The 111847-nt window shown below is 45.4% G+C and overlaps 2 protein-coding genes across 10 annotated transcripts; both read left to right on the top strand.

Annotated features, from left to right (window-relative positions):
• Positions 1-32425: 32425 nt before the first annotated feature.
• Positions 32426-56035, top strand: CGN (cingulin). 3 transcript variants are annotated; one of them, XM_080802527.1, is made up of 21 exons: positions 32426-32542; positions 38574-39455; positions 40142-40242; positions 40396-40465; positions 40565-40660; positions 42648-42775; positions 43621-43660; positions 44057-44269; positions 44719-44867; positions 45074-45206; positions 48084-48284; positions 48607-48813; positions 49186-49443; positions 50436-50606; positions 51325-51486; positions 52537-52626; positions 53048-53131; positions 53242-53360; positions 53656-53764; positions 54138-54301; positions 54596-56035. In XM_080802527.1, the coding sequence occupies exons 2-21, from the start codon at positions 38589-38591 to the stop codon at positions 54732-54734; spliced, it is 3501 nt and encodes a 1166-aa protein (XP_080658653.1). In that variant the 5' UTR covers positions 32426-32542; positions 38574-38588; the 3' UTR covers positions 54735-56035. The 3 variants fall into 3 exon arrangements, with proteins under 3 accessions (XP_080658653.1, XP_080658654.1, XP_080658652.1); XM_080802528.1 differs by having other exon boundaries at positions 43621-43753; XM_080802526.1 differs by having other exon boundaries at positions 32433-32542; positions 40396-40429; positions 43621-43753.
• Positions 56036-57331: 1296 nt separating this feature from the next.
• On the top strand, positions 57332-106148 carry TUFT1 (tuftelin 1). 7 transcript variants are annotated; one of them, XR_013966719.1, is made up of 14 exons: positions 57342-57457; positions 82078-82152; positions 82542-82643; positions 86672-86758; positions 87313-87402; positions 88934-88999; positions 92717-92830; positions 96418-96546; positions 97165-97259; positions 99473-99578; positions 100984-101067; positions 101652-101752; positions 102356-102816; positions 105252-106148. XR_013966719.1 is itself a non-coding variant. In XM_080801769.1 (13 exons), the coding sequence occupies exons 1-13, from the start codon at positions 57398-57400 to the stop codon at positions 102420-102422; spliced, it is 1176 nt and encodes a 391-aa protein (XP_080657895.1). In that variant the 5' UTR covers positions 57342-57397; the 3' UTR covers positions 102423-103948. The 7 variants fall into 7 exon arrangements, 6 of the variants coding, with proteins under 6 accessions (XP_080657896.1, XP_080657897.1, XP_080657900.1 ...); XM_080801769.1 differs by lacking the exon at positions 105252-106148 and having other exon boundaries at positions 102356-103948; XM_080801770.1 differs by lacking the exons at positions 82078-82152; positions 105252-106148 and having other exon boundaries at positions 57332-57457; positions 102356-103948.
• Positions 106149-111847: the final 5699 nt, after the last annotated feature.

Genomic DNA, 111847 nt, shown 5'->3' with positions numbered 1-111847 from the left:
CTTCACCACATTTTTTATTGAGTACTTTGCTATATGCAAGCACTGGTCTAGGTGTTGGGAGTACAGCAACAAAGCAAGCAAACAAAGCTCTTGATTTCATGAAATTTGTACTCTAGTGGTGGGAGATATACAATATATACATAGACAAATTGTTCCAATATCTATCATTGAATAACAAATGACCCCAAAACTTGGTGGCTTAGAACTACAACAATTTTATTGTTGTCTTTCATGGTTCTGGGAGGCAATTAAGCTAAGCCAAGTAGTTTTCACTTGGAGTCTCATACAGTAGCTGGGGCTGAAATCATCTCAAAAGCTTCCTCAAATATCTGGAAGTTGGTGATGGCTGTTGGCCAGAACAGCTGACTGTTGGCCTCTCCATGTGGCCTGGGCTTCCTCATAGTGGCTGAATTCCAAGACTGAGTGCCTCAAGAGGACCAGGCAGAAATTGTATGGCTTTTTGTGACCTAACCTCAGAGGTCACAAAGCATCATTTCCACCACATTTGCAGGCTGCCCTCGATTGAAGGCCAGTGGGAAACATCTTTCGAAGGAAGTAGTAGAAATACCACATGGTAAGAAGAGTCTGTGGCATGGGAAATCTTGTTGCCATCTTGGAAACTATAATCTACCACACATCATATCAGCAAATATATAGTAGGTGACAATATGCTAGGTGCTATGGATGGGGAAAAGAGCAGGAGAGGGGGAATTTGGAGTGGTACAGAGGTGGGGATGGGAAAGTTGTTATTTTATGTGGGGTGGCTGGAAAAGGATTCATGATTAAGGTGACATTTGAGCACAGACCTGAAGAAAGTGAAGCCAATTTCAGATTTTTCTCTTAGTGAAAGTGAATTCATTGGAGAATTTTGAGCCCAGGAGTGACATGACCTGACTAACATTTTTAAAGGAACACTCTGGCTGCTTTTGGAGAATAACCAGTAGGGGAAAGTATATGCAGGAAGATGATTTACGAGCCTTTTGCAATAAACCAAGTGAGGTGATGGTGGCCTGGACCAGGTGGGAACCGTGGAGCTGCTGCTTCAACTGAGTTCTGCAGTTTTGTTGTTTAGTTCTCTGTGACCTATTTTTCTGTAATTTTGTTTGTGTCCTGGAAGACAGGTTTTGTTTTGTTGAAGATTTATTTATTTCTTAGAGGGGGAAGGGGTGGGGGGAGAGAGAGAATCCTGCAGCAGGGACTCCCTGCTGAGCATGGAGCCCCACTCAATTCTACTCGGGCTCAATCCCAGGACCCAGAGATCATGACCAGAGCTGAAATCAAGAGTTGGCTGCACAATGGACTGATCCACCCAGGAATCCTGCTGGGAGACAGTTTTGACCCATAATGGCTAACGAAATGTGTGAGTCATGGTGCCCTGCCTGCCACAAAGAAATAAAGGAAGACCATCATGCTGAATGTTAAAATGGGAGTTTTTTGGTGTCCCTGAGGCATCTTTGAGGAAAGAGTTCAGGAAACAAAGGTAAGGATCAGCAATCAGGGAATGGAGCAAGCTCTTTGACATTATAAGAGATGTCCTAACTATGCCACAGCAGGAGGATTGATCAACTGCTGAATGACTAATTGCTGGAAGAAATCAGTACTAGAGACATTTTATAACTTTGGGGGATATGAAGAGAACTCCACCACCTTGCAACACTAGAGCAACGTCTGTAAAAGGATTCTATAGTTAGTGCTCTCCCATTTCTAGAATGTGTTCCCTGTGCTAAAGGGAATATTAATTTGGACAGTGTTGGAACATTTTGCTGTCCTCAGCAGACGCACAAGTTTCTAGAATGAATAGTACTGATAGCTGTGGTTTCTTAGATTTGACCCATCTTGATAATGATGGGAAACCAAAGCAGCAGAACACAGAAACCTTAGAATTCCATTCACATGTGCCTCTACAACGTATTTGGGAGGGGTCTGAAAACCAGTCCACTTTGGTATATTGAAGAAGTTGTACCTTAATACGGCTGCTAAAAAAGTACCCCAGTCTTCAAGAGCCAACTTAGAAAAATTGAAACCTCTCCCTATGGGTTTCCAAGAAAGGTCAAAAGTTAATGGAAGTCCTAAGTTGGGCATTTCACAGTTAGGTAGCCGGAGACTGTTTCTTTTCTACAGTTTATGGAAACACTTATTTGCTTTCTTGGCTTATGGTTTCTGCCATGAGTTGAAAATTAGAACCACGTGTAGCTTGGAGAGTGTCAAGGCAGAGAGACAAATGATTTCAACATGTCTTTAAAAGCAGTGATCCATGGGTGCCCGTCTGCCCTTGTTTTGCTAATATCCAGACCCAATCACCCACTTCTTGGGTTCAGTGTGAAGCTGACCCGTACTTGTCAGGGTAGGGAGTGGAGAGGATTGGGAGGTCAGTCCAGGCAGAAAGCAGCTTTGTGGGGGACAATGCCAGGTTTCTTTAAAATGAGCATCTTGCTCTCTGCAACATACACTCAGGGTGGTCAAAACCAGGAGTGCAAAGGAAGCTACTCATTCTGGAAGTCGTGAGAGCTAAAAAACAGTGGAGAAATTTTCACCATCAAAGCATCTCCCAGCCCCAGAAGATTGACAGCTGTTGCACTGAACCTGGGAGTCAAGAGAAGTCCACACATATGGGTGGGAATATATGCATAATGTGATGGGATATGCCTGACTTGATGGGGAAATCACCGTGACATAAAAGGCAAGTGATCCGTGTTTGACCAATGACAAATAAAAAATGGGGAACCCAGAAGCTGCTGCTAGGTTTTATTTAAAAATATTATGTGCTACCACTTTATGTTTAGAGGAGTTGAGGACTTTCCTAGGCGCTCAGAAAATTCTCAAGAGGTGAGAAATAACTGGAGGAAGTTTTCAGACTGGGTTTCTAAAATAAACGTTGCTGGGGTGCCTGGGTGGCTCAGTGGGCTAAAGCCTCTGCCTTCAGCTCAGGTCATGATCCCAGGGTCCTGGGATCTAGCCCTGCATTGGGCTTTCTGCTCAGCAGGGAGCCTGCTTCCCTCTCTCTCTGCCTGCCTCTCTGCCTGCTTGTGATCTCTGTCTGTCAAATAAATAAATAAAATCTTTAAAAAATAAAATAAACGTTGCTCATTAGCTTTCAGTAAAAAGCAACTGAAGGTCTCTGTCTTCCAAATATATTTGCAAGAAATGTATGAGCAGCGATTTCATCAGTCATCAAGACTTCTCTGAGTTGCTGTATGATTTCATGGAAGGTAATAATTTTGTTAAACTTTGAATTAAATTAATATTATTTAAGAGACACCCAGAAGCAAAGCTATATTTGTTTCATCTAGGTTGTTGCTACGGAGTTGAGCAGGTATGATTATCAAGTAATTAAACTAATTCCATAAAGCTTCATGGAAAAATTAATTGGATTACTTTATAGACACACTTGTTATGTGGTTTGTTCACTGTAATAGATTGCAGAGTAAAATTTAATTAAAATTTCCTTTTTTTCTCTAGGATACATTCTTTTCTAATTTAGCAGTGTTTGTATTTTATTATAGTCATGAATAATTTCCAGAACACAACTACAGACATTAAACAACTTGATTCACTCTTCTGAAGGACAAGAGGATTAACATCATTAGTTTATAGATGAGGAGACTCAGATAGCCTCCAGAATTTAGTTTTAAAGGTTTCTGGTGTAGATAGGTGATCACATCTTCTGGGGTCTCTTCTTATTGTTGAGTATGTCAGTAGGAGTTAGAGGTAGCAAGAGAGCCATCTCCTAAGACAGCCAAAGATTCATTTTTAATGTCTTTTGAGTTGCCTGAGACATAAAGTTAGTAAGACCTGAAAATGTGAAAGTGTCAAGATTCACCAAATTAAAGTAATTTTATAGGAGCAAAATGATTTAGCCTTCATTCATCTAGGAAAATAGTTCTCATTTCTATGTTTGTGTGTAAATGCATTGGTGTGTAAATCCTTGTGAATCAGGTATGATATGAGCTTCTTCTTTCCTAAGCACCCTGTTTCCTGGGAGCCTCTGGTCTCTGCTTCTCCTTTTCAGGGATCTTATTCCTAATTGAGAGAAGTGATCTTCACCTTTCCTGCATTATGAACCCCTTGAAAATCTCTATGAAAGCTATAGATTATCTCCTTAGGAAAAATGCATATTAGTACATATGTATAAAATTTTGCATACTTTCAGGTTTGAAGCCCATTTGTGTGCTTCTGTATGAACCCCAGGGAAAGAATCTCAGGCCCTGGGTTCACTGGTCAAGATCCTTTGCTCCCTGTCTTTCCAGAGGAGTGATATATTTCTCAGCAATAAAGGTTTGTTGTCATCATTCTGGTAAAATCCAGAGTACTACTGGGCAGAGTGGGGCTTGATCCCAGGACTTTGGGATCATGACCTGAGCTGAAGGCAGACGTGTAATAGACTGAATTACCCTGGAGCCCCTATACTGGAAGTTTCAACTGTATTGGTAATGTTTTCCTTTTCTTAAAGATGTTACTTACTTATTTAATTTAGAGCAAGAGAGAGAGAAAGCACTAGGTGGGGAGGGGCAGAGAAGGAGGGAGAGGGAGAGAGAGACTCTCTCAAGCCCACTCCACTCTGAGCGTGTAGCCAATGTGGGACTCACTACCCCAACCCCGAGATCATGACCTGAGCCAAAACCAAGAGTCTGACGCTCAACTGACTGAGCCATATAGGCACCCAGTAATGTTTTTTTCTTTTACACTGAGTGGTAGGTGCATAAGTTCCTTGTATTACTTCTTATTTCTTGGGTTCTTAAATATTTTACAATTATCTCATTAAAATAATTCAAAGAAAAATAAAATAATTTAAAGAAGAGCAAAAAAGGAAGTTAAGTCTTATCAAAAAATTTAAGCAATCCCTTTAGGTAACACTCATTCTCTTTAGGAAAATAACACTTGGGGACACCTGGGTGGCTCGGTCAGTTAAGTGTCTGCCTTGGCTCAGGTCATGATACCAGGAGTCCTGGGATTGAGTATTGAGTCTCACATCTGGCTTCTTGCTCAAGGGGAGCCTGCTTCTCTGTCTGCCTGCTGGTCCCCCTACTTGTACACACTCTCTCTCTCTCCCTCTTGCTCTCGCTCTCTCTCTGGCAAATAAAATCTTGAAAAAAAGAAAAGAAAGGAAAAGAAAATAACACTTGGTTTTCTCAGACCTTTACTCTTTTCTCCATTTCCCCCCAAATTGTTTAAGGGGCAAGTATAGCTTATGCAATTGTATGACAAAGGACAGAATCCACGAGACCCCTAAGTGCGAATGTTCTTTGACTGTTCTGGCCTTTGGGACATTGTCCCTTCCCCACCAGCCCACTGCTTGTCCTGCTGGTATTTGCAGCTGACAGATATGGTTCCAGACCAGGTGTATGTAACTTGTAAGCTGTCCTTAGTTGTTCAGGACTCATGGCTGTCTCTCGGCCTTCCTTCAGCTCTCTGGCTCTACAGATCCTACAAACTACAGTTTGTCTCTGAGGCTCATTAATGAGCCTTGGCCCTGGGTGGTGGAGGCAGGGGATTTGCTTGGCAGGCTTCCCTACTGTGTCACCTTGCTCTAGCTTGCTAAGGCCACCCCTCCAACTGAAGTTCCTCAGCCAGATACTGTGGCTCTCATTGACAGCATCCCAGGAAAGCCGGACCCCAGGGCCTTTGGTCTGAGTACACTTTTACTGGCTGTGTATTGCCAGAGGAAGATACAGAGCATCCTCTCAGGGCCCCCAATGGGAGCAAGTCCCTGCTATTCCCTCCAATCACATGATGTACCTCGTCATTTGAGAGAGAGAGCATAAGCAAGGGCGGTGGAGGCAGGGGAGAGAAACAGACTCCCCTGCTGAGCAGGGAGCCCATGTAGGGCTCCATCCCAGAACCCTGGGATTATCACCAGAGCTGAAGGTAGAACCGACTGAGCCATCCAGATGCCAGATGTCATATCTAGACAGAAATCTGGAAAGGAGAAATTAGGACATCTGAGAATTTTCCCTTTCCCCCTTCTCTCTCCTAGTCTTTCTTCCTATTATCCCCCAGGACAAACAAACATAGGATTCCCTGCCTTCCTCCACTCTGTGTCCTTCTACCTCTGAGCAGCAGACCTCACGTCTTGACAGTCATACCCTTTGAAAGAACCTCCTGAATTAAGTCCTCCCAGCTGGTAACTTCAGGGAGTCGAACAGATTTTTTTTTTTTTTAATCTTGAAAGGAATTTAGGAAATCATCTTTCAAGCCACTAACCTGGCTTAGAAATTTCTTGTCTTGCTATAAAATTCTATTTTGAATGTCAGAAGCTGAATATCTCAGTATTTTCACCCATCCCCCCATTCCTTCTCTAACAAATCCTTATCTTCCTCAAGCAGATGGATGCCAAGGGCCAACTAAGGCTAAAGTCATTTATTCATAAAGACACACTGTTTTTCTAAAATATTACTTTTCTAATTGCACTAACATTCTCCCCATCCTGTTCCTCTCCTTCATAGATCTCCCACAACTGCCCCGTGACAGGTCAAATTCTGAGATTTTTTTTTTTTTAAAGATTTTGTTTATTTACCTGACAGAGAGAGAGAGAGAAAGAGAGAGCACAAGTAGGCAGAGAGGCAGGCAGGGGTGGGGGGAGCAGGCTCCCTGCTGAGCAGAGAGCCCGATGCAGGGCTTGATCCCAGGACCCTGAGACCATGATCTGAGCCGAAGGCAGAGGCTTTAACCCACTGAGCTACCCAGGAGCCCCAAATTCTGAGATTTATTGCCGGGGGTGATGCTAAAAATGTTGAACAACCAGCTGAATAGCATTGCTGACCCATGATGAACCAGAGAGGAAAGAGAACCAGTTAAGTCAGTTCCCAGTGTTAGCTCTTCCTCTCTTCCAAAGCACATCTGTGTCTAGCTTGGAGAATGTTTCACCCAGGGGCTCTTCTTCCTCAGCCTGTGTTTGGAATGACTCCCCTCCTGCCTGGTAGGCAAGATCTGCGCAGTGTACCTGGTGCACCTCTGGTACCAGTTCACAAGGCGTGACTTCAAGGAACATGAACAGCTCATTGATGTCACAACTGCCTCTGAGGCCGGAGGTCTCTCTGGGGGAAAATGATCAGGCCCAATATTTAGGAAGTCAGTGAAAAAAAGTGAAAGGAGAGCCTGGCAGTAGTTGAGGAATCGGGCCAAGCACTAGCTAGCTCCTCACTTTACCTTGTCTGAGCTTAGTGTCTTCAACTGTGAAACCAGGTTAAAGAGAATTCACTGACCTAATGCATGTAAGATGCTTAGCACAGAAGTGTGGAGTCAATGTCGGCTATTAGTGTAAACATGAGTAATGTTTATTATAGTAATTATTTTGTTGTTGTTACTGGGCCAGTGTCTCATTATTGACTCTGAGTATTCCCCGCCATCAGCACTCTTAGCCACACATACCTGTGGGATTTCTGATACAAATATTGAATTAAATGGCAGGAATGAATGAATGAATGGAGCATGTGACACACCAGCAACAGGGTAGTAAGGATAGAAAACTCAGTCACATACCATGCCCCAGGTTAGCATAAAACAGAGCTTCCCCTATACTGAGAAGGAACAAAGTAAAATTCAAGCATTACTGCCTTTTATATTATTTACACAGGATATAAAACTTTTAAAATAAGCAATAAGGGGAAAAAGAAAAGTACATATTTTAAATAATATAAATTAAAATAAACTAGAGAAGGGGAGTCTATGATTACATAATATCACAGCAACCAGGCTTTCGGGAGACAGGGTCTTCAGACACATGTGGAATGTGGCCAGGGGCCATAGAAAAAAGGGAGCTTGGCAGAATTGCCTTCACATTTGAATTTATAGCTTTCTTTACTGAAATAAGAGCTTTAAGGAGATAAATTATTTACAAATCATTAACAGCAGGTGCTGAGATGGGAAGATAATAAGCAAGAAAGATAATTAAAGACTGTGTTCTTTAAAATGAAGTATAGAGGCATGAATTGGATGACTTTTCAATCCTTTCCAATCTTATCATCCTAAAATAATTTCTTCTAGTGCAGAAGTTTTTCAAACATTTTTTGACAGCAAGCCTCTAAGAAATTATTCTACATTTCAACCTGGTACATGCAAACACACAACATTCTCTCACGATACAGGTTTCATGAAAGAATATTGATCCCTACTATGTAATACTTTCCTTCCTTCCTTTCCTTCCTTCCTCCCCCTCTCCCTCCCTCCCTTCCCCCTTACTCTCTCCCTAATATTCTTGTCAAATGGATTTGCCACTCAGTTTGAAAAATACAGGTCTAGGGGCGCCTGGGTGGCTCAGTGGGTTAAGCCTCTGCCTTCAGCTCAGGTCATGATCTCAGGGTCTTGGGGTCCTGCATCTGGCTCTCTGCTCAGCGGGGAGCCTGCTTCCCCCTGCCCCCACCTGCCTTTCTGCCTACTTGTGATTCTCTGTCTGTCAAATAAGTAAGTAAAATCCTTTAAAAAAATACAGGTCTAGTGGGTTTTCCCAATCATTAAATATTTCTGTAGGTTGCTTACTCTCCAGAATTCAACAAACTGCCCCTAAGGGCAGTTTCAAGGTTTGACTTTTGTCTCTACGACTTAAGTCACTCCAAGGGATCTTGTTTCCCCTATAGGACAGACTACATGAGAACCAATACAAAGAACTGCAAGGTCGGAAGGCAAGAACCATTTGTCTAGTGGAAGCTATTTTATATTATTTATTATTAATTAAAAAAAATCTCCATCTTAAATATTTAGCACCACCGTGCACCTTTTACAACTAACCCAACACACAACTCTAGTTTGGCAGCCCAGCTATTCATTTCCATGCGAGAGAAACCCCTTTCCCAAAGCCAGACTCCCGCGGGTCCCTCCGGAGCCCCAGCCCTTCTCTGGCCTCGGGTTAACTTTTCCCTCCAGTTTGGTGGAAGGTTACCTTAGAAGAAAATAGTCCCCACCGTCTAAAAACTTTTCAGGGGGAAAGAAGGCGTTGGACGTGCGGGAGGTTGGGTGGGCTCCGCGGGCAGGAGTCGCTGAGCCGGGACCGGCTAGGGGCGAGGGGGAGAGGGGGCGGAGCGGGGTGGCTGCGCCAGGCGGCAGGGGCGGACCTGAGGGGAGGGGAAAAGAAAACCTGAAGTCCCGGGAAGGGCCGCGTCGGCCTGCGCGCCTCTGTTGAGCGCCCGCCTCCCGGGAGGGGGCGCTGGCGGTCGGGGAGCTGAGGATGGGGCCGAGGTTGCCCCGCCGCCCCCACCCCGGGCCCGGGGGGGGTAGTCTACTCCCTGGTCGCCTAGAGCCGCCTTTTCTTATTGATAATTTCTTTTTGTCATCGTCATCTCTTGGCCTCAGATTGCATAAGGGAGCCATACTGAGTGTGTAGAAAATAAGGTGACCTGGAGAAAAAATTAAAATGTGATTTAAAAAATAGAGTTTTTCCTACTTCCTTTTTCCTCTCTCAAATTACTTTAGATGTAAGTTACATTTGGAAAGGCCCCCAAGGTCAGGCTTTCCAAGGCTTTGTCTTTTGCCCTCGCCTGACACTTAAAATAAGGTTTTGGTGTAATGGTAATTTTGCCAAATGGAGGTCGACTTCCCAAAACATCACACCCTGGTAAGTAATGAACATTTCCATAGGTGAAGACTTAGTTTTTGTTTTACTTCTTTCTAATAACATGTCTCTTTTGAGTTGGTAAGATTATACCTAGGTCAGCCCTGGTTAATTCAAAGATTCTTTTAAAAAAAAATCTTCATGGTAGGTAACTTACGTAATTTCTTATTCAGATTTAGGGAATTTTGCTTTATTGCTACATGAATTTTACCTATCTTTTGCCATGTTATTCTTAGTGTAGATAGAAAATAGCCTGTTTCTTCCTTTCCCTCTCTCTCCTGGTTAGCATTGTCAACAAATATTTGGGGAGTACTTAGTTCAGGATGCTGCTGGGTACTACAAATTAAACAATCTGACATACCTGTTAATTTCATTAGAAATAGCGTTTAGGGGGGCAGCTGGGTGACTCAGGTCATGATCTCAGGGTCCTGGGGTAGAGCCCCATGTCAGGCTCCCTGCTCAGCTTCTCCCTCTCCCTATGCCCCTCCCCTTTCTCATGCTCACAGTCTATCTCAAATAAATAAATAAAATCTTTAAAAAAATAGCATTTATGATTTCATTTACATATGGTCTATACCTTGCTATGTATCAGAAATATCTGTGAAATTTTATTCTTTAGTGAAATGGAGTTAATCTCCGTGTAGCATTGTGCATTTTAAAGGGTCTAGGATGTAATAGGGACTCATTAAATGACAGCTATTAGTATTGTTTATCTGGATATCCTCCAAAGTGCTTTGCATGCAGTAATCAGTAAGTATTGTTGAATGAGTGAATATGCCATGTCCCATACTATACACAGGGAAATACTAGGATGGGAGCCCTCTAGCACAATGACGTCATTTCATCACTGAAGTTTAGTATGAAGGTTTCCATCCTGGAGCCCTTTTACCAGATGCGGGTTCTCTTGACCTTGGAATGTGGACCACTTCAAATTTTCAGGGGGGAAAAGTGTGCCTAATTAACTAGTGGGGCCTAACCTCTTGTCAGGATGGAACTTAAGAAGTTTGTTTAAATATGGAAAAGCTAAGCTCACTTGACACAGATGGGGGGGTTTCTAAGCATTATTCAAGTTATTCATGTCAAAAGCGATTAGTGGGCCCTGGCTTCCATTATTACCTCATTGTTAAGAGAGTAAGAGCTAGGAGCTCTGCAAGTCACATGATTCAATGAAGGAGTTGAGGGAATCTTCTTTGTGTTTCTGCCCTTAGCCATATTCAGTTTTCAGTATATTTGGAAAAGGTGAAAACGGAACATGGAGATGGAGTTACTTTAATGCTGTCAGACTGCTCAGTGGTGGAAACTTGTTGAAGAGATTTACTGAGCTGTTTCCGTAGATTAAAGACTTTAGTGAATTAATTAGAAAGGTTCTGAGAGATAAAACATGCCAGACCCCTACTGGCTCGTAAAATTGTTCTTTCCTATTGATGTGACGTGACAGCTGAGCACAGTTCATGTGAAGCTGAAGAGGAATTAAATAAGGGCCGTACTGATGTGTTCAAAGAATGCAAGTGTTCAACTCCATCTGGCCGTGACAATGGAGTCAGCTGGGTCCCATGCTTATTTTTCTCCGCTCAAGCACCTGAGCTCGACAGAAGCATAGACTTCAGCAAGGTGCTAGACTATTTGGTGAAAACGAAGTCACCACTTCAGAAGAGCTTCACAGATTTTGATGAGTAGGTATTATATTTCATGTTTTAGTCATTGCTTTTGGAATGCACACCTGAAGCTGGCCCTCAGTTACCCAGCCAGATTTGTGTCAGTTCCCAGAGTGACTGACTGAACTGAAAGTGAACTATGTCTGTAAGGAGACAAATATCCCTGGAATGTTCCAGACAAGGAGGTGAACTGCAGAAGTATTCTAAAATTTTTGACAAGTGTTTGGGCCTAGCTGCTATAGAAAGTACATTCTTTTTCAGGCAACAGTGAAGTCAACATTGTCAAAAGTGTCAGCCAACACTGAAGCTGCAAGGCTTCAACATTAATATATACCTGTAGTCAGAAATCAAATAAGCTGTGGTTGAATAGAACATATTCCTTCTACAGATATTTACTAAGTGGTTGATCTTGGAGATGCCTCAGTTTTTATAATGTGAACCATCTATATAATTTAAACTTTTCTAGTGGCCATATTAAGAAATTTAAAAGAAACCAGTATAATTAATACTATGTTTTATTTATCTGAATATATTTAAAATATTATTGTGGTATGTGACCACTATAGAAATAATACTAATACTTATTATTAATTTTTAAAAGATTTTATTTATTTGAGAGAGGGAGAGTGAGTGAGCAAGAGAGAGTACAAGCCTGGGGGAGAGGCAGAGGGAGAAGCAGACTCCCTGCTCAGCAGGGAGTCCAATGTGGGGCTTGATCCCAGGACCCTGGGATGATGACCTGAGCTGAAGGCAGACATTTAACTGACTGAGCCACCTGGGCACCTTAACAGAGCCACTGAGCCACTTTTTTTTTTTTTTAAAGATTTTATTTATTTATTTGACAGAGAGAGAGAGATCACAAGTAGGCAGAGAGGCAGGCAGAGAGAGGGGAAGCAGGCTCCCTGCGGAGCAGAGAGCCTGATGCAGGGCTCAATCCCAGGACCCTGAGACCACGACCTGAGCTGGAGGCAGAGGCTTAACCCACAGAGCCACCCAGGTGTCCCTGAGCCACTATTTTGTAATAGTTTATTATTTTGGGGACATCTGGGTGGCTCAGTTAAGGCTTGACTCTTGATTGGGCTCAGGTCATGATCTCAGGGTCATAAGATGGAGCCCCATGCTGTGCCTGGAACCCGCTTGGGATTCTCTTTCTCCCTCTCTCTTCCCCCTCCACCCCCTGAAAAAAAAGTTTATTTATTTTTTTTTAGTAATCTCTACACCCAACCTGGAGAATTCACACCCTGTGATCTATTTAGAAATTATTAATGAGATAGTTTACGTTCTTTGGAATCCAAATTTCTAATTTGTTATTTTACATTTTCAACACATCTCACATTGTGCTTACCACAGTTCAGCTACTTAAAGCCACACATGACCAGTGGTTACCATATGGGGCAGCCCAGGTCTAAAGGGAAATACAGATGAGTAAACAGGTAATTTCTGCAAAATGTAACAGAAGCTATGATGAGACAAGCATAAGGCACAATGAACATATACAAAGGGCTTAGTCCTTTCAGTTTGTTCCCAGATTCCACAATTCTCTGTGCTTCTTGGCATCCTTCTCATAGCCACTCTTAAGCCAGGCCAGCATCCTCTCTTCCTCAGACTTGCACAATAGCCTCCAAAATTGTCTAACTGCATCCACCCACGTGCCTTTCTGCAGCTAGAGTGACCTTTTAAACATATGCATGTGATCATGTTACCCTCCTGCTTAAAACCTTAAATACATGAATGCACAGTGAACAAATGTGAAATGATGGACTTAAGGGCACCAAGCACACAGGTTCTGCTCACTGAGTTCACTACCACTCCCTTTCACTGTTTCTGCCTCTTCCCTCTCTCGTTCCTTTTTCTGTCTGCCTCCCAGGCCCAGGCCCTCCTCTTCCTTTTATCACCCAACAGTCTCTATCATCTGAATTTCTTTTTCTTTCTTACTTTCCATTTTCTTCTCTCCTTTCTTTATTTTCTCCTTCCTTCCTTCCCTCAGGCTTGATGCCCAATATGGGACTTCAGTTCACCACCCTGAGATCAACAGTCCCTTGCTTTTTCGGATTGAGTCAGCCAGGCACCCGTCTTCTTCCTGCTTCAGTAGAATTTAAGTGGGTTTGAAGAGAATTTTAATGAGGTTAAAATTTTGTGCTATAGTTATTTACTTCTGTGTTCAAGTTCTTCACTTAAAAACCAGGAGAGCTTGACCCTCTATTAGGATTAAATTCAAGTGCTTTTTTCTTTCTTTCTTTTTTGAAAATATAGTTTATTTATTTATATGACAAAGACAGAGCTCACAAGCCGGGGGGAGCGGCAGAGGGAGAAGGAGAAGCAGGCTTTCCTGGGAAGCTTGATGCAGGGCTCTATCCCAGGACCCTGAGATCATGGTGGGTGCTGAAGGCAGACGCTTAACAGACTGAACCATCCACGTGCCCTCGGTACTTTTTTTTTTCCTCAACATGGTCTTCAGTTAACTCTTCTTATAGATATGAGACTACGTCTCCTCCTCCTTCTTCTTCTCCTTCTTCTTTTTAATATTTTATTTATTTATTTGACAGAGAGAGAGAGCACAAATAGGCAGAGCGGCAGGCAGACGGAGAGGGAGAAGTAGGCTCTCTGCAGAGCAGGGAGCCCAATGAGGGGCTCCATCCGAGGACCCTGGGATCATGACCTAAACCAAAGGCAAACGCTTAACTGACAGAGCCACCCAGGTGCCCTGATATGAGACTTCTACAGAAAAATACATATCACCTTCTCCTTCTGGGAGGAAAACGATCCCCTTTCACATTTTGTAGAGGGGCAAAGTGGTGTAGCTACCTACACAGGATCATCTAGTGATTTGTAACAAGTCAGAAGAACCCAGGCGCTTGCCCACAATGGTTACCTCTTTCAGGTAGATTGCTGCTGCCTCCTGGCAGTAGGGCAGTGAGGCAAATTAATTATTCAGTGTATGGAGAGGTCAATAAATAAATGAAATCCCTATTTAAATATACCAGGGTGCTGAGAGCTTATAGTTTCCTTAGCCTTGCACACTTTCTGTGGAGCACCATTTCTCTTGTTTGAAGGAACAGCCTACCCAAGTATACAGGCTGCCTCCCTTTTACTTCAGGGAAAGTGGATTTATGTCTCCAATAGAGAAAACTCTGCCAGGTGCCAACAATCTTTCTACCTTCAGTGAGAGCAAGAAGAGATCCTGTAATTACGTAAGGAAGAAAGGAACTTATAATTCAAGAAGGACTTCCTGTTGCCAAGCTATAGTAGACACCAACACAAACAAATGAGGAAGGATCTCGTCCTGGCAAAGATGTGTTTCTGTATAATCAAGAACCCCCTGAAAGACTTGGGCATTCAGAGTCAGAATTAGCAAACATTTGTTGGGTATCTTTCCACTATACCTTTTAAATATTTTTTTCAGTTTAATATTTGAATCTATCTTTTTACTATACTATTTATCTTTCTGCTATACCATTTTAAAAAAAGATTTTATTTATTTATTTGACAGACAGAGATCACGAGTAGGCAGAGAGGCAGGCGGGGTGGGGGTAGGAAGCAGGCTCCCTGCTGAGTAGAGAGCCCGATGTGGGGCTCTATCCCAGGACCCTGGGATCATGACCCAAGCTGAAGGCAGAGGCTTATTAACTCACTGAGCCACCCAGGTGCCCCTTTACTATACCATTTTAATATCTGAATCTAAGAGACTCTTCAGCTTTTTCCCAAATGGAATTTCATCCTGAAATGATATCCTGCAGAGTGAGAACGAACTACAGGAGTACTTTTTTTTTTTTTTTAAGATTTTATTTATTTATTTGACAGAGAAAGAGATCACAAGTAGGCAGAGAGGCAGGCAGAGAAAGGGAGAAGCAGGCTCCCCGCTGAGCAGAGAGCCCGATGTGGGGCTTGATCCCAGGACCCTGGGATCATGACCTGAGCTGAAGGCAGAGGCTTTAACCCACTGAGCCACCCAGGCGCCCCCAGGAGTACTTTCATATTCATTACGTGCCAACTACTCGCAAATTTAAAAAACCCCAGACTGGGGCACCTGGCTGGCTCCGTTGGTGGAGCATGTGAATTAATCTTGGGGTTGTGAGTTCGAGCCCCACGTTGGGGAGCAGATTGTACTTAAAATTTAAAAATCTTAAAAAAAACCCCCACCCAAAATACTTTTGTATTAAGGTACCTCTGCAACCCGAAACATTTTGACCATTGCTCCATGAACATACAGACACTGTGTACCACATTCCATCTTAGCATGTTGTTCTTACCTTCTCAGTACAAAGATGTACTGATAATATCTTTCTGAACAGAATTACTCTCGTGAAAGAGTGGAAGCGTGTTGTTTTAGGATAATTACTATAACAGATAGAGCTAAATAAGGAAAGTGGCTCCAATACAAATCTTCTTTCCTTTCTTTCTTTCTTTCTTTCTTTTTTTTTTTTTTTGAGATTATTTATTTATTTGACACAGAGAGTGGAAGAATAAGCAGGGGGAGTGGCAGGTGGAGAGAGAGAGGGAGAAGCAGCCACCTGCTGAGGAGGGAACCCGATGTGGGCTTGATCCCAAGACTCTGGGATCATGACCTGGGCCAAAGGTAGACTCTTTTTTTTTTTTTTTAAAGATTTTATTTATTCATTTGACAGAGAGAGATCACAAGTAGGCAGAGCAGCAGGCAGAGGTTGTGGGGGGCGGGGGGGAAGCAGGCTCCCTGCTGAGCAGAAAGCCCAATGTGGGGCTCAATCCCAGGACCCTGAGATCATGACCTGAGCCGAAGGCAGAGACTTAACCCACTGAGCCACCCAGGTGCCCCCAAAGGTAGCCTCTTAACCAACTGAGCCACCCAAGTGCCCCCAAATCTTCCTTTCTTTCTGAAGATTTTTATATATTTTTAAAAAGATTTTATTTATATATTTATTTGAATGAGTGAGGGGGCAAGTGAGTACAAGCAGGGGGAATGGCAGAGGGAGAGAGAGAAGCAGGCTCCCTGCTGAGCAGGGATCCCCCCCCCAGACATGGGGCTCCATCTCAGGACCCTGGGATTATGACCTGAGCCAAAGACAAAAACGCTTAACCGACTGAGCCACCCAGGTGCCTCTAAAGATTTTTATCTTTAAGTAAACTCTACACTCAATGTGGGGCTCGAACCCATAACCCCAAGATCATCAAGAGTCACATGCTCTACCAACTGAGCCAGTTAGATGCCCTCAATTGTTTATTTCTTGCTTCTTAGGTGGCAGAGCAGCCCTCCTCCATGCAGACATTTAGGAACCCAAATTAAGGAAGGCCCACAAAAGGCATGGAGGAGCACAAGTGGGAAGTTTTTGTGGGCCTAGAAGTAGGGTACATCCCTCAAAATGGGCTTTATGGACTGGTATCAGTTTGATGCAGTTACAGGGGTGTGGCAGAAATGGCAACTAAGCCTTCAGAAAATTTTATAACCATTTTTGGTACTGTTTTATGTTTGCTGAATTTAAAAACTGGAGCTTAATTTATATCTTTGTGCTAAAATCTCATTTTTTCCAGTAACTCCAGCAGTGTATTTTATAAAAGTTTTGGTCCACAATGAATGAAAAGAAAAAAAACCCACAAAAATCATGATCTAGAAGCATGAGTGTACATTACTTCCCTTCATATGTCTTCAGCTAGAACTCAGTCTCATGTTCCTGTCTAACCATAGTGGAGGTTAGAAATGTGGTCTAGCTGTATGTAAAGAGAAAGGGGGGGAAAAAGAAAAAGGGGGAGAACAGAGATGTTGGTGAGCACTAGAAGTCTCTGGCACAGTTAGCTTGCTCACCCAGAAACACAGCGTAAAGTGTGAATTAGAAGAAAGAGAACAGGGCGCCTGGGTGGCTCAGTTGGTTAAGCAACTGCCTTCGGCTCAGGTCATGATCCCGGAATCCCAGGATCGAGTCCCGCATTGGGCTCCCAGCTACGTGGGGAGTCCGCTTCTCCCTCTGATTTCTCCTCTCTCATGCGCGCGCTCTCTCTCTCAAATAAGTAAATAAAATCTTAAAAAAAAAAAAGAAGAAGAAGAAAGAGAACAAAGTCCTCGGAGTGAGGCTGAGAAATGAGAGGTATATTGTCCTACTTTCATCCGTTGCCAGCCATTGGAACTACTTAAAATCCAAAAGGGTTTGGCTGTGAAGGCCAGAAGGGGAAATGTTTTCTTTACTTACTGTGCTCATTTCTCTCACACCCTAACTTTTCTTTCCATTCTTCTGGCCATGCTTTAGTTCATTTCTTAAACTATCAAAATAGCCTCCTAACATTGGTCCCCACCTCCAGCCCCACATTTCTCATCCCCATCTAATGTGAACCTCGCCATGTTACTGTTCTATGATTTCCCATCACTTACAGGCTTGGGTTAGATTTTAATCATTAAAATCCCATAAGGTCATTCACATTCCAGTCCCTTCCTATCTGTGAGGCCTCATCTCATGGCCAGATTAATGAAATCATGCCTTTTGCTGTTGTGTGACTCACTGAGACTTCCCAAAGGAGCCACCATCCATCTCACCCTCTGGTGGCCACAAGACTCACTCTGAGCTTTGGCAAAGAGTGAGTCGGAAGCCAGAGGGGAGGACTAAAGTCAGCAGAGGGCTTAGCTTAGCCAATCTGTGGAAGAAAAATAGGGTATTCAAAGAGAAGGAAGGCAGTTAGCAAGTTCAAGGGAACTATACTTAGCTAATTCCTGAGTTCCAAGTCCATCCCCAGACCTAGTGCGTCAACCTCCCATAAAAATGAGGTCCAGAAAACTTCAGGAGGTTTATAAGACTTTCTTTTTTAATTTTTTAAAAATTATTTTATTTGACAGAGAGAGGGAGAGAGCACAAGCAAAGGGAGCGGCAGGCAGAGAGAGAGGGAGAAGCAGGCTTCCTGCTGAGCAGAGACCCCGATGTAGGGCTTGATCCCAGGACCCTGGAATCATGACCTGAGCTGAAGGCAGATGCCCAACCACCCAGGAGCCCCTGATAAGACTTTCTTAAGTATGGTGAAGGTCTCTCAAGAGAAGAACGGAAGACGTAGTCCCCTCCCTGAAGGATCTTGTCATATAATACATCCATTGCAGCTATCAGCAGGCAGAATTGTGTATGGTTAAGAGTATGACTCTAGCAGTCTGGGTGTGAATGCTGGTTCTGCTACTTACTGTGTGACCTTGGGTAACTAACTTAACTTCTCTGTGCTTCAGTTTCTACACTTTAAGTAGGAGTGATAATGCTACCTACCTCATAAGATCAACATGAAGATTAAATGAGGTAATATTTGTAAAGTAATTAGAATAGTGTCATGCATATAATAAGTGCTTCAGTGCTTTTAAAATAAATAAACATGTGTAATTAGAGATTTCTAGATAACATTTAACAACACTCATTGTGTGGCTTAGTTCCATAAGAATTCAGAAAAGGGGGGGCAGGTGCCTGGGTGGCTCAGTTGGTTAAGCATCCAATTCTTGATCTCAGCTCAGGTCTCGATCTCAGGGTTGCGAATTCAAGCCCCTTGTTGGGCTCCACGCTGGGCATGGAGCCTACTTAAAAACCATACAAAGCAAGAACAAAAACAGAAACAGGAAAAATTACAGGGAAAAAGAAACAAAGGAGGGTTTCGATAAGGTAATGAAACTTCAGAATGGGCAGATTTGGGAAGACAGACATGTAGCCAGATCCAGATGAAGGCGTGGTGGTAGAAACTGGCATGGTATGGGGGCAGGTGGTGGATAATGAGAAGAGATGGCAGGACAGCAGAGTTGCAGTTCAGGAACAGAGAGACCTAAGGTTGACACTTGATTGCATAAGACTCTGAAAGACTCTAGGAGGCAACAGAGAAATGTTGGCACTTTTCAGAGGGAAATGGCATGACGAAAGTGGTGTTTTGGGAAGATTCATTTGACAGTGGTTTTCTGTAAAGGCTGGAGAAAAGATCAGGAGGGGGAAGGACGGTTAGGAGGTAGTTATAATAATTCTGACTTGAGGTAGTGAGGACCTGATTTAATGTTGCACTAGAATATAAGATGAGGGGAATTTGTGAGATGATTGGTTTAAAATTTCTTTTCAGAAAGTAAAAATGTAAGATATGCTTAGAGTTAAAAAAAATTGAATAGGACATAATGGTATAAAATGAAAAATAAAAGTCTCCCTTGTCTTTGCCACCCCTAGTCTGGCTTTACCAAGGTAAATAAGTTTTAAGCGTATACCTGTGTATAAATGGTTGACTCCGGTTTTCCTGGTAGTTCTGTTCTATAAAATTGTCTCCAGCACTGAATTAGCAAATACAGAACAATTGCTCTTGGGGAAACACAGGGTTAGGTTCTTCCAAGTCTCTGATCATAACATTTTCAACTGATCAAACATAACTTTGGTTTTGTGTGTTTCTGTTTAAATATACCTTATTTAACATGTATTGTTGATTCATTAACATTGAGCTCATGACCAAGAAGAGCACCATGACTCATGCCTGAAGGGAGCTTATCTAATGCATATTTTCTCTGAAAGGCACATTGAAGTCTTCTAGAGCTTGGACACACTAGACAGCCCTTCAGCACACAGTTGGCAGCCATTTTAAATGGTGAAATCACCAACACCACCAAAAAAATGTGAAAAACATGACACTACATAGACCATGAGTAGAACACTTGTTTGTAGGATCAGAGCCAAAAGAGAGAAGGTGGAAGCGTTCCTTTGTTGGACCTCAGCTGGGAATGAATCTGTCCTGTGACTCAAATTGTTTGCTGCTCTGTACATGTCTGTGGATGGCTAAGAAAGCATTGTGAGTATTGATTGGGGGGCTACAAGTAACTTTTAGCAAGTTGGCAAACTGACAAATATAGAACTCACAAGTAATGAAAATGAACTGTGTTTAGAGGGAGACCCAGCTTCACACCCTATGACCTGTGCAGTCACACAGAGCTGCATTCGGTATGTCTATATATAAACACATACACTTCGGAAGACCTTGACATTACATTCAGACACTATACCCACGGTAACATTGCTGCTAAGCCAAAGGATATTTGTATTTCAGATAGTGATCATGATTGCCTTGTTGCTCTCTAAAAAGTTTGTACTGGTTTTTACTCTTAGCAAGAATATCTTTTGGGGTGCCTGGGTGGTTCAGTGGGTTAAAGCCTCTGCCTTCGGATCAGGTCATGATCCCAGGGTCCTGGGATCGAGCCCCGCATCGGGCTCTCTGCTCAGCAGGGAGCCTGCTTCCTCCTCTCTCTCTCTCTGCCTGCCTCTCTGCCTACTTGTGATCTCTATCTGTCAAGTAAATAAATAAATAAAATCTTAAAAAAAAAGAATATTTTCAAATGTCTATTTTCTTACAGCTTGCTAACTCTGTGAATTTCCAAACTTTAAAACGTTTGCCAATCTGATTGTTGCAGTTCTTTTAATTTGCATTTATGTAATCATGTGTGAAGTTGAACATGTTTACATATTAGTCATTTTTTTCTCTTTTGTGAATTGCCTATTGCTATCCTTTGTTCTAATACTAAAGTTGTTTGCCTTTAGTTTTTCTTTATAGAAATTAATTAGCTCTTTCCTTATTATATGAGTTACAAATATACTATCCCTGACTTATGAATCTTTTGACTTTATTTGCAGCATTTGGGGGGGGGGTTCTTAATCCCCTTCAACTATTTCTCCTGGCAACCACCAGTTTTTCTCTGTATTTATGAGTCTGTTTCTGTTTTGTTTGTTCATTTGGTTTTTTATTTAAGATTTTATATATTTGTTTATTTTTAAAAAGATTTTATTTATTTATTTGACAGAGAGAGACACAGCAAGAGAGGGAACACAAGCAGGGGGAGTGGGAGAGGGAGAAGCAGGCTTCCTGCGTAGCAGGGAACCCAGTGCAGGGCTTGATCCCAGGACCCTGGGATCACGACCCGAGCTGAAGGCGGATGCTTAATGACTGAGCCACCCAGGCCCCCCTAAGATTTTATTTTTAATAATCTGTATAACCCGGGGATCAAGAGTCGCATGCTCCACTGACTGAGCCAGCCAGACACCCCCATTTGTTTTGTGTTTCAGATTCCACATATAGGTGAAATCATGATATTTGTCTTTATCTGTGTGACCTCTTTCCTTTTTAAAAAAATTTTTTTTAAAAAATATTTTATTTTTAAGTAGTCTCTACACCCAACATGGGACTTGAACTTACAACCCTGAGATCAAGAGCCGCATGCTCTGCTGACTAAGCCAGCCAGGCACCCTGCTTTTAATTTTTTAATAAACAACTTAAGAATTATTTCAGATTTACAGAAAAGTTGCAAAAATAGTAAGTACCATAAGAGTAAGAGTTCTCATCTACCCTACACCCAGTTTTTCCTGTTATTAAATCTTATATTAGTACGGTACATTTATCACAATTAATGAGCCAAGGGGCACCTGGGTGCCTCAGTCGGTTAAATGTCTACCTTTGGCTCAGGTCATGATCCCAGGGGCCTGGGATTGAGTCCCCCATCAGGCTCCCTGCTCAGTGGAGAGCCTACTTCTCCCCCTGCCACTCCCCCTGCTTGTGCTATCTCTGTCTCTGTCAAATAAATGCATAAAATCTTAAAAAAAAAAAAAAGATTCCTTTGATTTGGAATGGTTCTTTAGGTCTTTGTCTTAAAAAACAGAAATAAAAATTTTTAAAAAAATGAGTCAATAATGCTACGTTGTGTTTTTGTTTTTTTTTTTTTAAGATTTTGTTTATTTATTTGAGAGAGAATGAGTGAGAGAGGGCATGAGAGAGAAGGTCAGAGGGAGCAGCAGACTCCCCAAGGAGCTGGGAGCCCTGTGCGGGACTCGATCCTGGAAGTCCGGGATCATGACCTGAGCCAAAGGCAGTCGCTCAACCAACTGAGCCACCCAGGTGCCCCAATGCTACGTTGTTATTAACTAAATTTCATGCTTTAAATTTCATGCAGATTTCCTTAGTGTTTAGTCTCACATTCTGTTTCAGTTCCAAGACCCCATCCAGGATACCACTTAGTATTTACTCATAATGTCTATTTAGGCTCCTCTTGGCCATGACAGTTGTTTCCTGCTTTTTATCATTGTCATCCCACATCAGTTCATGGCTAATGGGTGCACAACCCTCTTGGAACCAGCCATGCTCACCATTCAGAACCAGCGAATAGCTGACTCTTGATCCCTAACTCTGCTCTCCCTTCTGCTTCCAGTCCCTTTATCCCGAGGCTCTCAGGAATTCCCAGCTCCCTGTACATTCATTTCAGTGCCCCGTGCATTCCTCATTTGCCCTCTGAATTCAACACATGGAAGGTAAGTCTTCCTTTTAAGTAAAACGCTGCTTTCTAGCCTTCTTTGCCAGAGGTTGGGCTCACCCCCACATATTCCCATAAGCTTGCTTTATTTGTTTGTGTGTGTGTTTATTTACCCCCTTGTCAGGGTAGCTGGCTGGTTTTCTTGGTAGCTAGTTTCTGGTACCATTCTAAGCAAGGAGTCTCTCCTTCAGATCCTGAAAAGACTGAGGACTTCGGCTAGCAGAGACAGGGAGGTCGAGAAGAATTGGTGAACTGGGGAAGTTAATGCCCCTGGTTTGTATGTGTCAGAAGTAAAGGTAAAATGTGCAAGCACAGAAGGCCTAGAGAAAGCTAGAAATATAGATTGGGATGCCTGGGTGGCTCAGTTGGTTAAGCAGCTGCCTTCGGCTCAGGTCATGATCCCAGCGTCCTGGGATCGAGTCCCACATCGGGCTCCTTCGGCTCAGGTCATGATCCCAGCGTCCTGGGATCGAGTCCCACATCGGGCTCCTTGCTCGGCGGGGAGCCTGCTTTTCCCTCTGCCTCTGCCTACCACTCTGTCTGCCTGTGCTCACTCGCTCGCTCTCTCTAACAAATAAATAAATTAAAAAAAATTTAGAAATATAGATTTGGTACACTGACGAGAGGTCAGCATTTAAAATAAGAGATGTGAGTTACCTGCTTTTGAAGGTGGCAGTAGAAAGCATGGGAATGAGGGAGAAGAGCTGAGGGCAGAGGAGAGAGAGCCTTGTCTATAGTTAGGGGACTGGGAGGGAGGGCCCATGATGGAGACAGGGGAGGGGCTGGCACCCATGGAGAAAAGAGTATGGAAGACTAGGAAGCAGATGAACAAGAGACATCCAGTAGAAGGAGCACTGAAAAGAGGTCTTTAGTTTCTGAACTCAATTGTAGAGGGATAAAGGGACTCAGAACCACTGAATATAAACTGACACAGGCAATGGTGAATGGAAAGGAAAGAGATAGGGGAGCAGCTACAAATTGCAAAAGGAAGGGGATATGGTTCTCCTATACATCTCTGAGGTCAGAAGGAAAGTAACTCTGAGACTGAGTTAGTGAAGATGATAGAGGGGAAAGGAAAATTGGTGGAAGTTAGGTTCTACTTAGGTTCTTGTAGTTTCCCTGCTTCACCAGAATGTAAGTTCACAAAGGCAAGGATTTCTGTGTTGACTTCTGCCATATTCCAGGAGCCTAGAACAGTGCCTGGTACCTGGTAGGTCTTCAGTCAACATTGCTAAAGAACTGAGAAAAATAGGAATTATTAAACCTAGATACCAGGAAGAGAGGCTGATTTTAGAATGAAGGCTAAATGTGTCACTTCCTCTTAGGCCATAGGGAAGATTAAGGAGCTGGGAGTAGATACGGAACTCATGCCTGAAGCCCTGGGCTGAAGGACATGGTAACCAGTGGAGATGGACTGCAGGCTTGTCAGGGAACTGAGGGCAAAAATCTCCCCCTGCTTCCATCAGGGCAGCCAAGAGCTGGCCTCGGACACCATCTGGGCTCCTTTCCCAGACCTTTGCATTTTAGCTGAGTCCCGTGCACAATGAAGAAAGGAAACTGACAGTGAAGTGACATGATTTAGGTTAATGAACCACTGGTCACTTGCCAAGTGGATGGGAATTTGTTTTTCTTTCTGCCCACTTTTGTAGAAAAATTTTTTTATGAATGATTCATCTAGTCTCATTACCCAAAGTACAAATTTGTGAGCTGATAACAAGAGATTAAAACCCAGGGAGAACGTATTCATCCCCACCTGCACATCTACCTTCAATTTCTGGTGGATGGATATGTCCACTGTCTTGACTACAGTGAGGATTTCATGGATGTAGATATAGAGATAGATATTGATATAGATACCTATCTCTATATATCTCAGAGCGATCAAATTGTACATTTACATTTATGCAGTTTACTGTATGTTAATTATACTCCAATAAAGCTGTTTAGAAAAAGGAAAACAGGAATCTCATATAAAATATTTTTATAACCACAGAGTTAGGGTATTTAATTTGTGCATGTTTACTTGTGTATATCAATTTATCTAACCTATCTTTGCAATCAAAGATAAGATCATTTTGAAATATTATTTTGGAGGAAAAAAGGACAACCGGGGAGACAAGCTACAAAGAGTGTCATTGTAGGAATCCCAGCCACACACCAGGATAAACTAACCATTTTCTGAAGTGTGGGGTGGGGAGGCAAACAACTGAAGAAGAGAGTCTTCCATTAGCTGGGGTGAGAATGTTTTCTTCTTTTTGTAATTCCTTATTTAGCTGGCTGACTCCTTGAGACCATGCTTTCCTTGTCCCCACCAATATACATAAAAACCTCCCTTTTACAACCTAGAAAGATGTTTTCTTCCCTAGGGAAGCTAGTTGCTCTGCCCTTCTGCTGGTCCCAAGGTCTCATTTCATAGGCCTACTGAGGCACTACAGAACTTGAGAGTTGTGAGTACAATTCACTGAAGGGATGGATCAAGACCTGGTTTCCCTGACCCCAGGACTCTGTGATGAATGGAACTCTTGCTGAGGCCCACCCACTTTGAACTTTTCTGAAAATGTTTTGGAAATTATGTCCACAGGAATCAAATTTAAGTAGCTAAGGATTTAATTTACTCCCAGTTGGGGGCACCTGGGTGGCTCATTTGGGTAAGCGGTTGACTTAGGCTCAGGTCAGGATCCTAGAATCATTGGGGAGTCTGCTTCTCCCTCTGCCCCTTGCTTTGCTTGTGCTCTGTCTCTCAAATAAATAAATAAATAAATAAATAAAATCTTTACAAAAAATTACTCCCAATTGGTCTCTGCTTATTGCATTGCCATCTTAGGGCTTTTATGCCAAACAACATGCATGCATCAGTGCTGGGTGCTGTTCTTAATCCTAAAGAGCAGGTTGGTTCTTGATCTTGACCTGAAATTCAGAAAGGCTAGAGACTAAAATCCCTGGGGTAGGGGATGAAAACATGTAGTTTTTCATTTTTCTGTTTAACATTATTTTATTGCCTGAGTGTGTCAGTTTGGGTCCTTTGGGAAAAGAGATGCTGAGACAAAGTTAGGAATGTAAGTTTTTTAAGCTAACACCTGTGAAAGAGGGAGGATGCAGGACAGAGCAAAGGAGAACCTTCAGCACCATGCACATCTGATAGAGTCTTGGACCACCCAGGAGAGAGGCCTGGGGGAAAACAGCTAGTATAGGAGTCCCACGCTGAGCAGAAATGACCAGGTCCTAGTACCCAGTCATGCTCAGTTATTGGCTGGGGTTGCCAGGGAAGAGCATGCTTTCAACTTGAACATAATAGTGAATCCTGGAGGTGCTGCAGCTGGAAGGGGAGGAGGGGGAATGACTGTACTTCTGGCAGCTGTACTATACTGTAACTTAACCTTAAATAAGGTGTTGGCAGTCAGGAGAGGAGGTACAGGCAGATTCCGGCAGTGGGGAGGCCTCTGTAGTGTCTTTTCACGTGGAGGGAGTGCTTGATCTTAATAAGGAGGTGAGGGCCCCTTCTTAAGGCTCTGAAGGTTCAGAGAAGTATGAGAGCCAAAATTTTGGAGGGCGGGGCACCACTTAGATACCTCCATTCTGTTTACCAGAGTTCTGGGTTTTCCCAACCCGGGCCCTGACCTTGATTACCGATCTGCCTCCTGGAACTCTATTAAATCCCAAGTTTGGTCTTCAGCTTCTTTTGCTCTCCACCTGCTATAGGTAAGGTCCTCTTTGTAACCCATCAAAGAGGCTATCTGCCCTTCATAGTTAATTTTCAATGTTTGGTAACTGCTCTCAGCTTTTCATTATCTCTTGACAGGGCTCAATGCAACTTAATAACAGCCAGCCAATTCCATTGTCTCTGTATTCACTACTACCCCTCTGCCTACCCTGTATGCCTGAATTGTTACACCACAGCAACATTCTCCCACTTCACCATTAGTGAAAGCAACTGGGCCACCATCTTGTCTCAGACTATCTGTAGCCCACATACTATTTGGGAGAGGTTCTTATTGTCAACCAGGCAGTGAGCACTGCAGTTCCCAAACCCCAGCTGATTGCCTGCTTTTTCAGACCACTCCTGGAACCAACTTGAGTCCATTCAGGTGGGCTGGGAAGCACATGCTGAGGCAAAATTAGGAGTGCAAGAGGCTCCGCGGGTATTAATGCCTGTGAATGAAAAAGGGGAAGGAAGCAGGAAAGGGTATGGAGAGGTTTTAGATAGAATACGGATCTGACACCCCTGAAAGGAAGGATGTAGGAAGCAAAATCGGGCAAGCCATGATGCAGGTCCTTCCAAGCTCCAGTCAACTGAATGGAAAGCTCCAGAGCAGAGTGTCTGACAGAGGAGTCCAATAGTGGACAGAAATGGCCAAGTCCTGATCCGCATACCATGCCTAGTCCTAGGCTAGGGACTGCCCGGGGAGAGGAGGGGCCTTACCTCTGACACTATAACAGATCCCGGAAGTGATGTAGCTGGAGGCCGACAGCTAACCGGGTGCTGGTAGATGAATGGCAGATTCTTTGTCACAGGAAAATCTGAGCCATACAATCTCTGTGGCTGCCACACCAGGTATTTTGTCTCTGATTTCAGTGCTCTGTCCACATATCATCTTCCCTTTCTCTGTATTTGAGATACATATAAAAAAAATTCACAGAAAGAATCTAAGCAAATCCAGCAATTGGTGGGACCCTGCCGAAACTTCTTGCCATAACTGACTGGGAGAGAAATTGGGGCTTTGGAAATGTGTATACAGGTTTAGGCTGCCAAGCTTCTGCCTCCTTCAACTGATGAGGAAAGGAAAGCAAGATGGGAGGGTGGAATCAGCTGTTGTTTGGGTGTGTGGAGGCAAGCTGGCTCTCTCCTCCAAACAGCATCTTAACAACTCAGAAAGAAAAATTATGCAGAAGAAATCTGTTCCTTTTAATTTCCCTTGGAATTGGAAATATGTAGCCTTCTTGCTCTTTTTTTTCCCCCCTTTTAAATGATACTCTTATTTTGTATATCTACTGTAAACTTTAAACATACTGGAATTTGGTTGCTCAGAGTGTTAGAGGTGGGGCAGCTAGGAGCACAAATGTGTGAGTGAGTGTAGGACGACAGGAAGAGTTTAGAGATGAGGCTCTCCCTTGTTAGGGAGTGACTCTGATTAGACTGAAAGGTTGCTTGGAATTCTTTGTCCAAAACAGTTATCCTGTTACATATCAGATATGGTTACACATACTCATGTTCCCAGCCCATGATAAGAGAGGGGCTGGAAGATAGAACATGACTCTTCTTCCCTAAAGAAGCTCCAAGGAAACAATGTAATTATGAAATCTGGGATCATTTTCTTAGTTTTTCAGAGGAAACTGAGCCCCAGAGATTTAGGAGACTTGACTAATAGTATGGATTTCCCAGAAGAAAAATGAGAATACAGATCTCTGACTCCTGATTCAGTGCTCTGCCTCAATGATGTCCACTTATGAAATCTCTGTGGAAAGACTGGAACACATGGGTCAGAAAAATGAAATATCTTTGGGGAACTCTTAGAGATCCCGAACCCAAATACTGGAAGAGTGTATCAAGTAAGTATGTAAAGTGACTCTTTCTTATTGTCTTCCCTAACAATTCCCATAACAGAAATTTTACTCAACCAAGAAAAGCTCCAAGCGTTAGTAAATTGCAAGTTATCATTGCTCTTGAAGAGCAAAATACTTGTAAACAAAGCTCCAGAAAGAAATGATGAGCAGTGTGCTAAGGGACATTAGGTTGAGTGGTCCCTTTCTTTCTCCCTTTGCCACAACTCCAGTGTGGGGCATGCCACTCAACCAAACTTTGCCACTGCATTTATCATATTGAGCTAGCTTAACCCTCTTGAGTACTGCCTCCTTCTCCCTCAAACCGTTTGATAGTTCTCCATTACAAATAAAGCCCACATTCCTTATTCTGATATTCAAGGCTTGTACAATCTGTCCCAGAATCTGCCTCTCCGGTCTTACTTCCCACTGTCCCATCTCTTTGATTAGCCTGTAGCGGCTCCTTCCAACTCCTACAACAAACACTATGCTTTCCTGCCCCAGGACCTCTGCACAATTCTGGTCCTCATTCCTTCTCTTCCTTCACTTACCTGTTTTCTCAACACTCAGATTAGATACCACTCTCTTCTAGGTGAAAGGGAGGCTTTCCTGGTAGCATTTCATTTGAACCATTTATTTGGCACTTACTGTATTCTTCCGTAGGTTTCTGGATAATTCCAATAGTTCCAAAACTGGTTTACAAAGTCTCTAGGCCTCAGAATCACCCTTCTTTTTGGCAGGTTGTGCAATGTGGTGAACTAAAGTGATCTGACTCCACTTCATGCCCCACTCCTTACCTGGTCTTCCAATTTAAGTTCCAGAGTACAGACTTCATCTTTTCCTCTATGTCCAGGCTTTGACTGCCTGCTCACATTCTCTCTCTCCTTTGCTTTCTTTCTTTTTTTTTTTTTTTTAAGATTTTATTTATTTATTTGACAGACAGAGATCACAAGTAGGCAGAGAGGCAGGCAGAGAGAGAGGAGGAAGCAGGCTCCCTGCTGAGCAGAGAGCCTGATGCAGGGCTAGATCCCAGAACCCTGGGATCCCTGGTATCATGACCTGAGCCGAAGGCAGAGGCTTTAACCCACTGAGCCACCCAGGCGCCCCTCTCCTTTATTTCTTGAATCTTGCTCACCCTTTTGGCTTATTCTCAAAATATAACCAAGTCTCTCCTCCCTAAAAACAAAATGAGACAAACATAAAACTTCCCCTTTTACTCTGGTTTTCTTTAAGTCAAGTTACCTTTTTCCTTCTCTTGTCTTGATATATACTTCTGTTGTTGCAGTCTGACCTGAGGGTCTGACCTCTGCTGAAACTTAAACCTGGAAGATCAGCAAAAATTCAAAATGTCGGGGCACCTGGGTGGCTCAGTGGGTTAAAGCCTCTGCCTTTGGCTCAGATCATGATCCCGGGGTCCTGGGATCGAGCCCTGCGTACGGGGAGTCTGTTTCCTCCTCTCTCTCTCTCTGCCTCCTCTCTGCCTACTTGTGATCTCTGTCTGTCAAATTAAAAAAAAAAAAATTCAAAATGTCAAATTTCCATTTCTTCTCCTACTTCAACACCTCTCTTCCATGGACTTTGTCACCTACCTCTCCGAATCCTCCCTCTGACTTTTGTGTTTCTCCCTTCTGTCCCATATTTCTCAAGGTTTGTTCTTTGGTCCTCTTTGCAAATTTGCATATCTCTGAGGATGATTCTTAGATCTGTTTCCAGCCCTACATCTCTTCTAAGCTTCGCTTCCTACTTTGTGTGTGTGTGTGTGTGTGTGTGTGTGTGTGTGTTTATGTCCCGCTTACTTCTCCAACATGGCAAATTCCAAAGTTAATTTATTATGTTCTTCCTCTTTTGGGTCCTCCCCAAATCCCTTCTGTCTCCTGTCCTTTCAATCTCAGCCAATGGTGTCACCTTCTTCCAGTTACTTACCTTTAAGTTACTTGTCCTACGCAGTCTTCCCCGCAGCTCCTCAGGAACTGGCCACAGATTAACAGGTGATTTTTTTTTTTTTAATTCTAAGTAGATTTTTTTTTTTTAAGATTTTACTTATTTATTTGACAGAGAGAGAGAGAGAATGAACAGGCAGAGCGGCAGGCAGAAGGAGAGGGAGAAGCAGGCTCCCCTCCAAGAAGGGAGACTCAATGGGGGACTCAATTCCAGGACCCTGGGATCATGACCTGAGCCTAAGGCAGATGCTTAACCGACTGAGCCACCCAGGCGCCCCAACAGGTGATCTTTAAGACAACAATTTCAGTAGAGTTGTTACTGGTAGTGGTGATGGCCTGGGAAACTCAGGAAAGAACAGAGGAAAGAACTGTAGGACAGGAATTTGGTACCAAATTCACTTAGTGAAAACTAATCCAATTTACCTAGAACTTACTCTTTTATACCATTTCACAAAAAGTATAATTACCCACTTAAAGATATATCAATGTAATTTATTCCTTCTTTCTGAATATTGTATTTGCTCTGCTTTCCTACCTTTGCCATACTTGTAAATTGGCCAATTTTTCCAAATTGTAACATTTCTTAAGGAGAAGGGACCACAAACTCTGTAAAAAGACTTTTTTGGTGTCACCTTTACTACCTTTGCCTGATGATGATGTCCTTCAGAGATTGAGTGCTTCCTTGAGAAATAGATGACACTGATGGTAACTCTGAGGCCTCCTGGTTTTTCTTGTAATCTGTGTCCAGAGTGCTCCAGTGTGGAGTCTTCTTTACCATCCTAACTTCATATTTACTACAAACATACTAAGTACCCTAATTATTAAGGTGTTATCCATGAGACTTTAGGTGTTTCCACTTTTCCAATAGCAGGGTCAATTATCATTCTCCCATTTCAAAAAAAAAATTTTTTTTTAAAAATTTCCCACTGGTCTGGAGATAACGCATCCTGGAGGCATACTTCCTCTTCGGATCCCCACCCCCACACCTTTCTGCTGTTCCCTCCCCTAGGCACTGGCCGGTTTGATCACTCTAATCCGGGTATAAGGCTTCCCCTGGAATGCAGAGACTTTGGTTCCTAGCTAAGGAACTGGTACGTGGACTTTACCCTCCAGGACGCACACCTAGCTTCGGAAGGATTAAAGGGCGGGAGGGGAGGGTAAGGAAATGAGCGCCAGCGAGTGCACCCGACTGTCAGCTGCATTTAAGATTCCTCTTCAACCCTAAATAGATACACGGTAAATATTTGTTGAGAACAATATTCAGAGTCCAGCAATATAAACTAATCTCCTTTTTACTTATCTCAACGGTTAAAATCCCAGGCCGATTTTAACGCTGTTTAATCACAGCTAGCGTTTAGCTGGGGCCTGTGGTTCTCTGAGCAGCCCTGACTCTAATTTACACTTCTGGGGCCTGGGATCAATTCCACCATCTCGGGGCGCCTGGGTGGCTCAGTGGGTTAAACCTCTGCTCAGGTCATGATCTCAGGGTCCTGGGATCAAGCCCCACAAGGGGCTCTCTGCTCAGCAGGGAGTCTGCTTCCTCCTCTCTTTCTGCCTGCCTCTCTCTGCCTACTTGTGATCTCTGTCAAATAAATAAACAAAACCTTAAAAAAAAAAAATTCCTCCATCTCTTGAAAGGCTAAAGTGGATTCACAATCTGGGGTTGAGTCCCCTTTTGTTTATAGAGCTAGGGTCATTCCTATTCATTGTAAACGTACATCCCCCTTCAATGTAAACTTACATAGTCATTTACCCAATTCCCATTCATTCAACGAATTAAGCGCCTAACGTGTGCCGGTACCTGTAGTACGGGTTTGGGATAGCAGCGAACAAAACAAGAGATCCTTTCCCCGGTGGAGCTTGACACTGGACGAGAGACAAACGATGAATATGATTTTAAAAAATTGATGATGTAATTTGGAAAATGATAAAATACTACAGAGAAAAAGGTACCAGGCTGGACAATGATTTGTGGAGCCCAGAAGATAGGGGCTGCGGCTCAGGCTGGGGAGAAGTGACACGAGCAGAAGTCGCGGAGCTCTGGCGTTTGAGGACCAGGGAGATACCCTCTGCAAAAGGACATCAGAGCTATCTGATTTATGCCGAGATGGGTGAAGGGGAGAAAGCGTTCTAGACAGAGATTCCCGCTGAGAATCGCGGAGGCAGAGGGCTGCTTTCCAGCAGGGGCAAGAAGATGCCCTGGCAAGAGGCTCCTGGGGCCGGGCGGGGGTGGTCACACACTGCCAACCACTACGCCCCCAAAATGGCCTCCCATTACCCCTTGCCGCCCCGCCGCGGCGCTCCACCACCCGCCGGCCCACGTGACCCGGCCCCCTCCCGGCCCGCGACCCCCTGTCCAATTCCCTGCGGCGAACGGCCCCGCCCCTCGAAGGAAACGGGCCAACCAGAGAAGGGTAAGGCGGGGCGGGTGGTGACGGCCAATGGGGGTGGAGCTCCGGAGGGGAGTAACAGGTTGGTGGGGGCAGGGAGCGCGGAGGGACGGAGGGGGAGGGCCCGGGAGCGGCGGGTGCAGCTCAGCCCGAGCGCGAGCCCGAGCCCGAGCCCGAGCCCGAGCCCGAACCCGAGGCCGAGCCCGGGAGCGCCGAGCCCGGCTGGGGTGAGTGAATGCGGAGGGGGCAAGAGCCCCTGAAAAGGCAAGTGGGCCTGAGGGACAAGGGGCGAGGCGATCCGAGATACCTTTCTCCGGGGTACAGGTGCTGCACTGAAGAGAGGAGGAGGGGAGCTGAAGCTAGGGTGGGGAGTACTGGTTAAGAGCTGGCTCCTACTCAGGTACCAGAGGCAAGTGGCTGGGAACGTGCCAGGTGAGGGGCACCTGAGGCTAAGGCTACTCTTAGGACACGAAAGCGTTTCAGCGCCTGGTTATCTCTGGAGGTCAGACGCCGGTCCTAGGGGCAAGAATTTCTGTTTGAGACCGCGGTGTTAGGGGGGAGTAGTTAGTGTCAGTTGAACAGGGGGCACAGCTGCCTGGGGTTCAGAGACGGAAGGGGGAAGGCGACCAGAGGTGCTATTTCCCTCAGGTTTTCCTCCTGGCTGCCGTTCTGAGCTGGCGCTGGCACCTCCTTTCAGGCTTTGAGAGGTGTGAGGTGTGGAGTTTTGCTCTAACCCTTCACCTAGAGATGGAGATACTGAGGGACAAAACAAGAAGGCACCCCCATCTCTTTGCTAGGTGTGAAACTATTTAAACCTTCAGTTTCTGTCAGTCTTTGCTTTAATGCCTGGGAGATTTTTTCATTCTTCCTCTTGAGAGAGTGCTCACCAAGAGAGGGGTATGAGGAAGCATAGATCCCTAGGCCTACAAAATATGTAGAAATACTTTCTAACGAGGCTTCTGGCAGGGGCTAATGTCGGACCCTCTCCCCAAGCACACATAGTTTATTCTGTGATTCTAGATGGGGCCATTGGATGCAGTTTAGGAGCCTAACCCATTCCCTTGATGCCTCCCAGAAGATCCCTATTACTCCATGAAACCCCACAAGGCGCGCCTGAGTCCAGGACCATGATGGCTGTCACACTGTCAGTAGGCACCAGGAGTGTGGGAAATAGGCAGGACTCCTTAGGACACCATAAGACTAGGAGAATTAGCACCTCTGGGACTCCACACTGGACGAGAGCTGCATGTTGCGGCCCAGACAAGGCTTCTGAGGCAGATTTCCTTGCCTTAGGCAGGTAAGGGAACCAGAGCCAGTCTTAGCTTGGCCCCTTTGATGCCCTGCCTGAGGAAAGTTGTAATTGGGAAATAATTAGCAACCGCTATGTTGTCCATAGGCTGCCTGCACGTGCCTCTGCACCTCTTCTTTTATCCTTGATATTTCGAGTCGGGGGCTGGCTGTAGGGGACTGCTAATCCAGAGATTTGCCCTGACCCTAAGAGGATTCTGGCTTCCTAGAACCCTTTCTTCTTTTCCCAGGCTGACCCGCATGCTATCAGCCCTGTGGGAGGAGAGAAGGTCTTGGTTGTTGTAGGGGAGGGGAGAACTAAGGGCCAGCGAGTTGGCCAAGGCAAGTGTGGGATGAGGAATGCAGCTTCCGGAACTTGAGAGGGAGGGGTGGGGTGGGGGACACAAAGTCTTCCTATCACATACTGGCCTGTCACTCACCAGGTTCTTTGTGCATCTGTTTCTCCCTGTTCCCTTTCCACTCTCTGCCTCCTTCACAGCCTTGGCATCTAGGCTGGACAGTCCATGCCCATGGTTTTGCCCCCTGCCTCCTCTGTGGTGTGGAGTTTCTCTGGTCTGCTTTATGAGCTGCCAGTGGAGTCTCTCTGGCCCTCCCCTTCCCCTCGCCTCTCAAACCAGTCCAGCCAGTTTGCAGGGCCCAGTTCATCATTGTGTTTTTTTCCTCCACTGGCCAAGCTGCTCTAGCCTGGCTCTCAGGTTTCTGCTTTTTCAGTGGACTGGGCCAGGAGTCCACTTGGGGTCGGTTCTTTTTGATCCATGGGGAACCTTCTTATCTTTGTAACTCTTTCTGAGAAAATAACCAATCCATCAAGGTCACTGAGCTGTCCTTTTCTATTTTGTCCATTTACTTCTCTTGTTCCCTCTGAGGGGAGCTAATCTCTATACCTCTCTTTCTTCCATTTTTCTAAATCTGCCAGTTATGTAGAATCTAGCATATTGCCTGGCCCTGTATCAGTTATGTAGAATCTAGCATATTGCCTGGCCCTGTATATGTCAGTTCTTCCTATACACACCCCAAACTACCCCACCCCTACTTCCTGCCAGAAGTTCAGAGACTGTCACTCCTAGTTGGAAGCCAGATGCTTATGGCTGGGTGAGGTGACGGAATTGGGGCAGGGCAGGCTAATAAGTAACTGAGGGAGAAGTGGCTGTCTGGTACAGGTGCAGCGTATCCTCCCTCTCCTTACAGGCAGGAATGGAGAGGCAGACAGATGAAGTTGAATCAACCTGTGGCCTGGGCTCTTCCCAGAATACAGTTGATGAGGAATGTCCTGGGCACATGCTGAGGAGGGAAAAGCAGGGGCAGGCTGTGAGAGCGAAGCCTGTGTACTGCTTGTTTCTTGACACCAGATTGCTGTTTACCTGCCTCTGGGGCTTACGCAAGGCCTTGGAGCTGCTTGGCTCCCCTGGCCACGCCCCACTGTCCTCTGTAACTGAAGGCGGATAGGTTTCGGGTTTTCCATGTTGAATCATTTAGAGCTCTGCTTTCTGACCCACCATCCCAAAGATCACGTCAATCCTGCTCACCCCTGACCCACTGTCCCAGGACTAACAGTCCGTTGAAGTTAGGGAGTCATTGGGACTTGGCACATTCAGCACTGCCTCTGAACAACCTGGTGCTCTTGGGTGGGTGAGGGGCTGTGCACTCTGCTGGGCCTAGTCTGGGAGCTCCTTGATCTGGATCTGGAAGATCAGTAGAGGTACCGACAGAGTAGAGCTGTGATATGAATAAATCATGGGACTTCTAAGAGCTGGCAGTCTAGGCACATCTGGTTCCAAAATTAAGACTGAATGGGGCAGGGAGAGGTCTTGTTCCGAGGGCACATGAGAAATGGCTGTGAGGGGGATCATTGGGTAAATCTCCCCACTGCTGTTCGAGAGTGCCTTGGTTCAGGATACAACCTTTAACACATATTTATCTATACATACTCTGTCACCAGGTCCTGGTGACCCAGGCCTGGAGTCAGCTGAGAGCCATGTTCTTTGCCCTCCAGGAGTGTATCATCTAGTGGGGGATACAGACAGGAAACAAATCACTCTGATAAATGCATAAAAATAAACAGGGGTGTCTGGCTGGCTCAGTTGGTACAGCACGCAACTCTTGATCTCGGGGCTGTAAATTTGAGCCCCACATTGGGTGTAGAGATTACTTAAAAATGAAATCTTTAAAAAAATAATAAACTGAGGTAGATTTATTGAAGGACAACTATAGAACATAAAACATTGTTCTTTTTTTTAAAATATTTTATTTATTCATTTGACAGAGATCACAAGTAGGCAGAGAGGCAGGCAGAGAGAGAGGGGGGATGCAGGCTCCTGGCTGAGCAGAGAGCCCAACGCAGGGCTCTATCCCAGGACCCTGGGATCACAATCTGAGCCGAAGGCAGAGGCTTTAACCCACTGAGCCACCCAGGCGCCCCATATAACATGGTGCTGATCTAGTTTGTGGGAGAGGGTGGTTGGGAAGGGCTCTGAGGAAGTGACATCCTTCTGTGAAGCATGTGGAGCCAGGAAGGGCCTGTTAGAAGGAGTGCATGTATGCAGGGTAAATTTGTTATTAGCTTTGTGACAGGCGTAGGTACTGCTAGCTATGTTTCGTGTTTCATGTCTTGTCATTTTCCCTCTTTTTTTTTTTTAAGATTTTATTTATTTGTAAGAGAGAAAGTGAGTGAGTGGAAGGGAGAGGGAGAGAGAATCGGAAGCAGACTCCGTGCCGAGCACAGAGGCCAACATGGAGCTCGAGCCCCACAACCATGATATCAAGTTGAAACCAAGAGTCAGACGCTTAACTGACTGAGCCACCCAGGCGCCCCTATTTTCCCTCTTTTTTTTTTTTTTTTAAGATTTTATTTATTTGACAGAGACAGACACAGCAGGAGAGGGAACATGAGCAGGGGGAGTGGGAGAAGCAGGCTTCCTGCTGAACAGGGAGCCTGATGTGGGGCTCAGTCCCTGGACCCTGGGAGCATGACCTGAGATGAAGGCAGACGCTTAATGACTAAGCCGCCCAGGGGCCCTTCCCTCTTTTTATTTAAAAAAAAAAAAAAAAAAAGGAACCTAAGTAAATTAAATGCAAGAATCTGAAATGTAGAACATGATAACGTTTTTATAGCTGTATACACATGTAATTATTATTGTCTAATTCTTACAAGTATTACCTCAGGAGGTATTACCATTATACCTGTTTACTGATGAGGAAATTGAGGCTCAGAACAGTTGTGATTTGCTCAAGGTTATATACATTCAATGAAGAGGAGGGCTAGGTTCTTTTTTTACTGGATGAGTGGTTTGAAGAACCTTTGCCTTGTAGCTTCTTTCCTGATCCCATTTCTTACTTGAATTCTAACAAAGGACCCTGCCAATTTAATACTTACCTTTTCTTTGGAGTATCTGAGGTTGGTTAAAGTCCTCCCCAGTGCCGGAATAGTGGAAGGACAGGGGTCCTTTAGTTCAGGGTGGGCTTGGAGGTCTTCATGAACCTCTTGAGATTCTGTGCTAAAAGCTTGTGTGGACTGTTTCTTGGGGGGTGGGTGGGTGGGTGCATTACTTCATTCTCTCAAATGGAGTCTGAGAACCATTGCCAATAAGGGCTCCTCCCTCCAGTTCCTTTCCCTGGAGGGGAAGGGCTGGGAATGTTAGGAATGTTCTTCCCACCAAGCCCTTTCTCACCTGCTGCTAGGCCACTCCCTTTCCCTCTCGCCCTCGTTTTCTGGGCTTCCTAGCAAGACTATAGTTCCTGAAGGGGGCCTTGCCAGCTTTCATTGGCCCAGAGCTCCACTGGGAGATTGAGCTGGGTATGTTTTTGTATCTGTCTGGCTCTTCAGATACTCCTCCTCCAGTTTGGTACTAGGCTGTGGTGGAGATTAGTTGTAGGGCTGCGGAAACTGGAGATGTTATTTGCTTCAAGGAGAAGCTGCCCTACCCAGTTCCTGGAGCCAGAGCACACCTGGAATATATTCCATTTGCCGACTCTAATCTTAGGCTGATGGGGACCAGAGGAGTTGGCCTATGGGTTGTCCTGGCTCTGGTCCTCAGGTGGGACAAGTCTGCCTATCCTAGGGCCCTTGGAATGGACATTCTTAAATGTTACTTAAATCTTTTTTTTTTTTTTTAAGATTTTATTTATTTATTTGACAGACAGAGACCACAAGTAGGCAGACAGCAGGCAGAGAGAGAGGAGGAAGCAGGCTCCCTTCTGAGCAGAGAGCCTGATGTGGGGCTCGATCCCAGGACCCTGGGATCATGACCTGAGCCGAAGGCAGAGGCTTTAACCCACTGAGCCACCCAGGCGCTCTGCTTAAATCTTTTTTTGAATAAGCAATACATCTACATGGTTCCAAATTTAAAAGGGACAAAAGATACACAGTAGAAAGCTAGTTACTCTCCCAGCCTTGTCCTAGCCCCCAGGTCCTCCAACCCAGAGACTTCACTGCTAGAATCTTAGAAATAGAATGGCATATCTTGTGTGTGGGGGGTAGTTTTCTGTATCTTAAATGAACTTTGGGAGTAGAGGGCCCCTTTTCTCCATTGGGATAAAGATATCTGTCAGGCAGGGTTTGGGATCTGCCTTCATTGGGGTTGGAGGAGGCACATCATGCTATAGGCGTATGTGTGAAGATCAAGCAAAATTGTTGAACTCTTGACAAAGCCAGGTTCCCTAGGACTGTATTAGAGGAAATGGATTCTTCTAAGTCAATGGGTCTCAAAACCTGGAATCTGGACCAGCAGTGTCAGTATCTCCTGGGAACTTGGTAGAAATTCAGATCCAGACCTACTGAATCAGAAACTCTGGGGACAGGGTCCAGTAGATACTTTTCAGATAAAATAGGAGAACCACTATTCTGTGTAGAAGGAACGACAAAGTAATAAGCCACACAAAAGCCGGACAGGTGGAGGTTTCTGGGTTTCTGCTTCCAGTCTCTCAGTTTTAACTGTTTTCTTGATTTTCTAGGACCCCCTCCCATTCATGGAGCAGGCATCCACCATGGCTGAGCCCCGCGGCCCTGTAGACCATGGAGTCCAGATTCGCTTCATTACAGAGCCAGTGGGTGATGCAGAGATGGGCACCCTACGTCGTGGTGGGCGACGTCCAGCTAAGGATGCAAGAGCCAATACCTATGGGGTTGCTGTGCGTGTGCAGGGCATTGCTGGACAGCCCTTTGTAGTGCTCAACAGTGGGGAGCAAGGTGGTGACTCCTTTGGAGTCCAGATCAAGGGGTCCAACAACATAGGGGCTCCGGGAGCGCTGAGCTCTGACTCGGAATTCCCTGAGAGCTCCTACTCTCATGCCAAGGAATTTCCTGCCCGCTCACAGGGCAGTATGTCTGATGAGGAGCCTGGGGCCCACTGGAATGGAAGGCTACTCAGATCCCAGTCCCAGGCCTCACTGACAGGCCCTGCCCCTGTGAGTCCGAGTACCAGGAGCACTAGCCTTCTGGAGCTGGCCCCCCAGGGAGCTTCCCCAGGCAACACCATTGACACTGCTCCCCTGTCTTCAGTGGACTCACTCATCAACAAGTTTGACGGTCACCATGGGGGGCAGGCCCGGGGGCGGACTGGCCGGCGCATGCGGACTCTGCCCCCTGAACAACGCAAGCGGAGCCAAAGCCTGGACAACCGGCTCCCACGGGATACCGTTGAGGAACGGGAGCGTCGGTCCCCCAACCACTGGACTCCTAGCACAAAGCATGACAGCCACATGGGCAGCTCCAGGCAGTCGACCCATAGCCAGAGCTCTCTTGGTGGCTTTAGCCGTTCCCATCAGACCCAGGACTGGGTTCTGCAGAGTTTTGAGGAGCCACGGGAGAGAGCCCAGGATCCTGGCATGCTGCAGGTCAGACCCCATTCCTCTGTGGCTTCCGATCCCCAGCCCAGCAGCCCCAGGACCCCCTTGCTGGTTCAATAACTTAAGGCAGAAGGTTTCTACTTTTGTCCTCCACTTTACCCATCTTCTAAATAGATGATATTCACATGTACGAGATGCTTCCATGGAAATGGAACTGATGTGAAATCAGCCTTCATAAGCGTGAGAGTCACTTGTTACTGCCTGGCCATGGACTGTGCCTCAGTCACTAGCATTTGCTAGGTCTGCAGCATCCGTAAGGCAGGCCTGGTAATATGACCAGCTTCCAGTGCTCTGGTCAAAACTCCCATCTCTGTCTCCCACTCAGGAGTGTAAGTAAGTGGGGCAGTAGCTTCTTGGAGACAACATTAAGCCCGTTCATTTATAAGTTCTAGTACATTAACTGTCAGTAGTAACAGCTTACCACAGAGCTCACAGCTAGTTGAGATCTGCTTGTCAAGGAGAATCTGGCTTGCAGCAATAGTGAGAGGTGTACCCTGCTTGGACCTCTCCTGGGCCTGCTGCTCAGGCCTCTGCGGTGTTGCCTCTTTTACGCATGTGAGGCCTGTTCGGCATGCTGGGGGGGCCTTGTCTCCCACCTGCTGCTTTTGCACCGTCTGAACCCCACACATGCCGCTGGCTTCATCTTCCTGTTTCTCTGGGTTTATGTTTTGCAGTTGAAATCAACCCCAGACCTTCTCCGAGACCAGCAGGAGACAGCCCCACCAGGCAGTGTGGACCATGTGAAGGCCACCATCTACAGCATCCTGAGGGAGGGGTAAGTGGGGGCCCTCCCAGCAGCACAGTCACACACCTCCCCTCTTTTTCTTCTGGCTTCCTTCCCCATCTTCCCTGTCCTTAGCTCTTCCTTCTCTCATCTCTGTTACCTCTTCCCTCTCTTAGCCTTTATTTCTGTCCTTTTATCCTTCAGAAGCTCAGAAAGCGAAACGTCTGTGAGGAGGAAGGTCAGTTTGGTGCTGGAACAGATGCAGCCTCTGGTGGTGAGTGGCCACCTCCCGGTGGGACCAGGAGGCTGGGTTAGGGCCTTTGGGGCCTGGATCTGGATGTGGACCCATTCCTTCCTGCCCTGTTTCTGGCAGATGACTTCTCCTGTGTCTGCTAAGGCCCTGGCTGGGCAGAGCGAGCTCACCCGAAAAGTGGAGGAGCTGCAGCAAAAGCTGGATGACGAGGTGAAGGTGAGGGGAGACTAGAGGTGTAGGAGGCACATGGGGCATGGGGGAAACGGTGCTTGGGTTGCTCTGCCATGCGATCAAATGAGCACTCATGTTCTGTGACACAGGAGACAAGAGTATGTGCTGGTCCCCACAAGGACTTCTGGGCTTCCCTGGAGCTTAGGGAGAAGAGCACAGTCATCAGAGCTCTGACTACCTTCCATTCATTTCCTTTGGAAGTTCTTATCCTGGCTTTGCTGCTTACCGGGATTACTTACCTCAGTTTTTTTCACTGTCATTATGATGATGGCAATACGAGTAGCTGTCATTTATTGAGTGTACTCTCTCTCTCTCTATATATATATATATATTTGAGAGAGAAAGCATGAATGGGGGGAGGGGCAGAGAGAGAGGAAAAGGGACAAGCAGACTCCTGTGGAGTGTGGAGCCTGGATCCCAGGACCCTAAGATCATGACTGGAACCAAAGTCTGATGCTTAACCAGCTGAGCCACCTAGGCTCCCCTTTTGAGTATACTTCTTGTAATAGGTACTGTCCTGGATAATACATAATAATTATAGTGATCTTATAAAGTAGATATTGTGGACCTTTTCGTGATAAGAAAACTGAAGATCAGCCAGGTTAAGTGAATTGCTCAAGGTACTAAGTAACAGAGACGGAATTTAAAAATTCAGGTCAGCCTTATATGAAAGTCTATGTACTCCCTTTAAAAAAAAATATTGTGGGGCACGTGGGTGGCTCAGTAGGTTAAGTGTGAGACTCTTGATTGCAGCTCAGGTTGAGATCTCAGGGTTGTGGGATCGAGACCCGTGTTGGGCTCTGTGCTGGTCATGGAGCCTGCTTGGGATTCTCCCTCTGCCCTCTCCCCCACCCCACATTCTCTCTCTCTTAAAAAAAAAAAAAATTTTTTTTTAAAGTTTAAAAAAATATTGCTCCCACCTCTAACAGTATTGCCTTGTATGTAGTTAGTAAGTATTGGATTGTAACTCCCCTTATTTCCTGGAAAGCAATATAGTATACTGGTTAAGTGGTCAGCTGTGGAGTCAAACTGAGTTCAAATCCTGGTAACTGTTGACTGCGTAACTGACTTCAGGCATGTTCTTTACATGTTCTAAGCTGCTGTTTCCTTAACTATAAAGTGGGGATAATAATTGTGCTATCTTATTTATCTATGGCTGTGTAACAAATTACGTTGAAACTCAGCAGTTTCAAACAGTCATCTCCTGGTGTCTTGAGGGCCAAGAGTCTGGAAGCACCTTAGCTGGGTAGTTCAGGGTCTGTTAGGAGTTTCCAGTCAAGGTGTTGGCTGGGGCTCTAGTCAGGAGAAGACAGTGGTTATTGGCTGGAGAACTCACTTCCTTGCTGTGTGGACCTCTTCATGGGGCTGCTTGAGTGTCTGCACAGTATGGCATCTACCTTCCCCCAGAACGATCCAAGAGAGAAGGTAAGGAGGAAGCTGCAGTGCCTTTTTAGGATGAGTCGCAGAAGCTACACATCATTGCATCCTTTTTCTGTTTGTTAGAAGAGTGTTCTTAAGTGTGTCTGGGTGGCTCATTAGTTAAGCGTCTGCCTTCAGCTCAGGTCATGATCCCAGAGTCCTGGGATTGAGCCCCGCATCAGGCTCCCTGCTCAACGGGATCCCTGCTTCTCCTCCTCTCACTCCCTCTGCTTGTGTTCCCTCTCTCGCTGTCTTTCTCTCTCTGCCAAATAAATAAATAAAATCCTGAAAAAAATTAATTAATTAAAAAATAAAGAGGGGAGAGGCTTCACCTTTTGAAAGGAATGTCAGACAATTAGTGGACATACTTTATACCATCCATCACACATCCCAAGGCTTGTTAGGAGAATTAAATGCAGATAATAAACACAGGGTCCGTAGTACAGTGCCTGTCATATAGTGAGTCAGTAAATGTTAGACATTTGCATTACTCCTGGTCCTCTGAGAGGCTTTCCCTTCTCTCCAGCTGCTTTACTCTCCCTGCCTTTTCCAGAAGCGACAAAAGCTAGAGCCATCCCTGGTTGGTCTGGAGCAGCAGCTGGAGGAGAAGGAAGAAGAGTGTAGCCGGCTGCAGCAGCTGCTGGAGAGGAAGAAGGGAGAGGCCCAGCAGAGCACCAAAGAGTGAGTGCAGCTGATGGTGCACGTGGGGCTGCTTGGGAACGGAGGCCAGAGTTGGAGGTGTCCCCTGGGTGGGAGAGACAGAGAATCTAGATATCTAGAAGCTATAAGGGGCAGACAGAGATAGTTTAAAGATAGGACCTTTCTCTTTGCTTTCTCTGTCGGTAATGGTGATCGTGCCTGAGTTGGGTTACCTGGATTTGCCTCTCTACTTCAGGCTCTACATCTGTAAAATGGGTTAATAATAGTAGCTACCTCACAGGACTGTTCATTTAATAGATGTTTTTGCAATGAATACTGTTTGGCAGGCACTGATCTAGATTCCTGGGGTATACTAGTGAACCATTGAGATGAGGAGCACTGCTGTCCAGAAGGCATAGTTTCTTGTGTGTGTGGGGGGAGGTTGGGGAGACAGTAAATAGTGAGCATATTAGATAAGTAAATCTGTAGCATTTGAGAAGGTGATTAATGGAGTAGGTCAAAGTAGATTGGAGGGCCTGGTGGTGGAGGAGCCAGTTTGTGTATTAAATAAAGTGGTCAGGGGGCACCTTGGGGCTCAGTTAAGTGTCTGCCTTCAGCTCAGGTCATGATCCCAGGGATCAAGCCCTACATCAGGCTCCTTGCTCAGTGCAGAGCCTGTTTCTCCCACTCCCCCTGCTTGTGCTCTCTCTCTCTCCCTCCCTCTCAAATAAATAAATAAAATCTTTTAAAAAGAAACAAAGTGGTCAGGGGAGGCCTCATTTAGATTTGAACAAAGAAGGAGGTTTAAATGAATTAATATATGTAAAGGGTTTAGAAAACTGCTTGACACCCAGTGCTTGATGATATTATTTGTTATTAATTATTAGGCTCCAGAACATGAAGCTCCTTGTGGATCAGGGTGAAAGGGTAAGACATGGGCTGGAGACCCAAGTGATGGAGCTGCAGGACAAGCTGAAACAGGCCCAGGGATCGGAGTCTGCTAAGGAGGCGCTAAGAAAGGTAGGGAGGAGGATGGCTCCCGCAGCCTCTGTTTCCTTTCAGCTAGAATACCCTTAGATCTGTTCACCTCCAGTTTCCCCACAGTATGGGCAGAAGATAGCTGATTATGGGTACCCCTTAGTGTGCTTTCAGACAGGTTCAGTGGTCAGATGGAGGGTAGAGCCCAGAAGGGTGGGCATCCTAGAGAGCAGAGAGCACCAGGTACTGAGCCTGACAGGTCCAAGCTGCTCAATAAATATTTTTGATTGACCAAATGAATGGACAGGCAGAGTCACCTCTTTACTTCTGTATTCCTTTCCCCAGGACCTGTCAGAGACCCGGCAGCTTCTGGAAGAGGTGTTGGAGGGGAAACAGCGGATAGAGGAGCAGCTGAGACTGCGAGAGCGGGAGCTGACAGCCCTGAAGGGGGCCCTGAAGGAGGAGGTGGCCTCCCGTGACCAGGAGTTGGAAAGCGTCCGGCAGCAGTACCAGCGAGATGCAGAGCAGCTTCGCCAGAGTATGCAGGATGCCACCCAGGCATGTGACCAGAGCGGGGACTGCTGGAAGAGGGCAGCCCCTCACCCCCAGAAGGGGCTGCCTTGAGGTCTCTTGGTATTTGGGGACTTTCCATGTCGTAACTGGAACTCCCTCTGAAAGACAAATGTGAGATATAATGAAAACCTTGGCCAGGAAACCTACAAGGGCAGAGTGAGGAAATGCAGGCCAGGAGTACCATGAGGGTGTGTGACCAAAGTCCCATGGGGAAATAAATGGGGGAGGCATCCTTTCAGCGACAGCAGGGGCGGGGGACACTCTGACTTGGGGAGACTTTGTGCTAGCATCACACCAGGCACCCTGAGGTCTCACAGTGTGTCACCGGTGTGGTGCCCTCTGGTCCCGAGCCTCCCCTTCCACATGCTTAGACTTTGATCTGAAGCGAGTTCTTCCCTCTGAGCCTTCTGGCCCCCAACTGTCTCCTTCCCTAGGACCATGCTGCCTTAGAGGTGGAGAGGCAGAAGATGTCAACCCTGGTGCGGGAGCTGCAGAGGGAGCTGGAGGAGACCTCAGAGGAGACAGGGCATTGGCAGAGCATGTTCCAAAAGAACAAGGAGGAGCTTAGAGCCACCAAGCAGGAGTAAGGACTTTGTCTCTCAGCAATGCTTATCCGTGTTTCCTATATCCTGCTGCTTTTCTACCCATGCTGTGCCCTTTACTCTGTCGAGAGTGGGTGCCCAGCCTGTTGGCTTCTGAGGAGGTGGTTTGCATTGTCCCACTAACCTTTCCCAGGCAGGTGGCCTGACCTTGTTCCCTTTTCCTTTGCATTCACCTGGCTGGACTCAGACTCCTGCAGCTGCGGATGGAGAAGGAGGAGATGGAAGAGGAGCTTGGGGAGAAGATGGATGTCTTACAGAGGGAGTTAGGGCAGGCCCGGGCTGGTGCTGCAGATACTCGCCAAATGGAGGAGCTCAAGAAGGTACTTGGAGGGGCACCTGGCTGGGACTTGATCTCAGGGTTGTGAGTTTGAGCCCCATGCTGGGTGTAGAGATTACTTAAAAAAAAAAAAAAAAGGAAAAAAAAGGTACTTGGAGTTGGGGTGTGGAAGAGCAGGTTGGGGTGATGGGCACTGACCTCACTTACCCATGAGGATCTCCAGACTAGTGGCTGCCTCCTCTGTCCTTGGTTTTCAGGACCCACCTTTCTGCTCAGCCAGCTCTTTCCCCTATACACTCTCTGATGCAGTTGGGCTGCTCTCATTGAGTGTACAGGTTTCCAGTGGGAAGGACTACTAGTTGGGTTCAAGCCAGAGGCTGCTGGCTGCTTCCCAAGAGACCTCAGGGGAAGCAGCATTTAGATGGATTTGTGAAACTCCAGGGTCATTTTTGAAGCTTCGAATTTGGTCCGCACAGGGAGAGTTGCTCTGTCTGGAGGGGGTGGGGCGATAGGGAGTAGGGCAGGGGGATGGACTCATTAACTATATTTATGAAACCAACATTTACAGTTAGAATGGCAGTTTATTAACTTGTAACGTGAATTGTCATCAGACAGACTGGAATATTTGCATTGTCATGGCCAGCTGACCTACTGGGGAAGCCAGATGGTATAGTGAAGGCTGCTTAGAGTATAGAATCTAGACGCAGGGATTTTATCATGCACGGATGTTTTATAAATGATAAGGTCATCAGATTGAAGCAAATACAGACAATTTCTTCATATTCCTGGTATTAGTTTTTGGAGGACAAGAATGCGTCTAATTATTTTGGATGATTTAGAAACTTAGAAAATATTTTGTTAGTATAGGGAACTGGCATTTATGGCCTCCTAAGGATCCTTCTAGGTTTATAGTTCTTTGATTCACTATGCTGGATATGTAGTTGGTGCTCATTTAACAAGTATTAATTAATCATTGCTTGTTTATCATGCCTTTGCCATAAGGCTGCCTAATTATAATCAAGGCAGTCATATTTATTAAATGAGTAAGGAAGTATAGCTCTAAGTGATGATTTTCCAGATAAACAAAAGTCTGAGCTTACACAAAATACTTGGAGAAAAACATAATGAACGTTAACCAAGTGTACTTTTAGTGATTGTGAAATGAAAAGTGCTCTTAAGTTTTTACTATGTCAGTATGAAGTTAACAAATTATCAAGAATGTCTGAAGTCTGTTTGCTATATTAGTGGACATTCCTCTGGACAATCTCAGTTGACTATCATAGGAGATAAAGCTGAAAAGCTAAGAAGAAGTAACTAGTGCTTGATTTATTTCATATATGCAGTGTATTTTATCAAGTACCCACTCAGACAACATACGCATTAGGAAGACAGACCCCATCCAGTATAGACCACACGCTGTGCTGTTTTTTTTCTTTGAAGTTAGTTTTGTTATTTTATACCAAAAACTCCAAGTATATTATATAACCTTTCAGCCTAATTATGGTACTTTCTGAATTTCAGAAGTAGCTGATAGCTAAAGAACGATAGCACGAGAGCTCATATCTCAAAATTTTATTTATTTTTGATTTTATTTATTTATTAGAGAGAATTCAAGGCAGAGCAGTAGGCAAAAGGAGAGGGAGAAGCAGGCTCCCCACGGAGCAGGGAGCCCGATGCAGGGCTCAGTTCCATGACCCTGGAATCATGACCTGAGCCGAAGGCAGATGCTTAACCAATTGAGCCACCCGGGCACCCCCTCAAATTTTTCTTTAAAGATTTTTATTTTTATATTCAATGTGGGGCTCAAACTCACAGCTCTGAGATCAAGAGTTGCATGCTCTACCTACTGAGCCAGGCAGGCTCCCCAGTATTTTAATTAAAAAAAAAAAAAAAAAAAAAAGAGCAGCACCACTATTTATTGTGTAATATGTTTTGGTTTTCAACATATTTTATTTTTGAAATAGCCAATCCTGTTTTATCCACACCCTCATCTACTCTCACTTAACATGATTTGATTGTGTGTGTGTGTGTGTGTGTGTGTCTGTAGATTTATTTCACATGCCATAGAATTTACCCTTTCAAAGTATATGATTTAATGGGGTTTTTTGCTTGTTTGTTTTTAAAGATTTTATTCATTTATTTGACAGAGAGCACAATCAGCGGCAGGCAGAGGGAGAAGAAGTCTCCCCACTGAGCAAGGAGCCCAATGTGGGAGTAGATCCCAGGACTCTGGGATCATGACCTGTTGCAAAGGCAGACACCCAACTGGCTGAGCCACCCAGGAATCCCTTTGTGGTTTTTAGTATATACACAAAGTTATATGTCCATCATCACTATCTAATTAGAGAACATTTTCATCACCCCAAAAGAGAACCCCATATCCATTAAGCAGTCACTTTCCCCAGCCCTGGGTGACCACTAATCTACTTTCTGTCTCTATGCATTTGCCTATTCTTCACAATTTCATATAACTCGAGTCATAATATACGGCCTTGTATGTCTGGTTTCTTTCACCTAGCATAATCTTTTTGTAGATTTACTGATGTTGTAACATGTATCAGTACTTTTTATGGCTGAATAATACTTTATATAGATATATCACATTTCGTTTATCTGTTCACCATTGGGTGGACATTTGGGTCATTTCTATGTTTTAGCCATCGTGAGTAATGCTGTAATGAACATTCACGTGAACATGTTTTTTGGGAACATGTGTTCAGTACTCTTGAATATATACCTTGGAATGGAATTCATATGGTCATTCTATGGTTAACTTTTTGAGAAACTATCAGACTCCTTGCCCAAGTAGCCACAACATCTTTCATTCATTCCCCCCGCAAAACATGAGAGTTCCAGTTGCCACACAGTCTGATATCCCAGGCCACCCCTGGGCCCTGTCACTGTCCCCCTTCCCTTCCAGGAGCTGCGCCAGACCCAGCGGGAACTTAAGGAACTGAGAGAAGAGCAGCAGAGCCAGGAGGTGGCTGGGCGCCACCGGGAGCGGGAGTTGGAGAAGCAGCTAAAGGTTGAGGCTGATCGAGGTCGGGGGTTGGAACAGCAGAACCTCCAGCTACAAAAGACCGTCCAGCAACTGAGACAGGACTGTGAAGAGGCTTCCAAGGCAAGGGGAGTGGGCACAGGGCTTAGGAGGTGGAGGCTGAGGGGTCTGGAGGGCAGAGGAGCCAGAGGGCATGGAAAATTACATATCATGGGTATGTACAGACCAGATCCTTGGTCCTAGGTGTGTGGTGAAAAGTAGCTAGGATTGGGCAGTGGGGAGGGGAGGCAAGGCTGCAGCATGGCTCTGTAGGGGTGGGATTCGCAGGGGCACTACCACTATTTAGGTCCAGCTCTCGTGGACGGTCTTCCAGGTGGCTCTCCTGGGGGTGGCTAGGGACTTGGAGCCCTGGGGTCTGAGCTACCGCTCCCTGAACTGGCCGCAGGCTCAGGCGGCAGCAGAGGCAGAGGTGGCAGTGCTGGGGCAGCGGCGGGCAGCCGTGGAAACCACACTTCGGGAGACCCAGGAGGAGAATGACGAGTTCCGACGGAGCATCCTGGGTCTGGAGCAGCAGCTGAAGGAGGCCCGGGGCCTGGCGGAAGGTGGGGAAGTGGCGGAGGCAAGGCTTCGGGACAAGGTGCAGCGGCTAGAGGTCAGTGCTTCTGCCCACATCGTTGGCTCCCTGTCCGCCCCCACCCCCCGGCCCTTTCTCCTCTTGTCCCTGGCTGAATACTTCAGCTAAATCCTCAGCTATCAGTTTCATTTTACGCCAAGTGTGCTTCTGTTGGCCTTCCCAATCCAGTGTTACACTTGGGTTTATTTCCTGGAGCATGCTTTGCTGTGGATGTCTTGGCCCTTGCACTGGTACTTTTGTCTCTTATCTCCCACCTTGTGCTTGTTCTCTGTGTTCTGATTTCTTTGCTGCTTCCCCTGAGCCTGTTTTCACTGCCCACCTTTTTCATAAATCACTGTTCTTCCCTCCCATCTATTCCCCTCCAAATGGCCTATGTCTTCCCTCTCCCAGGCTGAGAAACAGCGGCTGGACAAGGCCCTGAACGTAGCTCAGGAAGAGTCGGGGAGCCTGGCTGCTGCCAAGCGGGCACTGGAGGCCCGGCTGGAGGAGGCCCAGCGGGGGCTGGCCCGCTTGGGGCAGGAGCAGCAGGCACTGAACCGGGCTTTAGAGGAGGAGGGGAAGCAGCAGGAGGCGCTCCGGCGGGGCAAGGCTGAGCTGGAGGAGCAGAAGCGCTTGCTGGACAAGACTGTTTGCCAGCTGAACAAAGAGGTGGGGCATGGGGTGTCCTGGACTCTCAGGAAGAGTCCCAGCTCTTACGGAAGCTTGCCTGGGGGGGCGGGAGGTGGGGGAGGGGGTCAGAATGTGTGGTGTTTGCTTACCTCAAGTTCACTGCTGGGGAGGCCAAGGCCAAATCTTGAGAGAGCGGTGTCCTTCCTATTGCTCTTCAGTGTTCATGTCCTCCCCCCACATCCCATTCCATGTGGTCTTGGTCCTTGGAGAATATCTCCTGGGATTCTCCCTAAGACATCTGTAAGATCTGAATGTAAGAATCTTCATTAGTAGAATTTTCTGTTTGGGGTAGGGAAAGGAAAGTTCCATCATTTCTCCCTAGCTGATTTTATGACCTAAACATAGGAATTTTTGTGGGTGGAATTTTATATTTGGGGGAGGTCAAGAAGAAAGGAAAAAGAAAGAAATTGCATTTTTGCAGGTAAGATTGTCCCTGTAATCTCTTACTTTATAAAGCTAGAGGAAACATACATATTTTGTCAGTTCTAAAGTGCACATTGCATCATCTCTGAAGTTGACTTGGCATCTTGTAACTCATGGTATGTTACGGTTCAGTTGGCAGGTTTTTCCTTCTTAGTGGTATATCTTACAATCTATTGGCATCTTGGGTTTGTTGAAATGTGGTCATTTAAGGTTTACTTGGTATCAGACACTTTTACAAGTACTTTGTATCATTAATGTAATTCTCACAACAACCTTGTGATGTAGGTACCATTATTTTCCCATTTTATAGATGGGGAACTGAGACCTAGAGAGGATAAGTAACTTGTTTGTGATCACACAGCTAATAAGTGGTAGAGCCAGGATTTGAACCCAGGCAATCTGTATATTACTACTAGCCATACTATAGGGACCTAGGCCCGGGGAGAGCAAGGGAGGGCTGCTTTGGCAGTAAGGAGAATCTGGGGAGTCTGGGCTTGGAGGAGGGCCAGAGGTATAGTGCTGAAAAGGCTCTTTTCTCTTCCTCTCAGTTGGAGCAGATTGGGAATGACTCTAAGCAGGCCCTGCAGGAGCTGCAGGCCCAGCTGGAGGATTACAAGGAGAAGGCCCGGCGGGAGGTGGCGGATGCCCAGCGCCAGGCCAAGGAGTGGGCCAGTGAGGCTGAGAAGAACTCAGGGGGGCTGAGCCGGCTTCAGGATGAGGTAGGAGGAGAAATGGCAGGGGCTGGGAACCTGCCCAACGTCCTTGGTTTGAAGGTCTCTTTGCCTCTTTTTTTTTTTTTTTTAAGATTTTATTTATTTGAGAGAGAGTATAAATAAAATCTTAAAAAAAAAATCAAAGTACCAAAAGAACCTCAACATTGCAATGTTATTGGAAGTGCAGTATCAAAACAGAGGCATGTCTTGAAATATGATAGCTAGTTTTATTTTATTTTTTAAAGATGATAGTTTTAATACTTCACAATCTTTTACAATAACAATTTGTTATAATTTTCTGTTTTTCGATTACATTAAACTCTTTTTGTTTTGTTAAGAAAAAAAAAAGTCCCAGTACCCTACCTGGGTCCCATATCACTTAAATCACAACTCCTAGGGCTGGGTCCCAGGATCAGGTGTCTAAAAATGACTTAACTGATACTAATTTGTGTAGGGCATTTTAAAACAATAAAGAAAATGGACTAAGCTCCTTTCTGCCTGCTAGATAGGATGCTGCCTGATTCCTGAATTGTCAAAGAAAGCTAACTAGATCTTCAAAGAGAAGAAAAGGGACTAAAAGTAGGCCTGCTTTTTATTACCACCAGGCTCTGGCAATTCTAAAGAATGGCAGTGATGTGACATTTCTCCCCACAGGGGCGGACTGCTCCCGCCCCTCTGCTCCCACCTTGCTTCTCCAAGCTGTTGCATTTTCTCTCCTGCCCAGACCCAGAGGCTACGGCAGGCCCTGCAGGCGTCTCAGGCTGACCGGGACACAGCCCGGCTGGACAAAGAGCTGCTGGCCCAGCGATTGCAAGGGCTGGAGCAAGAGGCAGAGAACAAAAAGCGTTCCCAGGATGACAGGACCCGGCAGCTCAAGGGTCTTGAGGTGACGGTGTGAGGGTGGCAGGGAGGGGAAGGGGTGTCCAGGTCCTGGCACAGGTGGGACTTCCATGGGGGAAAGGAGCCAGGACATACCAAGCCCCCTCTCTCTGCTGGGTATTGAAAGCTGGTGGCCCACAGCTGATGGGTTTTGTTTGAGTGCAGTGTTTTAAATGTCTGAGTTAATTGCCAGTGTTTAGAAATTTATACATGTCACTTACATCTTACCAATTTCTGGTTCCTTTTGTACATGTGGAAAATATAGTCACCCTGAGCTTCTAATCCCGAGTTGTCTGCATGGCAGCAGTTGGCTGGAACTGAGCAGTGGCATCTCCCCTTTAGAGTGAATAGTGGTCTTCAGTTTGCTATATTTGGCAGCAATAATAAAAACAGTGACAAGGGACGCCTGGGTGGCTCAGTCAGCTGGGCATCTGCCTTTGGCTCGGGTCCTGGGATTGAGTCCTGCATCTGGCTCCCTGCTCAGCGGGGAGGCTGCTGCTCCCTCTCCTGCTCCCCTGGAGCAACAACAACAATAACAACAAACAGTGACAATAGCAGCAGCAAACACATATTATGCCATGTGCTGGGCACTGAAGACTCATTTAATCCTGAGAAAAAACCTGTGGGATAGGTTCTCCATTTTATAGATGAGGAAAACAGACCCACAGAGAGGTTAAGCAACTTGGCCATGGCCCTTCTGCTAGGAAGTGGTAGATCTGACTCCATCCCAGCTTTGGCTTGGACACTTTGGTTTCTGTCTGTTATCCCATTAGGGAAATCGGGCTGCCCCACTGAGGAATCGATTCGGGGGTTTGTCATCCTGCCAAGGGCCAAGACTAGAGCAGGCGCCACCACCCTCTCCCCTCAATGCCACGCCTGGTCAGCAGAGGGTGCTAGCTCCATGGTGGCTCTGGGCAGGGGCGAAGACAGCTGGTTGTGGGGACATGGGAGACAGCAAGGTCTGTGGAGGCTGGGCTTTGGGAGGGTCCTGGTGGGGGTTTGGCATTCTGGTGTCCAGCATGTGGGGCAGAATGAACCTGTTGCTTCTGTGCCGCAGGAGAAAGTCTCACGGCTGGAAGCGGAGTTAGATGAGGAGAGGAGCACCGTGGAGCTGCTGACAGAACGCATGAATCGTGGCCGGGACCAGGTACCCCCTTCCTTAGCTCTCAGCCCTCTCAAGAACACCTCTGCCCACCCATGTTTCATAATCTGGGGAATTCTGGCTGTTGAATCTGTGCGTGGCTGGTGCTACTTCAGGGTCTCCTTTAGGATGGGTGGAAAGGAGCCAGGGATCTGAGTGGAAGAAGGAATCCTGATGGCCTGGGATCCTCTCTGACCTGAGTCCAGGCTGCTTCCATTCAGAGGGGATGCTGGTTCCTGGCGAGATGGAGGAGGCACTATTTAAATTCTGTGGCTCCTCCCGTTTGAAAAGGCTGTGATTTCTTAGTTGCCTAAGAATTGTGGGGATTCAGAGAGCATCCTACAGTTTTCTCTTCCTCACATGGTTCACCTGGCTGGTTCATTGTTAGCCCTACCCAAATCTGGCTCCTCTCATCCATCCCTACTAGGTGGACCAGCTGAGGGCAGAGCTCATGCAGGAGAGGTCTGCTCGACAGGACCTGGAGTGTGACAAAATCTCCCTGGAGAGACAGGTAAGCAGGGGAGTAAGGAGTCTTGGGGATAGACACCAGGAGGCAGGTAGAATGACCACAGGAGAGATCAGAAGTGGAGAGTAACGATGGAGACTTTCTGTCCCTCTCAGAACAAGGACTTGAAGAGCCGCTTGGCCAGCTCAGAAGGCTTCCAGAAGCCCAGCGCCAGCATCTCTCAGCTTGAATCCCAGAATCGGGAGTTGCAGGAGCGGCTGCAGGCTGAAGAGAGGTGATGTGAGCCCATCCTCCCTCTTTCCCTCTGGGCTCTTCTCTGTCTTGCATGTCAGACATGGCCACCCTAACCTGATCTTCAGGGGCAACTTTTCTCTTGGTAAAGAGCAGAGGGAGCTGTAGAACTTCTGAAATGTGAATGACCTATTATCTCCCCTGTTGTTTGGATCTGCCCCTAGATCCTCCCTAGTGTGACATGACTGAGAGGAGTTCATGGAGGCTGGAGGGAGCCAAATAGGGTTTCCTTTAGAAATGGCTACAGCCACAGACACCCCCCTACCATACCCTCTTAGGGAGAAAACTGTTCTGCAGTCTACCAACCGAAAACTGGAACGGAGGGTTAAAGAGCTGTCCATCCAAATTGATGATGAGCGGCAGCATGTCAATGACCAGAAGGACCAGGTAAGGATGGGAGCCAGGGACAAGAAGTCATACGGTAAGCATATACTGTGTGTTTGCTTGAGAGCAAAGGGAGGCCCCATCTCATAGGTCTTCCCAGCTTCAACTCTCTTCATATAGGGATGGAGACTAGACTGGAGGCCCTGGATTAAAACAGTCATAGTAAGCACATGCATTGAGTGTCTGTGATGTGCTAGGTTCTCTTTCTGTTGTACATATGTGAGCTCATTTCATCCCCAAAACAAACCTGTGAAGTTAGAGAACTTGCCCATGGTCACGACATTTTTCTAGGGCAGCGATTCCTTGTCAGAATTGGGTCCCAGTCTATGGTCGTAGCAGATGTTTTTCTAATGTGGGGACTTTGTATCCTGCCCAGCTAAGCCTGAGGGTGAAGGCTTTGAAGCGGCAGGTGGACGAAGCAGAAGAGGAGATTGAACGACTCGATGGCCTGAGGAAGAAGGCCCAGCGTGAGCTGGAAGAACAGCATGAGGTCAATGAACAGCTCCAGGCCCGGATCAAAACCCTAGAGAAGGACTCCTGGTATGGGCTGCTTTTCTTTCCCCCTCTTCTGAACCCCGGGCATGGGTTCTCCTGAACTGAATAGGGAGGAGGATCTTTAAGATGGGACCTCTGCAGTCACTCCTTTCTGGCTGAAAGCCTGTATGATTATTCTTTAGCTCAGCCCACTGTCTATATATACCCCATCTCCCCAGATCTCACATAGGTGGGGGAGCTTGTACCTTGAGGTCTTAGAACAGCTGGGAGTTTCCTTAGCATGAAAAGCATGGTTGGCTCAGTCTGTCTCCCTCTCTTACAAGTATTCCTCTCTCTTAGGCGCAAAGCCTCCCGCTCAGCTGCTGAGTCAACCCAGCATGAAGGGCTGAGCTCAGATGAGGAATATGACAGCATCTACGACCCTTCTTCCATTGCATCACTGCTTACGGAAAGCAACCTGCAGACTAGCTCTTGTTAGCTTGGGTCCACGAGGGACCAGAGACCATACCTGCAGCCTGCCCTGGCCAGGCCTGCACTGCCCTGCCAAGCCTCGAATTCCTCATTCCTGGAGGGGGAACCCAATTATTCAGCCCTAAGAATGGGAGGGGTATGTGTGATGGTGATAAAAAAGGCATTGGCACTAAGCCGGTGAACAGGCTTTCCCTTTCCTCTGGAGGAGTGGGTATTTTAGGCCAACTGAGCCCTTCCCTTAAGTCTTTTTCTTCCCTCACAGCAATAGGATGGTCACCATAGAGGCTGAGGGGGATTGAGCATGTTAGGAAGGGATAGACATTGCCACGTATATAAAGCTTTATTTCTTTAGCCCTTAACCCTCAGGCTCAGGGAAATACCTTTGTGATTTTTGCTCCCTTGACTCCTGCAGTATGTTTTCCTCCCACTCTGGAGCAGGGTGAAGGGAACATTATGGATAATAGACACACTGGGGTGGCTCTATCCAGCTCTTGGATGCTCCTCTTTGCACAGTCATGGGAGTCCCCATGGTAGGGTAGTCCCCACCCCTCTCCATTCCTTTATATTTTGTCTTCCCCAAGCCAGTGGATCCAAGGGATCTGTTCTCCCCTTCCTGTCTTCATCATTCATACCTTCCTTTCCTTTTGGTGCCTTAGACAGGGTGAGGAGATAAGGATGTTCTTCTTGCCTTCTATACCTGCACATTCATACCTCTCCAAGGACCAGCCTTTCCCCCACCAGGGCCCTCAGCTTCCCTGGCTGCCCCAGTATGGAGAGCTATTGCCTCCTCTACTGATGAGCCCTTGCGGGAGGGACTTTGGTAGGACCGTGATAAGGTTGTGGGGCTTGGTTCTGCTCAGGGTTTCCATGTTTCCTCCTGTCTTTCTGTGACTATGGATGTGTTTATAAGGGGGTTGCATCTGGGAACCCTGATAACTGTCTGCATGAGTTTGAAAAGCAGAGGTCTTTCTGGTGGCTTCTCTGACCCAGATGTGCCCAACCTCAGTAGGGAATCGGGATCCTCATTATCTCAGGAGCTTGGACCTGACACAAGGCTTCCTGCCTAGGGCTAAAGATGGACTCTTTATAGAAATGGGTAGAGGCAATGGAAGATTTATTCCCGTCTTGGGTTTTGGGAAGAGCCAAGCCCTGGTAGGGAGGAGGTAAGGGAGATGATTTACCTTATTTCCTGAGCAGGTTCTGTAAGGAGCCTAGGGGAGGAAGAAAGCTGTTTTCACCAATGACTTGTAATTTCATGATTTTTTTTTAAATCTTCTATTCTGCAAATTAGAGATTTTCTCCCAAACCAACCCAGCCTTGACTTTATTTTAAATTAAATATTAAAATTATATATCTATACTGAAATCCTTGACTTCTCATTCTTTTTCATGGCTTATTTGGAGGTCTGTTTTATGCAGAAACCATTTTAACTAGAGAACTTAGAGGCTGAAGCTGGGGTTTTCTTTATCTCACTTCTTAGAGGCTCTTTACAGCAGATTAGATGGACCCTGGGGAACGTGTAAGTGTTTATAGCACCTGCGTTCTCTCCTAAACAACCTTCTGGGAATAGAAAGGCCAGTAAATGCTGTATCTGAGGGTTAAAGGAGACAGACCAGAACTGGGTTTTATTCCTTTGGGGCACAGGGATGTCTCCAGCATTCACCTCCCATGTACAAAGACATTTCATTCCCATCTGGTATGGGACCCAGTCCCTACCTGGGGAAGTAGAAAATTTTCTGTCATTCCTGCTCTTGTGTTGCCTTGATGAGGGAGCTCGCTGTTCATCAGAGCCATTGTCAGATCCAGGGACGCTGCCCACTCAAGAGTGGGCCAGACCTCCTGCCTGCTTTCCAGGTGGACCACAGCCCCATGGAGTCCCCAACTTGTGGCGAAAAGCCAGGCTGTTAGAGACTCCATCCTTGGGTGATCCTCTCCTGAGGGCCCTTAAAATGGTAATCTGGGTTTGGGGAGCAGATGCCATTGGAGAAGTTGAGGCTCACCCTTCCTCAAGAATACAAAATCCTTTTAAGGCAACGTGTCCCGCCTCTCCCAACCATATAAGGGCAGCTTTGGTATAATAGTTTCTACAAAACAAGCCCCACCCAGATCCAAGCTGGCTTTGACTTTGGCCCGGACTTCCTGCCAGGGCAGGGCACCTGCCAGACTGGCTTAGGCCAGTCTGAGTGAGTTGGCTTCTGGTGCCTGCATTTCTACCATGCTCAGTTCCACAAAGGTGGCCTACATAGGAAGAGGAGAACGTATGGAAACTTTTTTTCCAACTCACCCTCTAAGGGGCAGGTAGGGTGATTCTCTTCCATCAATACTGACATTGGAGTTGAAACGGGAACAGCAAGATTAACGAAGAATGTTTGAGACGCAACAACACACACTGGACAAAATTTGGGTTAAGCAGCCTCAGATAGCCTCCGAGCCCCACCTTTAGGTAAATCTGAGCTAGCGCAGATGGGCGTGTCCTGGTGGTTCTCGGTCACGCCCATCCTGCTCTTTAGCTCACATTGGCGAACGGAATCTTTGGGGCGTGCTCAATCGGCAGTCACCGCCCCCCGACGCGCCTATAACAAGGGGGCGGTTCCGCGGGCTCCTGCCTAGTAGGCGCAGGCCGGCCGGGCGGGGGGTAGTCGTCTGCGCTGCGACCCCCGCGGAAATAAGATGAACGGGACACAGAACTGGTGTACCTTGGTGGACGTGCACCCGGAGGGGCAGGCCGCGGTAAGAGAGAGTGGCACACCGCCTCCCCCGCCCGGTATTCTCGGTTTCCCGTTCGGTCCCTCCCGTGCCCCGCGCCCCGCGCCGAGTTCGCTGACATCACCTGGGGCCGGCTTGGGGCCGGCTGGGTGCCGCGGGCTCGTAGCCGCGCTTCTCTTCCTCTTTTTCTACCGCCGTGTGGGTGGCAGTGGGGGTCTTGGGGTGTTGCGGCAGGAAGGCTGTTCCGGGACTCAGGGCGTCCCTGCCCTCTGGAAGGACACTGCGGCTCCTGCCCGGGACCCCCGCGAATATGCGGTGCGCGCTACTCAGGCGTCCTGTGGGCAGTAGATTTTGTCATGGGAGAAACGAGCTCCTGGAACGGGGTCTTTGCAATCTTTGTGCTTTGAGTCCCCGACGGGGGAGATTAGCCTTTTCTGTGGGTCCTGGTGTTCTCAGAGGCCCTTCAGATAACTTAATGGTGCTCTGGGTGATCGGTAAGAAGACAGGGTAGAGTCAAAACCCCGGGCTTGGACCAAAGGGTGGGGCGGTAGGACTCTAGGTACGCCGGCATTGGCCAGGAAATCCACCTTTCGCTGGGAGGGATAGGGCTGTCTGCTTGGGGGACACCTCTCTGCTCGGATTTCTCCTTTCCCTTGCAGTCCTCTTGCCTCCCCTTCCCCCATCGGCCAGCCGGTAGCTTCCTGGGACGGTTTCTTCACTTTGTTTCCGGGTCCAGCTACCAAGCCCTGGGCAAGTGGATGAAGGAGATGCCAGAACCTAGGCTGGAAAGGGAAGGGAGGTGACCCACGCGAGAGCTTCCGGACGAAGTGAGGTTGGGGAAGGTAGGGGCGTTCTCCAGCGCTAATACATCTGCTCTGCTTCCCTCACTCCCTGGCTCCTTGTACTTCTTCCCACCGCAGGTGACCGACCATATGATTTTTTCTCTCCAGAGGCAGAGGAAGGTAACTTGTGGCTGAATGTTTCTAGGCTTTGCTGGGGAACTTGACCCAGAAAGGGTGTGTACTGTTTCATGGATTTTCAAGCTGTTGTGGGTGAGAGTGAAATGGGAGTCAAGATGATGGGGAGTTTGTATCCCTCCATTTCCCCTCCCTCCACTCTATCTGATTCCCTTTCTGGGTTCCAGTCACAGCATGCCCCCTGGGGGAGCTAAGCCAGCTGCACCTGGATTATGGCTCTTCAAAATAACTCAAAATAACTCGTAGAATAGTTTCTCATTTCAAGTTTAGGGTACAGATAATCACTTAATTTGTTCACAGTCCCTTCTCCATTTCTGTCCCGTCTGTGAGTCTTTCTGCCCACATTACAGGTCTTGCTACTGCCCAACCCTCCACTCCCCCAGCAGTGCAACTCTGAAGATAATAAAGAAATCCATCCTCTATTATGTCAGCCCTAAGACCTACTATGTGCTTTTACTCACAGTCTTGGAATGGTTGAGGCAGGGAAAAGGGTATGAGGAAAATAAAGGAGAGGGGTGTTGGGCTTCTTTTTGTTTGCTGTAAAAAAGAGATCCGGAAAGATCTTAAGACCAATGTATTGGTACTGTTGAGAATGATTTTTTTTTTTTTAAAGATTTTATTTATTTATTTGACAGACAGAGATCACAAGTAGGTGGAGAGGCAGGCAGGGAGAGAGAGAGGAAGGGAAGCAGGCTCCTTGCTGAGCAGAGCCTGGGATCATGACCTGAGCCGAAGGCAGAGGCTTAACCCACTGAGCCACCCAGGTGCCCCTGTTGAGAATGATTTGACACACTCTTCTGTCCCTTGATATTTTGTTGCTTGCCTCGTGAGGGAGAAAGAGTCGGAATAGTGAACAAGGAATTCAGTCAGTATCCAGCCATAGATTAGTTTAAACCTAATCAGAGATCTCTAGAACAAGGGGAAATAGAAATTCCTTTTATTCTTTCTTCATAGGCTGAACTTTAGAGGTATTTTACTTCAAAGCTGTGAATGAAATAAGCATTGCTGGAATCTGTTCTTGGAGACATTCCCGAGCTGTTAAGGAGCGGGGAGGAAATGGAAAACAATCAATCAGTCAGGAGATAGGATTTGTCCCTGGATTCCTCTCCTCTGAGCCAGCCTGAAGATAGACTTTATGGCTCTGGACAGTCCCCAGGAAGCTGTAGAATATTCACACCATCCAGTGAGTGCTCAGTGCATGCTCAAAGTGAGTGAATGAATATGCAAATAAACAGATGTTCCTCCGTGGTGTCAGGGGTATAGACAATTTAACCCGCTCTTGCATCCTAGTGGGAGTGAGGATCCTGGGACTCTGTTGGTGTTTCCCTACCAGGCAGGCTGAGTACATTGGTGCATCACACTTGGATGTGGAAATACAGCTAATACCTCTCTGGTTTATTTTTATTGTTGGAGGCAGATGCAGCAGGTAGGGTGAGCCAATGTTTTTCATACTGCAGATCATGACTACAGCGGGTCTGAAGTCAACTTAGTGGGTTCGAGCCCTAGTGTTAGAAAAGAAATGGATTCTGATTACATGGCATTCTGGACTAGGCAAAACTGGGGGGACAACGAAGAGATCAATGGCTGCCACAAGTTTTGAGGGTAGAGGGGAAAGAAATAGAGCGCAGAGGATTTTTTTTTCTCTAACCCACAAAATGTACATTATTTACTTTACTTGAGTGAACTCTAGGGGGACCCAGGGGCTTTGGGTGATTAAGATGTGTCAGTGTAGGTTCGTTCTTGGTAACAAATGTGCAATTCTGGTGACTGAGGTAGTTAATGGAGGAAGCTATGCCTGTGTGGGGGTAGGGAGTATATGAGGAATCTCTGTACCTTCCTGTAGATTTTGTTGTAAATCTAAAACTGCTCTAACCAAAATAAAGTCTTCAAAACAAAAGAAATAGAATTAGCACTATCAGAGTGTTAGGGTGGACATTTTTAGCAAATATGTGGTTTCAGATAGAAATATATATATATATATATATACATAATATATGTGTGTGTGAGTGTGTGCGCTTATTAGATCTTGAGGTAAATTTTTTAGGTCAGAGGAGTCTGCAAGCTACTGTAGTAAGTTATACTAACAGATGGAAGCACAAAGTAACCTCAAACATTTTTGTTAGACATTCCATTAAGTTCCTTTAGTTATAAGCAGCATAGAGGGACTCCAGCTAACTTAGGCAGAAGAGGAATTTATTAGAAGGAAATGGGCAATCAGAATTTAAGGGAAAGCTTAAAAAGTGTGGACCAAGGCTGTTTGCATTGGCAACACATGTACTAAAATTGAATGGATACAGAGAAGATTGGCATGGCCCCTGTGCCAGGGTGACACTCAAAGTTGTGAAGCCTTCCCTGTTTTTCAGTGCTGCTATAATAGCAGTGTGTGATGACAGATGGTAGTTACACTTTTGGTGAGCATAGCATAACCACAGAGTTGTCAAGGCATTAAGTGGTACTCCTGAGACTAATGGAACATTGTGTCAGCTGTACTTGGAGGGTCTTGGATCTGACTAAGTGGAAGGGACTAATGGAGGGTTTCTACATCTTGGTGAATTGGTTCCCGGTGTTTTTGCCATTCTGTCCAAGATTCTAAGGAGAGGGTTTCATGGACTCCTCACCCACCTTGGCCAGGGCAATACGGTGTTCCCTGATGGACAGGCCCGCCAGATTCTCCTGTAAAGGAGGGAGAGTGTGCAAAGCCAAACCCAAGTGCTGGTAGAGGAAGATGGAAGCTGTGTAGCAAAAGCAACAGAAGTTTACTATGTTAGACTTCGGTTTGAATGATCTGTTTCTTTCTTTTTCTTAAAAAAAAATTTTTTTTTTTAAATTTTAAATTAAATAGGCTCCATACCCAATGTGGGCTTGAACTCGTTGACCCTGAGATCAAGAATTGCATGTTCCACCTGCTGAGCCAGCCAGGCACAGGCACTCCTCCTTTCCTTCCTTCCTTAGATTTTATTTATTTATTTTGAGAGAGAGAGAGAGCATGAGCGAGTGAAGGCAGAGGTAAAGGGAGAGAGAATCTCAAGCAGACTCCATGCTTAGTGCAGAGCCCAACATGGGGCTCAATCCCAGGACCCTGAGATCATAACCTGAGCCGAAGTCAGATGCTTAATTGACTGAGCCACCCAGGTGCCCCTCTCTCTTTTTTTCCTTCCTTCCTTCCTTCCTTCCTTCCTTCCTTCCTTCCTTTCTCTTTCTTTCTTAAAGATTTTATTGATATGAGAGAGAGAGAGAGAGCACTCGAGGCTGAGCAAGCGGGGAGGGCAGAGGGAGAAGCTGGCTCCGTGGTGAGCTTGGGGCCCAACGTGGGGCTCGATCCCAGAACCCTGAGATCATGACCTGAGCCGAAGTCAGATGCTTAATTGACTGAGCCACCCAGGTGCCCCTCTCTCTTTTTTTCCTTCCTTCCTTCCTTCCTTCCTTCCTTCCTTTCTCTTTCTTTCTTAAAGATTTTATTGATATGAGAGAGAGAGAGAGCACTCGAGGCTGAGCAAGCGGGGAGGGCAGAGGGAGAAGCTGGCTCCGTGGTGAGCTTGGGGCCCAACGTGGGGCTTGATCCCAGAACCCTGAGATCATGACCTGAGCCGAAGTCAGACACTTAACCAACTGAGCCACCCAGGCGCCCCTCTTTTTTCTTTTTAAATCATTTTTTAATCAAATATATGTGCGTGATTTTTAAAAGACTAATATTATCAAAAGACTTTTTAAGAGAAAGTAGCAAGAAGCTTCCTACCTTAATCCCTGCCCCATGGGAGAGACCACTTTCAACTTTTGGCACTGTTGTCAGGTGTTACCCCCATGTTTCTAAATAATATGCTTAGAGTGATACTTCTTGACTTAATCAGTTTTAGACATCTATTGACTTCCTGCTGTAGGAGTTACAGGAAAGTTTATACTCCCACCCCTTATATACTCTGTTTCCCTTCTCCCATCCTCCCAGTGTATTTACATCACAATTTTGGGCTAAACTCTGATTTCTGTTAATAGCATTGTGGTTAAGAGCCTGGTCCTGGGCCTCTGACTCTACAGTGGGGTTGTAGTCAGGGCTTTGAAGTTGGCTTTGCCCAAGATCATTTCAGTAAATTACTTAATCTTTTCCATCTCAGTTTCCTCATCTGTAAAACAGGGATAATAATTGCACCCTTCTAAGGTTGTTGTGAGTATTAAATAAAATAATGTATGTGAAGGGGCACCTGGGTGGCTCAGTGGGTTAAAGCCTCTGCCTTCGGCTCAGGTCGTGATCCCAGGGTCCTGGGATAGAGTCCTGGATCGGGTTCTCTGCTCAGCAGGGAGCCTGCTCCCCCCCACCCCCCAACCCCTGCCTACTTGTGATCTCTGTCAATAAATACATAAAATCTTAAAAAAATATATATGTGTGAAACATTAAGCCCCAGGCCTCAACCATGGTAAGTGCTCAGGTGCTAGCTGTTATTTTCTGTTTGCTCTGCCTACTGGCTTAGATGAGACTGTTTCAGCCTCTCATGAGACCCCTGCCCAAGGGGTGGAGGAAGAGTCTGGGAACTCTCTGGTCTGGTTGAGGTGTGCTTCTTTTCATTATGTTCACATTTATGCTTCTCTTTTCCTTTCCCCTTGCCTCTGCCAGTGGAGGGTCTCGAGGAGGAGAAGGGGTCCGTAGTCAGCCTAGAGTAACCTTTGCAAGCACCAGCCCAGCCAGGATGGGTCTTGGAGGAATGATGGTCAGGGATCATATTTTGGTATCCTGCTCTAGGCCCCTTTTCTCTTCCTCCTTTTTCTGACTCATGGCTGAAGTAGCTGATGTCCCATGATGCTCTGGACTCTTTGGTAAGGTGATTGCCTTTAAGTAATCTATCAACATTACCCTTCCTCAGAATATTTACACTTTATTCATCTCTAATTTTATTTTATTTTATTTTATTTTAAAGATTTTATTTATTTATTTGACAGACAGAGATCACAAGTAGGCAGAGAGGCAGGCAGAGAGAGAGGGGGAAGCAGGTTCACCGCTGAGCAGAGAGCCCGAAGTGGGACTCGATCCCAGGACCCCGGGATCATGACCCGAGCTGAAGGCAGAGGCCTTAATCTACTGAGCCACCCAGGCGCCCCCCATCATCTCTAATTTTAAAGAAAGATTTTATTTATTTATTTGAGAGAGAAAGAGAATGAAAGAGAGAACATGAGAGGGGAGAGGTCAGAGGGAGAAGCAGACTCCCTGGTGAGCGGGGGAGTCCACAGGACTCCATCCTGGGACTCCAGGATCATGACCTGAGCCGAAGGCAGTTGCTTAACCAACTGGGCCACTCAGGCGCCTCTCTAATTTTTTTTTTGTCTTGATCAGTCTTGGCCAGAGAGTTTCTCTAAACAACACCTGGGTGGATTTGGAATTTTTTCATCAGCTACAGCCTGAACCTTTGTCTTTACCCTGGAATAGGTGTTATTCCTTTAGGATCTCAGAAGCTGAATTAGTTTAATATCAAGTCTTTCCTGAGTTCCATTCCTTTAAAATTTTGAGGGGGGAGGTGGTGCCTGGGTGGCTCAGTCATTTAAGTGCCTGCCTTCCACTCAGGTCATCATCCCTAGGTCCTGGGATTGAGCCCCGCATTGGACTCCCTGGTAGGGAGCCTGCTTCTCCCTTTCCCTGCCTGCCCCTCACTCATGCTCTCTCGCAAATAAATAAAATCTTTTAAAAAAATTAAAAAAATTTTTAAAAAGATTTTATTTATTTATTTGACAGTGAGAGAGAGACAGCGAATGCAGGAACATGAGCAGGGGGAGTGGGAGAGGGAAAGCAGGTTCCCCCTCCCCCGCCCAGCAGGGAGCCCATTGTAGGGCTGCATCCCCCAGGACGCTGGGATCCTGACCTGAGCTGAAGGCAGACGCTTAACACTGAGCCACCCAGGTGCCCCCCAAATTTTTCTTAACTAAAGCTATGATTTATTGAAGGTTTACTCTGGGCCTGATTTTTCTGTAACTACTTTAATGAGCTATAATTCACAGACTGCACAAATAACCCATTTAAAATGTATAATTCAGTGGCTTTTATTGTCGTCACTGAGTTGTGTAGTCATCAACACGATCAATTGTAGAACATTTTGTCTAGCTGTAAAGAAATCCTGATCCATTAGCAGTCACTCCCCATTTTCTCTTAACTGCTCCCCCCAACCCCCCCCCCCCCACAGCCCTAGGCAACTACTGGTTTCTTTCTCTGAGATTTCCTGTTCTAGATATTTTATGTAAATGTAATCATATAATATGTGATCCTTTGTGACTGGCTTCTTTCAATTAGCATGATGTCCTTTTGGTTGATCCATGTTGTAACATGAATTGGGATTTCATTCTATTTTATTTTATTTGTTTTATTTTATTTTTTAAAGATTTTATTTGAGAGAGAAGGAGAGAGCACAAGTGGAGGGGGAGGGGCAGGGGCAGAGGGAGGGGTATAAGCAGGCTCTTTGCTGAACAGGGAGTAGGACTGACTGACACTGGGGCTCGTTCCCAAGACTCTGGTATCATGACCTGAGCTGAAGGCAGACGCTTAAACGACTGAGCCACCCAGATGCCCCTGTACATCATTCCTTTTTAAAGCTCAATGATATTCTATTGTATGGATATATTATCACATATGCTCGTCGGGGATGAGTGTTCATGGACATTTGGATAGTTTCTGTTATTCGTCTATTATGAATAATGCTGCTGTGAACATCGACTTAGAAGTTTTTATATCGACATATATTTTAATTTCTTTAATTTCTTTTGGAGAGACACACCTAGGAGTGGATTTTGAAAGAGGATTCATTGATACTTACTCCAAAGGAATGAATGAATTCAAAATGGTGAGAGCCCTGCCTCTGTGACACCTGGGGTAGGGAAGAAACTCCTGGGCAGAGGAACTTTTCAAGTTTGGTGACTGCCTGCCTGTTCCTTCCACTCAAGCTCAGCCTGTAAATTCCTCCTCACACCATTCCAGCTCCCCCATTCATTGCCAGATTCTTACTTTCTAGTGCACTACAGCTGATGTCTCCAAGCCTGCCAGGGATTTGGGAAATCCTGAGCTCTGCCAGAGGATCTGGGATTAGGAGGCTTACCCAATCACCTGGCATTTGGCGCCGGCATTGGCCATGTTTTTCTGGGGTGGGGGATGGGGTGTTCACTCAGATGGTTTCCGTTCCAGACACATGTGCTCAGAGCAGGTGAGGCGAGCTTCCCCGCCTGCCTGTAATTATGGTACATGCCTCTTTGGGTCACAATGCAGAGTCTTGTGAAATCCTTTTTTGTTTCTTAGGGGTGGGGAGGTTTAGTTAGGGGAATAGGTATGTACCAGGGAAGTTCGTGGCCTAGATTTAAGCCTGGCCAGCAGGGACAGGAAGAGGAGAAAAAAATACAGGGTCTGATGGAGATGGGTAGATGAAGGAAGAAAAAGGAAAGGATCTTCTAGGGTCTGGGGCCACAAAAGCAAAAAATGATAAAATGACAAGAGGGAGGAGGGGGCACTGCCCCTCCATCCCAGGCTGGCTGGGTACCTGGCAGGTTTCTTGGAGAGTGTCTAGCTCAGCAAAAGGGTGTCTCCTTCACATTCGAGAGCATTCAGGAGCCCCCCTCTTCCTTGTACACATTCACTATTAGGCCTGTTCTGCCCTGGCGGATGCCTGTGCCAGGTCTCCAGGTGATGAGAAAGGCTGCCCCATTTAGAGTGCCACCCCAAATCCTTTTTCTCATTTCACCTCCCAATCACCTGGTCAGCCCTCTGCATAGTGCTTGTCCAGGCCATGCCTCTGGGCAGGTAGCCAGACAAAAAGCAAACACCTGTTTTGTTGGCTAATCTGTGAGGAGGAGAGGAATAATTCTTTGTGTCATACTTAACAAAGGGCCATCTCTGGCCTAGAGAGGCCAGAACGAAGACTGTCCAAAACCTGAGAGTAGGGTGGCAGCCAAGAGAGGGTAAGCCCCAACCACCCCATCTGGCCTTATGCTGGCCTCTTGGGAGCCAGTGTTTCAAGGGGCTGGCTATTCCCATTTCTCAGAAGGGGAAACTTGAGGTGGCTGTCACAACTGTTTGAGAGACCATGTACGTTTTGGGCAGGAGAGGGGATAGGACTGAGGGACAGAATGATGGGAGGAATGAGTTATGGAGTGAAGAATTAAGGATGCTGGTTTCCAGCTCAGGGACTGTCTCTACTGCCCTTACGTCCTAGAAAGAGCCTCGACCCTCACCTGCCGCCCATGCTCACGGTCCCCATAGCAGCCTGCGGAGTGCCAGCAAGGGAAACATAATTTCCCATAGATCTGTCCCCTATCACGTGAGCCCAGGGTGTGAGAACCTCTGGGACCTCCCTCTTTATCTCCCTATCATTTGTCCACAGCGTCTTGATCTCTAACCCCTCAGCTATGTGTTTATTCCCTCCCTGCTCTCAGGAGTGATTCACAGCTAGAGATTTGTTTGAACAGAAGCGAGAGGCTGCCTGTAATTTGGAGGTGGCTGGGCTTCTCCCCAAGAATGTTTATGAGGTTAGAGGCTGCTTACCTTGTGATTAGCTGCTACTTTTTCCCTAGAGAAGGTTCTACTTCTTATCTTGCCTTTCAGGGAGTCTCCAGTGGGACTTCCCTGCTAGACATTTTGGGGTATTCCTAAAGGTCCCTGGAACCTTCTCCTAGCCCTGAGATGAGTCCAGCTCCAGAAAATAACTAATGGCACCAAGCAGAGATGGGCCTGGGTTTCCCTCCTTAGCTCTGGGCTGGAGTGTAGGTTGAGGTTCATGGCCTTGCAGACTGGATTCTCTGGTTCTGGAGGCTGAGGTGGCAGAGAACTCTAGATTTGTTCACAGGCTTCATTTAGACAATTTGGCTCACCCACCCTCCTCCCTGTGTCTTCCTAGAGCTCCTTGGGAAAGTAATGCTGTCTCGCCTTTGTGAAGTGATTTATGGTTCGCCAAGCACTTTCACACTATCCTACCATCTCTACCTGTCCTGCCTTAAATGTAGGCAAGGTACTATTATCACTACCATTTTGCAGATAGAAAACAGGCCCTGAGAGATAAAGTGATTGCTCAAGGGTTAATAGGTGTCAGTTTGACTCAGACCCCACCTCCAGCTCCAGCGCTTTTTCTTGCCTTCTCTTAATTTATGTGTTTCACTAGACCAGTGCTGCACAAACACATTTTTTTTTTTTTACAAACACATTTTCTGTTCCTCAAGTTTAAAACACTGTAGAAGCATGGACTTTTGTCCTTTGTCCTCCTCTTGTTTAATGTGTATACATTCAGTGCCTTTCCCATTCGCTTACATTCTAGAAATGCCCTGTGGCATGGTGGCTGGGAACATAGACTCTAGAGCCACAGGACCTGGGTTTGAATCCTGGTTCTGACCTTTGCTAGTTATATGGCCTGGGGCAAGATACTTAACGTCTGGGCTTTGGTTTTCTCTTCCATAAAATAAGCATGTTGATAATAACATTTGCCATATAATATTATTGTGAGTATTAAATGAGTTAATATATTTAAAGCACTTAGCACAGAGCCCAGTAGGTATCAGCACATAGTATTTGTTATATATAGGAATTGGCAATTACTATGAACATATAAGTGTGTGTGTATATATATATGTACTTAAATAAATAGGAAGTCAATTTTTTTTATGACTTAGTGCCTTGCTTTTTTCCTGATTTATCTTGGAAATCATTTTCTGTTACATAAATAAAAGTTTATTTACCAGCAGTGTAATATGCCGCAGTGTGGATGATACCATACACGCACCTACTGGAAGGTAGTTCTGCTGTTCCCAGTTTGTAACTCTTGTAAACAGTACTGCTGTCAACCGTTTTATACATGTATCTTTGGGATTTTCATAGGGCATCTTCCTAAAAGTGGAATTACTGGGTCAAAAGGTTTACAAAATATGCAAATACTTTTTATTAATATTGCCAAATTAACTTCCCAAGATCCTTGTATGAACTTACACTCTCTATAACAATACATGAGACTAATCCTGGACCTTATCGGTATCTTTATTATTTTTTTTTAAAAGATCTTATTTATTTATTTTGTGAGAGAGAGCACGAGCAGAGAGGAGGGGGAGAGTGAGAGGGAGAAGCAGGCTCCCCGCTGAGCAGGGAGCTTGATGTGGAGCTAAATCCCAGGACCCTAGATTCGTGATCTAAGCTGAAGGGAGACGCTTAACCAACTGAGCCAGCCAGGTGCCCCAGTATCTTTAATATTTGCCAATTTGTTGGTCTGCAGATGCTATTTCTGCAGGATTTACATGAGGAAAAGTCCATTGCTTTACTGAGAGCCAGAAAGAAGGCTTGAGTATATGGGAAGTTTTAAAGCAAAGCAATAAAATGGACAGCTGTGCACTGAACACCCAGCTTAAGAAATAGAACATTACCAATCTTTCTGAAGCCCCTGGGGTCCTCCTTCCTAGTTCATAATGCTCTGCTTCCTCCACAGAAGTGATCACTGTCTCGAATTTTGTGTTTATTTCTTTGTTCTTTATTATACTTATCCTACATAGACAAGTGATATAGTGCTTGGTTTGGCATGTTTTGAACTTTATATTCATGATATTCTCTAGCTTGTTTTTTTTTAAAATTAGTTAATTAATTTAAATAATGTCTACACCAAATGTGGGGCTTAAACTCATGACCCTGAGATTGAGACTCTCTTGGTCTTCCAATTGAGCTAGCCAGGTGCCCCTTCTATAGTCTGCTTTTAAACTTACCACTAATTTGGAGATTCATTCATGTTGATACATGAAGCTGTAATTCAGTTATGTTCACAGATGAATACTAGTTCATCGTACTAATAGGCCAGACTTTATTCATCCATTTTGTTGTCAGCCGATCATCTGGGCTGTTGCCCAGATGCTGCTGTGAGCATACATCTGCTTGTTTCCTTTTTATGCTTCTTTTTTTAATTTTAATTTTTTATTTATTTTTAAAGTATTTTATTTATTTATTTGACACAGAGGGAGACAGAGTAAGAGAGGGACCACAAGCAGGGGGAGTGGGGGAGGGAATTGCAGGCTTCCCACTGAGCTGGGAGCCCAATGTGGGGCATGATCCTAGGACCCTGGGCTCATGACCTGAGCCAAAGACAGACACTTAACAACTGAGCCACCAGGCGCCCCCTCTTCTTTTTAAAAATTTAAATATTTATTTATTTATTTTAGAGAGAGGGAGAGAGAGGGGAGAGAGCATGAGCGGGAGGGGCAGAGGAAGAGGGAGAGAGAATCTCAAGCAGACTCTGTGCTGAGTGCAGAGCCTGATGTAGGGCTTAATCTCACAGTCCCCAGATCATGACCTGAGCGGAAACCAAGAGCCAGACACTTAACTGACTGTACCACCTAGGCACCTCTCCTCTTTACTACTGCTGCTCCTACTCCTACTACTATTATTATTTGTTGTTGTTGTTCCTTTTTAAAGAAGATTTATTTATTTATTTGAGAGTGGGAGAGAGAGAGAGAGCATGAGTGAGAGGGGCAGAAGGAGAGGGAGAGAGATTCCCAATCAGACTCCAAAGACTGAGTGTGGAGCCTGACATGGGGCTTCATCTCAGGACCCTGAGATCACCTGAGCAGAAACCCAGCATTAGAGGCTTGCCTGACCACACCACCCAGGCACCCCTACACTTCTTAAATTTACAATTTAATGAAATTCTCCCCAAGATGATAACTCCTTATTGTTTTATAGCATTTCCCTAATTACTGGTGAGGTTGAGCATCTTTTATATATTTTTAACTTTTACATTAAAATTTTTTCCAATAATAGATTTTATTTAACCCAATATATGCAAAGATTATCAATCCAAGTGATCAATATAAAAAGAAATTGTTCAATTTTTTGTACTGTGTCTTTGTACAGAACATCTCTATTTGGACTGGCCACATTCCAAGTGGTCGATAGCCACATGTGACTAATGGCTACCACATTGGACAACATAGTTCTTGATAGTGAATGACTTGACTTAACTGACCCGACTCCCTATATTCAGACCAAACCTGACCTTTATCTATCAATCCATATGACCCTTCTGTCTACCAACTGATTTATTTATTCATTAAACTTTAAATTTTATTATATCATTTTTTTAATTGAATTATAATTGACACACAATATGACATTAGTTTTAAGTGTACAACAGAGTAATTCAACAAGTCTGTATGTTATGCTGTGCTCACAAATGTAGCTACCTTCTTTCTCCATGCAGAGTATCTTTTCATTAGTCTATTAGCTACTTATATTTCTTCTTAGAGTTACCTTTCTTAGAATTTGCTCATTATTTTTGTTTCCCCTCTTTTTGTGTTTGCTTTTCCCAGTATTTCCTATTGCTTCACTACACTGAGAAGTTTGAGTTTCTCAAAAGAGAGGGAATTGGGGAGATCCTCGGTCTCATCATCTGGAATTGATGCAGTGTGTATTTTTTGAGAACCTACTTAGGTCAGACACTGTGCTAAATAAGCTTATGACTTTACTGGGGGAGATGCATAAATAAGTAGTTATAAGGGGGATCATTGTTACAGCGTACGATATGTATGCAGTGAGTGCAGAGAGCAGGTTCTGACTGAGGAGTGCTGGGGTGAGACCCATGGAGCAGGGATGCCTGAACTGAGAATTCTCCAAAGAGGGAAGGGAGGGGAAGGGACCCAGAAAGAGAAAGCAACCTGTGCATTCATGGGGAGGTGAGAAACATATTGCATTGCAGGACTCATCAACTGTAAGAGATTTGGGTTTGGTTGCCTTCCTACTATTAGATCGGGAAAGTTTGGGATAGAGTATAGGGTACAAGTAGGGTAGTGGGAAGAGTCAAGACATTATGTGGTATAGACAGTGATAAGCCTAATTCTGAGGGGACTTTAATGCCATGGGGAATTTTAATTTTTTTAGGAGATTTTATTTAACAATGACATACATACAGAAAAGTGCATGTACCGTAAACGTACAGTCAGTTAATTTCACAAACTGGACATATTCCTTGACCCAGCATCTAGAGGAAGAAACAAATCATTAGCACCACAGAAACCCCTGCTTCTAGTCATTATCCCCTTCTAGTCAGTACCTTCCCCCATCTTCCATGAATAACCACTATCGTGACTTTTAAAGTATATATTAGTTTTGCTTGTTTTTATGCTTTTTATGTAAGTGGAATTGTATAGTATACTTCTGTGTCAGAATTCTTTTACTTGGGGAGCCTGGGTGACTCAGTCGTTAAGCGTCTGCCTTCAGCTTAGGTCGTGGTCCCAGGGTCCTGGGATCATCCCACATTGGGCTCCCTGCTCAGCAGGGAGCCTGCTTCTCCCTCTGCCTGCTGCTCCCCCTGGTTGTGCTCACACTGTCTCTGTCTCCGACAAATGAATAAATAAAATCTTTAAAAATGGGGTTTTAGGGGCACCTGGCTTAGTCGGAAGAGCATGTGACTCTTGATCCCAGGGTTGGGGGTGTAGAGATTACTTAAAAATAAAATGTTTAGCGGCCCCTGGTAGTAGAGTTGGTTAAGTGTCTGACTCTTGGTTTCAGCTCAGGTCATGATTGATCCCCGTGTCAGGCTCTATGCTCAGCATGGGGTCTGCTTGAGATTCTCTTCTCTCCCTGCTGTCTCTCTCTCTCTCAAATAAATAAATAAAATCTTTAAAAAATAAAATCATTAGGGGGTGTCTGGGGGGTGCAGTCGGTTAAGGGGCTGACTCTTGGTTTTTGACTCAGGTTGTGATCTCGGGGTTGTGAGAAGGAGCCCCATGTTGGATTCTGTGCTCAGCACAGAGTCTGCTTAATACTCTCTCTGTCCCTCCCCCACGTGCTTGCTCTTTCTAAAAATAAATAAATCTGGAAAAAATAAAGTCTTTTAAAAAAGAAGAAAAATAAATAAAAATAAAGAGGCATCTGGGTAGCTCAGTCAGTTAATCGTCTACTTTCAGCTCAGGTCATGATCTCTGGGTCCTGGGATTGAGTCCTGCATTGGGTTTCCTGCTTAGCAGGGAGTCTGCTTCTCTCTCTCTCTCTCTCTCTCAAATAAATAAAGTCTTAAAAAATTTTTTTGGTTTTATGTATGTATGTATGTATGTATGTATTTAAATAATCTGTACATCAAACTTTCGACCCTGAGATTAAGAGTCACATGCTCTACCAATTTAGCCAACCAGGTGTCCCTATTCTTTATATTCTGGAACATTTGGATAAATTCTAATTTTTGGCTATTAGGAGAAATGCTACTGTGAACAATCTAGTATCATTTTTTATGGGTAGAATTTTTTTGTTTTTAGGGGGAACATAGGTATACATTTCTGTTGAGTAGATAAATGGGATTAGAATTACTATGTTACAGGGTTTGTAGATGTTCATCTTTGGTAGGTGTTTCCAAGAAGATTATGGTCACGAGCAATCTCACCGTCAGTATAGGAGAGTTCTGATGGTTCCATAGCCCCCAACACTTGTTTTTTTGTTTTCATTTGTAGTCATTCTGATGGGGATTTTGTCGTATTGTCTTGCGGTTAGTGTCTAACTCTTTGATGATGATGACTAATGAGACTTAACCCTTTTCAGATGTTTATTGACCATTTGGATAACCTCTTATGTGATGTGTCTTTTGAAGTCTTTTGCCCATTTTTCTGTTGGGCACCTGTTTTCTCTCCCTTTCTTTCCCTCCTTGCTCTTTCTCTCTTTCTTTAAATATACTTCTTATTCTGGAATATTAAGTTTTTAGGAAAGTTGCAAAGATATTACAGAGAATTCTCATACAATCTTTGCTCAGTTTCCTCCAATTTTAACCCCTTACATAACCATGGTGCCTTTGTCATAATTAAGAAAATTATGTTGATACGAGACTATTAACTAAAGTACAGGCTTTATTTGGACTTTGCCAGTTTTTCCACTAATACACTTTTTCTGATCCAGATCCAGTCCAGGATGCCATGTTGTATTTAGTCTTTTTGTTTTATAGGAATTCTTAATGTATTCTGAATATTTTTTGCCAGATAAATACAGAGTGAATACCTTCTCTGTGGATTATCATGTACTCTCTTTTGATTAACAAAAGTTCAAAACTTTAATGTAGTCCAACTTATCAAATTTTTTATAGGGAAGTTTTTTTTTTTGTTTTTTTGTTTTTTTTTTTTTTGCTTTTTACATTTAACTCTACAATCCAGGGACGCCTGGGTGGCTCAGTTGGGTAAGTGGCTGTCTTCAGCTCAGGTCATGATCCTGGGGTCCTGGGATCAAGTCCCGCATCAGGCTTCTTGCCCAGCAGGGAGCCTCCTTCTTCCTCTGTGTGCCATTTCCCCTGCTTGTGCTTGCTCTCTCTTTCTCTGACAAATAAATAAATACAGTCCTTAAAATAAATAAATAAATAGGCAATCCACTTGAAATTGATATTTGTGATATGGTGTGATGTAGAAGTTAATATACATCTTTTTCCAATGAGACACTTTTACTTTAGCTTATAAGCATATACTATGGCAGTTATTTTGAAGAGGAGCATTACATCAAATTTTGAGGAACTGAAACTTTTGTTTATCTGCGTTTTAATCACCGTGTTTTCACTTAAGCATCATGCTGTCCATCTTACCAACTAGTAAGGGGGAGAATAAATCAATACACACAACAAATGAAAGCCAGTGTCAGTGTTTGAGCACAAGTCCAACTGTTCCAAAGGTGATTCTTTTTCTGCAAAGAAGAGAGAAAGCCAACTGGGCTTGAGGGGTAATGGACCAGGCAATAAATTTGGTGGTGATCTAGGTACTGTTGTGTATCATCTCGTTCTAACTGTCAAAAGAAAACATATTTTCTGAAATAAAAAAATGAATATGTAAGAAATAAAAAGAACTTGACAGTAATCTACAAAAGTGGGGGCAAGGGAAGGAGCTTAGTTTGAAACCTAAGTTTATTTGGTTTAATCTATTCAGTGGCATACTAGTGGCCACTAAAAGCCAATTTTGAAGAATGTTGAGTGTGATGGAAATTAATGATGAAATATGAAAGGGAAAAAGCAAGTATATAACTTTGTACAGTAGTATGTTTTTAAAAAATTATGTAGAAAAATTATAAGGAATATGCTAACATTTTAATAGTGGCTATTTTGAAGTAGTAGGATTATAAGTACTTATTTCCTCCATTATAGTCTTCAGTTTTTATCCCTGAAAGTATTAATTAAATTTTTATTAGATAATTGTAGATTCACATGCAGTTATAAGCAATAATAGAGATTCCCCATCCCATCTTGCAAAACTACAGCATGCTATCACAACCAGAATGTACTTCATACAGTCAAGATACAGCATATGTCCATCACCACAAAGACACTTCACGTTGAAACTCACACATACTTCCTTTTCACCCATCTTCTCTTTACCTCCTGGCAACTACTAGTCAGTTCTTCATTTCTATAATTTTTTCATTTCAATAACCTTAAATGAATGGAATCATGCAGTATGTAACCTTTTGGGATTGGCTTCTTTCCCTTGCATAATTCTCCAGGAATTTATGTATGCATCAATAGGGATGCGTACAACAATAGGAAACAAACAATAATTTGTTCCCTTGTCTTGTTGAGTAGTAAGTAGTCCATGATATAGATACACCACAGTTTGTTGTCTGCATTGAAGGGTACCTGGGTTGTTTCTAGTTTTGTAGTATTACAGACAAAACTTCTATAAACACTAGCGTACATGTTTTTGTGTTAACATAAGTCTTCATTTCTCCTGGATAGATGTCCAGGAGTACAACTGCTAGGTCATATGGTATTTGTATGGTTTTTAAAGAGACTGCCAACATTTTTGTTCTTCCCCAAAGTGGCTGTCACTTTACATTCCCACCAGCAGTGTGTGAGGGATCCAATTTCTCCACATTGTCAGTATTCGGTGGTGTCACTGTTTTTTGTTTTGGCCATTCTGATAGGTGTATAATGGTATCTCACTGTGGTTTTGATTTGTATCACCTCAGTGACAGTGAACATCTTTTTATGTGCTTATTCACATCTATATATCTTCTAAAGTGAAATGTATTTTCGTGTCTTTTAGCCATATTCTAACAAAATAATAAGGAACAGAACTTTATGTTCATGAGAGATACTGGTCTGTAATGTTTGTTTTTCTTTCTTTTTATTTTTTTTCTTTCCATTTTTTTTTTTTGAAGATTTTATTTATTTATTTGAGAGAGAAAGAGCATGAGAGGGGAGAGGGCCAGAGGGAGAAGCAGACTCCATGCTGAGCAGGAAGCTGGATGCGAGACCCAATCCTGGGACTCCAGGATTATGATCTGTGCTGAAGGCAGTTGCCTAACCAGCTGAGCCACCCAGGCGCCCCTGCTTTCCTTTCTTTTAAAAAAAATTGTCTTTGGTCTTTTCTGTGTTAAATTTTATTCGTTTCTTCTCTTATCTTTATTATTTCCTTCCTCCTGCCCATTTTGGGTTTAATTTGTTGTTCTTTATCTAACAGTGAGAAGCCTACATTGTTGATTTGAGATTTTTTTCTTTTCTAATATATGCATTTATTTACTTTTTAGAGTAATCTATATGGCCAGTGTGGGGCTCAGACTCATGACCTTGACGGATCAAGAGTTGCGTGCTCAGTGCGCCTAGGTGCCTCAGTCAATTGAGCATTCAACTCTTGATTTCCACCTGAGTCATGATCTCTTGGTAGTGAGATCAAGTCCAGCATGGGACTCCTGCTCAGCAGGGAGTCTGCTTGAGATTATTTCCCTCTGTCCCTCCCCCTACTCCTGTGTTCTCTTCTCTTTCTCTCTCTCTCTAAAATAAATAAATAAATAAATCTTTAAAAAAAGAAGAGAGAAAGTTTCATGCTCTACCGATTGAACCAGCTAGGTGCCCCTTTAATGTATACATTTAGTGTTAGGAATTTCCCTCTCAGACTGCTTTATTTATTTTTTTTTAAATTATTCATTTATTTATGAAAGAGAGAGCAGCGTGAGTGTGAGGGGCCGAGAGAGAGGGAGAATTAGACTCCCCACGGAGTAGGGAGCCCAATGTGGGGCTCAATCCCAGGGCCCTGGGATTATGACCCAAGCCAAAGGCAGATGCTTAACTGACTGAGCCACCGAACTGCTTTAGATATGCCCCACAAAGTTTGACATTTTGTGTTTTCATTTTTCTTAAGTTCAATGATTTTTAAAATTTCTCTTGAGACTTCCTTTTTTTTACATTAGTAAGTATGTACTGTTTTTTAAAAATTTTTATTTATTTATTTATTTAAAAGATTTTATTTATTTATTTGACACACAGAGAGAGATCACAAGTAGGCAGAGAGGCAGGCAGAGAGAGAGGGGGAAGCAGGCTCCCCGCTGAGCAGAGAGGCTGTTGTGGGATTCAGTCTCAGGAGCCTGAGATCACGACCTGAGCTGAAGACAGAGGCTTAACCCACTGAGCCACCCAGGTGCCCTATTTTTATTTTATTTATTTGAGAGCGAGAGAGTGAATGAACACAAGTAGGGGGAGGAACATAGGAAGAGGGGAGGAAAGAAGAAGCAGACTGCCTGTTGATCGTGCAGCTGGATATAGGGCTCAATTCCAGGACCCCAAGATAATAACCTGAGCTGAAGTCAGACAGTCAACCACTCTTAAATGAGTCGTCTCCACTCAGGTGCCCTTGAGACTTCCTTTTTGACCAAAGAATTATTTAGGAGTATGTTGTTTAGTTTCCCAGTGTTTAAATTTTTCATTTTCTCTTTCTGTTACTTCTAGTTTGATTCCACTGTGGTCAGATAACATGCTCTGTATTATTTCAGTTCTTTCAAGTTTGTTGGTTTGTTTTATGGCCAAATTATTGTATATCTTACTGTATGCTCTGTAGGTACATACAAAGAATATGTTACTCTGCGGGGCGCCTGGGTGGCTCAGTGGGTTAAAGCCTCTGCCTTCGGCTCGGGTCATGATCTCAGAGTCCTGGGATCGAGCCCCGCATCGGGCTCTCTGCTCTGGCGGGGAGCCTGCTTCCCCCTGCCTCTCTGCCTACTTGTGATCTCTCTCTCTGTGTCAAATAAATAAATAAAATGTTTAAAAAAAATAAAAAAGAATATGTTACTCTGCTACTGAGGGGAGTGTTCCATAACTGTTGATTAAATGGTGTTGGTTGGTGATGTTGAACTCTTATATATCTTTGCTCATTTTGACCTAGTTCTATTAATTGCTCAGAGATTCATGTTGAAGTCTCCAACTATAATTGTGGGTTTGTGTATTTCTCCTTTTAGTTTTTTAGTTTTTTTCTTCACGTATTTTTCAGCTTTGTTGTTTGGTGCTTATCCATTTGGGATTGCTATGTTTTCTTTGTGTATTGACTCTTTTACGTTATATGACCCTCTCTGTCTCTGATAATTCTCTTTGCTCTGACATTTACTTTATCTGATATTGATATAGCCATTTTTGCTGTCCTTTAGTGTTTGCATGATATGTCTATTCCCATCCTTTTGCTTTTAACTTGCCTATATGTTTACGTTTAAATGGTTTTTTTTAGACAGCATGTATTGATTCATGTTTTTGAATCAACTCTGCCAATCTTTTTTAATTGGTGTATGTAGACCACTTACATTTAATGTAATTATTGGCATGGTAAGTCTGCCATTTCATTTTTGTTTTTTGTTCTCTATTTTTCATTTATCTGTTTTATTTTCCTTGCCTTCCTGTGGGTTACTTGAAAGCTTTTTAGGATTCCATTTTGATTCATTTGTTGTTTTTGAGTATTATCTGTTTGTATAGACTTTTTAATGATTGCTTGAGGTATTACTCTTATATAAATAAAACTTTTCACAGTATACCAGTGTGCCATTTTACCAGTTGAGTGAAATATAGAAACCTTAACTTCCTTTACCCTCTCCCATTCATAATATAATTAATTTAAATATTATCTCTATGTACTTTTCTTTTTTCTTTTTTTATTTTTTTTTAAAGATTTTATTTATTTAGAGAGTGAGAGAGAGAGTGGGAGAAGGGACAGAGGGAGAGGGAGATAGAGGATCTCAAATAGATTCTCCACTTGAGTGTGGAGCTTGAGTGGGGCTCGATCTCACAACCCTGAGATGGTGACCTGAGCTGACATCAAGAGTTGGAAGCTCAGCCAGCTAAGTCACTGAGGTGGCCCCTCCTCTGAGTACATTTAGAACTGAATCAGACAGTGTCATAATTTTATCTTCAACCATGAAACGTATTTTAGAAAACCCAAGAGAAGAGGGAAAACCTATTGTATTTAACGATGTTTTTGCTATCCATGTTGTTTTTATCTTCCTGATGTTCCAAACTTTCTTTTGTATTGTTTCCTTTATGTTTGAAGACCTTTTACAACCATTCTTTTTTGTTTGTTTGTTTGGAGAGAGAGAAAGGGAGAGAGAGTTCCAGAGGCAGGGAAGGGCAGAGGGGAAAGGGATAGAATCCTAAGCAGACTCTGTGCTGAGTGCAGAGTCTGTCATAGAATGCCGAGCCCACATAGGGCTGGATCCCAGAACCCCAAGATCATGGCCTGAGCCAAAATGAAGAGTCAGCTGCTTAACTGACTGAGCCATCCAGATGTCCCACTTTTTTTTTTTTTTAAGATTTTATCTATTTATTTATTTATTTATTCATTCCAGAGAGAGAGCATGAGAGTGGGGGTGGGGAGGGGAGCAGAAGGAGAGGGACAAGCAAACTTCATGCTGAGAGCACAGAGCCCAATGTGGGACTTGATTTCACGATCCCGAGATCATAACCTGAGCCAAAATCATGAGTCAGACACCTAACCGACTGAGCCACCCAGACTTCCCGACAGCCATTCTTTTAGTGTAGCTATAGTGGTAAGAAATTCTCTCAGTTTTCCTTTACCTGAGAACATCTTGACTTCCCCCCTCATTCCTGAAGATTTTTTGGTCATAAGATTGTTGATTAAGAGATTTTTTTTCAGTCCTGGAAACTAGTGTGCCATTTTCTCCTGGCCTTCCTGGTTTCTGATGAAAAATCTGGTTTTTATTCAGGGTGTTTTCCCCTTATAAGTAAGGTATCTTTTTTTTTTTCCCCTCTGACTTGAAAAGATTTTTTCTTTGCCTTTAGTTATCAGAAGTTTAATTATGATGTGTCTTGGCATGATTTACAGGTCCATCCTGTTTGGAATTTGCTCAGCTCCTTGAATCTGTGGGTTTATATCTTTTGTAAAATTCGGAAAGTTTTCAGCCATTATTTTTTCAAGTACTTTTGCAAGTTGCCTACTTTCTCCTGACCACCTGGAATTCTGATAACATGTATGGGTGAGGTAACTTTTCATAGGCTCCCATCTAGCCTAGTTGTCTGTGCTCTTTCAATTAGAATGCCTGGGTTCATACAATAAACCAGACTTGATGATCTTCATTAGCTAATAATGACCTCTTTATTTTGGCTGAGGGATGCCCCAGGTTTCCCCAACTGCCTCCAGGTATGGAGAGGATATTATAGCCAAAGTGCCTGTCTGTGTCCTGGGGAAAAAGAGTTGGCAGCCACTCTGGCTATTTTGAAATCGTTTCCTCTTCTTTCTTGTGTAATGTTCTCTTGACCTAGATGTCATGGAGTACTCGTATGCATTCAGAAAATACTTCCCTGTGTAAAGGACTGTGGCAGACAGCAGCCCACAAGGAGTTAGCAGAAGGGGCAGTTCCTCCTGGAACCTAACTGAGAGGCAGGTGCCGTGGGAGGCCCTGTGATGCTGAGGGAGCTCGGGGAAGGGAGGGTATGTTTCCCACTGGAGGTAGGGAAGTGTCATGGAAGATGTGTGAACTCTTGAGGGCCTTGTGGATGTCCCATGTGAAGATGGGAAGAAAGGACATTTAAGGCGAATGGTGAAAGCAAAGTCACCAGGTGGAAAAGCCCGGGATGTGTTGGACTGGGGGCAATGAGGAGCAGTAACAGAAGAAGTGAGTTGACCCAGGCTCTGGAGGGCCTGAAGTGCTCCCACTAAAGATCTAACTTGTATTTGGTAGGAATTAAGTGTTTTTGTAAAAGCAGCTACATTGCTCGGATTGGGAAGCCCAAAGAGCCATGTGGGAGTGTCTTCCATCTGTCCCAAATTTGGGTTCATTTCCAGAAGTAGGAGGAGGCTAATATTTGAGTACCTTTCTCTTATGTGGCAGAGAACAACCTCCATACACTTTCGGTTAATTTTCAGCAAAACCCCCCTAGTAGTGTTGGAGGGTAGTGTTGCCATTTTATAATGAGAACACTGAGAATTAAGTATCTGACCACAGAGAGTGATTTCTTCTCTCCCAAGTTCTCCTCTTTGCACAGGAAGGACTGTTCCCTGCCCGGAGAAGCTTCTCCCAGCTCCCTCCATGGAGCACATTCTTTCTTCCTCCTTTCGTTCCACCAGACATTTGGAATGTTAGGAGGGTTCCTTAAAACTGTATTAAGGGCAGGATGGCATTCATACTCCTGGACCTCAAGGTCACTGTTGTCCTTGGGTGGCTCAGCATCCATCTTCCCATCATTGCCTGGGGGAAGCATATACTCCTTTTCATGCTCTCATGGTATCAAAGCTGGGAGGAACCTTAGAGATACTTAGTCCAACTCCTGATTTTTCTGGTGCAAGCCAGAGGCCCAGTAAGGCTCCATCTCCCATCCAGCTCTACACAGAATGCAGGTGACTGGCAGGGTTGGGTCCTCTCTGCCTTGCTGACCCTCTCTTTAATGTTATTTCCCTAGATCTCCACCACCTGCTTTTTCCTTTTACCATAGGATTTCCCTCTCCATGTGTTCTATTTGACCCACAGTTTGTGTTTTACACCTTCTTTGAGTTAGGCAAGAAAACCTGCTTCTTCTTTTGAAATTAGACTCATCTGTAAATAGATATCTATTGTCTTGCCTTCTTTCATTTGGATAATTTCTGGATGCCTTGTAAAAGCAGGGGCTTAGGGCGCCTGGGTGGCTCAGTGGGTTAAGCCTCTGCCTTCCGCCCGGGTCATGATCTCAGGGTCCTGAGATCAAGCCCTGCATCGGGCTCTCTGCTCAGCAGGGAGCCTGCTTCCCCCTCTCTCTCTGCCTGCCTCTCTGCCTACTTGTGATTTCTCTCTCTCTGTCAAATAAACAAATAAAATCTTTCAAAAAAAAAAAAAAGCAGGGGCTTGGGGGCGCCTGGGGGGCGCATCAGTTAAGCCTCTGACTCTTGGTTTCGGCTCACGTTGTGATCAGGTGGTGAGATTGAGCCCTGCATTGAGCTTCACGCTTAGTGCTGAGTTTGCTTAGGTTCCTTTCTCCCCTTCCCTCTGCCCTCCAACTCTCTCTCAAATAAATAAGTAAATCTTAAAAAAAAAAAGGAGAGGGAAGGTTTGGATTCAGCTTCTGTCCCATAGTTTGGTTCAGGAAGTGTATCCTAGGCTTGTAAAGTGCATCAGTGGCTTCCTGGTTGGCTGTCAGGTGCGGGAACCTTGGATTGGGTGTGCCTTCTTCGAGGCTGGGAAAACAGCCATGCATGCAATGTGCTATAATCTGAGGATCAGGGTGGCTAGCCCCTCTGGAGCTCCGTGGAGCAGCATGCTGGACAGTCTCTGGCGTGGCATAAAGAGCATGGTCAGAGGCCCCAGGGACATCCTGCCACCCAGGAGTGACTGCTCTTAGGCAAGCTAATGTCCCCTTTCAGACCTCAGCTTTTCTGTCCAGTGGTGCTGAGAAGGCCCACTCCACAGGGCTGGCAAAAGCGTCCCTGGGCTAGTCCCGGACAGTGAAGGTAAGGGGTTATTGTTGCTGTCCTTGTCATTATTAGGGCAACGTGGACATTCTCAGGCTGACTCTACAGAGGGAACTGACGGGAGATGAACTTGAACACTTAGCCCAGAAGGTAGGGAGGTTTCTGGCGGGGTGAGGCCTCTCCCTCAGCCAGTTCTCCTTCCTTGCTGCTGACTTCCCATGCCAGTGCTGCCGGGAGCCAACTCTGCTGCTGCTCAGGATCACCTTTCAGACACACCACCTGACCGCAGCATTGCGCACGGCTTTGGGGCGAGGGGAGACCCCACTGAAAGTGAAACTAACCTGCAGTTTCTGCTAATTTTCCCCGTCCGGTGTTGCTGCTGTGTGGCTTCTGGTAGAGGTTCTGAAGTGAATTTTATAGGGGAAATCAGACTAACCCTTTACATCTTCTGAGGAGCAGGTATTCTGCATTGGGCAAGGGGCACATGTTCTGGGCTTGTCATGATTTCTGAGCCATTTTTCTCTCTCTCTTTCTGGCAGGCGGGCAGGAAGACCTATGCCATGGTGTCTGGCCGCTCGACCAGTCATTCCCTGGCCTCAGAACTGGTGGAGTCCAATGACGGACATGAGGAGATCATTAAGGTAAGCTAAGTTCACCTGCACTCTTTCTTGCTCTCCTCTCTCTCCTTATAGGCCTGCGAGAGGGAGCAGCTGACTTTGCCACAGGGTTTGACTAGGAAGAACCAGACCTGGAATGCTAGCTCCTGCGTATTTTCCTGCAAAGATCTTAATTAACACCAGGAGACCACAGTCAGTGTGTGGTGACTTTGGTGCAACCCAGCCCCAGGCAAGAGAATGGATGAGAGGACCTTTCCAGGTGCCTATCCCATTATCCATATTTAGCTGCTGGGGGTTGTGAAGATAGGTGGGAGGTGTGTTTAGGGAACTTACTATTTTTTTTAAAATAAAGCAATTTTTGTTTTTTCTTTTTAAAAAGCAGCTCTTTGAGGTATAATTCATATACCATACAATCGATTCAGTTAAAGTGTACAATTCAGGTTTTTAGTATGTTCACAGAATTGTGCGAGCATCACCACTCTTAATTCTAGAACATTTTCGGTCACTCCTTTCTGCTTCTGGCAGTCACCAATCTATTTTCTCTGTCTCTGTGGATTTGCCTCTTCCAGGCAGCTCACGTAAATGGAATCTTAGAACATGGGGCCTTTGTGTCTGCCTTCTTTCACTTAGCATAATAGTTTCAAGATCCAGTCATGTTGTAACATATGTCAGTACTTAATCCTTCTCATGGTTCAGTAACATTCCCCTGAATGGATATATCACATTTTGTTACCCACTCATCAGTTGATGAACATTTGGGTTGTTTCCACTGTCTGGCTGTTATGAATAATGCTGCTATGAATATTCAAGAGCCGGTTTTTATGTGGATGTTTTCGGTTTTCTTGGTACACACCTAGGGGTGGAATTGCTAGGTCATTTGGTAACTCTGTATTTAATCTTTTGAGGACCTACCAGACTTTTTCTCAAAACATTTGTTCCATTTTGTACTCCCACCAGCAAGGTAGGAGGGCTCCAGTTTCTTTGTATCCTTACTGATACTTGTTATCATCTGTCTTTTTGATTATAGCCATCCTATTGCGTGTGAAGCCATGTCTTGCGGTTTTCATTTGCATTTCTCTGATGACATGCTTCCATATGCTGATTGCCTATTTGTGTATCTTCTCCAGAGAAATATTTATCCAAATCGTTTGCCCATCTAAAAATTCAACTGGGAGGCACCTGGGTGGCTCAGTCGTTAAGTGTCTGCCTTTGGCTTAGGTCGTGATTCTGGGATCCTGGGATCAAGCCCCACTTCAGGCTCCCCGCTCAGCAGGAAGCCTGCTTCTCCCTTTCCCACTCCCCCTGCTTGTGTTCTCTCTCTCACTGTCTCTCTCTGTCAAATAAATAAATAATCTTAAAAAGAAAATTCAATTGTGGAGATGCTTGGTTGGCTCAGTCGTTAAGGGTCTGCTTTTGGGTCAGGTCATGGTCCCAGGCTCCTGGGATGGAGCCCCGCATCAGGTTCCCTGCTAATGGGAGGCCTGCTTCTCCCTCTCCTACTCACCTGCTTGTGTTCCCTGTCTCACTGTGTGTCTCTGTCAAAAAAAATAAATAAAATATTTTAAAAAACTAAATAAATACAAATTCAGTTGTGTTTAAAGAGTTTATATGTAGGTACAAGTGATGATGTGGCCACACTTTCTCCATGGTGTTATCTTTGCTATATTTGAATTTTTAAATAGCAGTGAATAGTCCAAAAGACTTGTAATGATGATTAATTAAATTGGCCAAAAAGGGTTTGGGTATATGAATATTATACATAAAACATTGTCATATTTGTTAAAAGAAGTCAGTTGTGTTTTAATTTTCTAGATATAAGGGTTCCTTATATATTCTGGATACTAACTAGACCCTTATGATGTACATGACTTGGAAATATCTAAAAAAATTTTCCCATTCTTTGTTTTGTTTTGTACTTTCTTTTTTTTTTTTTTTAAGATTTTATTTATTTGACAGAGAGAGAGATCACAAGTAGACAGAGAGGCAGGAAGGCAGAGAGAGGGGGAAGCAGGCTTCCTGCTGAGCAGAGCTTGATCCCAGGACCCTGAGATCATGACCTGAGCTGAAGGCAGAGGCTTAACCCTCTGAGCCACCCAGGCGCCCTTGTTTTTTTACTTTCGTAATGATGTCCTTTGAAACAAAAGTTTTTAATTTGATGAAATCCAATTTATGTATATTTTTCTTTTGTTGGGTTTTTGGTGACATATCTAAGAAGGTTTTGCCTAACCCAAGGTCACAAAGATTTATTCCTATATTTTCCTCAAAGAATTATAGTTTTAGCCCTTTGAATAGGCCTATAATTCATTTTGGGTTAATTTTTGTGTATGGCATAAGGAAGAGGTCCAATTTCATTCTTTTCCATGTGGATCTCCATTTATACCAACATCATTTTTTGGAAAGACTATTCTTTCCCCATTGAATTGTCTTGGCATCCTGTCAAAAATCAGTTTAGGGTATTTTTATTGTGTTATTATTGTTTCTGGACTCTCAGTTGTATTCCATTGATTTATGTGTCTCTCCTAATGCCAATTCCATACTGACTTGATTACTGTAGCTTTGTTATTTTTGTTAACATTTTGTTAATACTGAGTCGCCCGGGTGGCTCTGTCCATTAAGTGTCTGTCTTCAGGTCAGGTCTTAATCTCAGGGTCCTGGGATTGAACTCTGCATTGGGCTCCCTGCTTAGCAGAGAGTCTACTTCTCCCTCTGCCTGATGCTTCCCCTGCTTGTGCTCACTCTCTCTCTCTGACAGATAAATATAATCTTAAAAAAATTTTTTGTTAATATTTATTAGTATTTGTAATTTTGTTATTTTTCAGGATTATTTTAGCTATTCAGAGTCCTCTGTATTTCCAAATGAATTTTAGGATCAGTTTGTCAGTTTCTGCAGAGAAGCCAGCTTGGATTTTGATAAGAATTATGTTGAAAGTATAGATCAATTTGGGGAGTATTCATCTGTTTTTTTTTTTTTAAATTCCACATATAAATGAAATTGTATGCTATTTGTCTTTCTCCAGTTGACTTATCTCACTTAGCATAATACCCTCTAGTTCCATCCACGTAGTATTTTTTCTTTTTGTTGCTATTTTAAATAGAATTGTTTTTAAATTTCATTTCAGATTGTCCCTTGCTAGTGTCTAGAAATACAGTTTTTTGTTTTTTTTTTTTGTATATTGATCTTATATCCTACAACCTTGCTACAACCTCTAATAGTTTTGGAGTGGATTCCTTGGCGTATTCTATATAAACGATCACTTCATCTGCAGATGGAGATAGTTTTTCCTCTTTCTTTTCAATTTGAATGCCTTTAATTAATTTCTGTTTCTTATTCAAAGTCATTGCATGGCCCTTAAAGAAAGCCAAACCACCCCATAATTCTAACAGTGTAGTCATTGTTGTTATTACTTTGTTGTGTATCCTCTCAGACATTTTCCTTCGTGTGTGTATTTTTTCAAAAGTTAAATTGTATCGTATATATTCTGTCCTACAATTTGCTTGCCCCCCCCAATACTTTAATGCTTTAATGTTGGTTTGTAACATCTTCTGTGTCCATAAATGTAAATATCTGGTATTCTAATGACTGCATAATATGCTATTATAGACATACCACAATTTAAGTAATACCCCATTGTGGGACATTATGTCTGTTTCCATTTTTGTAGTCATAAACAATATTTTGCTGAACATGTTACTACATTATGGATGTCTTTTATAATACAGGTAATAAATATTTTCTTACTTGTGAAAGAGTCAAGCATGTATAGAGAAAAACGTGTAAATCTCTTTTTACAACTTCTTTTGCATAAATTTACATATATATATGAGTGTTTATGCCAGTTTGGCTAAATTTATTTCCTTAGGATAAATTTCCGGAAGTAGATTGGGTAGGTCAAAGAGTCAGTATTGTTCTCAGCCTTCTGATTTCAATGATCGAATTGGCACTCAGAAAGGCAGTCAGTTTACCTTCCCAGCAGCAGTGTATGAGCCTGCCCGTGTGCCATGAACTCACCAGGGGGTTCCGTAACTGAGTGGTGCTGTTTTCCTTATTGCAGGTGTACCTGAAGGGGCGGTCTGGGGATAAGATGATCCATGAGAAGAATATCAAACAGCTGAAGAGTGAGGTGCAATACATCCAGGAGGTGGGCCCCCCTCCCTCTGTGGGAACCTCCCATGTTTTTGGCTCCCTTCTTTTGTAGGGTCTGGTTCTCTCCCATCTGCTCCCTTCATCCCCAAAGTGCCACCAGGGCCTCTGGTGTCAGGTATCATTTCCCGCCCTTCCATCAGTCAGCCAATCCATTCACCAACAGTAGTTACCGACTACCCTGTGCGCAGCACTGTACTATCCCAGACGTATCTCTAAGACTGCCGGTCTTTTTTCCCCCGCTTTTCCTGACCCTCCCCTATAGCTCTTGTTGGCTCCTTGGCCCTTGTCATCATGTAATAACATATTACATGTTTCATGTGTTTGCCTTTCACATTGTGTGTCTCTGCAACAAAAATGTTCGCTCCGGCAGGCAGGGCTTCCTGTTTGTGTAGGAGGGACTTGCCTGGGGTCCCTCCTGCCCCCAGCCAGTGCTGAGGGCAGGACCTGGCTCACAGGAGGATGGGGCGGGGATGGACACACAAAGCTGGGTGAGGTGGTACGCTCTCTTTCCTTTTCCCAAAGCTCAGGCTTCTTGCCCTTCCCTCCCAGGCCCGGAACTGCCTGCAGAAGCTCCGGGAGGACATAAGTAGCAAGCTTGACAGAGATCCGGGAGATTCTCTCCATGGACAGGAGATACAGGTAATAGGAAGTAGTTGATGGTCAGATCCTCATGGAAGAGGTTGTTCTGGGCAGTCCCTTTTGCCAGTCGAGTCGTGGGTGTGGAGTCTCCCACCGCTGCCAGGAAAGGCACAAATACAGGCAATGTTGGCTTTCCCAGAGCACTCCCGACCTTCGCAGTGCTCTCCAGCTGGTGGGCACTGGTGTTTACACCTATCAGCCTATAAGAAGTATACATGTTCCCAAAGCAGTGTGTAAAAACAGAACTTATGTAAATAAAATTACCATTAAGTTATTGATGAAAACCTCTTCCCTGCAAGGATTCTGTGATCGGTCTTTCTGCGACACGGAGTCTCATGAAGGAGACGCTTGCCTATAAATGTAAACTTCTCATAAGTCGATCTTGCTTAACTGGGGTGGCACGATGGTGTGAATTGGAGGTCTTGGTCCTTGTGTGTTATTTGTGTATGTAACTGTCTCTACCCAGGCACCAGAAGCTCCCTGAGGTTAGGGTTCACCCCACCCCGTGTTTCTGTAGCCCCACACTCAGCACAGGGTCAACGGTGCAGAAAATCATCAGTAAATGTCATACTGAACCTATCGGAGAGGTCTTCTTGAGATGGATGAGTAACCCTGAGATCTTGCTTTTTGGCTTTTCTAAAATTGGAGGCTAGAAGTGTGCTCAGGAGAACAGACCCATCTCTTCCATTTCACCCTCATCCTCCTTTAGATGTTGAGTTGTATCTCCTTCATCTGTGTTTTGTTCGGGGAGTGGTGTGGGGTAGTCTTTCTCCAGCAGCCCCTGCCCTCATTTTCCTGAGGGAAACAGTGACCTGGAAGCTAATGGCAGCAAGGTTCCTCCCTGGAGTGAGCTTGGACGAGGCTTGTGTGGTGTTTCCCCCTAATTCATTTTGCTGTGATGGAAGGTAGGACTTTCACTGCCCGAGCTCACATCTGGCGGCTGGGAGGTGCTTTGTGAGGTGACTGAAGAGCCTGATGTGCCCAGAGACAGGCCTGAAAGTCCAGGGCCCTTGCTTGCACAGACCAGGAGTCATATGATGAATAATCAGGCTTTGGGCTGGAAAGGATTACAGCAAAGGCCGCTTCGCCTTCCACTTTATGCTTCATCAAACCTTGTCAGGATCCCTGAGGGGCAATGGAAGCTCTTTGTTGGTGGCAGGCAGCTGCATGTATTCCCTGGGCTTCCAGGAGTCAGCCTGCATGTTCTTCTGTGTGCTGAAAGGTTTTAGCCTGGGGTTCCCCTCATCCTCCCCACAAGGCTAGATAGAATATTCCCTTCCAAGGCCACACACGTTTCTCCACCGCCTGTCCTCTCCATTTTCCACAGAGCGCTCAAAGTCTTTTTTCTCTTCCTGCCTGCCCTCCTACTCACCTTCCTTCCTTTTCTTCCTCCTTCACTTCCCCTTCCTCTTCTTTCTCTGTCTTTTCCACCTCTTTCTTTTATTCTGAGATTTGAGTTCTTCGGATATTAATGTTTCAAAGTTGGTTGTTTGGGCTGTTTTAACTACTGATTTTATTTTCCTTTGAACAGGTGGTGTTAGAAAAGCCAAATGGATTAAATCCAAGCTCCACAACCCAGTATAGCAGCCCACCTGAGGTACGTAACAGGGAAAATGGTAACTACTTCACTGCCAGGAGGCAGGATAGCTTCCTCCCTGATCCCTTTGTTATCACTCTTCCTCTCTCACTAAAGGTGAGAGTAAAGTTTCTGTGAAAATTCAAACAGAGAAACAATACAAACTGGAAGTTCTCCTTGCCCAGTTCCACTCCTTTGAAGGATCCACTGTTAACAGATTGAAGTGGGTGGATCCTTTTAAGAGCAGTGCTCTTGGCCTTTGCTGCTGATTGAAATGGCCCTGGGAGTTTTCAGGAGACAAGCCTGGTGTCAGCCCCAGAGATTGTAATTTAATTGGTCTGAGACGTGGACTGGGCATTGGGACTTGAAAAAGCTCTTCAGGGGGAGCCTTGCTGGCTCAGAGGGTAGAGCATGCAACTTTAATTTTATTTAATTTTCTTTGCTTATCTATCTATCTATCTATCTATCTATTGAGGGGGGCAGTGGAGAGAGGGAGTGGGAGAGAGAATCTTAAGTAGACTCCACAGTCAGTGTGGAGCCTGACTTGGGGCTCAATCTCACAACCCTGAGATCATGACCTGATCGGAAATCAAGAGTTGGAGGCTTAACTGATTGAGCCCCCGAGGCACTCTGAGCATGCAACTTTTGATCTTGGGGTTGTGAGTGTGGAGATTGGGGATGTGGGGTGTGGAGATTACTTAAAAATAAAATCTTAGGGGGCACCTGGGTGGCTTAGTGGGTTAAGGCCTCTGCCTTCAGCTCAGGTCATGATCCCAGGGTCCTGGGGTCCTGGGATCGAGCCCCACGTCGAGCTCTCTGCTCAGCGGGGAGCCTGCTTCCTCCTCTCTCTCTCTCTGCCTGCCTCTCTGCCTACTTGTGATCTCTGTCTGTCAAATAAATAAAATGAAATCTTTAAAAAAAAAAAAAATAAATAAATAAAATCTTAGGAAAAAGAGAATATATCTCTTTAGGGGATTATAATGTCTAGCTAAAGCTGAATATGTTTTTCTTTTCTTTTCTTTCTTTCTTTCTTTTTTTTAGTAATCTCTACATCCAAGTAGGGCTCCAATTTGCAACTCCAAGATCAAGAGTCTCATGCTTTTCTGACTGAGCCAGCCAGGCACCCCTCTAGTGTATTTTTCTATACATAGACCACTTTATCTAAATAACATATGCCTGTTTGTTTGTATATACATTAATATATATATACATACCATTGACACATGTATAAATACATGTGTATAATATATACATACTTTGCACAGATTCAGGGTCATGATAAATACATTATTCCTTGCTTGCTTTTCAATTTTTTTTTAAACTGTAGCTTCCATCAACTTAAAGTTTATTAAATTTATAGACTTCTCTCTATGTTAGTACATGTAGATCTACCTCCTCCTTTTGAATAATGACATAGTGGTATTTCTTTCCATGGCTGTCCTTGTTTATTTATTTATAAAAATTCCAGTATAGTTAACATACAGTGTCACATTAATTTCAGGTGTATAATAATAGTGACTCAACAATTCTCTGTATTGCCCAATGCTCATCCTGGCTATCCTTTTTGAAAAAAATTATCCCCCAGCTTTATTGAGGTATAATTAAGAAATAAACACGGCTATCATTGTCAGGAAAAAAAGGGGGGCGGGGCCTTTGTTATTACCTTTTGTGATTATGTAATAAGATATGCTTATCATAGAAAATTTAGGAAATTCAGAAACAAACGTGAAAGAGGAAAAAATGTCATTCGAATCTACCCAGAGAAAAACCAGTTTTTTTTTTTTATTAACATATAATGTATTATTTGTTTCAGGGGTATAGGTCTGTGATTCATCAGTCTTACATAATTCATAGCACTCACCACAACACATACCCTCCCCGGTGTCCATCACCCAGCCATCCCATCCCTCCCACCCTCTTCCCTACCAGCAATCCTCAGTTTGTTTTCTGAGATTAAGTCTTTTATGGTTTATCTCCCTCACTGGTTTCATCTTGTTTCATTTTTTTTCCCTCCCTTCCCCTATGATCCTCTGCCTTGTTTCTCAAATTCCTCATATCAGAGAGATTATATGATAATTGTCTTTCTCTGATTGACTTATTTCGCTTAGCATAATACCCTCTAGTTCCATCCATGTCGTTGCAAATGGCAAGATTTCAATTTTTGGTGGCTGCATAATATTCCATTGTATATGTATATATAGCACATCTTCTTTATCCATTCATCTGAAAAACGACGGTTTTAAATGCAACTGTGTATTACAATATCGAGATTATACTGTATATAGCATTTCCTTCTGTTTGTTTCTTTTGTTTGGGTGGGCTTTTTTGTTTTGTTTTGTTGTTGGATTGTTTTATTATGGCTCTGGAGTGCAGGTCTGAATCAGATCTACCCATCCATTAGGGCATATTATCATCTCTGGTCTCATAATGACCTTTTACTTTTTTTTTTTTTTAATTCTGCCTACCCTGCCAAAAGATATACATTCTAATATATTCAATGTATAGCTTAGATATGTCTGTGTTTTCAATTTTCATAATGAATTTTGTTTTCCTTTTTACCCAACACCATGTTCTTAGGATCTATCCACACTGCTGTACTTAAATCTGGTGTGTTTCTAACTCCTACATGCAGGGTTTTGTAACTAACTTTTTTCTCTTCATATTATACCATGAACGTTTTCCATGTCATTAAATAGCCTTATTAGAACACCGTCTGAAATAAGCATGTAGTGGTTTGCTCCAGGAGCTTTTAAATTGTTTTCACCTGCTCAGCAACTTAGGTATGGATCGAGGGCCATGAACTGAATAACTTCTTGATGGCTAGAGTTTGGCATGTTGTGATTCTAGCTGCTCACTCTAGATGTGCAGTTTGAATTTTTTCCCTTCCCCTGAATCACCATAGTTGGCAACAGGTTATAATAACACCTGGTACTATTTGTTCAGCTTTTTCTCCTCACGAGCTCTAAGCCCTGCTGGATCTTATCTTATATTTGAGTCAGCCTGTGAGGCAGGGCATGGTGAGGCGTCTTCTCGCTGCTTCACAAAGGCCCACTGGACTCAGTGATGGTGCAGCGACTAGGGCCCTGCGGCCTGCCTCCCAGCTGAGAGCTCCGTGCCTCCTAAAGTGCAAGACAGGGAAAGATTTTTCTGTCAGACTTGCTGGGAGCTGGTAACTGGGGGCAAGACCCCACATGCCAGCACAGTGCTAACCACCAACCCACGACTGGGTGTGTCTGGGGAGAGACTTGTGGTAACCTCGATGAAGAATCGAATCAGATTCCTTGTAGTTGGTTGGGTGTTTTTGCTCTAAACCTGCCCGTCCATCAGTAACCCTCTGTGTGCTGGTCTCTGTGCTAGCTGCAGAGAAAACCAAAACGTGTGCCTCTGGGGTGCAGCCCTCCTGGTGGGTGTGGCCCAGTCCCTGCCCTTGGGGCACTGTAGTCTAAAGGGGAACGCGGTCCCCCCTCTCAGAGAACTCATCTGATGGAAGCAGGACCTACAGGTGAGGATGGCATCAGCCTACCTGTTAATCCATTGATACCTGTATAAAAATTACTGGGTGTGTCCTAAAATCATCAGGTGAGTTGAGGCTAGTTGAGTTCCTCCGGATATGAAGAAAGAGTGTTTTCGTGTGAATAACTTGGTGGTCTGGACAAGAGGGCCCACCTGTGTGTTGCAGGGGACCTCCTCTTACACAAACACGGGGCCTTCACCTTCTTTTCCCTGCTCTGACTGTAGGTAGATGCCTACATAAGCGAAGATGCCGAGAGCTTGAAGAAGACTGTGCGGGACCTGCTTGTCAAGCTGCGGGAGGCTGAGCGGCAGCACGAGTCAGACCGAGTGGTTTTTGAGGTAAGATTCGGGGTTCGAGGAGAAAGTGCCCTTAGGGTTGGGCTGCTGAATATAGGGGCCATGACTTAGCATAGACTTCATGTCTTTCTGGCCATGTGCCAGCCCCTAGAGAGGTCAGGCTTTGAGGCCTGGGCACTTTCCTGTCTGCTTTTTGCATTCCTGGGCCTTTATAGTTTTTGCTGTTCAAGTCGAGTCCATGGTTTAAAGGTTGGCACTTGTTTCTCTGCTGAAGTTGAGTGGTGGTGCTGGTCTGGCATAGCGGGTAACTCAGGGGCCGTTCCTCTTACCACAGTAAGAATTACTGGGCTCTAGGCAGCTCACAGGCAGGGACTGTTGCTGTCAAGGTCACCCATGTCTGGCATAATATCTGACGTAAGGTAGGTACCTCTTAAATGTGGACTGGATAAATGGGTGGAACAGTATGGCTGTAGAAAGATCTGTGCCCATGGAGTCAGAGGACTTCTTGAAGTCAAGTCTTGATTTTATATGCAGAGCTTTATGATCTGGAATGAGTATTTCAATTATTGTTACAAAAGTAATACTAAATTATTATGGAAGATTAAAAAAGAACAAAAGTCTGTTGAGAGTGAAAGCCCCCCACAATTTAAAAGTGTGTGAGGTCTGCCATACTTTCCAGAAAATTCTTTGCGTATAAAATGAGGTACACTGGGAAGACACTAGGCTTTTGTGTGAGATTAACCATCTGTTATCTGCTATTGTTCATCCACATGTAAAGAATTTCTGTGTCATAAATATGTAATGATAGGATGTGCCCTGCCCAGGCATGCCAGGAGCTGGTGGTAGGAAGAAGACTGGATGCTTCTCTTTTGTGGGACTAAGAGAGAGAATTTTTAAGAGGGATATTGAGGGGGAGGAAGAAGGCACAGGGCTAATCAATTGCCTTTAGAGATGATCAATTATTTGAGCAAGTAATTTAACTTAAGTATCAGTTCCAAATTATGTAAAAAGGGGTCATTTTAAGTATACAAGTGTGGTCTGTGAATTGAGAGGTAAGACACGTAAGTATATTTATTGCTCCGAAGGATTTTAGAAACATAAGATAACCCTGTATTTTTCTTAGTGATCAATTTAGTTAAGCGGGTTTTGCTATCCTAAATAGTTTGGACTTCATGTGATACTGTGACGAGTTTGTTCTTGAACAAAGTAGTTGTGCAGTAAAGGAGTTCGCCGCATCTGTTTCAGAACCCACAATTTGGATAAGTGGGTTGACGATGGATCATTTTGGTGATCAGCTGTTCCCTACCTTCTTGGTACACACCAGGAGGAAGGGAGGCTGAGGCTGTAGCACTGACCAGACTCTGAATTTTGGAAAGAAATTTCTTTTTTTTTTTTTTTTGTAAAGATTTTATTTATTTAATGACAGAGAGACACGCAGTGAGAGAGGGGACACAAGCGGGGGTAGTGGGAGAGGGAGAAGCAGGCTTTTTGCCAAGCAAGGAGCCCAATGCGGGGCTCGATCCCAGGCCCCTGGGATCATGACCTGAGCTGAAGGCAGATGCTTACACCACTGAGCCACCCAGGTGCCCTGGAAAGAAATTTCTACACTGAGGGGTGTTATGAAGCACTTGTTGGTTTGAGCCATCTGTGGTGGTGGTGGGGGGGTGGTCTGCTAGCTCTGGGTCTCAGTGCCTTAACAAAAGGGTCCAGAGTGAAACCCTAAGGCCAGAAGGTCCCTGACCACTGTAGCCACTGCCCCCAGTTTCCCAGAAAGGGCTGGCCTTGATAAGCAGCCCCTGCCTGCAGTCAGAGGTGCTGTTTCCACTGTTGGGATAGGTTGGCACACCCTCTCAGGGTTAAGAGGCTCCTTCGGGGCATTGCTGATTGGAGCAACAGGGACAAACGTGGCAGAAGAGTATGGTTTTTTTCCTTTGTGATCCCATGGCAGAGTGTGAGGATCAGTCCATGGCCCATTAACGCTGTGCTCTGAGGACACACCAACCTGCGTGCTGTTAGGTACAGATGTGAGAGCTTTTGTTTTTATGTTCCTGTCTGTGGGGCTAGCCTGTTCCAGGCAAAAAGGGACCTTTGGAGGCTTTTCTCTGTCTTTGCTAGTGAATGAAACCCTCTGATCTACTTTTCTTTAAAGGGGGTAGCAAGGGCAAGATTGTCAATTACCGTGAAAACAACCTGCCAGTGAGCGTGGGTTTTCCGTTCCACCAGCAGCAGCCTGCTGTCAGGAAGGGTTCGCAGAGAGTTGGCTCTGCACAGGGCTGGTGTGCAGCATGGATGTGTCCCATCACATGTCCTCCTAGGCTTTGCTTTCTCTTCCCTGAGTCTGACTTTGGGAGGGGTCAGACAAACTGGCGACTTTGGTGTTCTGTTTTCCCAGGGCTGCGTGGACTTTTGAGAGGTTATATGGATTCTTCTGTAGCAACTGACTGGGGAGTCAGTGTGGGGTAGCTGGGAAGAACTGAGATGAATAATGAAGTCATTGTGTTCAATAATGAAGTCATTGGCTCTGTTATTCCCTAGCTCTGTACCTTGGGTAAATCAGTTGACCTTTAGTTGCAAAAGGAGAGGATTAGACTAGATGAGTACCAATTCTTCTCATGACATTAGCGAGCAGTAACTGTGTGGTAGGTAATGGGCTGAGCTCTGGAAATGTAATGCTTCTTGCCGATGGCCCACTGGGGCGTGCACACAAGTGACTGGGCAAAATCCCCTCAGTGCTCTAAGAAGGAAGGCCAAACAATGGAAGGACTACTCACCGGGCATGGAGGCTTCTGGAAGAAAGGATATCTAAGCTGAGACCTGAAGTTGGCATGCGGGAGGAAGGGAGGCAAGTTCTTCCTTAATTTTTCATTCTAAAATTCTGCTTCTTTCTCTCCCAAATTGGCTGTCATCTTGGAAATGGAACAATTCTTCCTGGTGCCCTTCCAGGTGCTATTCTGGCCTTTTTTATGCAGGCTGCGGTATTGCTTGATGGGAGGGTGAGGAAGAGTGGGAACACAGAAGGAAGGATGTGGAGATATGCTCCCCCGGATTCTTTGTGTTTACATTTATAGGAAAGTCACAGCCCTGGGTTAATCTTGGGTGGCACTGGCCAACTAGGGGCGGGGGCAGAGGAGATGTTGACAAAGTCCACCATCTGGAAAGCGCTAATGGGTTCCAGATGTCACTCTAAAGTAGAGCTGGATTGGGGGGCCTGGGTGGTGCAGTCAGTTAAGTGTCTGACTTGGTTTCAGCTCAGGTCGTGATCTCAGGGTCATGAGATCGAGCCGGGTGTCCAGCTCCACACTCAGTGTGAAGTCTGCTTAAGACTCTCTCTCCCTCTCCTGCCCCTCCCCACACACCCACCCCTTGCATGTTCTCTCTCAAATAAATAAATAAATCTTTAAAAATTTTTTTTTAAAATACAGCTTGATCAACTATGTGCCAGTGAACCCTGGAAGTGGAGATACCTGCTGGTTTCCCAAGTCATCCTAGAACCATGAATGGGAAAGGGGGGGTGCCTCCCTTCCCCCATCACTGCGCCCTGGGCCCTGGGTCCTGGGTTCTCTCCTAAGGTTTTATCCTCATTTGCTCTTTCCCTTCCATCCCCTTCACCCATCTGCATCCTGTCTTAGGTCACACTCAGCCGGTACCAGCGAGAAGCAGAACAGAGTCAAGTGGCCCTTCAGAGAGCAGAGGACCAAGCGGAGCAGAAGGAGGCTGATGTCCGAGAGCTCCAGAAGCGCCTGCTAGGCATGCAGGCGGTAATAGTTGGAGTCCTGCCTTCAGGGCCTAACTCCTGCGCTGGGGGAAGGAGGGGGTGGTCCTGGGAATAACTGAGACCACTATAGTCTGCTTTTCTGAGCAGTACCAGTAAAACACACTTCACCGCTTCCTCAGCAAATACCTTCGAGAACCTTTTAGCCTTTAAAGAACAAGAGGTCTTTCTGCTAAGCTCAGCCCTTGCTAACTAGAGTTGAACCCATTTCCATTTCAGTTGCGTTCTTGTAGAGCTGCCCTTTATGGGCTTGTGAAGTGTGCTGAAAAGAAAAAAAGAAAAGACGGGACTGCTCTCAAGGAGCCACAGGGCCTGGTTTCCCAGGGACCGGCAGCCATAGCTGCCAGGTGGGCCTGGATAACACAGGGCCAAGCTCTCTGTCCAGGTAGCTGGGTGAGGCTGGGAATTTTCTGTGTGCTGAGGGTGGGAAGGGTTATCCCTGACAGGGGAGGGTGCCCCAGCAAACCAGCTTGGCCTGCTGCTCTTTGGCAGCTGTCCCAGGCCCAATAGGGGCTGAGCCCCAGCCCTCAGGCCCCTATCACCCCAAACACAGAAACTGTTGCTACCTCCTTATCCTAGATTTTCTTCCCTTCGGCCCATCCAGGAGCATCAGGCCTTATTGGTGAAGGTCAGGGAGGGGGAAACAGCCCTGGAGGAACTTCGGAGCAAGAACACTGATTATCAAACAGAACGAGAAAAGTAAGGGCCCATGTTCCCCGGGGAAGCTGGGGTGCAGGGAGGGTAGGGCGCGCCATGCAGCCTGCAGCTCCGTGGTGGCCCGGCCTGGGGAGGAAGCTGGAGCTGATGTCAGATCTTCCAGCTCTGACTCACGGTGTGGCTCCTCTGGGTGGGGCCCTGCCCAGGGAGATACTGTTTGGGAGGCTGCCATCTTGCGGGAGTTTATTTTCCACGAGTAGGAGCCTAAAGAAAAGGCTTCCATGGTGTTAGCGCCAAGATCAAGAGGAAGCTGGTGAAGTTCCTGCTGTTCTGGCACATCATTCCACAGGCTGTCACACGGGACGTGCGTGTGGTAGTATCGCACCACAGTTTCCACCCCTCAAAACAAAGGCTGACCGGAAATTATTTGAGGGCAAATCAAATAACTTCCTCACGAGTCATGCTTCGAAAAATACAATGAGCAGCTTCATGAAGAGATTCGGAAATTCCTGTCCCTTGAAGCTACTCCACCTGAGAACCAGGGGTCTCTGGAATCCTTTCCACTCCAAGGTGTTCACAGATTCCCTCTGATCAGAGATCCCAGGCCCTACCAGTGGAACCTATAGAGAAAAGAATGGGCCATTTTGGACCTTTAAGGATTTGGAAATTTTTTATGCTGCTGGCAATTAATAAGTAAGACCTCAAATGGTAAATCAAAGTTAACATCAGCATCTTGGGCCTGCTCTCCATGGTGTGAGTTGGATCTTTTTAAATTCAACAGACATCACCTGGAGGGCCTTCTAAGGCATTTCAAGATGAACAGAAATGATCTTTTTTCTTTTTTGTTTTAAAGATTTTATTTATGTATTTGACAGAGATATCGCATGAGAGAGCAACACAAGCAGGGGGAGTGGGAGAGGGAGAAGCCGGCTCCCCAGGAGCATGAACAGCAGCCATAGCCACCAGGTGGGCCTGGATAACGCAGGGCCAAGCTCTCTGTCCAGGTAGCTGGGTGAGGCTGGGAAGTTTCTGTGTGCTGCCAAAGAGCACACAGAAACATCCTACTCCATGGAAAATGAACTCCCCCAAGATGGCAGCCTCCCAAAGAGCAGGGAGCCCGATGTGGGGCTCGATCCCATGGTCCTGGGATCATGACCTGAGCCAAAGGCAGATAGATGCTTAATGAACTGAGCCACCCAGGCGCCCCTACAGACACGGTCCTTGCCCGCTTGGACCCCACAGTCAGTGGGGAGTATCTTCCCTCCTTCGGGATAACCTCAGTCGAGGCATGGGAAATGCAGACATTGTATCGTAGCCTCCTTTTGGGCTCAACGTCATCACGGAATTGTTTTAAATTACTCAGCACTGCTTCTTTCCCAGCAGTGGTGCTTATGGGCAGGTGACTGAGAAGAAGCATCAGGAGAAACAGAAAAGACCCAGATAATCCAAAACTGAGGCTTGGGAATGGCACAAAATGGATATGCACCAAAAATGTTAGTTTTCTTAGTAAAAGGAGACTGGTCAGTAGGGCACTGGAGAGCTGAGGGTGGACAGTCAGACTGTGTGAGGCTTAGGGAGGGTGTCGGGGCTCAGAGTGCATTATACTCCACCCCCAACCTCACCAGGAACCCTGCCCTCCTGCTGCCTCAGGTGAGAGCGGAGAGAGATGGGTGCTAGCAGTCTGAACTCCTGCACACCCTGCCTGGTCGCTGGACCTCTGGGGATCTTGGCCCAGTTGAGAAGATGCAGAGAATATAGCAGTCTCTGGAAATCAGGAGATTTAGGAACACACTTGAATCTTATCTCCCTCTTGACTCAGAGTCCTCTCCAACAGCTTGATGGCATTAGGTATCATACTCCCAGCTCCTACCCAAATCTTTCCAGGAATGAAGAGCTCATCACATCTGAGGCAGGGCATGTTCTGACAGCTTGAATGCTGAGAAAGTCTGTCCTGTGTTAGCATGAGGACTGCTTCCCTGGACATCAACCTGTTGGTTCTAGTTGTACCTTCTAGAACTTTCCAGAATGACTTATCCATTCTTACCTCTCTGAGCGGCAGTTCCCTTGTTCAGACTAGCTGACCTCTAGCGAGGCTTCTACCACACTGTTCCAAGGTGTCCCAAGCAGCTCCTCCTTGTGACAGACCACTGGGGTGTCTGGCAGAGGGGATCACGGTCATGGATGCCCCCTAAGCCCCAGGTTCTTTCTGTGACTGGGTAGAGAACTCGCCTCAGCTTTCTGTTCTTCCTGCCCAGGGCTGCCAACCTGGAAAAGGAAGTGGCCGGGCTGCGGGAGAAGATCCACCACTTGGATGACATGCTGAAGAGCCAGCAGCGGAAAGTGCGGCAAATGATAGAGCAGGTAAGCTGCACCCACATCACCCCGTGCCACCCACCCTCTCGGGAAGTCGCCACATGGGGCCTGGCCCTGTTTTCCTGTCAAGTCTATGCCTTTGTTCATGCGCCCGGGGAGCTTGGCTTATAGTCCTTATATTAACACATTTATGTGGCACCTGGGTGGCTCAGTTGGTTACGCGTCTGCCTTCAGCACAGGTCATGATTCCAGGGTCTGGGAATGGAGTCACAAGTTGGGCTCCCTGCTCCCCCTGACTCATTCTCTGAATTTCTCTTGCTTTCTCTCAAATAAATAAAAATAAAAATAAAGAACAAAGGAAAAAAAAAAACTAAGAAAAACATTTATGGCTACCAGTTACTAGGTTCAAGTGATTGGTATTTGCTTTTCTCCCATCTTTCCCCTTTGGCTTTAGTCATTTGCCTTCTGTTGGAAAGGAAGGAAAAGGTTAGTCTCTTAAACATTGAAGAGCACTGGTAAATGAATAATGAAGTCACAATAAAGTCACTTATCTGGGTGCAGATTATCAACCTTTGACCCTCACAGCAGATTTTCTGCCTTCCCCCACCAAACTCAGGATATGGTGTTTTGCAGAATAGTCTTGAGAATTTAGAACACCCTAACTGGAAGGGTATATTTGCTGCCTGTCAGCTCCACAAGGACTAGGATTTTTCTGTTTTGTTCCCTGCTATTTCCTGGTATCTAGAACAGAGCCTGCCACATAGTAAGCACTCAAGAAATATTTCTTTTTTTTTTTAGATTTTTATTTATTTTAGAGAGAGGGAGCACAAGTGGAGGGGAGGGATAGAGGGAGAGGGAGAAACAGGGTCCCCGCTGAGAAGAGAGTTCTATGTGGGGCTCTATCCCAGGACCCAAAGGCAGATGCCCAACCAACTGAGCCACCCAGGTTCCCTGACAGTTACTTCATCTTCTTCTTTTTTTTTTTTTTTAAAGATTTTATTTATTTATTTGAAAGAGGGAGAGGAAGGGAAGCAGGCTCCCTGTTGAGCAGAGAGCCCGATGTGGGGCTCGATCCCAGAACCCTGGGATCATGACCTGAGCTGAAGGCAGAGGCTTTAACCCACTGAGCCACCCAGGCACCCCCCGACAGTTACTTCTTGAATGAATGAATGAACAATGTGTATTTCTCAACATCAAATGGAATGGGTTTTAAGCCATCCCTGATTTTGGATCATCAGGATGGTGTTCTCACCACCCTTCCCCTCACACCTGGGATAATCAAGAGCTCAATATGGACTGAAAGGAGGCTTTTCTCGAAAAGCTAAGAAAGTCATGTAAGAGGTGCAAAAGTCTGCCTTTTGCTTCTGTTGGCTCCCCAACAGCAGGGGGAGGTTTGACAAGCATATACTGAGTCATTTTAAAGTGAACCCCGTTGTCTCCCACATCTTTGCAGCTCCAGAATTCAAAAGCTGTGGTCCAGTCAAAGGACAGCACTATCCAGGAGCTCAAGGAGAAAATTGCCTACCTGGAAGCAGAGGTATGTGCACTGGGCAGCCCTGGGAAGGGAGCAGGCTCTTGAAGACAGGACCGTACATAGGGAGGGAGAGAGATTCTGGAGGGTGTCTGCCCTGCCTGGCTGCTGCTCCGAAGTGAGCATCTGGGATCATTGTTGTGGAGTCAGTGCTTTCTGGAACCCTTCAGGAAGTTCCGGTAGTGAAACCTGTCCCCACTCTAAAGAGGCCCATCATCCCGTGTCATGAGCTTAGCAGAGGAGGAGACGGCGGAGCTGGGCTATGAAGGGGGAGGCATTCCATAGGAGGGGGTCTTGTGTTCTCCACGGCTAAGGCGGTGGCCTTGATCAGCTCATGAGTTCTTAGTCTAATTCCCCCCTTTTCTGAGAGGTGGGGAGGACAGCAGGGAACGATCAGTGTTGCACAGAATTCTCGAAGGGAGGAAGCAGGAGTGAGAGCTGGTGGTCAGCCGTGGTGAAGATGAGGGAAGAGGGGAGAGGGTACCCTGGTGGTGGCACGTATGGCAGGGGTAGTGGGGACCGCAGCACAGACAGAGGTGCAGAGACAGCGTCGCAGCTGGCCAACTCTGACGGCACAACCTGTATTACAGAATTTAGAGATGCATGATCGGATGGAACACCTGATAGAAAAGCAGATCAGTCATGGCCATTTTAGCACCCAGACCTGGACCAAGACCGAAAACCTGGGCAGGTGAGTGGGCGTGCCCATGGTGGGGCCCGGGTGAGGAGTATGGGAGGAGGGACAGAGCTGTGGGAAGGAAAGCTTTAGTGCTAAGGCCAAGGACAAGGATCTTTTAAATCCTGCTTCTGCTCTCAGTGTCTAATCTGACCCATTCTCCACCTGAACCATTTTCTAACCAGGTCAGAGTAGAGCCTGGTAGCACAGCCCCAGGGAGGCTCACAAAACATCTGGATGCAGATGGACCCCCTGAAATTGCAAAAATCATGAAGGTGTAGCAAAGTGTGTATTTCTAGAGAGAGGCCCTTTTGTTTCCAAGAGACTCACAGAAAGGTCCCAGATTTTGAAAAAAATCAAGAATCACAGCTAGACCCGCTTCTCAGCTGTTGAACTGCTCCCTGTTTTTCCGCCACACCTGTTCCCCAGATAGCAGCACCACCCCCACCTTCTCTTCTCTTAGACGCTGCTGACAGTTATGGTTCTGAAGTCTGAGAACCAAGAATTCAGCTGGCACTGACCCGGGGAACCCGGGGCCGGGTAGGAGGCCAGACAGGGGAGGTGGCTGCATGTGGGGCAGGCGACAAACAGCACTCAGTGTTTGCCTCTTTCTTTCAGCGTGAGGATATCCAAGCCCCCGAGCCCTAATAAGCCCATGCCTCTTATTCGAGTGGTGGAAACATGAGCAGAAGAGCTGGACGCTGCTGTTGCCGCTGCTTCTCGCCTGCGGAGAAGCCGCCGCCCCTGTAGGCTGCTCGCCCCGACTTTGACTTCCTGACTGATCCCTGGCTACACTCAGGGCTGGGGGTCCATGTGTCCCACTGTTTCCAAGCTCCTGTCCCCTGTGTGCTGGGCAGACAGAGGACGCACACCCCTTCTGGACACTGCAGCCCTTGGAGGACATTCACCCACCAGCAAGAGCCAGGGCAGTATCCTTATTCCTGTAGTTACTAGTTTTCTCCGTAGTAGAGCCGCCCTTCTCTTGTAGGCTGGAGTTCAGCTGCCCCAGGATCCAGGCCCTCACTGGTTCGGGAGAGATGGCAAGATTTCCCTCACCCAGAGAAGCTGGAGGCACCAAGGTCTGCAGCGAGGGGAGGTTGTCCGGGGAAGGGGGAATGAAGTTTCCTCCACAAACACAGCTCAGTTCTTCGCAACTCATTGTTTTTCCACTCACTCTGCCCTCAGCCCCTGCTGACCCGGGCCTCCTACAGACAGACCCAGGGCGACCTGTCATGGCCTGGGGCAGAGTCAGTGAGCTGCAGCTTTGACTGGCCAGCCTTGTCTTCCTGGGAGAAGGAAATGTACATTCCTGGAGTAGCTTTTAGTGGAAAGGTTCTGTGGGGCCACAGGGAGTAATGTGTGACTTCTCTCTGCTGGGGAGACTCCCAGCATCTCTTAGGGTTTTCCCCTAAGATGCAGTGCAAGGTACACCTCAGTCTTTTTGACTCAAGAGCCTAAAAACTGTTTTCACTGGGTTACATTGATCTCAGTGAAACTCTCATTGTATTTATTTTGCTAAGTTATTGGTGTTTTTCCTTACATCTCACGATTGATTTAATACTAGAGTTTTATAGCCGCCTCTTGTGGTGTTTGGATTTGCTCCATGCTGGGAAAAATGTGTTCCCACTGGACTTGTTGATTTCAGAAGTAAATCTTTCTCTCTTTTCCTTCTACCTGCTTCTTTCCCTTCCTCCTTCAAACCTAATCTGAACCTCAGGGCGGCAAGCATATTTGTCCTGAGGCTTTGGGGTCTGAGTGTGTGTTGTTTGAGGGAAAGGGATGATCAGGACTCTTTTGGGGAGGGATTGAGTTCTTCCCCTCAGCCCTCTGCACCCTCTGCTCCACAATCCATCTGTTTCCCTGGCTCTGACACTCATTGTGTTTTCTTCAGGGCTCTTCCTGCAGCCTCAAGGAGGAGATATGCATCAGAATGTGGTACTACTGTAGGGCACAGAAACATTCAAAGTCAACATGGGTTAAGTCTTTAGGTCCTCTTTGGCTCGAAACCAGAAGCCCGAACACTGTTTCTGTGTGCTGGGACTGGGTGGACAGGCCGGGGCTGTCCAGAGTGCCATGCTGGTATTCCTCGTTCACTTTCCTCATTTGTAAAATGAGGGGGTCCGGATAATCTCCATGGGCCCCCCCAGTTCTGATGTTTTTTCCTGTGGCATAGTCTTTGTATGGCAAACTTAATAAAACATGTTAAATGTGTCTCTTTGAGCTGCTGGCCTGTTCCCCCACCGCCCCACCCCACCACCCCCAACTTTTCTGGGAGGATGAAAAAACATGATTTTAGTGCCTGTTGAAGCTGGGCCCCCTGTTGTCCACATCTGGAAGGTACAGGCCAAGCAGCCCACACGCTAAAGGACTGTGGCATTCAGAGGAGTTAGAACGTTCCTCTGAAGCAGCTCAGCTTTGTGGGCTGGGTCTTCATTGTAGGAGATGGCCCCGAACTATGACCCTGTCTGAGGTGGTGGCTTTGTGGGAGCCCTACAGTTAGCCAATGTGTGTCCTCCTCTATGGGAGAGAAGAACTGGTCACAGCAGAGATTCTGTGTTCACTTAGAGATTCACCAATCAGAATGGGAGGAAGTGGGAACCACTCCAGACCCTTTGTGGAAACACCCAGCACTCTGGAAATGCTGACAGCAGCCGTTTACGTTTTCCACGTTTGGCTCTCTCTGGGCATCGTTCAATTAGTCCACTGATCTTTTTCTTTCTCTCTGCCAAGAATGTAGTTGACTGCAGAGCCCCCTGGGGCATAGCCAAGTTTACACAAATCTTTCCTAGACCAAAGAAACTAGAAATGCAGCTGCCTTTATTCCCTGGCCCCTTCCCTCTAGTTCCCCTTTCTCCTTCACTGGGAAGCATGGAAATTTTTCGCTTAGGACATTTCTTCCCCCTTCTGCTTGTCAGCGAATTCATACCCCAGGTTTCAGAATGCACTGGAAACCTTCCATTACAGACCCAAGTCTGTGTTCTGACGGCCCAGGGTTCTCTTCTTTCTTTGGCAGTCTTGCTTGACCTGGGTCTATCTAGACTGTGCTTGTTCACAGAGTATGAAGAGGGTGGAAGCCGGGTGGGGTTGCCTGTGGCGCCAAGACTTGCAAGGCTGGAAGGCAGGAGTGAGTGTACTGCCTTACAGGAAAGGGATGCTCTCACCCAGAGCCTTGAGGGTTTGGTGGGATGAGCAGAGACTTGGATTGGAGATAAAGAAGTGGTCCGGAGACTAGAACTGGGGCTCTGCGAAAGTCCTGGGACCAAACCGTGCCTTCCTGTAAATTTACCCCTGTCTACTTGTCTCACCATTGAAAAGGAGCAGGGGCTTGCTCCCCAGGCTAAGGAGGAACAATGGGAAGAGAAAGTGGTGGGAAAGCGAAAGGTCATTTATGTCCTAGCAACCTTTCCAATGGAGAGCAAGAGAGGGGAGGAGGACATGGAGCCCAGAGCCTGAGGAAGGGCGTGGTGAGCAAGCTGCTCCTTGATTTCAGCAACCTGTTTATTGCCTGTGTTAGGTCACTGTTAAGCCAACTCTTCTGTGCTGCCTGATGATTTTGTGGAGGGAAGATTGAATCTGCCTGCCCGGGACCTTTGCCATGAAGGCCTGTTTCTCTGAGCTGGGTGCTGAGAGCTGCCCGGACACGCAGCCATCAGCAACCAGCTTCCTACAAACCTGGAGCATCAGCCCCAACGTGGGAAGAGCAGCTTTGCAGGAGCACTCCTCGGCTCCCGCATCCCTTCACGTGTACCCTTCTGCAAACAGAAAAAAGCCCAAGAGGGACAATGGTATTGCAACCAAGAGGTGCATGGCAACTTCTGGAATTTTTATTTCTTTTAGTTTTTATTTAAGTTCCAGTTAATACACAGTGTAATAGTAGTTTCAGGCATACAATTTAATGATTCAACACTTGCACACAACACCGGGTGCTCTGCATTTCTTAATCCCCATCACTTATTTAACCCATCTCCCCACCCACAGCAACTTTTTTTTTTTTTAAGATTTTGTGTACTTATTTGAGAGAGGGAGACAATGATAATGAGAGAGAGCATGAGTGGGGAGGAGAGGGAGAAACAGGCTCTAGGGGGCTCGATCCCAGGACCCCAGGATCATGACCTGAGCCAGAGGTGGCCGCTTAACCGACAGAGCCACTCAGGCACCCCTCGGCAATTTTTTTTTTTTTTTAAACTAAATTTCTAAAGCCCTGGCGCCTGGGTGGCTTAGTGGGTTAAGCCTCTGCCTTCGGCTGGACTCGGGTCATGGCCTCAGGGTCCTAGGATTAAGTCCCTCATCAGGCTCTCTGCTCAGCAGGGAGCCTTCTTCCTCCTTGCCCCCACCTGCCTCTCTGCCTGCTTGTGATCTCTGTCCGGCAAATAAATAAATAAATAAACAAATTAATTAATTTCTAAAGCCCAAAGTTGGTTTGTGTATCTTCATCTCTATTTAAAAGAATCTTTCACTATGAAGTGTTCCAAGATTTACTCTGGAAAGACGTTCTTGATAAGATATGGCTTAAAACAACTTAATCTGACCAAGGAGGGCAATGTCCCTTGGGGAACTGAAGCCGCCTCTCCTCTTTAATGAACTCTTCAGGATGTGTTGCTGTTTTCTGTGGGGCTTTTAATAATCCCCTGGGCTCCCTCATTCCTCAGAGCCAAGCATCACAGAGCTTGGGCCTGAGCTTGTTCAGGCTCTGACCCAACAGCAGATGTTAGCCTAGGGCCCTTGGCCTCTTTTCCATGCTTCGATTTAGCACTCTGGCTTTACAAGGAGAAAGTGTGTCCTGTCTTCCCTGTCCCAGTTCTGAGCACCATGGCCTTGAAACTCAAAGTTGGAGACCTAAATAGTTCCTAGACCTTCCTCCAGGCTGAGGACAAAGGAGATGTTTCTTACAGGTGAGTGATAGCTCTGCATGCTCTGCAGGTTGGCAGTGAGACTGCTTTGAACTCTCAAATGTGTGCGGCCTTCCGGCCGCAATCTCTCTCCCCCTGGAGCCTCCTGGGATGTGGGACTGAGGGTGGATGGTGACAGGATAATGCAGTTCCTGACAAGGTCTTGGTCACCAGGTTGTAGGCCACAGGATCTCAGACAGCTGAGGGAAAGAAGTCACTCATCCCCATCACTTAATCTGCTAGCTCGGTGCTGCTTACACACCTAGGCCTTTCTTCCCTCTCCCCAGTATTCTGGGTACTGTGTCTGCAGGAGTTTGGGGACCCTTATACCTCTTCTATGTGTCTCTCTCTGTGTTTGTGTGTGAGCTGCCTGCTATGGAAAACCTGTTATTGTGGGGGGAAAAATCTGAAAAACTCTGTTGTTTAGGAAAACCTCTGTTTTCCACCTACGTTTCTTCTGTACTACTCCCACAGGACACTTCACTTCTGAGGCTCCTGGTCACAGAATGGGTAGGCTTCCCCCTCTTCCCCACTGAGGACTCCCGCTGGGCGTCCTGCAATTTAACCTCATTCTGTCACCATCTGCCCAGAGACACCAGCCTCTCCCTCAAGGTAAGGGCTCAACCCACAGGACTGCTCCCTACATCAGATGCCAATCATAAGTAGCAGCTCCCCAGGTTCCCACAACTTCTGTCTGACTTGGCTACAAATTGGAGGTTCCCACAACCCCCTCTTTAGCTTAGATTAATTTACTACAGTGGATCGCAGAACTCAGGGAAACATCGAAGTTTACAGTTTATTACAGGACATGATAAAAGATACAGATGAACAGCCAGATGAAGAGATACCGAAGGCGAGGTCTGGGAAGGTCCCAAGTGCAGAAGCCACTGTCCCCGTGGAGCTGGAGGAGGGGTTGATGCGTGCCACCCTCCATCTGCACACGTGTTTGCTGGCCTGAGAGCCCCATATACTATTGGGGAGTTTTTGGAGGCTTTCTCAAATAGGCATGGTCAGTTATTAACTTCCATTTTCAGGCCCTCCCTCTCTGAAGAATTGGGGATGAGGCTGCAATTGCCAAGCTTCTAATCACGGCTTGATCTTTCTGGGACCAGCCCTTGCCCAGGAGCTTGCCCAGAGTCACCTCACAAGAACAAAGATGCTCCCAGTGTTGTTCTATCACTTAGGAATTCACAAGGGTTACGGGAGCCCTGTATTGGGAACCAAGGCCAAAAACCAAATATGAGAACAAGAAATGTTCCCAGTGCTCTTATCACTTAAGATATTACAAGGCTTTTAGGAACTCTGTGCCAGGAACTGAGAACTAAAACCAATATGTATATATATGTTTCTGTTATCTCACAACTCATCTATAGTACAGACCTCTCTTCTTGGATCTATTGTAAATCAGGGTCAGGAGTACAGAAATTGACTACCTTCCCAAATAATGCTACCCCGTTCTCTTTCTCTTTGTAAAAAGAGTCACTCTCTTCAGTGAGTCAGGCTAGAGACTTTGGGCTGTCTTTGATTCCTCTTTCCATTCCTTCATCCCTTGTGTCCAGTTGGTCAACATGTCCTGACGCTTCCTTGTTTGAAAAATCCCTCAGACTTGCCTCTTCTTGTGTCCACAGCCTTGTCTCAGTCAGCCTTAAAAGCTGGATTGCCTCAGAAGCCAGTGCCTGCTGGTTTCCTACCTTCTAGTCTAACCTACCCCAAGCCCATCCTCCTTACCACCATCATTTGAATCTTTCATACTATTAGCTGAAGGTTCAACCTTCAGCCAGGATGAAAAAAGACTGATGGGAAACAAGACAGTCTCCAAAGATGAAAATCTACCTGTAAGAGGAGGGGCAGGTTTACTCCATCTGCCTCCAGAGGGCAGAACTTGGGTCTGTGGGTGGTTTTGGTGGGAGACAGCCAAGAAACGTAAGAATGCATTGACAAGGAGAGAGTCAACTGGACCGTCCTGTCCAGTTGGCAAGTTTCCCTGCAGACACCAGTAATAGCCCAATTTGAAAACACCCTGAAAGAACCATGGGGGGCTCCTGGGTGGCCTAGTCAGCTGAGCTGCCTAGCTGCCTTCAGCTCCAGACCTGGTCACAGGGTCCTGGGATCGAGCCCCACATCGAGTTCCCTGCTCAGTGGAGAGCCAGCCTCACTCTGCCCCCTCTGCCTGCTCTGCCTGCCCCTCCCCCTGCTTGTGCTCTCTCTCTCTCTCTGACAAATAAATAAATAAAATCTTTTAAAAAAATAAAGACAACAATGGGGAGAAAGGCATTTGAACAGTTGGTTAAAATTTGGGACATGGAACAGGTAGAGGACTCTATCCTTAAATAGTACAACTAAATAAATTCCAGGTAAATGAAATACTACAAGTTAACTGTAGGCAGAAATATAATTTAATAACTCTGAGAGGAGATCCATTTAGAATTTTAGTCCTCAAGGTTATGAAGGTATATGTCAATTATACCTCAATAAAAATTTTTTAATTCACAAAAATGTGACTTCTGAATTAAACCAAAGGCCAAAAGAATGAGGAATTCTTAGTGACAAAGATGAAAAAAAAAAAGTCACATTTTTACTGATAAGCTCAAACAAAATAATCGAAATACTAAGATCCCCTTAGACCACTGGTCAATATGAGGATGGATAATTCCTACACATGTTTATTAAGCTCCCGCTCTATGCAAGCCATGTAGCCTTGGTCCTAGGATTCCCCTAGGGTGACCAAGGGAGACAAGTGTGTCAAGGGGGAGAACGTGCGTTGCAAGTCCAATGGGCTTAAGCAATAAAGGGTCAGTCTTACGGTTCAGGTGACAGGAAAGTCAGAGACGCTGTAGGCCCAGGCAAGTGTCCATAGAGTACTCTGAGGTCTCACTAAAGACCTGGGTTCGTTCTCTTTCTTCTCTCTGCGCAAGAGGTTTGTTACAGTGCTTCTTGTAATAGTGTAAAATGAGAGACAACATGAGTCCAACAGCAGAGAAATGGGTCCGGCTCATGAGAATGTGGCTTCCCTAGGATATTATGTGTTCACTACAAATGGCCTTTATGAAGACTATGTCGCATCAGGGAACAGTGCTTAGAATGTTAAGTGACGAAAAGTAGGGCACAACATTTTAGGGACACTTACTACAGCTTTGCGAAAGAAAAAAATGTTTCTGAAAAGGCTAGAAATAAATACTCTGAACCACTCCCCATGCTTGTGCAATGTGGCTTGTTTTTCTGCTTGGTTTTTGCTAACTTGACCCTTCATTTTCCAAATTTCCTATGGCGTTCATTCTTTTCTCTCCAGCAAGGCTGCTTCCCACACTGCCTTTGGCTCATGCAGAGATCAGTCTTGTCTTTGTACATTTTCCGGTATTGGTTCCTTCACCTGGAATGCCTTCCTCTTTTGACCTATTAACCTGTTAGACATTTACTGATAATCAACACAAGGATATTTGTGGAATGTATGGAAGACGGTGTACAAGAAAACACTTTGTGAAGAGCTTTACAGATGTTAGTTTTTATCATGCGGAAATAAAAAGGAAGGAGGGGGAGGAAGAGAAAGATGCCTATTCTTTGCACAGTGTTGTGCCAGGCGCTAAAGGAGGTCAGACTGGAGAAATCCAGAAGCTTACCATCTAGCCAGGTGGGTAGGGGAAAAACAACAACATGTGGAATGCTAACACGAGAGAGGCAAGTAGTGCTGTTGAGAGAAGGGTGGGGAGGATGTGGGGTTAGCAGCAGACCCTAAAGGATTTGGCCGGGTAGGTCCCAGGAGAAAGGGCAAAAAGAAAGTCCAAGTGAGAAATAATCAGCCTGTGTGGGGGATAGTGGGCATAGCTGAAGAGTCCTGCTGGAGAAGTAGTGGGGGACTAGGAGGTGTGGGAGGCAGCTAGGGTGGGCATGCCTCCAGATTCTGTAAAGATTCTAATCTTTACAATAACGGGTCTCCAACGGAGTTTTTAAAGAAACTAGTGTGTAGGTTTCAGCAGGACAAGGGTCTTCCTTGCCTGTCTTGTTCAACACTGAATCCCTAGTGCATAGAAGCATGGTTCCTGGCACACAGTAGGTGCTCAATAAATGTCAGTTGAAGGGAAGTGGGAATGAAGGCTCATCCCAAAGAGGTAGATGACACAGAATGAAAAGGTCAAGGCTGGTGGCAGAGACACAAATTAACAGACTGTTAGGGCACCTCCGGGCATGAAGTAATGAGAGACTGACCTGGGCTAATGGCCATGGAACTGGAAAGTAAGGGACTGCTGCGATAGTCATTTGGAAAGATGGGATAGGTCCTGGTGCCTGACCAACTGAACGCAGGACATGGGGAGAAAAAAATCAAAGATAACATCAAGGAAAGTCACTCGTGCTTCAAGATGGCCTGGGTTCCTCTGCCAGGAAGGCTTCCCAGAATTCTCAAGCTGTATATTCTCTTTCTGAACTTAACACAAATAATCTGTATCACCCCATTTTAGGGTGCAACATTATAATCCAGACTTTGCAAGTGTTTGTTTCCCCAACTAGACTGCAAGCTTTTTATTTTATTTTAAAGATTTTATTTATTTGACAGAGGGAGACACAGCGAGAGAGGGAACACAAGCACGGGAGAGGGAGAGGGAGAAGCAGGCTTCCCGTTAAGCAGGGAACCTGATGCGGAGCTCGATCCCAGGATCTTGGGATCAGGGCCTAAGCAGAAGGCAGACGCTTATTTGACTGAGCCACTCAGGCAGCCCTAGACTGCAAGCTTTTAAAGGTCAGGGCTATCTCCAAGCCCCTCAATGCCTGCCCTTACTACTGCTGCAAAGTAGATGCTCAGTAAGTCTTTAATGATTTAGAAGAGACCTGTGTTCTCCTCCATGCTGAAGAGGGTGCTCTACTTCTGTTTTCTTTTTTATTCTCTTTTCTCTTTTTCTTTTTTTCAAATTATTTTCATCTTCTCTCTTAGTTGGTTCGAGGGAGTAAGGAGGAGGTCCATCCTGAGTACTAATACATTCCCCATGGAAAAGTCAAGGGCCAACTATTGGCATTGCCATCAGCAATGAGGAGTTTCATTCATTCATTAGTTCTTATATGGGCTTAGTCATAGGGGAATGGTGTAGCATAGAACTGAAGCTCAGCATGGGCTTTGGATCTTGCTTATAATCTTAGATCTTAGATCTGTCATTTACTGGCCATGCTGGTTTGGAAAATTTATTTAATCTATCTTCTCTTTAATTTGCTCATCCATAAAATCAAAATGATA

The sequence above is a fragment of the Martes martes genome, assembly GCF_963455335.1.
Source record: "Martes martes genome assembly, chromosome: 4".
Taxonomy (NCBI): Eukaryota; Metazoa; Chordata; class Mammalia; order Carnivora; family Mustelidae; genus Martes; species Martes martes.
The sequence above is the reverse complement of the archived record's forward strand: the minus strand, read 5'-3'. Positions and strand labels throughout refer to the sequence as shown.

Coding starts and splice junctions, on each gene's coding strand:
- TUFT1 (XM_080801769.1), top strand. CDS start 57,398: ATGAACGGGACACAGAACTGGTGTACCTTGGTGGACGTGCACCCGGAG. Junction 87,403..88,933: donor TCCATGGACAGGAGATACAG/GTAATAGGAAGT, acceptor TCCTTTGAACAG/GTGGTGTTAGAAAAGCCAAA. Junction 101,068..101,651: donor TTGCCTACCTGGAAGCAGAG/GTATGTGCACTG, acceptor CCTGTATTACAG/AATTTAGAGATGCATGATCG.
- CGN (XM_080802528.1), top strand. CDS start 38,589: ATGGAGCAGGCATCCACCATGGCTGAGCCCCGCGGCCCTGTAGACCAT. Junction 44,868..45,073: donor CTTAGAGCCACCAAGCAGGA/GTAAGGACTTTG, acceptor GGCTGGACTCAG/ACTCCTGCAGCTGCGGATGG. Junction 49,444..50,435: donor TTTGCCAGCTGAACAAAGAG/GTGGGGCATGGG, acceptor TCTTCCTCTCAG/TTGGAGCAGATTGGGAATGA.